At 41.5% G+C, this 144,179-nt stretch overlaps 2 protein-coding genes across 4 annotated transcripts; both read left to right on the top strand.

Moving 5' to 3' along the window:
• Nucleotides 1–26,195: 26,195 nt before the first annotated feature.
• Nucleotides 26,196–115,789, top strand: LOC124776601 (cell division cycle protein 23 homolog). 3 transcript variants are annotated; one of them, XM_047251669.1, is made up of 11 exons: nt 26,196–26,404; nt 26,490–26,630; nt 42,747–43,089; nt 56,603–56,780; nt 77,343–77,522; nt 78,004–78,168; nt 97,467–97,713; nt 98,360–98,555; nt 98,861–98,932; nt 99,034–99,150; nt 115,650–115,789. In XM_047251669.1, exons 1-10 carry the CDS (start codon nt 26,301–26,303, stop codon nt 99,127–99,129), a joined length of 1,722 nt encoding a protein of 573 aa, XP_047107625.1. In that variant the 5' UTR covers nt 26,196–26,300; the 3' UTR covers nt 99,130–99,150; nt 115,650–115,789. The 3 variants fall into 3 exon arrangements, with proteins under 3 accessions (XP_047107625.1, XP_047107626.1, XP_047107627.1); XM_047251670.1 differs by having other exon boundaries at nt 26,263–26,458; nt 26,531–26,630; XM_047251671.1 differs by lacking the exon at nt 26,490–26,630 and having other exon boundaries at nt 26,263–26,458.
• Nucleotides 99,138–117,043, top strand: LOC124776091 (inositol-pentakisphosphate 2-kinase-like). Its single transcript, XM_047250933.1, has 2 exons — nt 99,138–99,150; nt 115,650–117,043. The coding sequence occupies exons 1-2, from the start codon at nt 99,138–99,140 to the stop codon at nt 117,041–117,043; spliced, it is 1,407 nt and encodes a 468-aa protein (XP_047106889.1).
• The last annotated feature ends 27,136 nt before the right edge of the window (nt 117,044–144,179 follow it).

The raw sequence follows: 144,179 nt of genomic DNA, 5'->3' as shown, positions 1-144,179 counted from the left end.
CATACTCAGGACTGAAGACCACAGCTACAACACATATAATGTCACATGACAACTCCTATATCATTGTATATGATAAAATGGATGCTCATTAAATAACAATAATAATAACAAGATACTAATGTAACTGGTGTATGCCCCAGTCGACAATACCACTCGTAATTGGCAGGACGTTGCTAAAACGATAATTGAAACAATCCTATAAACTGGTCTATGTATCGAAAAACGCTTTGTAAATGGTCTGATCATAACCGCAAAGCGCGAAAATAACTTAGAACTACACACAGAGAGATTTCGAAGCAGAAGAAAGAGCTTTTTCTGGCTGGGAAATAGTCAATTTGCACTACCCTATCAAATTAATTGTTTAACAATGTACAGGAGTCAGATAGATCGCTTAAAAACTCACAACTACCTTACAATGATTCTTCTTTGTAATAAAACATATTTTCAACATTTCAGAATCAAACTTCCTGGCAGATTAAAACTGTGTGCCAGACCGAGGCTCAAACTCAGGACCTTTGCCTTTCGCGGGCAAGTGCTCTACCATCTGAGCTACCGAAGCGCGACTCACGCCCGGTCTCACAGCTTTACTTCTGCCAGTATCTCGTCTCTCACCTTCCAAATTTACAGAAGCTCTCCTGCGAACCTTGCAGAACTAGCACTCCTGAAAGAAAGGATACTGCGGAGACATGGCTTAGCCACAGCCTGGGGGATGTTTCCAGAATGAGATTTTCACTCTGCAGCGGAGTGTGCGCTGATATGAAACTTCCTGGCAGATTAAAACTGTGTGCCCGACCGAGACTCGAACTCGGGACCTTTACCTTTCGCGGAAGGTGGGAGACGAGATACTGGCAGAAGTAAAGCTGTGAGACCGGGCGTGAGTCGTGCTTCGGTAGCTCAGATGGTAGAGCACTTGCCCGCGAAAGGCAAAGGTCCCGAGTTCGAGTCTCGGTCGGGCACACAGTTTTAATCTGCCAGGAAGTTTCATATCAGCGCACACTCCGCTGCAGAGTGAAAATCTCATTCTGGATTTGAGAATCACTTATCTTAAACAGGTAATTACAAATATGTCAAAGCAGTAATCATATCTGAAGTCTTCAACAATGTCTGAACATCACACACATCTTCATATTGCAAAAAACAAGTAATTAAATTCTGGTCACAATTACATAGGTCCCATTTGAGAGCACTGATTACCTCACTATTGCACTAAATTTATAGCAGAGCACAGTAAACACCGCTAAAGTTGCACGCTGCAGTCATGTGTCACAGGCCAGGGACTACATGAGTAGCGGGAACCGCTGGCGCACAGGCCGCCTTGTGTATTCCCACTCACACACGGCTGTCTCACGTGGTGTGCAGACCAGAAGAAGTGCTGATCCCCGAACAAAGCGTCAGGTGACAGCAGCCCCTTGCATAGTTGTGCCGACGGGTAAGAGATGTTAGGAAGCCCTAGCTTTCCGTTGCACAAATACCAGGCGTGATATCCTACTCTGATTACAGTGTTACAGATTGGCAGTGGGAATAACGTATCACAAAAAAAACATTTGCTAATAAATACCTAAACATTCCCCAAAGTACGTGAAAATCCCTGCCTTACACATATACCATAAACAGTCCCTATAAAACTTTCCCCGTGCTAACAGCTCCAAGCAAATGCACAGTGCTAGAAAAATAACCCCTTACTGCTCTTCACTGGGACTGTCGTGACAGTACATCTGCTTCCCAAAGTGCCCTTGCACATGCCCGAGGAATGTTGGTCTGCGGATGTCTTGGAAATAGTTCATTTGTGCTACCCCCACTCAATCAGACTGATTAATTAAATCGATATCCTGTGTGTGGGACAGTTTTTTCTTGCTTCCTATTGGTGGATACTAGGCCTGGCATTTTGGGGGAAATTGTGGGGCCGTCTGGGATTCGATCTCGTAACTGCCTGGTTTCCAAACTCTACTCTTCTCCCTTCTCGATTTTCCTTGCTTCCTGTTGAGGGGTATTGGCACAGTTAGGTCGTTTGGCAGGAAATCCATCACGTTGGAGGTAGCTGAAAATGGTAGTGAGATTTTCAAATTTCGGCTCAGCTGCGCCATGCCCTTAAACAATTTGCAACACTTAAGGCAGGTGTTTGACTGGAGTGGGAACGCAATAGCACTATCAGATAAGATACAATGACCACTCGGAAATTTGATGTCGCCACTGGAAACGGTGCTGTATAAAATGACAGTTGTAATTTCGAATGTTGGCAGGCATTTATATCATCACAGTTGTGTAGTTCCCAACCACCTACAGTTCTGCTAAGTGTATTTTTTAAAGCACTACAGAATTCCTAAGTTGGTTCTCTGTGCTATACCACTAAGAACAAGGAGGAGAAAGGGTCCATCACGTGATCGGATAGCAACAACAACAAATACACCTTCACTTAAACAGCCGGCCGCTGTGGCCGAGCAGTTCTAGCGCTTCAGTCTGGAACCGCGCGACTTCCACGGTCGCAGGTTCGAATCCTGCCTCGGGCATGGATGTGTGTGATATGCTTAGGTGAGTTAGGTCTAAGTAGTTCTAAGTTATAGGGGACTGATGACCTCAGATGTTAAGTCCCATAGTGCTCAGAGCCATTTGAACCATTTTTGGCTTAAACAAACGCCACCTTTCTGCTGCTAGACAGAGTCCGCTGGGATGTATTGAGGAGCACTCAACACCACACACAGCAGTAACCACCACATGGACAGTGCATTTCGTAAAAACATGCGCTTAAACCACTGCCGCCGGTTCTCTTCATGGTCCCATCTCCTGCCATCCACACGCCTGCCGTACTGGGTGCTCAAAGACTGGTGAGGCTGTCACCATGACCACCAGGCAGCGAAGCGATCAGTTTACAAGGGGGTGAATAATCGTCCAGAGTAAATACTCGTCATATTGAATCATCTCAAATTTCCATATAAAAATCGGAGAATATTCGCAACGCATGCGATCATGAAGGTTGCCCAACACATACTGAGTATTAGTTCGCTATTCACCTGCCCAGAGGGCGAAACGGAGCACCCTCATACCCTGCCTGACTGGTTCAGGAGCCTCAGCGGCGGTTCGCGCATTAAGCTGGGAATGTCCATGTGCTTGGACGCCAAGCGGAGTCGTTCTTGGAAACTACACACACATTACAATTACAATACAGTATTATGATCGCAGCGCCGATCAGATGACATTTGACGATGAGCGAAGTATCGGAAATACTTCCTCATGACAACTATGACTTGGAAATATCAGTTTCCCACGTAAATCTATGTCCTCCTTACGACTGGACATAGTTTTCCACATAAATGTTTCATACAGCTACAGATGGACATGCATTGAAATCCTGATTTTCCGCGTAAAAATCGGAGAATCTATACATCGCTTACGACAGGACATATTCTGTTCACTTCACACCCACATCATTTTCTTTGCACATATCAGAATACTAAGCACAGTAACTTTACGTTCCAACACACACACATTTCAGACAAGCAGTGCAGTTATTGTTCATACGTGCATAGTGTTTGAATAAAATGTGGTATGTCCACACTCATACCGGCTAGGTGTCTCAAATCTCCTCAGTTCTAGGAAATTATTTGACGTTTAGATCTTCCAGCCAATCAGATTCGAGAAAGAATGCAAGTCTTCTCAGTCAGTGCTTCCAGAAGGTGCTGTACCCTGCCAAGACACTCTCACACAATCCTTGTAAAGCTCAGGCGTCCCGCACTGTGCAATAATCAACAGCACTCCCACGAACGAACGGGTTGGAAAGACATCACTGACCAGGGTTAGTTTAGTGTAGTAAGCATCACAGTCGATAGTGCGATAAAGAACATATTATGAAGATCTGTTTAGGAGAGCCGATGAGAAAATCTTCTGTGTATCCATGATGTTACAGCTGTATTGCCTGCCCTGTTTGCGCACTATAGGAGTTCCAGTTGAAGCCTTGCATTCGTATATTCTGCAGATGTTTACAAAATGAATTTATCACCCCTTACGGTTGGATATACTCGTCAATGCTTTGAAATCACAACTTTCCATGTCAAATATATCCTCCTGTTACAGGCAGACATACAGAATTTTGTACAAGGGTAATAGTTTGCTCACTTCCCACACACATCTTGTGATATGTCGGAACATTAACCACAGTAACTTCACGTTCCAACAGCATAACATTCACAACAAGTGGCATCCGAAAATTTATGGTATGTCCACACTCACACCAGCTGGGTATCACTTTGCGCGGCCTGCCATAGCAAAACCCTCCCACCACTTCGTCGTCAGTACATACTTGTCGAGGAAAAAAGGGCGTAATTATAATTAAAAGGCCCTCGCATCTTCCATTTATGTTATATACTATATTCTTGCGCAGTAGTCGGCACATGCCAGAGAGGGAAAAACTGAGACTCTTAGCGTAGAAAGAGTAATTTAGAAGGGCATAGCGAGCACTTCTACTAAGACATCACCTCAGCCTCCCACCCCCCCCTCCGCCCCTCCCCACTTCACGACGCCTCCCGCGGGATATCTCGCGATTTCACCACTTCCACGAAATGATTTAACGTATAAGTCTTCCAGCCAATCAGAATCGAGAACAGATTGTAGGTATTCTGCTCTTGGGCTGTCGTAAAGAAATGGATTGGTCTCCAGATTTCGCCAAGAATGCTGCATCAACATACAATGGTGTGATAAATAGTGACAGTTGGTACATTCTCATCCACACTCTGTCCTAGTAGTACAGCTGAAATGATCCACAGTTCAATGGATGGTGTGTATGTTGGAGTCCAGTACTGACTTGTACCATGCTGTCTGAAACACTTGGTACACTTCTGTTACTCAGAGCCACGACAACAGAGAGAGGGATGGAATGGAATGGAATCATTTTCATACACCCAAACGAACATGTAACTAACCTCATTCATGCACATTTTTGTCGTATTTTACTTGTTGTTGTTGTGGTCTTCAGTCCAGAGACTGGTTTGATGCAGCTCTCCATGCTGCTCTATCCTGTGCAAGCTTCTTCATCTCCCAGTCCCTTCTGCAACCTACATCCTTCTGAATCTCCTTAGTGTATTCATCTCTTAGTCTCCCTCTACGATTTTTAACCTCCACGCTACTCTCCAAAACTAACTTGGTGATCTCTTGATGCCCCAGAACATGTCCTACCAACCGATGTCAAGTTGTGCCACAAATTCCTCTTCTCCCCATTTCTATTCAGTATCTTCTGATTAGTTACATGATCCACCCATCTAATCGTCAGTATTCTTCTGTAGCACCACATTTCGAAAGCTTCTATTCTCTTCTTGTCCAAACTATTTATCATCCATGTTTCACTTCCATACATGTCTACACTCCATACAAATACTTTCAGAAACGACTTCCTGACACTTAAATCAATACTCGATGTTAACAAATTTCTCTTCTTCAGAAACGCATTCCTTGCCATTGCCAGTCTACATTTTACATCCTCTCTACTTCGACCATCATCAGTTATTTTGCTCCCCAAATAGCAAAACTCATGTACTACTTTAAGTGTCTCGTTTCCTAATCTAATGTCCTTAGCATCACCCGATTTACTTCGACTACATTCCATTATTCTCGTTTTGCTTTTGTTGAGGTTCATCTTATATCCTCCTTTCAAGACACTGTCCATTCCTTTCAACTGCTCTTGCAGGTCCTTTGCTGTCTCTGACAGAATTACAATGTCATCGGCAAACCTCAAAGTTTTTATTTCTTCTCAGTTTTTCCCTTAGTTTTACGTATTTTTCAACAATTTTCGCAGTTTTACCAGGTTTTCCGTAATTTCAACGCATTTCACTCCATTACTCGAGTTCAAAACCACTCCTCTCGACGACATCTCAAGTCAACAAGACGTCTTATCGCGTCGATCTCGGGATGTTATCAGCCAACAGCATTGCAGCATGGTTCTCGATTTCTGTTTCATGGCTAAACTACCACTTCCATTACTTTGCGAATGCAATATAGATGTGGACATATCGTGAACCCTGTTACACTGCCTACATCAGAGGCCACAAATAATGTTTTGTAGTGTCGGAAATAGCAGAGAGGAGGGGCAAAAACTACATTACTTAGCCGAAACACTTAATAAATTTTGTAATATTCTATTACAGCTGACCATCTACCACTATGTGGTTGGACGTCAAATGTTCAAATGTGTGTGAAATCGTATGGGACTTAACTGCTAAGGTCATCAGCCCCTAAGCTTACACACTACATAACCAAAATTATCCTAAGGACAAACACACACACCCATGCCCGAGGGATGACTCGAACCTTCGCCGGGACCAGCCGCACAGTCCATGACGGCAGCGCCTGAGACCACTCGGCTAGTCCCGCGCGGTGGCTGGAAGTTTCAAAGTATTCTCACATTCGTAGGATAAAGTCGGAGACTGAAACGTCTCACCAAAACCTTTGATGATTACCACCCCAAGAGACGAATCATGTCCTCTGTTTCGAAACAAGCTGCCCCTTCGTTGAACCTATTGGCCAAGGATTCTAACCAAAGCTCTAGATGATTTCTCTCTATGCATGTCGTAACTCATCCCCTGTCTTTACCCAACCCTTCCTGCAACATTGTTCTCAATTTAATTTGGAACTTGCCAGAAGTAGGAGGGTAATATACCCGCTACGTTCGACGTCTGGTGAAGAAACACAACAAGCTGAGTTCCACATAATCAATACACTTCGATATTTTTCGTGCGGAAACATGTGTTCCAGAATTGTACAACCGACAGACGCTAGTGATGTAGAACGGTATTCTCATTCTAATACGAGAGTTGTCCAGAAAGTAAGTTCCGATCGGTCGCGAAATGGAAACCACAGTGAAAACCATAAACGTTTTATTTGCAACAGTCAGGTACACATTCTACCTACTTCTTTACGTAGTCGCCGCTACAGTTTCGAGTGTTGTCGTAGTGTAGTATCAACTTTCCAATATCCTCGTCGTAGAAAGCAGCCGCCAGTGCTTTCGGCCAGTTATCTGCACTGGTCTGCAGCTCGTTGTCCGCGGAAAAATTTTGTCTTCATAGTCAGCGGTTCTTTTGAGCAGAGATCAGACTCAGGGGGAGCCAATTACGGACTGTATTGAGGCTGATCAAACTCTTCTCATCGGAAACGCTGCAGGAGCGTCTTCATTGCCCCTGCAGTGTGTGGCCGAGAATTGGCAAGAAGAAAGAACTGCTTGACAGTTGTGTTATGTGGGCTGCATGACACAGGCGAAATCTCCAACCAAGCCCTCATACTTGGTGGGAGATGCTATTCCCTACGCATCTTTATGTGCTCACTGTTCCCTCAAAACTGAAAAGAGCGAAGCGACACGATCGATGGGCATACTAGAGACACTGCCCAACACATCTGTGCAAAGCTTTACCGGATTTTCCCCATGGTTTCCATTTCACGACCGATCGGAACTTACTTTTTGGACAACCCTCGTATGAAACTGCCATTCTGCGAAAACTGTTCTGTACCCATCTTACTCACAGCACCTGTCCGATTGCACACGAGCTCTCTAAATTCTCGTGTACTGAGGAGATTAGCATTCCTTATTGGAGTATAGTAGATACGAGCCTGATACATTTGAGAGTATCATGGTGATGTAACAGATGATTAAGAAGAAGGAGAAGAAGAAGACGAAGATGAAGAAGAAACGTATAGTTTATGCATGATGGAGATCCAAGTGGAAGTAGTTTGAAACATTTTAGGTAAACCACTTGTCCTCTCAGTTCTGAAGTATTGGTGTAGTGTTTGGATTCCATACCATGAACGTACTAGAAAGAGGGAAATTATCATATAACATAAACACAGACACGTAACACTACAGTATTCTGCATTTAAACATGCTATAATGTTAAAGCAGTGTGGTTTCCAACTATTAATCGTATGGAATGCAACACTGTTAATACCCTAATGCCGGGAATATATTTCCAGCACATAACGTACATTCACCATGCAAGTTTTCTGTCCCACGCAATTTAACATGCTAAAACTACTACCCTCTACACCAAAAGAAATAAATGAACATACGTTTATTGTGGTAGATGCGCTGCATAGCTTTCTGGTGTACAGTGCCCCCTGTTCACGTCCGATTATGTTTTGGAAATTATGCTATGCTCGCTTCAGTTCTATAAAATGTTCGTCAGCAACGGAAATTGCATGAAACAACGACATCCCATGAGGAAATAGACAAATACGTAGCAGCAGTGTTTGATATGTGAAATTACAACCCTGCTGCACTAACTCCCTGAACAGAACACTGTCTTCCACACACATCTCTGAAGCAGATGAATACACAGGTATTGCGATACCTCACAAAACCCCTGTCACTGACTTGGAAGCACTGCAGTTATGAAAGTGAAGACTCGATTTAAGTGCAGCATGTGGCACAGAAAAATAGTACTTGCATTCATCCTCGCTCATCTAGAAGAGGGTGCCAAAATAAGTTTTCCGTGGGTTTGGTGGACATGATTCATCACACTTGGGTTGGAAGTCCTCTACTGACTGTCGTATGGGACGTTTGCTGTTAACGATTTCAGGTAGATACTGTTAAAAGTCACACACAGAATACACAGTTGTGTAGGAGTCATATGCAGGTTATACCACACAACTGATGCAGCCTGTGGGAGCAACGGAAAAAATGGTTAAAAGTGAGATAAATGACCTGCCATAACATCTCCCTCTCTCTAGAATGCATCATCAGTCTACCATTAAATCTTTCCTCATTGCAATCCCTGTGGACCGATTACTTCATCTACTTTCTGTCTTGGTTTAACGCAGATCTGTTTCAATTTAGAGGCACATCGAAGACAGCACTCAAAAAATGGTTCAAATGGCTCTGAGCACTATGGGACTTAACTACTGTGGTCATCAGTCCCCTAGAACTTAGAACTACTTAAACCTAACTAACCTAAGGACATCACACACATCCATGCCCGAGGCAGGATGCGAACCTGCGACCGTAGCAGTCGCGCGGTTCCGGACTGCGCGCCTAGAACCGCTAGACCACCGCGGCCGGCAGACAGCACTCAGTTTGCATGTATTCGTATTACCTCAGCAGACATATTGCAGAATGTTGTTAAAAACGATTCAGCAACTGTTCTGTAAGTTATTTGTTAGCTGACACCGTATGCTTGTGATTGGTAGAGTACAGAGAAGAATACTGTAAATACTTTTTGTTAAGGTTTCAAACAGTCAAACAGTCTTGCTCAGAGTCATACGTGCGATCCATTCTGTAGTTGTAGACCGCAGTCCCGAAGATGGTAACACAATCCTCTGTAGCTAAGGAGGACCCAAAGTTTAGCATAGTCACATGTCAGGACACTATATAAAAATCTATAAGGTGGTTGCCGGTAACTTTGCGGTCACACTTGGGCTTGTGATCCAATATATATAAATTTATTTATCTACCTTTCGTGGTCGTCCACATCAGAAACCTATTCCAGCCGTCTTATTCATGTCCACGAAAAATTACTGTTTCCTTGGTTCCCGGTGTGTCCAAATCGACGTCCTCTATTCGTCTCGCCGTCACACTCTCGGTTCCCATGTGCAAGAGTTTTCCTGCACCGAGCAGACGTGTAAATACTCCCTCATTCTCCCTCAACTTTTCCGCACTTTGTCGTATTTCCTCTCACTTTATAAGTATTTTCCGTCAACTTTCGTAGTTTTACCTGTTTTATATCACTTCTGCTCCCCTCTGGCCACATATTCTAAATCTGGTTGTAAATGTAGTACAATTGTCGACACCTAGCACAACTGCACTATTTTTCTGTATGTGTGTGTTTACTTGAGGCACATTTAACTAGTAGCATACAGTACGTTATAACAGTTGATTATAATCGATTTCTTCTCTGGAGTGTAATTTCAGATTACCACATTTGCTCCTGCAACTGTCATTTCATCACTGCCGTTAATAACCCGTAACATCAGAATTAACAGAAATGAATTAGGGTAAAATAGGAGCCAAATATCACAAGTCTATTAGAAGCATATAGAAGTACCATATCTAGTGTTACGGCAACATACACAGTTCCAGCGGCTATTAATATAGTCTTGGGCAACTCAAGGTACTGGCAAGCAACAGTGTGGGTGCTTTCATGTCACAGGAGTTTCGAAAATTTTGCTTTGGCAACGGAATCCGTCATGTAACGACCACCCAGTGTTATAAGCACTGTCGTTCATTCAGTGCATAAACAGAAATTTGAAATCAGCTATGATAATATATTGCTCGTGGTCCCAGAAGCAGTGGGATGGGTCCATAAATTGGCTTAACCTTGTCTTCAATACCATGTAGCACAAGGCGCACAAGACCACGACAGCTAAGCTCATGTTTTCTTTTGAGTTTAATTCCCCCTTAGCGACCTAGCTATCTGTTACCAGAGTATGTGGACCTGGATGACATAATGGGAGTCCGCTTGGAAGAGTATATTAGTGGACCACCAGCTGGAGACCAAGAGATAGAACAGGGGGTGACGTGCTGTGAAAGTTGCAGTGGGGTATGTAGTCTATGTGAAGAATGTGTGGAGGCAGAGATGCAGGACACGTGGAATTACGGGGAAGATGCTCCCATGCTTCGTGAAATGTGTGATGTAGTTAAGGTCCTAATGCCAGTAAACTGCTTGCTCCTATAAAGGTGAACACGCAAGATCCATAAGCCAAATCAAAATAGGAAGTGTTAAAGGAGAGTCCGAGGAGTAGGGCTTGATCAGATTATGGCAGCACAGAATTGGAAACTTGAAATGAACCCTCCTCAAATGGTTCAAATGGCTCTAAGCACTATTGGACTTAACATCAGAATCATCAGTCCCCTATACTTAGAACTACTTAAACCAAACTAACCTAAAGACAGCACACATATCCATGCCCGAGGCAGGATTCGAACCTGCCACCACAGCAGCAACGTGGTTCCGGACTGAAGCGCCTAGAAACGCTCGTCCACAGCGGCCAGCGAACCCTCCTCTCCTCCCTCCCCCCTACCCTCAGCTTGCTCCAGTTTAAACGCCTGGCCAGACAGAATGCGGCCTTAAACCACAGCCGGCAGGCTGCAATGTTGCATCGCTCGTTATACTGTATGGAGGCGGTCACACAGAGTGCGGCTCTGACCCACCGCCAACCGGCCTGCTGCACCGGCCGCCGCCGGGTTGTCACAGATTACAGACTCGCCGCAAGCCGGAGCGGCTGCTTGCCTCTGTTGGCGCATTCAACTGATCTGTTGTCACACTGGAAGCAGCGGCGTGAGGCAGTTTTTGTCTTGCAGCTCGTAGTGCAAGCAACATCGACACAGAAAGACTTATAGAGAAGGTGAGTGAATGCAACTTTTTGTATGATACACGCGATCCTGATTTCCAGAACATTCTGAAGAAGGCTGAAGGTTGTAGGGATACAGCTGCTAAACTGGATCAAAATGGTAAATATTTTTGCAAAATTTTAAGTTACACAGAAGCAAAAATGTAGTAAAGCATGTTATTAAGTATGGGAATTCATCTAGTGTATATTACAACTTAAAGCATCTGGAAGTATGTAAGCAACAATGCCATGGAAAACTACTCATAGTGGATAGAGAAAAAAAACTGTCACCTTTGTTAAAATCGGTCTTGGTGTATGGTAACTGTGTTCCATTTAAACGAAAATTCATTTTCTCTCCCCACGTTGTATATTTTGAGGTCGTGTGTTATTTCCATGCTTATTTTTAACGCTAACTACAGAAGATGCTATTCCACTCAACTCTTTCATAATACAAATTAAAGTAATATTTCCGATATTATGAGAAATATATTTCACATAATTTTGCCAATGATCCAAAACATTGTTGTTTGCTTGACATTTACAGTCACTAAAGAATTTACCAACTGAGTTTTGCATAGGTAACACAGAAATAGGATATTGTATGTAGCTTCACAGAGATGTCACTTGGTTGTCTTTCCTTTAAAGGTATTCTGTTACTCAAATGTGATATTGTAGTAACAATGAAACTGCCCTTTATTGAAAATGCGACATGTCTTACTCTGCAGTTAATTGTGTTATGAGATTCTACAGTGTATGCCTGCAGTGCTATGTCAGGCTCAGTTTGTTAAGGGTTCACATGTATCATACAATTGCTTATGTAGTTCGATATTTTAATACCCATTTGTTTTACTGCCATGGAATGGTAGAATGTTCTACTTCAGGTGTAAATTCTGCTGTTCTGGTTTTGTCAGCTTGCCAAGTATGCGAAAAAAAATCTTTGATGAGAAAGAAAATAATTACTGGCTAGAGTAATTGAAAACTGTCACAGGACGAATACTCAATAATTGAGGACCATATACAGAAAGAGAATTTCATATTTGAATGGGAATAGTAGCATATCATAAGAGGCATTTTCATATGATATTAACATTAGAGATCTCTTTGAAAGTGATTGTTTCCTCTTCAGACATTTGCCACAATCATTATTTTCTTTATAAATTCTGCAATAATACATAACCGGTAATTTTTTTCATTTGCAGCTGAGACCTTGGAAACGTGTTAAGAGCACTTGTATGAGTTCTGTGAGCATTATTTGTATCATTTATTTATGATTTCTATTAGCTAGAGGATGCAACATTATCGGTAGATATCGCTTTAATAAGGCGAAATGTTATCGGTAGATATCGCTTTAATAAGGCGAAATGTTTGTACTGCAGTAAGCTTTAAGACTTTGTGTGGAAGTAACAGTATCATTCTCTTTGAAATGTATGCTACAGATATCAGTAGCAATATTTATAACTTTATTTCCATCATCTAATGCCACAGAGATGTGTCTACTGCTCACAGTTTCTGGATATTTGGGAAAATTATTATTAATTTTCTGAGCATAGTTTTCACATACAGCCACAGACCAATTCACCTTTATTAATGGCAAACAGAACGAAAAAACTCGATAGATCAGAAAACAAAGAGCAAGAACACAAGAATTAATTGTTACACCACATAAGAGCATGTGCAAACAAAGCAGAGCATCTTGACACTAACATAATCCGCCAAACAGAGAAACATTTCGGTTCTGCATATGCGCATAGGCCTCTCCTTGGCTTCAGCTAATGGCTGTTTTCAGCATATGCAGGCAACGCTGTTTCCATTTATTCTAACCCTCTTTTAGCAAGACGCCAGAATCTATCTGGAGAAATTTTTCGAGCATACTCAAGCTGCAAGATTTGTGCATCTACAAAGGTGTCTGAGTTGGAGTGGAGGTAGTCTCCTCATGACTATGTTTACATTTCTTTATATTGGTGTTTTCTGTTTTCACTTCATATGAAGCTCTCACATCAAATGAAAACAAAATGGATTTCTGTGACTGGGAATTATCAAGTCAATTAAAATATATTCACATGATAATGGGAGATTAAGTTAATCTGTTTCTAATTTAAATTTACTGTTTTTATATTATTTCCACATTATCAACGACATTAATCGTCTTGCAGTATATGGAAGTTATTTCGATAGGTTTTGTAAATAAACTTGGCTTTTATTAAGCAATTGAAATGAAATGTTCTTTTCTGCTGAGGAAGTCAATTTGTTTCAAACCAGATGCTTCATTAAAACCAGTTACTTTAACGTGAATCCAGACATACGAGTGTGCACTTATTATGCTTTTATTGTGTGGTTTATGAGATGCTGATACGCTTTGTGTATTCTCTAACGTCTTGTTTATTTCATGACATGATGTGTGATCTGTAAATGCTGTATGCATGAACATGAAAGTGAAAAAGCAAGCAAATTTGGTCAGCAGCATGGAATAAAATCTTTTGTTAAAAATATACATAATGGTTTAGCAGAATTAATGATTTCTTTTCTGCATCTTCCTTCCAAGAAGCACAACATTTTTCGTTCAGAAGACACATTTCGGTGCCTGTCTGATACCTTCTATTGGCCTCACGCTACTTCTGAATTTGTGTTGTTTACTTCTCATAAAGTTTGAGAATGTCATTCTTTGGTAAATTATAGACTGGTAGCATACTGTGTTTTAATTTTGTAGTTCGTTTTCGTTCCTTTATATGCACGATATATTTTGTGAACGGATTTCTTATGCTTTCCTATCCTGGTTTCGTTAAAACAAAGTAATAAAGAACGAAAAACTTTGTAACCACACAAGAATTATTTCGGCACTTCGGCTGTTCTGCATAATTGACTGACATTATGTAGAAATCCAAAAATTTAGATGTAGCGGATTAATTTAGACTTGACGCTGTAGAACTGCTTTCCTGAACTTTAATATCTAAGACCAAGAATTAAGAGTGATTTAAGGTGGTTTAATAGCATAACACGTTTCGTTGTTCTCCCCACCTAACTGAAACATTGTTCTCACTCAGAAAAGAGCAATGAACAGCATAAAGTCATAAGATGTATACAGAAGACCTCATTTTCCTGTATTTATTCTTTTCACCTCTGGGAAATGAGCAAATATTTTAATCATCTAGGTCTGTTATAACTGTCCGCAGCTCGTGGTCGTGCGGTAGTGTTCTCGCCTCCCGCGCCCGGGTTCCCGGGTTCGATTCCCGGCGGGGTCAGGCATTTTCTCTGCCTCGTGATGACTGGGTGTTGTGTGATGTCCTTAGGTTAGTTAGGTTTAAGTAGTTCTAAGTTCCAGGGGACTGATGACCATAGATGTTAAGTCCCATAGTGCTCAGAGCCATTTGAACCATAACTAACAGGAAAGAATTAAATATCCATGCTCAAAGTACAAGACACAAACTGAATCGCTATGCTTCTAAAACAGAAACATTGCTTTTACAAAAAAAAAGCCATTTTCATCGAACAGTTCAGTTACAAAGTATAGTGGATATACAGCACAGCCAACACTTTTCTGCTCTGCTAGAACAGTACTTTATTCCAAGTACTTTGTGCAGGTATTTTAAGACTATTACAAAGTGTATCCCAGGAGGAGTAGTCAATATTCAGGAATATCACAGGGACACTCATTTGAAGAATAAACTTCATATGGAATATTCCCCATTCCAAATGGCTTCTGAGAGAGAACACATTATGTTGATAGGTGCAGTTGTTGGCGAATGATGGGACAAAATTACTTGTATCTTTTGAAAAATTCGTTTTTGAACACCTTGAGAAAGTTCCTTTGGTCACGCAAGTAGTATGGAACATCTAAACTGTACTTACCCCAATTGGTCATGGTAACAAAAATGGTTCAAATAGCTCTGAGGACTATGGGACTTAACTTATGAGGTCATCAGTCCCCTCGAACGTAGAACTACTTAAACCTAACTAACCTAAGGACATCACACACATCCATGCCCGAGGCAGGATTCGAACCTGCGAGGGTAGCGGTCGTGCAGTTCCAGACTGTAGCGCCTAGAACCGCTCCGCCACGCCGGCCGGCGGTCATGGTAATACAATTAGCTGGCTACCTAGATCGCAACACCTTGCAGCATTATATTTTGGTTTATGGGATTGGATGAAGTCTGTATGAATGGAAGTACCCCAACTTTCTGCGACTAGTGTAAACCATGAAACAATGCGAAAGTTCTCAGGTGTCTGCGAGCCGTGTAACTGAGGCCGGACGTGGGGACCAGCCCAGTATTCACCTATGGGGATGTGGAAAACCGCCTAAAAACCACATCCAGGCTGGCCGGCACACTGTCCGTCGTCGTTAATCCGCCGAGCGGATTCGATCCGGGGCCAGTGCGCCTACCTGAGTCCACGAAGCAGCTCATTACCGCTCTCGGCTAACGTGGCAGGTATGAATGGAAGGTAAATACGCAAGATGAACTGTTCGGTTGCATCATGGAGGCTGCTGCCCTCATTACAGAAGCACTCAGACAGCGAACACAAAATGCTCTGAAGTTGATGGTTTGATATTCGAACACTTTTTGTGATCTGTGTAACAACTGTAACAAAGGCCTTCTGGAGTTGAAATACTGGTTCCATCAGCTGACTGAAGTTAAATGCTGTCAGGCTTGGCTAGCACTTGGATGGGTGACTGTGCAGGTCTGTCAAGCATTTTGACAAATGGTGTGAACTCAGCCCTTGTGAGATCTTTTGAGGAGCTACTTGACTGAGAAGTAGCGACTCTGATCCTTACTTACAATGGTTGGGAGAGTGATGTGCTGGCCACAGGTCCCACTATATCCGTATCCAGTGACACCTGTGGATTGAAGATGATAAGGCGGTTGGACAATTCCACTGGGCCTTCTGAATCCGGCACAGATGGAGGATGCAACAGCTGTAATGTGACTTGTATGATAATGCTAAGAGGTAAATGCTTTAAAAATATATATTTTCCAATTGATACTTTGTAAAATGCATGGTGTAATATACAACACACTTAAGAACCAGTGAAACTGGTACACATGCTTAATATCATGCATGGCCCCTGTGAGCACGCAAAAGTGCCACAGCATGACATGGCAATGACTCAACTAATGTCTGAAGTAGTGCTGGAGGGAACTGAATTGCTACCATGAATATTGCAGGGCTGGCAATAATTATGTAAAAGTACGAGATGGTGGAGATCTCTTCTGAACAGCACTTTGCAAGGCATTCTAGATATGCTTAATAATGTTCATGTCTGGGAAGTTTGGTGGCTAGCAGAAGTGTTTAAACTCAGAAGAATGTTCCTGGAGCATTTCTGGACGTGTGAGGTGTCATATTGACCTGCTGTAATTGCCCAAGTCAGTCAGCATGCACAAAGGACATGGATGGGTGCAGGTGATCAGACAGGACGTTTACATATGCGGCACCTGTCCGAGTCGTATCTAGACGTTTCAGAGATCCCATATCCCATCAACTGCACACGCCCCACACCATTACATAGCCTCCACCAGCTCCAACAATCCATTCATGAGGTTGTCTCCATACCCATATATGTCCATCCACTCCATACAGTATTAAACGAGATTTGTCTGACCAGGCAACATTTTTCCAGTCATTAACATCCCATTGTCGGTGTTGACAGGCCCAGGTGAAGCATAAAGCTTTGTGTCAAGCAGTCATCAAGGGTACAAGAGTAGACCTACGGCACGAAAAGTAAATAGTTCGCATGCTGACACTTGTTCATGGCCCAGCTTTGAAATCTGCGGCAATTTGCAGAAGGGTTGCACTTCTGTCACGTTGAATGATTCTCTTCAGTCATTGTTGGCCCTGTTCTTCAGGATGTTTCTTTGGCCATAGCGATGTCAGAAATTTGATGTTTTGTCGGATTCCTGATGTTCACAGTACACTCGTGAAATGTTTGTATGAGAAAATCCCCACTTCATAGCTACCTTGGAGATGCTGTGTCCCACTGCTCGTGCATAACGCTATGTATAAACTCCTGCCATTGTAGCAGCAGTAACCGTTCTAACAACTGCGCCAGACACTTTTGTCTTATGTAGGCGTTGCCGAACGCAGCGCCTTATTCTGCCTGTTTAAGCCTAGTTTACGCGACAACACTAGATTGCAGGCCATTGCGCTACCAGCCATTGCGCACGCTCGCCGCGCGTTTGCGCAACTCGTCGGTGAAACTAAACACTTTCGGCGTGTTCCAACTTTCGCGACACTAGTTACATGAGTTTTGAGGTTATGTGTGTTCGTAGAGTGTAAACAAACTGAAATTTGAAGTGGGGAACGGAGAATAATGTTCGCTTTTCGTATATCTATGCTCTGCATAGGTGTTTGTGGGATTTCAGTGATGCTGATTACAAAAATAAGCAACATAATGCTGCTCCTGAGACCGTCACGTGCGATCAGAACATAGTTTGACCATGTTTGAGCTGCAGGGAAAAATTTATTGAATTAGGAGCACATATACAACTGAATTAAGAAAAATACAAGCAACTGTAATTCTAGCTGTGGAAATGCTCTCATCTATAAAACTAAAAAATTCCATCGCTCGAGTTGGCTGACTGGGAAGGCTACACAAATGAAGAAGCTGCATTCATTATTCAATATTCATCTATTTAAAAGGTCGCAGCAGTGCTCCCTATTCACATATGTTTGATTTTTGAAATATTGCCACTGTATCTATCTTCAAGAAAGTAGTTTGCAAACCATTCTCTTCTTAACACAGCCTGCTTCGAGCAATTAGCGCTGTTAATGTTAATAATTATTACTGTTAATTTTAATAATTATTGGCGTTAATGAAAAAGCGTCATCATCAACTAAAACCGCATCTTATAACATGCTGAGTGTTCCCGATTGTAATGCATGCAATGTGATACGTAATTTCAGTCCTGGTGACAGTACTTCATGCATTACTGTATCTTTACCCCTTCTCGTACAACTAACTCTAATTCCACGCAACAAGTTTCAACTCCATCACAACTCGTCCGACGTGCAGATACCAAAAACTTCATTTCAGATACGACCTAGGAACCAAAAAACGATGAAACTGGAGTGTATACTGGTTTCGCCGTTTCTACAGTCAAATATGAAACCATTTGCATGCAACTCATTCCATGCAACGAATGCGCAACCCAATGTTGTCGTGTAAACTAGACTTTACATATCTCTGTATTTGCATATGCATGCCTATACTAGTTTCTTTGGCGCTTCAGTGTAAAGCCCGGTCCACACGCAACGATCTGTCTGCGCAGACATCGGCGCAGATGTCTGTACATGCAAAAGATCGCTGCAAATGTGGTGTGTTCACACGACACAAACCCCAATCTACTACTCGCCCGCCATCTGTCGGTGTAGAAAAGAAATATCAGTGGCAAGCGACTACGCTCCCCGAAAACATCAAAATTTAATTCAGTTATTTTGAAAAATAGAAATGGAGGAAGTTCTGTTGTGGTCTGTGTTCACAACTTGTGTTGCAAAAAACATTCAGACCAACCGCAGGAAACAGAGAAAGCGGTCAAAATGGTGCAGACAGTGGCTGCTAACGCGAAAGCAGTTTTGTCACGTAAATTTACTGCGAGAGTTGCAGGGCGAACCTGTTTTGTTTTACATAACCTCGTGTTCCATTTCCTCGCACATTGGCACTACAATTTCATCTTCAATTGTACTCCTGCTTGGTCTTGCCGTTTCTTGATCACTAAGAAAGCCAAATAGATCAAAATACCATAACGTTGGCTGGTATACTTGATCTACTCCTACACCAGATCTTCTAGATTTCTGAACTTTGGATAACTCTTTTCGGTAAACAGTTCGCTGACAGACTAATTTACTTGACTTGCCTTCATGAACTCATCCTTCAGGAAAGCGTAAATAGCTTCACATGTGTTGGGTATTATTTCACTCAATGCTTGTTTCGATATTGCAGATGAAAATTCCAAATCATTGTAGCTCCTTCCTGTTGCTAGGATTCTTAATGTTGCTGCCAGGCGTTCATGAGGAGAAATTGCCCTTCTCATACAAGTATTTTTTCTCATAATATGAGATAATTATAAGTTTCGACATCCATCCGCAAATAATTTCGCCAGTTCGCAACGAAATTATTTTTTTATTACCGTTTCTCTGTTTGCCGAGGCGCCAACTGCTCGCAATTTTTCAATTAGAGCATTGTATGCTGCAGTCTTTTTGCCTCGGTCACTATATTCTTTACTTTTAATCTTCCACAAACATGGGTGGTTTCTGTATATTTCAATGAATTCACTTACAAACTCTTGAGAACACTGACGAGTATCAGCCATTTTAATGCCCTGTGCACACAAATACAAACACTAGACTGAGCAAACAGCTGTTTCGCGCCAGTTTTGCGACGATCTCCTGTCCACACGCTCCAGCTTGTCTGCGCAGATGTCGTATGGACCGACAGATTTGAGAGGTTTCGCTCAAACCTCCAACTCCAACTTCCAGGTTTGCACACACCTCAGGTTGGTGCAAATCTTCTGTCCACACGCAACGATCTGTCTGCGCAGATGTTATGTGCGCAGACATTTGCGCAGATAGATCGTTGCGTGTGGACGGGCCTTAACTGTTGTACATGTGTAAACCTGACAATCTATTGAATACTGGTTTACAGAAAAATAAATAGTGTACATTAGATGTGTTCTATTTCGAAAGCCATTCGGAATAGGGCATATGTACATATGAAGTTTTTTGCTCCAAATGACCATTTGTCATATCCATTAACATTGGCCTTTCCTTCTGTGACACCCTCATTTGGAGCTGTGAACATACATAGGTCGCGTTTCCCGATTTTAACAACATCAAGTTACACAAAAAAAGGATAGATCTTTGAAGCATCAGCGCTTCTAAGCATTATATTTTCTTAGTACGCAAATTGTAATATGAAAACAGCCAAATACGGCATTTTACTGTTGGAATCATAAAATCCAGCTTGGTGTAAATATTGGGGGATGACAACTAGCGCCACAGACGCCTAACCAACGAAATTCCAGTCAGAAGTGAGACAAAGAACGTGTGAGCAATGCAGACACCGAGCATGGTATCCACATGTCATTGTTGCTGCGCATACACAGTAAAGCCTGTGTTACGGAGTGTCAAAGTAGCTCTCTGCAACTCCTTATGGAAACGAATGACTAAATATCAGAAGTGCATCTCGCACTTGGCTGAAGTTGGAAAGTGGTCATATGATGTCCTTTGCTCATGTGTAGCTATCTTTGTCTTGAGCAATAAATTTTTAAAAGCATTGCTAAGGATTCGATCATAGCTAAATATTCGTGACAAACAAGACTAGAAATATGATTGCTGTTCGTTTCATATGAAAATTTTCAGTTGCACTTTTTGGTTCCTACCTAACCACACAATCAAAAATCGCGACGTGTTTCGATAAATAGGTCAAATATTTCTGACAAGAAGAAATGTAAATATCGTAGCTGGTTGTTTCACTCACGCAGTTTCATCTTTCGTTTTTTAACCAGAAAATCGCGACATATGGCGAATAAACAGCAAAGTAGTCGTGACAAGAACGTCTATAAACAGGGTTGGCCCTTGTTTTACTCGCAGTAATTTAAGCTGTGCTCTTGTGTTCCTGTGTTACATGATATCACAAAATGGGTGGAACTCATTACTGAGAGAAAACGCTGTTACACATAAATAATATCGAATATTGCAAATCTTATTTATGTTACATGAATGAGAAAGGCCCAGAATGTGTTGAAAACGTGAAGATGAAAAAGAGACATATAACCATGTATCTAGCTTCAACATACTTCATTCAACTTTAGAATACCACATCTCTAACCATGTGACCACAGCGAAAACATATCCTTGATAGCGCTTTAAAAGCGTTCATTGAATATGTTATTAGGACTTCTATAGCAAATGTGTCATTAACTGACACTGAATTACAACAAGTTGCATGTAGAGTGATAACTCTTCATTGCGCCATTGCCTTAAAACGGTATACTGTCATAACATGCGCATTATAACACGGAAATAACCGAAATGTGATGGATCCAATATGGCGGCTCAAAGGAGACGAACGTGACAACTTTCTGACTTCAGCTGAGTGCGAGTCACACTTAGATTTTTGGAGGCTTCCAGCACTGATACTAATAGTTGAAACAAGGAGGCTAGTATAACCACCTTAGATGGCAACTTTGGAGGAAGAGCTATGAGTGGTCGACTTGGTTGTGGTGACAGACCTGTAGCGTAGCCTGATGTGTAGGTTAGGTTGGTTGGTAATAATTTCGTTGTGACTTGGTGACTCCAATGAATGTGGATGCCAATGAAACATTGTAGCACTAGTTTGGCCTGTAACACAACCTAATGCTTGCGGTCGCCCCATAGTTAATCGACGATTTCTGCTGCACTCCAGATGTACTGTCCTCATTTTAGTTGCTCGTAACTTGTACAATACTCATAGAGATTCTTACTCTAGGGGGCTGTGGGGGAGTGTCCCCAGGCCAATAACACATCTGGTTGCGTTGACGTTTTGGCCTGGAAATGCGGCATCATGTGACAAGATGCTGTACAACATATATACCTGGGTGCAGTGACAGATGAACTGCTGACGTGGAACTTTATGCTTGACTGGAATATGATTATACATTTGTAGCTATAAAATTCGTGTACTCTTCCTCATTTTGATCCCTAAGTTGTCTATACGCGCTATACAAATTAACGGGTATACTAAAATGGCTGACTGTTACCAAAGGTAAAAATATGGTGCTAATTACATTTCAGTTGTGCTGATGGACTTTCGTCTGACGGAAAGAAAGCGTGCATTGCTATTTTTGTAACATACAGATGTGATCCCTTGGTAGAAGACGACTCTAGATTAAAGAGTAATCAACAATTGTAACATACGTCGTCAAACTATCATTGTGGATTAAACGTTGAGATATGTATTAGGCCCCTCACACTCTAGCGATTTGGTCGCGCGACTTGTCTGCTAGGAGGAGCTGCGTCCGTCCTTTAAGACGCAGTTCCCATAAGGCCTTTCACACTGGCGATTTGGCCGCACACCTGTTGTGAGCCCGCCGGTCCCCGCGACTAGTCGTGGCAATTCAGCCACATTTGACCCTTTCACATGCGGCGGTCTGCCTAGCTGGGGAGAGGGTAAACAGCTGACACCTCACCTTGCCAGTGTGATTGTTGACTTGCGTGTGGTTGTGCTACTTTTGCTACAAAAATGACTTTCGACGTGGAACTTTTCATCATTGAAGTAGAACATCGCCCTGTAAATTGGGATTCAAGAAACAAGAATTACAGTAATAAGATCGAAAAATGCTTGGGAGGAGATATGTAAGAAATTTGTCCCTGACTTCGAAAATAAAACAGTATTGGAGAAAAACGAATTTGGTGTGTATTATTCTGTTTATTTCTCATTAGAATACATCTTATATTTTTGGGAACATTTTGGGTAAACGACACTCTTTTCTTCTTACAATTTTTATAAGAAACAGTCTACAGTGCAAACTTGTTTGAGTTTTCATAAGCAGTAACAGCACCTGCTCCGCTCCACGCCAACTGTGGTATTGCCTGAAGATGATCCACCTATGGATTGAAACTAGTTGCTAATAAATTCAAAAGTTTGTGCTCTAGATTATTTTTTTTATAAAAATTAGAATACACTTTATATCTTGCTCATTTGCCAAGTAAGACCACCTTCACTGCTGACAAAATAATCAACAAATTTGTCTTGTACACTCGCAGCATAGTGGCTTCTTACAGGCGTGGTGCTCTGTAGGTCGTCCAACCCAATTATTTCTAAAATTTCATCCAGTTTGAACCCATCTCTTTTTCGAACGAAGTTTTGCAGAACGCAACATGCTTTAATTATTACTGCACAGAAGTCCTCATTCACATTTAAAGGGCGATGAAACTTTCGCCACTTGTTGGATAGGATTTCAAAAGTGCACTCAATGTAACATCGATAACCTGTAATTATAAACCTTTCTTTTCTCTGTCAAATTTTTTCCACTGTACAGACGTTGCATGTTTTCTTCAAGTGCAAATGCTTCATCCCCAACAAAGCTTTGTAAAGCTCAATGTTTTTGTAAATTTTCGAGTCCCCACTTTTGCCATATGAACCTACATCTATGAATGTAAAGTAATAATCAGCATCACAAACTGCTAGTACCACTATTGAGAAAAAGTATTTGTAATTATGGTATATAGAGCCACTGTGTTCAGGTTTAACATTTCTTACATGGTTTCCATCAACTGCACCAACAGTTCAGAAAAATCAGAATACACTTTAAATTTTTCTGCTATATTAATCCAACCTTCTTCGGATGCAGGTGGTAGCATATGCTTTGTAGATTATCCCATATCTCCTGACAAGTGTCTCACACGATTTTTGGTATAGTTAAAATGCCACATTTGAAGGAATAATGTAGCTCTGTACATGTACAGCCTGTATCAAGGTACCTGAAATCAGAGAGTTTTGTTTTTTTGCAGCAACACAGTTACAGAAGAAGTGGAAGAACATTCGTGACTGTTCACAAGAGAACTCAACAAGTGAAAACCCTCAAAAAGTGGTTCTCCTGCAGAAACCCATAAAAAATATGTATATTTCGATATGCTTAATTTCCTGTCACCTGTAACTGCCACTAAACCACCAGAGTTAGAAGAACCTGATGCACATACTGATGAGGCAAATAATTCTGATGTACAGGATAGAGCTGCCTTCAATTCCCATAAGAGACAAAAGATGACAGACGAGAGGAAATTATTTCTGGCACTTGCAACAAACATCAAGAAAAAAAACGCATCAATGGCCGAAGCAGATGACCCTGACAAACATTTTCTACAAATCATTATAACATGATTTAAAATTTGTGCCACAACATTTGAAAATGGACGCTAAATTTGAAATAATGTCAGTTTTGAGGAAGTGCAGCAGGTCTTACAGTTCACTAGACAACTATAATTTTCAGTTCACTTCACAAATACCAATTCCTGTACAGTCAAATTCACCCATAACTGCACCTGCATCTAATCCAAGCCCATGTACATCAAATCGTGATGCCACACTTTCAACTGTGTTATCTGTTTCATCAGTGGTCACTGATTTATTTTCTGGGTAGCGAAATATTGCAGTTTTGGCTTACTGTATTTTAATACTACACATTGGAGCAAATTACTGTTAAACCTACTTTAAAAATAAAGGTATATGTAAAATAAGCATTTTATTTGCCTTAAAGTAATCATTAGTCTTTCCTCTGGTGAAATACTGTTCCTCATTTATCTATTTTGCTTTGCGAGATTTGGCCTCAGCATAGCACATAGTTCATCAAAAGATGTCACAGACATTCTGAAATAGTTCATGAATTGTGCAGGATTTTCTCTTAATTCGTAATAAATTGTGAAAAAATGTCTGTGTCTCTCTCGGGTATTCAGTAGAGGATGCATCCAGTATTTTCTTTGACGTCGGCGGCGTCTGTATTTCCATTTCAACAACAGAGCGGAAAGCACCACTTCCTCGACAGAATCCATTTCTGAACTGGTTGGCACAAGCGCACAGACAGCTCCCACCACAGAGCTGCTGCCGCGCGGTTGAGCCGCGTGCCTGGCGATTCAGTCGCACGGTTCAGCAGCGCGATATTCGCGCATTGCAGCGATTGAATCGCGCGGCTGAATTGCGGCGACGAAATCGCCAGTGTGAAAGCAGCTTTCTGGTATTGAAGCTTTTCCCGCAAAATTAATAGAAGACTGTACCATACGCTACTGTAGGGTCATGTCTGTGTACATCACGTCTTCCTGATAATGACTCGCCCAACTTTTGTTTGCTTTTGCAATAAGACATTTATTAGGATAATGGTCACACATTTAATGTTGTAAATCACTAAAAAGCTGGTCTATATGATTCAGTCATGTATTCAATAATCCTTAGTTAGAAATACTGTTAGTGTCCAGTATAATTTCCACAGAGACTAATACAAAGCAGAAAATTTTAACAGAAGAAAGTGTAGCATGTAAGCAACTGTTTTTCACCTACGACGGTTCCTAATTTGCGAAGGATGAAACCACTTTTAATAGTTTGCTTTATGCCTGATGAGTGTGTGCTTACTAAGTCAGTTTGAGATCTAGGTCTATACTAGACGTCTGACTGAGCATAATTATTAACTCAGTCACTGAGTTTGCGATAGAATATGTAAATAGCACCAGCTTTAATATCATTTAAAATATGGGTGTCATATTAAGAAAACAATTAATAATATCTATTATGCCTCCTTCCTTTCCCACCTTAAATACGGTACGGGGTCATATTCTGGAGTAATTTGGCAGCAGCTAAGCGAGTTTTTAGAATACAGAAAAAGGTGTTTTGATTCATAGAGGATGTGGACCTAGGAACTCTTGTAAGTCTCTACGAACTGAAGTATTACACCTCTACCATGTATTTACACTATGGAGACAAGTTTTTTTAAATTAACCTAATGGACGACGAATATCACACTACTTAAACAGTGACAATCACCACCGCAGTAATTTCCTAAGAGCTAGCCACTGAAACACCGAATAACTATTGGAACCAACATCATTTCGAACCTGCTTCTGGTGTTCATCTCTTTAATACCGTAAACTATATAAAAAAGTAAATTTCAGCAGCAAATATACAACAACAAAAATAACAAAGTAAACAAGTGATATGGGAGCGGATAACCACAGCATACGTCTTAGCAACTAATGTACTTCAATGTAGGTAGAATACCTCTATGTGTACTTCGGAACACGAGCGGCCACGTGTTCTCTGTAGCGAGGTGGATAATGTCACGTGATGTCAATATCCGATAAGAAACGTCAACGCAGTGAGACCGAGACACTCCCACAGCTCAACGATGCTACGTTTTTTTAAAGATACAAAGATACTATAGTATGAATAGTCACTTGTTTCTTCGGCGCGATGGGAATTAAATGAATTGGGGTTACATGTATTGTGATTTTTTTTTAATTGTGTATATATTTGATTGTTCATCGACATGGCAGAAGATTCTTTCAAACTTGATTTGAAGCAGGTGAAACTTGACTTGCAGAAGGCAGTTGTAGAATGTTCGCTGAGAGGATTAATGCACAGCACCAAGTGGTGGGAATTGTCGAACTTGAGTTATTAAACATGTTCATATGCTTAAAGTTGGCGGTATGTAATTTTGTAACGTGTTATTTTGTAGGCTGGCAGAGCTTAATTATGCATTGATAGATGTAAACGTAGACTTGCAGGAATCTGTATCGTTCAAAGAGCAACCGGTCTCCAGTGAGGGGGATATTTATATGCTGGCTAAGAGTTACTTTGATTTAAAAGAGTATGACAGGTGAGTTTATTTGGACTGTAGTACATATAGAGAAACTATTATGGGCTTTCTCGTGTTAAATGGGTATATCGGTTCACATTGCGCGAAAACCATTTGTGCTAGTAGTATTGAGAAGTATGTCTCCCACCACCCCCATGTGAAGCAAGCAAAAGTACACCATTTGTTTTATTTTGCTAGTACTGATGGGTTTATTTGTGATTAAAAGTTTTCAATTGTGCTTTTTAACATTCAAGAAGCCAGTCATAACCCTTGTACATAGAACCACAATCAAACAAATTTTAATTCATTTCATAGCAATATACATGTTTATTTTGGATTGCCAAATAAGTTTCTGTACTATGAATATATGCTGTCAAAATGTATACATTGTGGTACCTATACATCATTGGTACTTTCCAGTTCTTTATTGCCTTTCTGAAGTACAGGTTACGAAGTCTTCAACAAAAATTGGTACTGGGCAAGAAATGAGCTTTGTTAGTTTTGGCAATGATCAACAGAGATTAATTAAGCATTAGACAACTCCTAGTCTAAGCAAATGTATTAAGGCTAAAAAGTTCTGCAATGGGTATACATTTAGATAAGTGTTTACTTGTTCAGATTGGTTCTAACTTGGTCTGTGTACATTATACAAGCTTTTGCTCTGTCTATGTGAACTGTAGCAGTAAGATTTTTTGACTCTTGAAGTGAGTACTTGAAATCTTGCTTTACAAATATGTGTAGGGCTTCAGTGTACGTTAGTGAGGCACTCACATTGTAACTCAGAAGCTACCAAGTGGGAATTTCAACATGCAGACTGTTCTAGTAGTGGAAATTTTATCCTTACCTAGCACAAACCCATGTCAGGGAAAAGCTTGCAATTGATACACACTTTCATATAAAAGGTTCAGTGAATGTCCATTCAGTGACAATTCACAACCCTGTAGCTTATAATCTTGTAAATAAAAGAACTATATTTTACATCCCACACTTAAAGGATGCACAGTTGACAATTTTGTGTAACTGCAGAATGCTAAGCAAACTTTAATATGCATTATCTGTTACGGCATTTCACTGAAACACAAGAAACTGCCACGTTTGGAAATAAGATTACATCCTCTATATTTATGAAGTTTTCGGATAATTTGTTAGAAATATGTAAGATAGTTTGGATGCACAGGGCTCAGTAGATTGTTTTCTTATAGTTAGGGGTATTCATTAAACTTTATGGTCATTAGGCATTTTTTCCCAAGCAAGAGTCCTCTTGCATATGCATCAAAAGTTATGTTACTTGACAAGTGTCTTGCTTATCTCCCATGATAAATATGGAAATGGCTGTGCCAACCTTTTGGAAATATTGTAATCTAGACAGGAACTATATTTTAAAATGTTTGTTCTTTTTGATGAAATCTTCTACCAGGTTCCATGAATGTTTTAAATTTTTCATGTAAACATAAGCCATAAACATAAATCTCTGTAGTACATGTGACTTTTTTACGGGGGTTATTTCATGTCAAATCACCCATGTCATGTCGCCCACCATCTCAGATTCTCATGAAACTTTGTATATTTGCTTGTACTTAGAACATAAGAACTCCTGGAGATTCTTTTTGGTCTCAGACTAAAACTTTTTTATACTGGATTTTCAATATAGTGATGTTCTGATTATTTGGCTGTACGAGAATGTCCATGCAGAGTGGTACTTACCTGCAGAAATACTGTAACTTAGGTGTATAAGAGGCTTTTGATTTGGAATTTTCTTCTGAAGTTAAGAGAGGCATAGAGTTAACAATAAAGCATTTATTTAAGCTGTAAAGTTAGAGAGAGAATTTAAAAAAAATGTAGGCCACTCGTTTTCTAGAAAAATTACAAACACTTGTAAAACACTTATGTGACATTTCTCCAACCTACTGGGAACCTAGTTTTGGTCTTAATTAATTCCCAAGGTTAGGTTAGGTTCTAATAAAATAGTAATATTAATGGGTTTTCTGTGAATGGTCACAAAGAAATTAAAAAAAAAAAAAAAAAAAAAAATTCACTGTGATGAAAAACGAAGGCAACGGTCTTGCCGCAGTGGTTACATCGGTTCCCGTGAGATCACCGAAGTTAAGCGCTGTCGGGCGTGGTCAGCGCGTGGATGGGAGACCATCAAGGCTGCCATGCGCTGTTGCCCTTTTTTCGGGTGCAGTCGGCCTCGTGATGCCAATTGAGGAGCTACTCGACTGAATAGTAGTGGCTTCGGTCAAGAATACCATCATAACGACCGGGAGAGCGGTGTGCTGACCCCACGCCCCTCCTTTCTGCATCCTTTCCTGAGGATGAAACGGCGGTCGGATGGTCCCGGTAGGCCACTCGTGGCCTGAAGACGGAGTGTGATGAAAAACGAGGCTTTCCAAGTAAGTTCATCTTGGCCTGACACTAACTGCTTCAGATTTTCATGTCCTTTTTTTTCGTGGTAATAACCATATATTTCATATAGTGTTTGAAAGAAAATGTGGTAAAGTTTTAAAAAATCTTACACTGTGTGGAGCTTCCCATTTGGATTGCATTACTGTGGAGGAGGAGGAGGAGGGGGGGGGGGGGTGCAGTATAGCTAATTTTCTACCAGTCACCATTTTATCCTTCCAAATATCAAAAATGAATGAAACTTAATGGGAAAAAATATTTAATAACTCTGCTTCACATCTGGAAATATAGAAAATCAACTTAAATTGTTATTGCCCAAACAATATTTTGTTAAATATTAAAAATACTTTTAGACAGTGCTGTTATTAGACCAGTTTCTTTCATTGAAACTCAAATATGGTGTGATAAAAAAAAGGGGGGGCATGGGTGTGGACAGGTACAGGCTTTTCATTTATACAGGGTGTTACAAAAATGTATGGCCAAACTTTCAGGAAACATTCCTCACACACAAAGAAACAAAATATGTTATGTGGACATGTGTCCGGAAACGCTTACTTTCCATGTTAGAGCTCATTTTATTACTTCTCTTCAGATCACATTAATCATGGAATGGAAACACACAGCAACAGAACGTACCAGCATGACTTCAAACACTTTGTTACAGGAAATGTTCAAAATGTCCTCCGTTAGCGAGGATACATGCATCCACCCTCCGTCGCATGGAATCCCTGATGCACTGATGCAGCCCTGGAGAATGGCGTATTGTATCACAGCCTTGCACAATACGAGCACGAAGAGTCTTTACATTTGGTACCGGGGTTGCGTAGACAAGAGCTTTCAAATGCCCCCCTAAATGAAAGTCAAGAGGGTTGAAGTCAGGAGAGTGTGGAGGCCATGGAATTGGTCCGCCTCTACCAATCCATCGGTCACCGAATCTGTTGTTGAGAAGCGTACGAACACTTTGACTGAAATGTGCAGGAGCTCCATCGTGCATGAACCACATTTTGTGTTGTACTTGTAAAGGAACATGTTCTAGCAGCACTGGTAGAGTATCCCGTATAAAATCATGATAATGTGCTCCATTGAGCGTAGGTAGAACAACATGGGGCCCAATCAAGACGTCACCAACAATGACTGCCCAAACGTTCACAGAAAATCTGTGTTGATGATGTGATTGCACAATTGCGTGTGGATTCTCGTCAGACCACACATGTTGATTGTGAAAATTTACAATTTGATCACATTGGAATGAAGCCTCATCCGTAAAGAGAACATTTGTACTGAAATGAGGATTGACACATTGTTGGATGAACCATTTGCAGAAGTGTACCGGTGGAGACCAATCAGCTGCTGATAGTGCCTGCACACGCTGTACATGGTACGGAAACAACTGGTTCCCCCGTAGCACTCTCCATACAGTGACGTGGTCAATGTTACATTGTACAGCAGCAACTTCTCTGACGCTGACATTAGGGTTATCGTCAACTGCACGACGAATTGCCTCGTCCATTGCAGGCGTCCTCGTCGTTCTAGGTCTTCCCCAGTCGCGAGTCATAGGATGGAATGTTCCGTGCTCCCTAAGACCCCGATCAATTGCTTCGAACGTCTTCCTGTCGGGACACCTTCGTTCTGGAAATCTGTCTCGATACAAACGTACCGCGCCACGGCTATTGCCCCGTGCTAATCTATACATCAAATGGGCATCTGCCAACTCCGCATTTGTAAACATTGCACTGACTGCAAAACCACGTTCGTGATGAACACTAACCTGTTGATGCTACATACTGATGTGCTTGATGCTAGTACTGTAGAGCAATGAGTCGCATGTCGACACAAGCACCGAAGTCGACATTACCTTCCTTCAATTGGGCCAACTGACGGTGAATCGAGGAAGTACAGTACGTACTGACGAAACTAAAATGATCTCTAACATGGAAATTAAGCGTTTCCGGACACATGTCCACATAACATCTTTTCTTTATTTGTGTGTGAGGAATGTTTCCTGGAAGTTTGGCCGTACCTTTTTGTAACACCCTGTATATTGAAGTATTTGTAAAATTGTTCAGAAGATCTTTTAAAGCACATTATTTAGTCTACGAAGCTTTAGTACATGTCTCATGTCTTGTTAAAATAATAAAGTACAGAGACAGAAGTTATAATTTTAACTGATATATTTTAGTTACTAATATTAACTTTATTTAGGGGTATAAATGAACATATTTAAATGCCAGTTATTCTACACAGACAAATGTTTAACCCTCGAACAGGTGCGCCATTTTTCATAACACGAGCGGGTGCGCACTTTGCACACATGTGTAGAATAGATTCATCTATGTTGCCAAGATGAGTCATGTATGATCAAAATCACAGTTTAATCTTAGTTTATTTAAACAACAAGAAAATAAACGTAGATCATATGAGATACACCACTGTTTTATTAAACAATAATGAAATAAATTTTCAGTAAAACACCCTGTTCCCAAGGACAGGTATTACAGAGACAGTAATGACCCACTCAAAGCATTAAGCAGTGCAGTGGCATCAAATCCCATCCAGCTGCTTATTCAATCACTAATTATCTCAATGTGGCATTAGGCTGCTAGCTCATAATCAGGGTGTTTTTTTTTTTCTCCCTGCCTAGCTCACTTTGTATTTTATATTACTGCTGCTCACTTGGACGTATGATAGCACAAATTATCACTGTGTTATCTGAAGCAATAATGAAGGAATAGGTATAGGTCTGTAGTTGTGTAACAAAAATTAAACCATGCAAAATCATTTTATTTTTTGTTGGCGCACTTTATGCACAGGTACCTGCTCGAGGGTTAAAATGTAAATGTTCAGCAGTGAAGATCTTTGGAGTTCCCAAGTGAGTTTTAAGTGGATCTATTTTGAATCTACTGTGAGAAATTAGATTCTGTTAATTTCATATTGTTTTTATTAAAGTAATGCATTCTTCTTAATGTTCTTGACTCTGGTACACTAACAGTACATAAAATGTTTTTCAAAGGCACAAAACAAGACTTCCTTCTCAGGCCAAAAGAATGATACTCATGGTGCAGGTAGATGGAGAAAAAGTAGTTCAGCCTGTCCTTCATCACACATTCTCGACGAAGGCAAAGTACCACGTGTATCATATACAGCTGCCACAAAAGAATTTTGTTGGGGATAGCTACATGTCCATTGCGGGGCATTTTCATTGAAGGAAGAAATCATGGAAGGCTTTTCAGAACAAGTTGCTTTTCTAATTAATCACAGGAAAGCGATTTGTAATTGTGAAAATTCCTGGTGCCACTTATTGTGCGGGTTGTCAAAAATTGGAAAAAACATTAGTGAGTATTAGCCTTGCAGAAATTGCAAACACCATATACAGCTATTTGTACATCATCATCTAGTTGAAGACTAGCTTTTCCTCAAAACAAGTTTTACAGTTTCTCCCAATTCACCACACACAGATTAGCTGTGGCTAGTAACAAAAAAGGAATGATCAGTGTCAGTGGAAAAATCCTTGTTGTGTTCACAAAATTTTTTAAAGCCTTTTCTAGTGAAATAATGAGATTACTTGACTTGTGGGCAGTGTTCAGCCAATCCCTTAACCATTTCGCCCATTGTGATCCATATCATAACTTATAAAGCAGTGGTTTGCTATTGTCGATTCATTTTCCTCATTTATCGCATGAACACGAAAAGAATGGGTTGTACAACTGCTTCTTGTCCAGTGTTAACACTGGCTTTCATTCTTAATTATAAAACTGTAGTTTTCAGTAAAGTCCATTAACAGAATTGCTTTTGCCAAGATTAGATTGTCTTTCAAATTTTTCAGGGCCCTTGCCTGATGCTAAAATATAATAGTGTGGTTTAAGTGCCTGTAATTTTGTTACCAGTAGATCAGTGTATTCATCAACAGTTGCAGATTGCTTTACCAATACTGTCCAGTGACCTGTGGTAATCCACTGGCTGTACTCAATTTCACCATCAGCATCTTTGTAAGAGAATTTTTCTTTCAAGAAATCTAACAATTTATCGTCACTGGGACCATTGCGCAGTGATTAAGCATGCAGTCATAGTTTCTGGGTCACATACAATAAATTTTATAAGTTCTTTGTGCGTTTCTTGAATGTGTTCCGCATCGAAAAGCAGTTTTATGTTTTGGTGGATACCACAGACACACACTGAATGAATGCCTGCACCACCAACTAAAATACGCCACTTTAATCTTGGTGAACAAAATTTAGAAAAACCTTCTCCCATTTAAAACATTAATATAGTTCCCTTATGTGGCAGAGGATGAGTCTCTTTTGCATATACACATTTTTCTGTAGCTGACTTTATTCCTGGTAACATTAGAGTATACTCATCATTTTGGTAAAAATTGGTGACAGACTTTGACTTCATTAGTGATCATTTGACCTCTTTTTGGAATAAGAATTGATAAAATATCTGTTTCTGTTTCCTGTTTCTTGCCTGTAAAACTACATCTACATACATACTCCGCAATCCACCATATGGTGTATTGCGGAGGGTACGTCGTACCACAACTAGCATCTTCTCTCCCTGTTCCACTCCCAAACAGAACGAGGGAAAAATGACTGCCTATATGCCTCTGTACGAGCCCTAATCTCTCTTATCTTATCTTTGCGGTCTTTCCGCGAAATGTAAGTTGGCGGCAGTAAAATTGTACTGCAGTCAGCCTCAAATGCTGGTTCTCCAAATTTCCTCAGTAGCGATTCACGAAAAGAACGCCTCCTTTCCTCTAGAGACTCCCACCCGAGTTCCTGAAGCATATCTGTAACACTCGCGTGATGATCAAACCTACCAGTAACAAATCTAGCAGCCCGCCTCTGAATTGCTTCTATGTCCTCCCTCAATCCGACCTTATAGGGATCCCAAACGCTCGAGCAGTACTCAAGAATAGGTCATATTAGTGTTTTATAAGCGGTCTCATTTACAGATGAACCACATCTTTCCAAAATTCTACCAATGAACCAAAGACGACTGTCCGCCTTCCCCACAACTGCCATTACATGCTTGTCCCACTTCATATTGCTCTGCAATGTTACGCCCAAATATTTAATCGACGTGACTGTGTCAAGCGATACACTACTAATGGAATATTCAAACATTACAGGATTCTTTTTCCTATTCATCTGCATTAATTACATTTATCTATATTTAGAGTTAGCTGCCATTCTTTACACCAATCACAAATCCTGTCCAAGTCATCTTGTATCCTCCTACAGTCACTCAACGATGACACCTTCCCGTACACCACAGCATTATCAGCAAACAGCTGCACATTGCTATCCACCCTATCCAAAAGATTATTTATGTAGATAGAAAACAACAGCGGACCTACCACACTTCCCTGGGACATTCCAGAGGATACCCTCACCTCCGATGAACACTCCCCATCGAGTACAACGTACTGGGTTCTATTACTTAACAAATCATACTCACTAACACTAAATTCTGTCATTATTTTTTTTTCTTTTGACCTTTTTCTTTCATTAACAATATCATGGTATAAGAATCTTTGACTTCTTAATGATTTCATGCTACATTTCATTCTCACTAACCTTAATGTGTCATATGAAGCTTTGCTGTGATTTGGAATTGAATGAAGTTTTAAGGAGAGCACCCCAAATCATCTAAAGTTTTATGTGTGTCCTTGATACTTTGACTTTCTAACGCTGACTCATGAAGTGTCACCTCTGGGTCACTGGCATCACTGTCATTTCCACCACCAATTTCAGTTTTTTATTTACAAATCTTAAGACATGTTGTGCGAAGTCTTTTGCGTGGTTTCTGATTGATTCTTGCAGACTTAATGATTTAGACAAATCAAAAACTTATCGATCTTGTGGATTTTCCAATTCTGTGCCTGTGTATTTTGAAAGGATCACAAGGAGTTCTATGATGGCTTTCAAAAACCTTTAAGTAATAGTAACTGTTTTTTCCACATAATAGTTCTTTCTTGATCATCTGGAAAGTTTATATTGGACCGTAACACTGTCAAACCTTGTTGGTCTTCATTCAAGTCTGAACATTTTGGGAGAGTTTTTACTGATGTTTAGGTAACCAAATGACATGGTGTTGTGAGTAATTTTCCAACACTACATGAATTCACATTTTCCATTGTAAGTACCTGCGCACTACTTCAGTTTAAAACACACTACAATACTAACAGAATGATAAATGGCTGCACTACAAGTAAATGTGACCAGTCTCATGGAAGGACAAAGAGCAACTGCGGCAAAATGGACTGGTTGCATGTCACAGATGTTCAGCAATACAGACAGTGATAGTTGCACTGTTTTCATTTATGTACAGGTTTCAAACAAGCTAATACAAACAAACAGAACACTTTATTACTGTGAGCTGGTGGTTAGCTGGACAGATAAATGCAATATATTGTATTATTTCAAAAATCAATTCATAAAATGAAATAACTTTTGCACACTTAAGATTAATTTGTCTGCCTAGAATACTTGATATTTAAATATGCTAATTTGAGACTCCTTCACCTGAGGCAGTGGGTGCCAGACCTGGCTGAACTTACTTGGAATGACTAGTTTTTCATCACAGTAAAAAGTTTTTTTATTTTCGATTTATTTGTGTGGCCATTTGCAGGAAACTCATTAATATTTTTATTTTATTAGAAAGCTTACAGTCTTAGGATTTTTTAAGACCCGTACTTCAATCTCAGCAGGTTGGAGAAATATCATTTAAGTGTTTCTCAACATGCGTGTTATTTTTCCAGAAATTGGGAAGTGACGTAAATAAATTATTTTGTAGTTTTCTTTGTAACTTCACTGATCAAATAAATGCATTCTTGTTAACCTTATGCCTCTCTTAACTTACGCCTGTGGAAGAGAGAAAAAAAAAGCCAAATCAACAGCTTCCTGTACACCTAAGTTACGAGTATTTCTATAGATAAGTACCACATTGCATGGGCATTCTTGTAGAGACAAATTATCAGAACATCGCTATAATGAAAATTCAACATAAAAACGTTTTAGTCTGAGACCAAAAATAATTTCCAGAAGTTCTTATAAATGTAAGCAAATAGACAAAGTTTCATGAAAATCTGAGATGCATGATTTGACATGGAGTGGCACCACAATAAATATCATATATGATATTTTCAGGTTCAGGCCGTACCTGTACATCAGTATTTCTTCAAAAAGTCAACAATAATTATTGATTTTTTAAAATTTTGTGTGGTGGTCACCAAGTGTGCCCCATCCGTTCTCCCCTCCCTCACCCATCCTCGATGGTAGTAGGAATTACTAAAGGTTCATTGGTATTACCGAGAGTGTGCAAAAAGATATTTGTGAGTTCTGGAAATTTGAAATTTTGTGTTACAAATTTTTGTACGGCTTCAGTGTTTATCAGTACATCTTCAACAATTGTTGTTAATGAGTAGATGATAATTAACAAGTTCTTAATTTTTTTAGGGTGGATGATAAACTAACACCCTCTTTGCGAATATACATTATTGGAAATGAGTTGGTATTACAAGGGTTGTGACAAAAGATTTGCAAGACTATGATCGCATACCACTATGGCAAATTGAGCACAGTGCAGTGCAGTTTGGCCTCCAGTGGGGGGAAATTTTATGTTGTCACTGTAATCTGTGATTGCTGTTCTCATGTCAGTATACTGCAGGACTCTTTTTGAATTTCCCAGTTCTGTTTGTTTCCATCTGGCGGATATGAGAAAATGAGCCTCACAGAGCTCTTATGTTTATCCATACTATCGGCATAGTCCATATTAACAAGCAGTCTAAAAAAAACTCTTAACTTCATAGTCTTAGATGTTATTGAATTTAACATATGCAAAAATTTAGGATGGAGTAAGAAACCCGTATTTTTTGTTTTGTCAAAAAAACTTACTGGCTACCAATGATGACATTTACGGCACCATTTTGTGCATGCAATTTGTGGGAAAAACTTTAAAACATGCTATCTCTGGAACAGTTCCATGTAATTTGTTGTCTTTTTATTTGAAAGATAATGTCTTGCTCTTCATAAACTAGGGCGGCATGCACACCACCTCCTCAAAAAATTCTTCACCCTGTTCATGCCCTACTCCCGGCTTGGGCTACCACTATTCACCACCTCCACAGCAGCCTCCAGACCTCCCCCACATTTCTCCATAGCTGACAAACCCTGTCTCGCAGTCCTACTACATTTGCCCCACCCTCAAAATCTCTCACCTACCACTGTTCCTGCTTTGGAGAAATGTTTTTGCCATCAACCCTATCAATCAGATTCAACCAAAGACCAATGCTGAAACCTGCGTGACTCAGTTCACTCCTCAATCCAACTGTGACCTAACCCCACTGCCCCCAGACCCCCTGTTGTTAACTTTCCAGAATTTCTTAACCTTGATCATTGCATCACCATCATTCCCCGAATCTCTCAACATTAAAGCTAACTTTACAGCTGCAGAAAGAACCAGAATGCACTACCTAAAAACTGATCCCGACCTTGTAATCCTATCTGCTGACAAGGGCACCACCACTGTCATTGTGAAACTCAAGAATTATCTGGAGGGTTCTGCCAGCTGTCTGATTCATCCACCTAAAAACCGTGCCACAGTGACCCCACTCAAAAAATCCAGCAGGGTCTCCGGTCTCTCCTCAGATCCTTAGGCCCATCCCAGAACCTCTTCCCGGAGACCATCTCTCTCTCTCACTCCTACCCTTCCCCACATTCTACCTTCTACGTCTTTCCTAAAGTCCATAAGCCCAACCACCCAGGACATCCCATTGCAGCCAATTACTGTGGCCCCACTGAGATAATCTCTGCGCTTGTTGATCAACACCTTCAGCCTATTACCCACATCCTACCCTCCTACATAAAACATACCAAACATTTCCTCCACTGACTCTCCATATGTCCCTGTTCCTTTACCACAGGTTGCCTTGCTTGTCATTATTGATGCCACCTCCCTTTACACACCATACCTAATGCCCATGGCCTTACCACTGTTGAACACTACCTTTCCCAATGCCCAATGGATTCCAAATTGACAACCCCCTTCCTAGTCTCCATAATGAGCTGTATCATAATCCACAGTTACTTCTCCTTTGAAGGTATACCTACAAACAAATCTGTAGTATGGCAATGGGCACCCGCATGCAAACATCCTATGCCAACTTATTCATGTGCCATCTAGAGGAATGCCTTCTCACCACCCAGAATCCTAAACCTCTCGGCTGGTTCAGATTCGTTGATGACATCTACGAGATTGGGATCCAGGGGGAGGACACCCTATTCACATTCCTCCAGAACCTCGACACCTTCTTCCCCATTTGCGTCACATGGTCCTCCTCAACCCAGCAACCCATCCTCCTTGTTGTTGACCTCCACCTCAAATATTTCTGTATCAGCACCTCTTCCATATCAAAACCTATCAACACTTCAACAGCTGCCACCCATTCCATACCAAGAAGTCCCTTCCATACTGCCTGGCCTGTTGTGACAGTGCCGCGACATTTAACAGTGCCGCCACGACAGTACGCGCAAACGGCGATAGAGGCGCTCCGCAACTCGGCTGAGCGCGGGAGCGCCACATAGCTACGAACGGCATCGGCTGCATGTCACGGCACGGCAGTTGAATGAGAGATACCGAGTTGTTATCATGTAACGAGCTATTGTTTCTAAGTGAGTGTGTTTGAATATCCACGCAATTATTGGTGATTAAGGGTTATAACACTTTTTGGCGACGAGGTTGGATATTTTCACTGCGTTGTGGATTTGTGTGTTCGTGATGGGGCAGACATGGAACAGCTTATGCAAGCGCTCATTGAACAACAAACACAGCTGACGGCTGCTATTCAGGCGCTGTCGATGTCGGTTACTCATCGTCTGTCTTCCTCCTCTCCGCCTCCATTCCCTCCTTACGACGAGGCCGCTGAGGATTGGGAGGATTATGAGAAGCGTTTGCGGCAACACTTCTTGACTTTTGGCGTTGTCGACGCTCCTATGTGTAAGTCGTTATTTCTATCTTGGATTTCCCCACGGATCTATCAGCTGCTATCTCAGTTAGCCCCTCTGCGGGAACCTGCCTCTCTGTCCTTCCAAGAAATGTGTGACTTATTGTCTAACTATTACCGAAAAAACACCCACGTTGTTGCCGCCCGCATGGCACTGTCACAACATAGCCACCCATGGCTGTCGCATCTGTATTGACGAGCAGGCCCTCTCAAAATATACCAAGGGTCTCACTGAGGCCATCAGACCATAATTACCCTCCCAGCCTTTTACAAAAACAGGTGCCCCCTATGCCGTCTCTCTCCAATCGCCCATCCACAGAGGAGCATTCCTCTCATGACTCATTACCACCCAGGACTGGGGCAGCTGAACTGCATTCTCTGCCAGGGTTTCAGCTACCTCTTGTTGTGCCCTGAAGTGAATGTCTAACCCACTATCCTTCCCACCCCTCCCACAGTGGTCTGCTGCCCACTGAACCTACAAAATTTCCTCCTCAATCCCTACACAACCCCTTCTCCTAACCCCTAACCCCCTTGCCTCATGACTCATAGCCCTGTGACAGATCTAGCGAAAGACCTGTCCCATACATCCTTCCACCACCACCTACTCCAGTCCGGTCACAAACATCACCTATCCCATCAAAGGCAGCAGGACTACCTGCGAAAGCAGTCATGTGATCTTAAAGTTAAGTTTCAACCATTGAGCTTCATTCTATGTGGGCATCGCAACCAACACGCTATGGCCAAGAAACAGCTAGACCATCCAGTGTCTGAGGATGCCATGACGGGTTCTTTATTTCAATGACTTTTTCACAGATTGTGCCATCTGTATCCTTCCCACCAATATCAGCTATTCTGAATTCTGTATGTGGGAACTCTCCCTGCAATATATCCTATGTTCCTGTAACCCTACTGGCTTCAACCTTTGTTAGTCATTGGCGTTTACCCACCTATCCCCTTTCCTGTTCCCATTCCAGCACTGCACCGCCTTCTATTCCACCAGCACACCCACAATATCTTTACTTCTCTCGTTTTTTGGTGCCTCCCACTGTCCATCTAACCTCTCGTCTGCACCTAACTGTCCTACCTTCTCCCCATCTCATCCCTGTATGCTCCCACAAGCGTCACTTCACTGTTCCCCATCCCCATCCTTACCTGGTATCCCTTCCTGCTGCGACTTCATCCTTACTTCCACCACCCACATTGCTTCTTCCATCAGGTGCTGCTGCTCACAGTCTGGTCTTGGCAGCAAGAGACGGTGGTTTTGTGTGTGAGCAGCATTTGCACATGTGTGTGCTCGTGTGTTTTTTAATTCTGATGAAGGCCTTCTTGGCCGAAAGCCTAGCTGTTAGACAGGCTTTCTGTTGCACCTGCGACTCGGCATCTCCGCTATAAAGTGAATAGCCACTATCCTTTTCATAATATTGTGTTTAAACTTGTGTATCTCAAAAATATGCAGTTTCAATGATACAGTGCAGTAAAGATTTCATGAAGACGTGTCGTTTGCAGTATGGTTTGTTGTGCTGCAGCGGCAGGAAGTCGGATATCAGTACACAAAAATTTTACCAAGAGGGATATTTGTGGCATGTGCGTATGACTGTGACTACTGGAGTACAGAGATGATAGACTTCAGTTGCCAATTAAATGAAATATTTGTGAAATTTATGCTACTGTATGGACTGGCTACTTGATACAGGTTCCCAACGCAAGACAGCATCACCACAACCAGTGCTCACTTCCGGTTTGCAGCGTTTTAAAGATTATGAGTGCTCCAGTGCCTATGGTTCAACAAGAAGGCATCACTCAATTCAAAGGAACATATAGGTGCAGTTAAACGGATTTTTAGTTCAGTTTTAGCTTCATTCCAGTTCTAAGCAGACTGCAAAGTAGTAGTATCCTTTGGAGCCTGTAACTTTTTGGGACACTCGCATATGTTTTGGAATCAGTTAATATGTTTGAATAATGTTCCTCTTACTCACCTTTCAGAATAAATAACTCTCTTTATCAAATAAAACTAGATTTTGATTTCATGTGATCGGTAGTTATATTGAAGAAGAAGAAGAAGAAGAAGAAGAGGGACACAACCAAATACCTTGAACTGTTTCAGGAGTGTTTCAAAATTTTTCCCAATATTCACGTGTGTGAAATGGTACTCGAGTCGTCACCTTTGGTGGCTTGTACATTGCGCAAGAATTTTTAAAAAATAATAAATAAATAAAAATGTGGGTGCCTTACTTACTCCTAAACAGTAACGTGTTAAATTCAGTAACATTTAAGACTATGAAGGCAACTCTGCTGCCTGAACTGGTGTTGATTATGCCTATAGATATGTAGTATTTTGTCAGGGGGTGAAGTTGAAATATAGTTTATTCATTTACAACTTGAGGTGTAACTGCCTAACATGGGTATTGGACAGACTTGTGGAAACTGCTTACTTTTTGTAGAATTATCTTTCTTGTTTACTGCTATGGTTGATTGTCTTTGCAACCATTGGACATTAGTTAGTTTGCCCTCAATTTCGTATGTGGAGAATGGATGTGTAACAAGCATCTTATTTGATATTCAGTTTTGGAACTTAAAAGCTTTTCCTCCTTTCACTGTTAATATTGATTCTTTTTATCTAAAAACATTTGAAAAATCTTACAAAGAAAACGCCTGACAAATTCATGATACTTTTTTCTGTTTTTGTCCAATATGTAGAATTTTATGCTATTTAATATGATACTTCTTGTGTGTTTGGTCACACTATCTGAATAATAATTTACCACTCTAGGATATTAAGGGTTTGCATTTATTTCTGCCCTTGTCTCCTGAACAACTGGAAATTCCTTCCTATATTCTTCTTTAGCTAATCTGTTTATGTACAGTACTTGGAAATGATGCAATTTACTAGTTAAAAATGAAACTCATTGGTGATAAGATATGTGATGGGCTTACAATTAAAGTGAGGTAAGGGTGGAAGTACGGCAACATACAGGTCGTGTTGACTGTTATGCTGTTTTGATAACAATCATAAGCTTTTTTTATGTGGGATCTTTCTCTGAGTCATGGTGCAAATTGTGTTCAGCTTTTTGTGTGTGTTTCATCACTACGAATTAATAATTGGAACTATCAAGTTTGGGAGAAGGATTGGAAGATACACTGAGTGAGGTTCACATATTAAAATACTTCTTCACTGAAATTAATGTAGACAGTGGTGTAAGATAATGTCAGTAAGAGTTAATCCTCTTACCTTTATCGTAGAGTGTGTACATGATATGCATCAAAGTACTTGTCAGAGACTTGTCAAACATAAGTTTTCTGAAGTTACCTCATATTTAGTTTTTATAATGATTGGGGCATTAAATATGGTCCAAATGCAGGCATGATGCTGTGCTACAAATCAGTCTGTTACCACTTTTGGCATTCACATTTGTTGCCTTCGCCAACTGTCAACAAAGTTCACCTTCCGGCCAAACCTAGAACTTGGGTTATGTTACAGGTTCTATGCTACAGATGTCCTTATCAGGTACTGTCAACTTTCTAGTAATGGTGAAGCACTGCTTGTGGATTAACAGTTCAGAAATCACAAGTGCAAACATTCTTCCTGTCACAAAGGAAAGGGGGGAGAGGGGAGTGTTACCGTTCCTAATGAGAGCATCATAATAAAAATATTTTTACATTCATTAGATAAGATTAGTATTGTTAAAGAACAATTACAATATAAAGTGAAATAATGTTCTTCCATCTCACAGATGTGCGTATTTCTCAAATTGGTGCCAAGATCCAAAAACAAGGTTTTTGCACCTATACTCTCGCTATCTGGCAGGAGAAAAGAAGAAACTTGATGATATGAGAGACAGTTTCACTGTTGATCCCAGCCAGAATCAAAATCTTCTTGAACTCGCTGCAGATCTGAAGAAGGATTATCTGAATAGAACCTTAGACGGTTATGGATTGTACCTGTATGGAATAGTTCTGAAGCGACTAGAACTGCTGAAAGAGGCGCTAGACATACTAGTTGAAGCAATTCATAAGGAGCCTTTACACTGGGGAGCATGGTTGGAACTTTCATCATTAATCACCGATAGGAACAAGGTATGGAACATTTTGTGTTTCTAAATTGATTTTTGTATGTTTTATGGAAATGAGTCAGCAGTTGTATGCATGTCTAAAACTGTTTGCTTGAGTGTGGTTTCAGTTGCCTGAGACTGCAGTCGTGTGTGTGTGTGTGTGTGTGTGTGTGTGTGTGTGTGTGTGTGTGTGTGGTGTTGTTGTTGTTGTTTTTGTTGTTGTTAACGAAGACCTTAATGGCTGAAAGCTGAATTTGTGTCAGCATTTTTGCTGTGCATATATGCGACTCAGCATCTCCACTATATGGCGAGTAGCAACTTTCCTTTTCATAACATTGTTACTCTTTGCTTGAGAGATTTTTTTTTTTCTAAGAATATATAGCAGAAACATTAATACTACAGACATAATTGTAAATATTGTTGTAAGATACATACATTAAACACTTCAGACTATATACATTAAACACTTAAAAACAATTGTAAATAAAAAGTAGAGTACTGAGGAACAGCACGTGTGCATCTGTCAGTACGGGCATGGCTAACAATGACAAGCACAAGAGGGGACTTAGGGGATGTATACAATTATTGATCTGTATACGACCACCCCTTTCTCTGCACATGCACTTCTCTGAACAAGAGTTGACTTTTTCTTCCCTGCAGTATCTCAGGGCGTATATGCCCCTGGACGATTGGGAAGTCACGGAAAAACCCGGGAATTCTTTCATCCAGGAAAAACACAGGAATTTTTCATTGTTTTGTTTGTGAGTTAAATTTCTGTAATTTTGAGCAGTAAGAACTGATACTCCAACAAAAAATTTTACTTTAGCCCACTACAGCAGCAATAAAACGTAAATGAGAGAATAACACCAAAATAAAACTTTAGTTGCAAAGAAAATGCACCATTTGCAACAACAAAGCACGGTGCACACACCAGTATCTGCCAACAACCAAATGTGTCAAAGGCTTTGGGACAAAGACTGTGCAATACTTCCTAACAACATACTGTTTTCAATGAGCATGACATCAGAACTGTTAACATTTCTTATAAGTCAGGGGAAAATATTATGAATGGTGATTTGAGAAGCATTACTTTCACAGTAAATTTCCTTTTATGCAAGATGATATATGTTGTGTGTTAGAATGTGCAATAACGAGATGGATGCTGGAGCATTCGTTCTGGCTTTCAAAGACGAGACATTCCCAGAGACAGTAAAAATAGTGGTCTAATGGTGTGACATAAAACCATATGCACCATCTTCTGTTAGCTATTTTAAATGTGTACACTGTGCTCACACGTTGTCAAGCTGTATGAATGACCTAATCTGTGAAGACTGTGATTCATTACTGTACGATAGTACCCTGTGTGAAAAACTACTGATCTGTGCCAACTGACAGGAGAGGTATTCTCCTTACTCACAGGCTTGCCAAAAAAAAGACAAGATTATGAAAGCTATGACATTTTAATATAATTTAAGGCTCAAGAGAAATACGAATTCTGTACAAATGATGATAAATTTTGTGCAAATACTAAACAAGATACCATCAACTGCAAAAAAGGGCTCACTACACAACTTGCCATCCAGTTGGGGGGGGGGGGGGGGGGGAAGGGTGTTCTCCACACCAAGGCACACCACAGAGATTGTCACCCTGTGCCCTGACAAGAAAGGACTCTAGTGCAGAGAGCTGTGTCAAACCAGTCTTTGGACAGAATACGACAACAACAACATTGTGCGATATGTCTGTCACTTTAGAAAGACTCAGATTTCAGGCCTACTGTCTAATAAAAAAAATGAGTGTAAGGAAAGATTTGTAACCAGTATTGAATCCCACACTTCATCCTTACAAATATGTGAAAGTTAAACTGCATTTATTAACACTAGTCATCCTGTAAGATGTCCAGGATATATCAGAATGCAGCCATTCAATCTGATGCCGCTAGTGTTGGTGAACAACTAACAATGCACTTTGCCCCAGCCTGGGCATCTGGAAGCTACCCTCCCACATTCCATATCCCTAAAATAAGAGTTTGATTATGAATCCTCAAAATGACCTAAAACACAAATGGGCATTCTGCAATGTCTTGGCACAATGTCACGATACAGCCCCAGGTCCGAATCACGTACAGTACCCGATGCTGCGTTAACCCCTCAAGCGTGACGCTGCCCTCCACCCGACTGCACCTGCAGCGTGACATCTGTTGTGCACGTCTGTGAGTGCTGTGTTCCTCCCATACTGCAAATGCTATATCTAATGCAGTAATGGAAATAAAATTCTGCAAAAATTTAAGGTGAACACTTAAAGCTATAAGGATGAAATAGACAAAATCACTTTAGGCACAAAAAGTTTAATCATGTTATAAAATTAATTGTTTACAAGGTTTTTTGAGAGTGATAAAGTTCAAAGCATGGCACAATACATAATGCTGGGTTTGCAGGGCAGGTTTTGCATCTATACGATGTCTCTCTTCTTTGCTGTTTTGTTGCACACAGCACAGGTCTCCTTAGGCCCACTCTTCCATTTTTTGTTGCTAGATTTTCTTCTGGGAAGTGTCTACCAGTAAGTCGGTGACAGTCACTGACATCAGGTCTTCCTTGCTTCTGTTCAATGGCACTTTGGTGGTAATTAGTTATGAGCTCATCTATCAGCTTCACTCTAAATTCTAAATGGTCCCTCTTATTTCCATTCTGACAATAAAATTTGTAAGCATTTAAAACAGCCACATTCAACAAATGCTTAAAGTTTTTTGTACCAAACCTTGCTTAAGGAACGATTCCAGTAACTGGTCTTTAAAGTCCACTCCCTCCATGTTCTGGTTGTAGTCAGAAACACTGAGTGGGTATCTGGGTCACCTGCACCTTTTACTCTTCTTTGCACATCTACTGTTGATGCACCATGCTTTGTTGTTAGCATTGTAACTTCCCTTTTATCCTTCCATTTCCGAGCCACCAATTTCCCCCTTTTGTGCACCGATGATCTGTCCTTTCTGTAACTTCCTATTTACAATATGTGACAGTCATTTCCTAGAAGTTTTAATTTTTCCTGCTGCATTAGTATTCCTGTCCACAAGTCTTTGGAACAAGTCAGAACTGGAATTGAAATTGTCCATATACACACACCTACCTACATCTAGCAAATTTTCACACAAATTTAACACCACCTTTGTTGACTATAGATCATCATCTTTTGTTATTTGACAATTAAGGTCAGTATATCTTCCAGTGTACAAAATAAAGTTCCATAAATATCCATTTTTGTCACACAGTTCTAAAAATCTCATCCCAAAGTGTGCTACTTTCAAAGGTATGTACTGCTTCCAAGAGTGTCTCCCTTTTCACAGCAATAAGGATTCGTCAACGCTTTTGTTACATCCTGGCTCAGAAGATCTCTGAAATCTTGCGTTCAAGTGCTTTATTACAGGCATAATTTTATAAAGGGTTTTACTGCCATGTACATTTTGGTGTTCCGTGTTGTCCGCAAAATGTAGAAATCTTGTCCGGAGATGAAATCTTTCTTCACTCATAACATCAGGGAAGAAGGGCGTTTCTAGCATGTTCCTTCTGGTAAAATACATTTTAGCTGATCTTTTACACACAATCCCCATCAGTAAAAATAGAGCTATCTATTATTTCATTGTCAAAGAACAATTCAAAATAAGCTAATTGCCCTGCATTACCACGAATTCGGAGTTTCAGCCTACCTTCACCAATACTCTATGTAAATGCAGTAGGAGCAGAAATAGGGTCACATTCCTTCCAGTCAGGCAAGACTGCATACTGCACAGTAGATTCATCATCTGACGAATCATCAGAAGACAATGAAAACTCGTCTTCCTCAATATCACTCTCCATCAAAGTTGCAAAACTCCATCTTCCATCAGCTCAGCCATTACGCACAACCTAAGGAGAATCGTCAAGCACACAAAGACAAAAACATTCGCAACCCACATGAATCACAAATGCTGACTCCCGAACTCCATCAACATGAAGCTAAGGAACATATGGCACTGCTATCTAGTGGCCGTCATTCAAATTGCATTGGCCAGGAGGATAAACGAATGCAAAAAGCGCGGACAGCATATGACATCGCACATGCTGGACAAGCAGTCGGCGGTGGATGGCATATGTTGTCACACACGCTTGAGGGGTTAATTACCCCACTTGAACACAAACATAATGCTCTTGACCTCAGTGATGTGGGTGAATTTCCCTCAAGTGGAATGAAAATGTAATTTGTCCCAATAAGGAAAGACCCTCCTGAGATGGACACCTATCATTCTTTTTACTTGATAAATGTTTTATGCGAGTGAATTGGATGAATGATAAACAAATAACTTAATTGGATTCTCAAGACTAGAAGAATTCTGTCCAAATTCCATTGTGGCCGTCAGGAGGACCAGCCTATAAACAGCCACCTAATTTGTCTGTAATTCGTTATCAGAATGGCATTTGCTTGCCACCAACACATCGTTACCTAATGTTATATTGTTTGTGCTCTGTAAGAGTGGAGCTTTAGTGGTGTCCTTGATTTTATCTGGAATTTTTATCTCATATTGCCATTCATGTCCAAGTATGTGTTTCCCACAGTCTTCCTCATATGCAGGAAAACTGTCTCACTTGGCTTTTGCCAAAAGGTATAAATGGACATCTAGAGATTGTGGAGTCTACAGTCTAACCTTCACCGTATGTAGATAATTTCTGCATCTGCTACATATCTTGAAATGTAAGTATCGCAGAATGCCAACTAAAAGAAAGGCATATCTTGGGCCGTCATCCATGACTTTCATTTCACTACTGCCAGAACACGTGGAATGCAGTTCTGCAGTCACAAATTGTCCATCTTTAATAGCATACGGTAGTAGAAACATATTACTAGGTTGGTACATAAGTTTGCAGTGTTTTTGTTTTGTATGTCAATTTTCCTGTTGCTTCGGTTTAGGTATTGATATTTTTCATTTGTAGTTCACTGTTGTATTTGAGTTTACACATTGTCACGTTGTCTTTTGGAAGCAGTGATTGGAGTTGTGGACACTAGAAAATGGAGTGCAAAGTGCAGAAATCGCAACATTTCAGATATATTCTTCTGTTTGAGTTCAGTGGAAGGGTGACAGCAGCAGAGGCAACCAGTAACATTTGCATCATGCCTGGGGATAATGCCATTGGACAGAGCATGGTGAGAAAATGGTTTTCTCATTTTAAGGAGGATCATTCTAACATTTTGGCTCTACACATTCAGGAAGACTTCCAGGGTTTGAAGGGTGATGAAGTGTGATCATTCCACCATTGTGCGACATTTGCATTCAGTGGGGAAGGTTCAAAAATTGGGTATATTGGTACCACATGCTCTAAACCAAAATCACAACAATCAACAGATGGCCATATATGCATCTCTGCTTGCTCGTTATCAATTGGCTAGTGAACAACACTGACCGTTCCTATACTATACCATTACTGGTGACAAGAAGTGGTGTCTTTATGCTAACATAAGGAGCAGGCAGCTGCCTATACAAAGATCTGTGTGCATCCATAAAAGAAATTCTATGCATCCAGGGGAACAGCAAATTGCTTCCCTGAGGTGTAACCATATCTGCTGACATATATCAACAATAGAGATGTCTTGCAGACCCAATCAAAGGACGACGACCAATAAGAATGTGTGAAGTGATGCTACTCAACAATAACGCCTGCCTGCATTCTGCTAGACTGACAGACACTATACAGAAGTTGAGTAGGGAAGTCATTCCATACCTACGTTATTCACCGAATCTTGCACCCTCAGATTTTCACATCCGCTCTGTATCAATCTATCTTCCAGGAATTTCTTTTCTGGATGAAAATGCACTCCAAACATGGCTCGAACAGTTCTTTGCCTCGAAACCATGTGGTTTCTACAGTTATGGGATCGAAAAGCTACCCCAGCGTTGGCAGATAGTTGTAAATCGTGAGTAGGAATATATTATTGGTGACTAAAGTCTCTGTTACCTGTGTATGTTGTGTTTATTATACTTATGAAGAAACTCTGAGCTTGTACTTCAACCTCATTTGTTGTTGGACTAGTTTCTGATGTTAAGCTAACATGACTTTTCATATGTGCCTGCTGAAACAGAAGTGTCAGACAAAATTTTGTACTACAAGCTGCCGTAGCAACTCTTCTTGGAGGCCTAATTACTCCACTCTGCAACTTAATAAAGTTGTCATAGTATCGCACTTGGTCTACAGTTACCTGGCCTATGGATCTGCGGGCCCTTCGGTGCTATGCCTTTTAGATCCAGAACATCACTGTGGGATCAGACTCTCAACTGATGCCTTTCAGAAGAACCCTGCAGATGCCTGTCCTCTGTCTAAAGGCTGTCATCCAAATTCTCCCTGTTATCTTCCTGGCCAAAAGAATACGACCACCACAAAAATTACCTCAGTATAGTGTCCTGATATTAGCCAGTCTACAATCCATGGTCTCTGAACTACACGCAGTTTTCTGAATCTCCTCTCGTGAGAAATCTCATGAACACCCCCTTGAATGGTCCCTTGCCCTCATTGCCATCTAGATCTATCATCCAGGATTTGTCTATTCTATCACAACTGTTGGGTTCAATGGTGAACGAATTCCAAAGTTCTGAAATGAATTTACACAGATGGATTTGTGTTGGTGGGCAAATGGGCCGTACCTTCATACGTATGAGAGGCAGCGAACAACACTTCTTGCCACAGGAATGTTTCTTTAGTGGTGATCTGTTAGCCATTAAGCCATGACTCTGAGCAGCTTACTAGCCATAACTCACTGCTACCACAAATATACACTGGAACTGTCATTCGAGAACTTCTCGATGAATTCCAAATCACCAGTTGGCTGATCCTACTACCCTAGAACACTAGTCACGTTGGAATTCTGTGAAATGTACATTTGGCCAAAGAGGCTATCAAAAAAAATGCCCTAGAATTAAAAAGTACTGGGCAAAGATATATGGAGAATTATCCTCCCAACTACTTCTTGCATCATGGAATTGGGAGGGTATGATGCAGTTGCCAATAACACACTGTACACCGTAAGTATATGCCTGGCTACCACAGGGCCCCAGCCTTTGCAGCATTATTTGTTTTCTGTGCTGCAGGCTTCCACTTCCTCTATACCATTCCCTCTCTGCCTCTTCATCAGATGGTTACCTTGGTGCAGATGCTGCTGCTTGGACCCAGTTTATGATTTGGAACTAGAGTTTCCAGTTCCAGCATTGTGTACAATGTTTGATTAAATAAATACATGGTCCCTGTTGTTGAATTTGATGTGCCACCAATTTTCAAATTTCTCCAGAAGTGCAGACCATGCAGGGAAGGTCACCCAATGCCATGTATGCTCCAGCACTGTGCCTTTGTGTCTTCATTTTCACCCTTCCCTTTAATAAGGTGGTACACCCAGAGCACAGAACAGTATCCATCCTGTTATGGGGAAGGGGGGGGGGGGCGGTCGTGAAGAACCTGCTTGGTGGTAGCCCCTTGATGATGGAGGGATCACACTGTTGGTACCTGAACTGAAAACTCCCCATGTGTGCCAAGGAGTATGTGCCAGTCATGACTGAGGCACAGGGACTCGGAGCAATGGATTACTGGCCAGATAGCTGTTGCTGAGGCTGGGTGGCGCCCACAAGGAGAGCCCACATTTGGAGGGGATGACACCATGGCTGGTGGCCATATGACTCTATCAGCATCTATGGAAGGAAAGTTCCCCCAGTGGGCTTACCACCCTTTGGTGAGTTTGTGCTTGGTTACCACGGGGCATCAGCCTTTGTAGCACCTTTTCCCTTCCATGCTGCATGTCTGTCCTTGTGTTATTCGTTTTTCCCCTCCCTTGGGGAACATGTATGGGATATTTTTGGGATGTGTTCTTAATTTTCAGTAGCCTGACAGCAGAACAATACCTCAATTGTTTTTCCCTTCTTTCTTCATTCTCCATCTCTTATTCTTCCTCTGCTGTGGTGTCTAAGGTTCCTCTTTGTTTTTCGTCCCTGTGAGCTCCTGAAGGCTGGCACATGTGACTGACATGTAAAAGGTGACTGAGTAAGGTGTAACTCCCAACTCCAGGCCAACAGGTAGGGTTTGCAGGTACCCCATGGTACAGGCCTGGACCAGGGAGGGGTGATTGCTTGAGCTGTTATCTTGACCTGATGCCAGAACAGTCATGTAAGGTGGGTGAGCCCCTATCTGAGGTGCCCCCCCCCCTCCCCCTCCCAGTGGGAATGAGCCCACCATTGGAGATGGTGGCAATCACGAGAAATTTTCTCGCAGTGTACCATCACCATCTCGGTCTACATCTATGAAACGCAAATGGAATGAGACTGAAGATTCCAAGACTCACCCAGCTGCACCTCGTTTCCTTGTGATATCACGTACTGGATGAGGTCAGTCTTTTGCTGTGGTTAATCCATTTATTATTCAGAAAAGTGCTGATGCAGTTGTCAACCCTGTAAAATCCTACTCTCATTTGAGCAATGGAACTTTGCTTTTGAAGACTAATTGTGGTTCTCAAGCACAACTATTGCTTGCAGCTTCATTCCTCCACAGGTATCCTGTTGGTGTTGTGGCCCGTCAAACACTGAATTCTTTGTGGGGTCCTAGGCTACTTGATAGTTTGACTGAGTGGAAATCCAAAACTACCGCTCTCATCAGGGCATCACTGCAGTCCATGGGTAAGCCCAGCCAAATGCATTACATGGTAGGGATGCTCAGGAGAGTGCTTGTCCACCTCCCTGTCCCCACTGTATCAGTTGCAGCGGCGACTATGCAGCCTCATCCTGAGAATGTCCCATGTATCTTGATAAATGGGCCGTCCAGGAGATCCAGGTGAAGAAAAAGTGCCCTACGCTGTTTTTTTTTTTTTTTTTTTTTGGGCTAGGCGGAAACCCTCCATTTTAAAATCTGTCACTTACAGTACCATTCTCGCTACACCTTGCTCCAAGAAGGTCACAGCCATGGAGACTTGTGAACTCAAATTGAGCATCATGGTTGTAAAATGGCCCAGTGTCATGGTTGCATCCCCATTTTCTCCTCCAGCCGTGCAACAGGCCATCAAAGTTTCACCTCCGGCAGGAAAATTACATGCTACACAACTGGCAGACTGGAAAGAACAGAAGGAATACTCCCACAAAGACTTTATATCCCCCCGGCCAACCAAAACCTGAATCTTCCTATGCCAACTACAAAGGCTCAAAAAAACTGAACAAAGGCAAACAGTCTTCTCCTTTGTGGACTCGGAGATATTCTTCCATGTTGTCACCATGTTGTATCCTCACCTGGCAATCACAGTTTTGCCAGAGCGCACTGCCAACCGTTTCTCTGCCCTGGAATCTGCTGGCCAACCCAGTGCAAGGACCTCTTCCATGGATTGACCCAGTACCACACTAGATTGAAACTCTTTCAGTATTAGTATTAAAGATCTGCTGGAGGTGTGATCCCATTAAGTGATGAATCCTCTTAGAAAAGCTTGTAGGGACATGTCTGCTCAGGTGCCTTATTATCTTGAGCCTGGTGTAAGATGTGCATTAGTTCTTCAAGGTTGAAGGCCTTAGAAAGTCTGGGGTTTGCATTCTCCATCTTCTTTATATGATCAGGGATACAAGTGAGTCATGTTGGAATTTGTATAGCAAGGGCAACTGCAAGTTTTACAGGCATTCAAAGTAGTCACCAGCGTTATGTATAACCCGTTGCCAGTGATGTGGAAGTTGTAGAATATTCTTAGCAGTGCCTGTTCTGTTGATAATTCAAATGGAGCACTCTGTTGCCTGATGAATCTCTGTAACAGTTCTGAAGTAAATCCCGTGAAGTGCTTCCTTCAATTTAGGATTCAAGCTGAAGTCACAAGGACTGAACATCATGAAGTAAAGTGAGTCGTATAGCACTTCCCAGACCTTCATGTAGAGCAAGCATGAGAACTTCCTGGACAATGTGATTACTGGGTATGGGTCATGGGTCTTTCACTAGGATGACTCCTGGGTCTTTCACTATGATCCAGAGTTGAAGAGGCAGAGTATGGATGGTACAAAACGTCATTGCCGTGCCTGAAGGTGGCTCGCATGAGCAAGTCCCGGATGAAGTCTATGCGCGTTGGTTTTTTAATGCAAATGGGTTAGTGCACCACGAGTTCGTATCCCCTGACCAGACCGTCAGTGCTGTTTTATGTGGCAGTGCTCCAGAGACTGAATCATAGGGTCACCTGCATCTGAAAGGAGACTGATACCATGTGTATTGTCATGGCCTTCTGGACCTGTATTGGTGTGTCAATGGTGCTGCAGCTGCCCTATGGTCCTGACTTGGTCCCAGTGGGCTTTTTTTAGTTTCTTCTGCTGAGAAGGATCATTAAAGGAAAGCATCTAGAGTCTGTGGACAATGTGCAAGCTACTTAGATGGCTTCCATGAAGAGAATCCCGATTGAGGAGGTCCAGAAAGCTTATGATGCATGGAAATGCCACTGGTAAGTGTATTGATGCAGAAGGGTCATACTGTGAAGAATTTTGTTTTTAAACCTATCCAAGCAATAAATTAAAAAAATACATTGCTTTCCAGACAAAACCTTTAGATGAAGACTGACTGTAATGGCTACAATGGTGCCAAACATCCACAAACTAGTTTGTGAGTAATTTGTTGTAATCTTGCACAATAAAGTCTGACTGTGATAGAAAGATGAACATTTTCTTGATCCTCAGCATAAAGACGTTTCCTTTAAAAACAAACAAGAAAACTGCTGCATCATTCATAGTTACAGACCTTGGAAATGCAGTTGATATTGTCAATTACAAAACATTCAGAATTCCCTCGCTGTCACAATAGTTAGTATAGACTTCTTAGTGGTTGACATGGTAGCCAGGTTGCAAAGTAACCATTTAATGCAAGTTTCGTTTTGAATCCCACTTGGACAAATTTGTGTTATTGCATTTATCTGAAGAGGAAAAAAATTGACAGCAGAAATAGCTATTGGTCTTGATCGGATAATTTCGTCCCTCAAAATGGAATAGCATGTGAATCCTTTACCATTTAATATCCTGTCCAAAGGTATCCGATGTCAAAGAACATCGGTATTGTGTCAGGAAGGGTATCTATGAGGCAGGTAATAAATCTCATATTGTATACCAACCACCTCCTCCCAGCCATCTATGGGGATCTTCCAAGGGCATCATGGATTCTGGGTGCGTGGACAGGTGTGTATTCTTGTGTGCTCAGTTTTGGTGTCTTTCCATGTATTTTCAGGATGAGGTGAGATGAGAAATGTAATTGGGTTCTGCAGAAGCCTCCTGCTCTATTTCTGAGACTTATATTGGAGACTGAGCTTGCTGGAAACATAGTAATGCTTCAGCATATCATTGTCACATTGAGAGAAAATAATATTACTTGTAAAATATGTATACTTCACAACATAAAGTTGACCATGTATCCTGTGTAGCACTCAGTCCATAGGAACACATACGGTCCCAAATTGTCATGGTAACACAATCACTGTGAGATGTCTCACAGATATATTTGGATATGAAACTGACTCATTGCAGTTTATAAATAGGGTGAAGCACCTGACTTTTACATCTCAAATAACGATTGACTCATTTTGATATTTGTAATAACTTTTCAGTTAATCACTGGCCAGGTTTCATGGAACAGATAGACACATTTTCACAACTTCATTAGTCACCTAGATACAGGTATAAAATTGTGTATTTTTAAACAGGGCAATTTTTTGCTTTATGATATGAGGTCTGTATGTGATAGATTCGGTGATATAACACTTTTGTAGGTCTGACTGGACATTACAGAGTAAAAATGCCTCGAGTATGGTGATTTTTGTGCTGTTGTTGCAGTTATTTCAGTGGTGCACCACTCAGAAACTTGCACCACTCTGCACAAAAATTAGCACCACCAAGGCAAGTGCTACATGATGGTTATGCTGCTCTCGATGGAGTGGAGTAAATTTCGACATTGTGCACCATTCAGACTGTCGCAACAATAGCAGAATTTTTCCATGTAACTATTTGTTACACCTACAAAAGAGTTTTCGCTGGGTTTGTCTCGTACGGATCTGCTGTTCTTTTGCAGAAAGGCCCATTTAAAAAATACAAAATTTATGACTGTGTCTAAATGGTTATTGATCTACAGATCTGTTTTGATTTTTGTTTTATGAACCCCTGATTACTATTCACTCCTGTGAGAAGAGGTTAGAAACAACTTTCACAAGTCACAGATTTATTAGACGTTTAAAAGTAAACTACCTCATCCCATACTCATACTATACCATCATTCACTGAGGTAAATTCAGATTCATCAGGAAACATTACATTCTGCCAGTCAGGATTGATATTGTCCTCAGCAAACACTAGTCTCTAGTTAGTGACCTTCACAAAGCTTCTCCATGATGCTGTCAGTTTGCTTTGTAAGCCAGGCTCGTGAAGCCATAAGATACTACTATTCTGCATTTTGTGAAGCATACAGATTTTACGTTTATGTGCATTTAAAACAAGTTCCCAGTCTTTGCACCACATGGAAATCTTATGAAGATCTGGTGGATATTTATACAGCTTTTTTGAGTACTTCATTATTGATAAAATCATCTGTAAAAAGTCCTTTAATATTTTCTGCTATGTGTCAATATAAAAAACGAACAGCAAGGGTCCATTAGACTTCCATGGTGCATGCCTGAAGTTACTTCTACTACTGTTCATGACTATCCATTCAAGATAAGATGCTCAGAATAAAGTCTAGGATTCTATAACAGACTGATATCATTGAGAGTGGATGGCAGTTTCTCGGGTTGTTTCTTATACTTCCTCTGAAAGGTGTGATCTGCCCTTTGTAGCGATTTCAGCATCTCTACCACTCATCTCTGCAATGGTGTGAGAATTAGACTGGAGCAAGGAGAGAGGGAAGAAGGGCTGAAGAGAGATGTTAGGCAATGGAACTTTGACAGCTGTTTATATGTATGACCAAGGAAATAACTTCAATTTATTATTAAATACTTTGAGGTGCTTGCAACATCTCAGAAGTGATAGTTCAGTATATACACCTTCATTTGATTTTACCGAGCAGGTTGGTGACGTGGTTCTTTACAATAGAATGTAGCTGGTTTGCTACCCCAAGCCAATCTTACGCTTCATCTCATTTTCAATTGGATGTAAAACTATGATCATTCTTTTTCTGATTCTGTACTACTTTGTTTCCCTTCTCCTCTCTCTCCTGCAAAGCAACAGTTCTGTCATATTTGTTACTTATTTCTCTTTTCTCAGTTTTAGGAATTGGAACAATATGAGCATCTGAAACAAAAAATTTCTCTTATTCACTAATTGGAATTGCACAAGACTGTTATTTAGTTTCTGCTTGTTTTGATAGATAACTATGTAGATGGAGTCAGTATTTATGTTGAAATTTCTTTTCTTGATCTTCCCATTTTTAGGTCAGATTCTCTGTAGAATGTGTATTTACTGGCAATTATTATTAATGTAAAAATAATTTTGGTTTCAGTTTATTTTGCTGTATAAATTAGCTTTTGTATTGAAATGACATTCTGAATTACAGTTGGACTCCCTTGTGCTACCAAGCCACTGGATCAAACATTTTTTTCTTGGACACACCTACTTAGATCAACAGCTTAATGATGAAGCACTTAAGATCTATAGTGTTCTGCGAACTAATGGATTTGAGAACTGCAATTACATCTTAGCACAGACAGCAATTGCACATCACAATAGGAGAGGTAAATGAAAAATCTCTTAATTTTGTGTGTGTGGCATGAAGTGAGTGCGCACTCTCGCCTGCATACTCAGTCATACATGCAGATTGCTAATACCTTCCATTTCATGCTAAGGAATATATTTGTCATGTGGTTTTGTTTTATGTGGTGAATTTTGCTTCAGAAGAATGTTCAGTTTGACTTTTCATGTCTCTTCTTATGTGTTGTTGGCATCCTGTTACCGCCAGGAAGTAAATGTACACCAGAGCAAACATTTTTGTGAATTTTGTATTAGTGGTATGTGGGATGTGTCAGTATAATATTTTGCACCTGCATGGTTCCAGTAGTCTCTTCGGAAGGAAAGGATTACTATGATCGGAAGAGATATATATTCCAACAATGTTTCCTTCCCGGCTATGGCGTGGGAGGAACATGGGGCAAAGAGACGAGAGATTTACTCTCCACAATACATAGCTTGCTCTACGACAAATGAGGATTTCTCTTTGGCTACAGCTGTTATTCTTTATTGTACACATTGAGGACAGGTTTTGGGGAAGTAGCAGCAATTTTGAAAAGGAAAAGTGGTTCAGTTCTGATTAAAATGGCATCCACTGCACAGCTGCAGGTTCTGCGCACCTGTGACAAACTGGGTTACATTCCTGTAATGGTCACCCCCACCCCCATCATCATCCTCAATGTAGTACAGGGTATCTTCTACCACTGCAGCCTTTCTCAGACCAATGACGAGTTACATGCTGAAACTTCCTGGCAGATTAAAACTGTGTGCTGGACCAAGACTCGAACTCGGGACCTTTGCCTTTCGCGGGAAAGTGCTTTGATAGAGCACTTGCCCATGAAAGGCAAAGGTCCTGAGTTCGAGTCTCGGTCCGGCACACAGTTTTAATCTGCCAGGAAGTTTCGTATCAGTGCACACTCCACTGCAGAGTGAAAATCTTATTCTGGAGTTACATGCTAATTTGAAGCAACAGGCTGTACATTTTGTCCATCATGTTAAGCAGGGACCAGAGGCCAATACGGTTGATACTGGGGCCTTCATCTTGGATGCTGATGATGACTCATTGCCTGAAAAGGTCAAGGTGGTGATGTATCAGTGTGATGTGAGACCCCCTCCCATGTGGTGCTTCAGATGCGCAAGATTCGTGTACACGTTGTAATGCCAGCCCTGTCTGTTGGAATTGTGGATGTCAGTTGCACAAGAAGCTCATTGTGACGCTCCCTGTGTCTATCAGCTGCAGGAAGCACCATTCTCCCTTTCTACCAGACGATACCATCTCCGAAAGAGAAAAGGAAATACAAGATTCTTGACTGACTGGCATATCAGGAGGGCAACAAAAAATGATTGAATCCTGTACATATGATGATGTTTGCTACAAATACAATGATGTCATCCTCTCTAGTGATGCTTCTTGAATGCACCTGCTACCTTGGTGTTTGCTCCCCTTCTTGCACCTCTGTCCTACTGCCTCCCCCCCCCCCCCCCCCCCCCCCCACACACACACACACAAACACACACACACACACACACACACACACACACACACACACACACACACACACACTGTGAATGTTGATTCTCCATCCACCAGGGACATTGATCTGCAGCCAAGAAGCAACACCCTCTTCCAGCATCTCTCACCAGGAAAGGGACTCTCAGGACGCTCCCCTTCCATGATTATGTTGATGTGCAACCAGATACCAGCCAGTGGATGGAGGAGCCACAAGTTGCCGATTGTAGGGTGTCGCATTCCTCCTCTGTCCCAGAAACTAGGGCAGACAGGCCTCGTGAACGTCAAAATAATCCAAGGAGAAAAGGGACAAAAAGATGTCTCCCAAGGTGAAGGAGGTTCCAGTGGTCCTCATGCCACCAGACTTCACATGTGGTGACTCTCTACCTTAGGTGGTGTACCTGATGAAGTATCTTCACTAGCAGAATAGAAATGTGGAAAACACTAGCCCAAAAACAATTTATACGACTCACCAAAACGAAACAATAACGCAATCTCCAGAAGAACCAAAGACCCAGTCTCAACTGCAGATCGTCACAAATATAAAATAACAAATAATACTAGAAAAGACATGACTTTTCCTGGGGAGAGATCACAATAAAACAATTCTACAACGTCAAGATGTCCGTCAACTATACCAGGTCCATCTGCAAGAGATAGGCCTGCTAGAAGAGGCGTCTGGCCATGGCTGCCGGGGTGACAGCTCTGTATACTTCCAAGCAGTGCATCAAACTGCCCTTGCCGGCAGTGCGCTGCGCTATAAAGCCCGTATCAAAGTAGTTCCTGGGCTAGCTGCGACCTCTGGTGAAGCTGTTCTGCAGGCTACACGAATGGGTAGCGGTCCCTAGCGGCCTTTGGTGGAGACCTGGTGTTGTGTTGCATTGTGTTGTGGCCACCGGTAAATATTTGTGGTGACAGAAACATGGTACTTAGGGAAAGCAGGGAAGGCGTGGACGGGGCGTAATCAGTTACCATTGGTTGCACAGAAACCACAAACACTTTTATTTTTAAAAAACAAAACTCTCATTAACATCATTTTTAAAAGATTTTACTACACTGGCAGCTGAACACCTTATTAGAAGAATTGCAAGTTATTGTTGGCTGCAGGCCACAAGCAATGTTACACACAATAAACGGCTGAAGGCCTGATTAAGAAGGTTCAAAATTATTCGTGGGCTTGAGGCCAGAAGCAATTTCAAAAATACACAATGGCTGAAGGCCTGTATTACCAATAAGGTGAACAATTACACGTTAAAAATACCAAAAACCCTTTTAACAGTCTTAATAACTGTAACAAGTTATAGTGACAGCTGAAGGCCTTATCAAGACAAAACTGAAACTATTTGTCGGCTGAATGCCACAAGCAATGTTACAAACAATTAACGGCTGAAGGCCTGAATTACAAGTGAGGAAGGCAGTTACACATTAACAAATACTAAGATATTTTCTTCTTAACAATCAGCATGGTGACAAGCTATAGTAACGACTGAAGGCCTGATTAAGAAAAAATTGCAAATTATTGATCAGCTGAAGGCCACAAACAATGTTACAAACAATTTACAGCTGAAGGCCTGATTACGAAAGGATTCCAAATTATTGGGAGCTGAAGGCCACAAGCAATTTTCAGAATACTCAACGGCTGAAGGTGTGAATTACAAGTAAGGAAGGCAGTTGCATGTTAAAATACTAAAACCTTTTTAAAACAATCTTAATAAACAGTAACAGGCTATAGTGATGGCTGCAGGCCTTATTAAGAGAAAATTGAAAATAATTTGTCGGCTGAAGGCCACAAGCAGTGTTACAAACAATTAATGGCTAAAGGCTGGAATTACAAGCGGGGAAGGCAATAACATTTTAAAACTTTAGGGTAAATTTTAAACAATTATGACGACTTGTCCAAATAAGACGGAGTGATACAAAGACAGTGCTCCCTGAATCGACCTGAGGAAGGTGACTACGGCTGTGTAAGCGGTGAGACAGGCAGCCAAGAGTTGTACTCACGAAACGAGATGGCAACTCACATTAGGGGTAGTTTAAGCGCTGACTGACCGACTAACCAATTTGCCCAACGTCCGATCACCGGTACAACAATGGAATATTTTTAGGCAAGGGCGAAGAGACGGACAGCACTACATGTTCAGAAACACACCCAAGGCCGAAGGAAACACGAACCAATGTAGACCTCCGAAAAATCATAAGCACAGTGCAATTCAACAGGCTGTCGAACTACATGCCGTGTCGGACAGCACCAGCATGATGAGGAAAGGTACACTGCCGGAAAAGTACGCTAACTTCCAGGGCAGGTAACTGGGGCAATAGCGGCCACAAGGCAGAAAATACTGCTGGTTGCACTTCACTAATAAGAATAATACAAAATCCAAACTAACATCAAGGCGTAGGAGTGGCTAATAGCTTCCGCCAACCTGACAGACTTCACTTGTTGCGGTTGGTCTCACCGACCCTGGGAGCAGCAACACGCAAACAACAGTGAGAACTCAAACGGTGGAGGTTTCAGTACTGGACACAGTTCACTCAACTTCAGACGTCCTGGGTTTGGTTGTCGGCTACAGCCCCTCGGTCCGACAGTGCCTGCACGCAGCCATCAGTCCCGGCAGACCTCTTCGCTGCTCCGTCCAAAGCCGAACTGATGTCCATTCTCCACTTTCCAAATCCAGTATGCAGACAACATTAAGATAACTGCTCATTCAAAACCACAAGATACACACGGATCTGGGAAAACAATTCCACCACCAACTCACAATACTAAAACCAGTCACTGTGAAACAACACAGATGAATTATAAATCGGCACAAACACAGATAAGCCAGAAGCGGTCAGAAAACCACATGCACTTCGTCCGCTGCGATGACCGACCGAACGACCAACAAACAGTCGTCCCCACTCAAGTCGGGCACGGGAAAGATCCCAGTATAATTCATCAACTGTCAACAGCTTATTGCCATGAGGTCACTTGGTGGACACACACGCAAGTGAAAGCTGCACTACTTGAATATCATGGTCCATTCAACTAAAACTCGCTGAATCCGGTCCTTGATGTGGTCTTGCACTCTTGCGACCACATCCTTCCATCGGACAGTGCATGCGTCGCCAGCGGTTGGGCAAGTACTGGCTGTCCAGAGCTCACTGCTGCTCCATCCTACCTCACTGCTGCTCCGACCCAACTCACTAGCAGGACACACGACGACCCGGAAATACTAGAGGCTGCTCCAAAGATGGTACCACAGTATGCGCTATCGATAAGCGCTGCTGCTGCCACTCACGGGCAGAGAAGGTGAGCAAATGTAGTTTTGCCAGTGAACACACTAAGAAAACGTGACGCAACTATCGCTATTACAAGATGCCAAGCTATGAACGGCATCAACGTGACCCGCACACAGCTCAGTGCCAACACAGATGACATAGGTCTTCCTAGTGAATATACGCCCTGTGATGCAGGCATCCTGTGTTGGTTGGACATGAAGTGGGATGATGATGCAGTAGGTGCTATGATGTCTGAAGTGGCCGGCCAGAACAGACATGCCCCCTCTGGGGTGAGTGGAACACTCATGTCGACATTGGGCCCCAAGGCCATCAGTTACAGGATACCGGGAGCAGTTGCAGGCACGGGATCCATCTCTATGGGCATAGGGACCTCTGACAGCGTGTCCGCCTGGTGTGTGACTGGCGACAATGGCAGAGACGGCGGTCGGGTGGGGGGAGAGGAGCACAGTCATCCCCGAGGGCTGACAGCCATGGAGACTGCAGAGGAGCCGGCTGCAGATTACACCTTGGGCGAAGCTGGTTGGTGTCCTTCCTGCTCACCGTACCGTTGTCAAGGGTGACTGCCAGCATAGCACAACTGAAGAGCGATGAGGCCCTGACGGGGACCCTTCCGAGATGATTCCGGGTGAAAACCATCGTCCACACCGCATCCTGCAAAGTAAAATGAGGCCTTGCCGAACGCGGAGGAGTTGGGCGGGGAGAAGATGGAAACAGGAGTAACAAAAAGGACCGATTAGGGTGGCTGTGAAGTTTTTCAGTTGGGGATGACCCATCTTGTACAGTGGACTGGTAGGAGGAAAGAAAGATGGTAAGGGTGTTGTCCAGGGAGTGTTGGGGACACAATTTCGACATCTGGACTTTGAATGTACAGACAAACCATTTGGCTTATCCGTTAGGTGCAGGATGAATTGGAGCAGTATGAATCAACTGGGTGCCCAGGGTGGTGCAGGAGGTGGTAAATCCAGCAGATGTAAATTGAGGGCCATTGTCGGTCACCAATGTCTCTGGAAGATGCAGGAAAGAACTTGGGTGGTATGGGCGGATGTCGTGATGGACGTGCAGGAGACATAAGGGAACCCAGTGCCTGTGTCCACAAGAATAATCCAGGAGGGGCTGAGGAACGGGCCCGTGAAATCCAAGTGCAAGTGGGACCAAGAAGAAGCATGAGGCCACAGGAACAAGGGTCTAAGGGGTGCCGACTGGTGCTGTTGACAAGAGGGACATGCCGCCACCACCATGCGGGTGATGGCAGCATCCATCCCCCTCCAGAGGACATGCTGGTGGGCAACGTGCAGGTGCTCCAAAGCCCACTGATGGAGGGAGGGCAGCAGCGCAACCCGCCACCTTCCTCCCTCAGAAACAAGTGGAGGAGACTCATTTATATCCATCTCCTCTCAGAATCGTGAGTGCTACAATACTGCCTTTACCATATGGGAACGTGACAAGCTCTCACCTCATCCTGATCTGCTGCCCCAGGGACGGACAACGTTTACATTCAGATGTTGCAGCATCTTACTTTTGCAGGCAAGCACTTTCTTCTTCATACATACAATCACATTTGAGCAGATGACACGTTTACGCTAGCATGAAGTTACTATCATACCCATACCTAAGCCTTGTAAGGACAAACACCTTCCTTCTAGCTACCAACCCATTTCTCTCACCAGCTGTGTTTGCAAGGTGATGGAATGTATGATCTATCGCCAGCTGGTATGGTGGTAGAGTCTCGCAGTCTACTTATCACTTCACAACGTGGATTTCGTGTGCGCCATTCTGCAGTTGACCATTTTGTCACTGTGTCAACCCATATTATGGTCAGTATCCTGCGGAAATTGAGGGCCATTGTCGGTCACAAACGTCTCCGTAAGGTGCGGGAAAGAACTTGCATGGGACTGTGACTGTGTTTTATGATTTGAAGAAAGCTTGTGACACCTGCTGTAGGACTGGTATCCTCTATACTCTATACACGTGGGGCTTCCAAGGCTGCCTGCCCCATTTCCTTTAGGAATTTTTTAAAAACGGAGTTTTCAGGGACCGTGTGGGTTTGGCCTTGACGGACCCGTTTATCCAGGGTGCCTCGAGGTCCGTCATGAGTGTAGGCATTGACCCTAATATAGACTGTCTCCGAGCAGGCATCTTTTTCTCCCTTTTTGTCAATGATTTTGTGATCTGTTGCATTTCTCCACGGACTTTTCTCTCTGAGTGACGTATTCAGTGATCTCTCAATAGTCTTGACTTGTGGGGCATTGACAACCACTTTTAGCTTTCCTCTGACAGAACCATTCCTATGAATTTCTGGTGGGTCAGTGGATTTTTTTCACCTTCTTTACATGTTGGGCCTGTTGCTATTCTGTTCAGTGAAACTATGAAATTCCTGGGGCTCATGCCTGATTAAAAACTTCCTTGGTCCTCCCACATGTCCTATCTGGCTGCATGCTGTACCCGGTCCCTCATTGTCATGTGTGTCCTAAGCGGCATTTCCTGGGGAGCAGATTATACCACCCTCCTCTGTTTGTACCAATCCTTTGTCCATTCAAAACTAGACTATAGGTTTTTCATACATGCATCTGCACATCCATCCATCTTACACCATCTTAACACAATCCACATTGTGCAATACATTTGGCCGCTGTTGCCTTTTACACTAGGATGGTTGAGAATCTGTACGGCGAAGCTGCCGAACTACTTCTGTCATATCGGCATGATGTCCTCCTTAGTGGATATGCGTGCCATTTGTATGCCATACCTGCCCACTTGTTGTATGCCTCCTTTTTTTGATGATTCTTGTGACCTCCAGTATGAGGTGCGCCATTCTTCTGTTACCTCCCAGAATTTGCTTTTGGCTACTTCTCTGGCAGCTTAACTTAATACTACCTGCCATGTTCCAGAATGGTGTGGACCCTTCACTGCCTTAGCTTCGTGTGGTGGCCCATGTTGATCTTGGACTTCATTCGCTTCCCAGGGGCACTACTCCAGATTTGATCTATCACTGCAAGTTTTTTGACCTTCACACACAACTTAGCGATACCACTTTCGTGTACACTAATGGCTGTAAGACCGACCATGATGTCGAGTGTGCCTTCCATCATGGCATCGACCAAATTCAACATGTTTATGTTTGATTTTCACAGCAGAGCTCCTCACCCTCTATCAGGACACCCAGTACATCCGACGACAAAGGCTTTTTGATTGTGTTGTATGCTCCGATTGTTTCAGTGCCCTTCAGAGCCTCTGTGTGCTGTACACAGAACGTCTTCTAGTGTGACAGGTCCAAGAAAGCTTCCACTTCCTTGCTGTTGAGGGAGCCAATGTTATGTTCATGTGGGTTTCTGATCAAGTCAGTCTGATAAGAAATGAGGCTGCTGATGCTACTGCCAAGGCTGCAGTCCTTCTAACTCAGCCTGCTATCTCTTCCATTCCTTTGGGTGAGCTCTGTTGCTGTCTGTTGGCAGGCGGTGTCACTTTGGCGTCACCACTGCTCTTCTCTTCACGGGAACAAAGTTGGGGGAATTAAACCTCTCCCAGAGGTGTGGCTGACCTCCTCTCGGCACTCTTGCTGTGACATGATCATTTTACCTAGGTTGCGTATTGTGCCCTGTCTTTTTGGCTATAGCCGTTTAAGTGGTGATCCTCCACTACTTTGTGCTCATTGTCATCAATCTTTGGTGGTTTGCCATTTCCCAACCAAATGCCTTTTCTTTAACCACTTGTGTTCCAGTGTATGTTTGCCATCTGAGTTATCAGCCGTTTCAGTGAATGATGCACAGGATGTCTACTGAGTTTTACTTTTTATCCATCTTAGTGATATGGCAAAGGACATTTAATCTCCAGTGTGTCTACAATGTATTTTGTGGATCTAAGGTTATGACATGGGCACTTATGACCTCGGTTGTTTTTGCGGCTGAGAGAGAGAGAGAGAGAGAGAGAGCACAAACATGTCCCACTCAATATGCCTTTGGAGGGTGTGGCTGTCCATGTGAGCACTTCTCTGGATTTTACTATCTGGTCTGTAATGTGTATCTCCCTCTTGATGGTGAAATGTTTCAGAAGGCATTGTCTGCACTGATTTCTCAACTCCCTGACCCTTCCTCATGTTGGGTGACTTCAGTGCTCACAACCCTTCGTGGGGTGGAACTAGGACCATTGGCTGCAGTGGCACTATTGAAACTTTGCTCACAGAGCTTGATCTTTGTCTCTTGAATAAAAGTTTCCCCACCCACCTCAATGTGGTATCCAAACCAGATATGGAACTTGATTTTTCTGTTGCAGCCCTGGTCTTCTCCCCTCCATCTATTGGAGAGTCAGTGACAACCTGTGTGACAGTGATCATTTGTCAATCATCCTGATCCTTCCTTAACATCACTTGCCTGGGTCTCCACCCAGATGGCCTCTCAACAATGCTACCTTGAATGCTTTTTGCCTCTGCCATCACCCTTAGCACCTCATCAGGTGACGGTAACAGTATTGCTGTCCAGAGCACAACCTCACTCGTTCTGTTGGCAGCAGATTTTGTGATCACCATTGGAAGATAGTACCTTGGAGGGCTTCAGAAATCACCATATACCTCCAGGGGGCTTACCTTCTTTGAAGGGTTTGTGCTTGGCTGCACAGGGACCCAGCCTTTGCAGCATGTTTCCCCTTCCGTGCTGCATGTCTGTCCTCTTGATTTCTTTTCCCTCTCTCTTGGAGAACATGTCTGGGATGTTTTTGGAAATGTGTTCTGTGTATTCAGTAGCCAATACCAGAACAGTCTCTCCAATGTTTTTTGTTCCTTTTTTTCCTTTCTTCTTATCCGTTCTTCTATCCTTCCTCCGCTTTGACTTTTGAGGCTCCTTGCTTTCCTCTTCCTTCCTGTGTGCACCGGGAGGCCAGCCCACACAGCTGATGTGCAATAGGCAACTGGGTAATGCATAATGCCCAGTCCTGTGTTTACAGGTAGGGTTCACACCTACCACCTGGCACAGGCCAGGCCCAGGGAGGGGTGATTGTCTGAGCTGCAATCTTCCCAAATTGCTACCGCCTCTGTCAGGTGTTTGGGAGGTGTGACCTGAGGTGTGAACAATCCCCTAAGGCAGATGGGCTTGCTTCTGAGGAAGAATCCCAAGTTGGAAGTAGTGTGCCACTGTGGATGCTGGCAATCGTGGGGGATTTTCTCACAGTGAGCCAATCGTCAACTTCACAGTCAACGTCTACCAAACTTAAACGGAATGAGGCTAATGCTCCTCCACAGCTATCCAGTTCATGTTGAGGCCCATCAAACGCTGAATTCTTCCTGTGGTGTTATTTCACTGGGCTGCTTGATGGTCTGACGGAGGCAGAAATCCAAATGTACCTCTGATCAGGGTGTCATTGCAGTCCACTGGGTGATGAATAAGGTAGATGCATCCTTAGTGCCCACATGCACTCTTTCTCCCACTTTTGATAGTGTGGGGCTTCCATCAAAGATCAAAGCAAGCTATGAAATTGACAGTCCGACCGTACGTTCAGAACCCGACGCTTGCCAGTTGTTGGCTAATCAGAAAATCGGAAACCCTGCATTCTATTGTCTGGCACTTACAGTACTGTTCTTGCCACATCTTGTTCCATGAAGGACATGGCCTTGCAGACATGTGACCTCAAATTCAGCACTGCAGTTGTGAAATCGCCCAATGTCATGGTGACATCCCTGTCTTCTTCTCCAGCTGTGCAACAAGCCCCCAAACTATCGCCTCACAGATTGAATACACCTGCTACACAACTACCAGACCCGAAAGGACAGAAGAAATACTCCCGCGAAGACTTCCTATGTCCCTCCAGCCAACAAATATCTTAGGTTTCCTCTGTCAACCAGAAAGGCTCCAAGAAATCAAACAAAGGCAAACAGTCTTCTCCTTCGCCGACTCAGAGATCCTCTTCGACAGTGTCATCATGCAATACCCTTGCTTGGCTGATCTCCTTGTCACTGGTGCACGCCACCAACAGTTTTTCTGCCTTGGACTCCACAGAGTAACAGAGGGAGAATGCCGACACCTCTGCAGATCTCTTGGAGCAGGATCATCCAGCCTCTGCGCCCTGTAAGAGTGAGTCTTTGAAGGCTAGCGCTCAGCAGCTGCCGAGGTGACACTCCTTCATTTTTTCCCTCCACCCCTTTCCTTATTATGACTCTGCTCCAGTGGAGCGTTAAATGGCCTTCAATCCCACAAAGATGGCTGCTATTAAAATTGCAGCATCCACTTGTTCTCTGCCTCCAGAAAACAAAATTGTGTCCTCATGACCGCTTTGAGCTCTCAAATTTCTTCCCAATCTGCTTTGACATTTGCCCCAAGGACAGCATCTCATCTCAGGAGTGAGTCCATGCTGCTGCTCATCCAGGATGACTTTCATAGTCAACCATCTCCCTGACTACCTGGTTTCAGGCTGTTGCAGTCCACATTTTTCTTCCTCGCTTTACCTTTGTCCTTTGTACTGTTTACACCCCTCCATCATTGTGTCACCAGGGCAGACTTCCTCCAGCATATTGGGGAACTCCCTCATCCCTTTCTGCTGCTCTGTGACTTTAATGCTCACCATCCCCTTTGGAGCTCATCCAGAACGTGTCAGAGAGGTCCCCTCTTGGCTGGCCTTCTCAATCACCTCAACGTCATCTGTCTTAACATGGGAACACCCACATTCCTTTCAGACTGAACGCACACCAGTTCCCATTTGGTCGTCTCCTTCTGCACTGCCCAGCTTGCCGATCATCTTGAGTGGTCAGTTCTCTCTAACACATACTCGAGTGACCATTTCCTGTGTGCTATCCGATGGCTGACTCCTGACCCACCAAAGTGCACATCCAACAGTGGACAGAGGTGTGCTGCTACGCAATTTGCATGCGTAAACATGCTCTCCATATTTTTAACCATCATCCTACAATGGCCAACAGTATTAATTACTAACAGTTGCTTGCATGGTGTTATGTTCTTCGGGATAGCATAAAAGTTAGCTGGATATCATTTACTAGTTCTTTTCACAGTTCCACACCATTTTCAGTCATGTTGGCCAACCTATCATGGCTGTCTGGGACCAAGGTCCATACTCAAATTTCCATCCTGACTGTAGAATATGAGGTCTTAGGAACCCTACTGCTATCTTCAACACCTTGGGCCACCATTTTGCAGAGATGTAGAGCTCCTGCCTCCATCAGAAATGAGTGGAGGCGGATCGGACGATACCCTTCTCGTCTCAGAATCATGAGTGTTACAATGCTGCCTTTACTATTAGGGAGCTAAATCATGCTCCCACTTCATCTCGATCCTCCGCCCAAGGGCCGGACAATGTTCACATTCAGAATCTTTCTCCTGAGGGCAAGCACTTTCCCCATCATACTTACAATCACATCTGGACAGGAGGGATGTTTCCCAGACGCTGGCGTGAAGCCACTGTCATATTGGTACCTAAGCCAAGCAAAGACAAATGCCTTCCTTCTAGTTAACGCCCCATTTCTCTCACCAGCTACTTTTGCAAGGTGGTGGAATGTATGATTCCTGCCCGGCTGTTATGATGGGTTGAGTCTCGCAATTTACTAACCACTGCACAGTGTGGATTTTGAGTACCCCATTCTGCAGTTGACCATGTCGTCACTTTGTCAACCCATGTCATGAACAGTTTTCTGCAGAAATCCCAAATTGTGGCCAGGTTTTTCAACTTGAAGAAAGCCTAAGACACCTGCTGGAGGATTGGTATCCTCCATACTCTCTACACGTGGGGCTTCCATGGCTACATGCCCTGTTTCCTTCAGGAGTTCTTAAAAGACAGAGTTTTCAAGGTAAGTGTGGGGATCTGCCTCGTTGGACACCAGTATCCAGGAAAATGGTGTGCCTCAGGGTTCCGTCCCGAGTGTCGTCCTCTTTGCTATTGCCATTAACCCTATTATGGCCAGCTCCCTTTTTGTTGACTATTTTTCCACCTGTTGCAGTTCTCCACACACTTGTCTCCTTGAGCGGCGTCTTCGACATCTGTTGTCTTCACTCATGGAGCATCAACAATGGCTTCCACTTTTCTACTGACAAAACTGTTTGTATGAATTTCTGGCAGCACATTTGGTTTCTTCCACTGTTCTTCTTCCATTCATTGAAACTACGATATTTCTGGGACTCACGTTCAATAGAAAATTTTTTTACTCCTCCCACACATCTGACCTGGACGCCCATTGTAGGGGTTCTGTCAATGTCCTATGTGGTATCAGCGATACTTCCTGGGGAGCAGATTGGGCCGCCCTCCTCTATTTGTATCAGTCCCTTGCCCATTCAAAACTAGTAAATAGGTGTTTCATTTATGCAGCTGCACATCTGTCCCTCGCTCTTATACTATCCACAATGGTGGGATCCATTTGGCCATAGGTGCCTTTTACACTTAACCGAACTACTGCTGTCATAGTGCTGTGACTTTCTCCTCGGCAGATTGGCATGCTGTTTGTCTGCTATGCCTGGCCACCCATCCTGTGCTGCCTCCTTTGATGGATCTTTTGATCACCAGTATGGGGCGCATCCCTCTTCTCTGTTACCACCTGGAGTTTGCTTTCGGCTATTGCTCTGGCAGCTTAACCTCACACTGCTTGCCGCTTTCCTGGTGGGTGTGAACCCGTCACCACCTTGGCTTCATGTGGCGGCCTGTGTTCATGTTGGCCTTCATTCACTTCCTAAAGAAACCACTCCAGCCTCGCTCTATTGCTATAAATTTCACGACCTTTGCACGGAACTTGGTTGTAGTACCTTTGTCTACACTGATGACTCTAGGACTGACTGTGGTGTCGGGTGAGCCTTCATCAATGGCACTGACATTTTTCAGTATTGTTTGCAGATTTTGGGCAAAGATTCTACCCCCCCTGTGGTCACCACTCCTCCACACGTGTACTAGATGTCTACACTTACCCATATGCTGTTGTCAATTGTTTTGTTCTGTATTATGGTCAAGCCTCTGCATCTGAGAATTTTCAGCCTGCGTTTTGTGTCATGAAACAGTGGGTGGAGTGAATTCTCTTACCTTCCACTACACATTACCTGGAGACATATAATGCTCCGTTCATTGAGTGAGAATTCTTCAGTGCCTTTGCCTTTTTCCTTGCATGGCTTCAGGGCCCCGCTGTACCACAACGAAATGCTCAAACACCCATTGTTGGATTCTCAGCGTCACACAATTGCCAGTTTCTACTGTAACTGGAGTGAAGATGAGCTCATATCTCGGTGGCAAGAAAGTGTGATCATCCTGGTACTGATACCAGGCAAACACTCCCTTGAGATGGATAGATATTGTCCAATTTGTCTAACTAATGTTCTGTACAAGTTGCTTGAACATATGGTGAGCCAGCAGCGTGTTGGTACGTTGAGTTTCAGGTTATCTTTGCTCTATCTTAGGGCTGTCTTCGCCAAGGTCGTTCTAGTGCTGACAATTTGGTCTGCCTAGAGACTGCTATCCAGTCAGCTTTTGCCTGGTGTCAACACCTTAGCACTTCTTCTTTGACTTGCAAAAGGCTTATGACACCACTTGTCATCACCATAGCCCCTTTTTCCTATATGAAGCCTGCTATAGAGTTTTGTTCGGAGTTCTTGTTACATGGTTCTTTCCAGATTCACATTGGTGCTTACCACAGAACCTCACATATGCAAGAGAATGGTGTCTCGCAGGTCTCTGTATTGAGTGTACTCCTTTTTATACTATCTCCCAATAGTACAGCTACATCTATGGGGATATTAGTGATACCCTCCCTATACGATGATGATCTTTCATGTACTATGGCTCCTCAACTGTGGGTATTGCTGAACACTTACTGCAAGACACCATACGAAAGCTGTAGTTGTGGGCTCATCCATGGTTTCTGGTTTTCAGCCACCAAGACATACATTGTGCACTTGTTTTGTCATCTTACCATCCCTCCACAACCAGAACTCTTCCTCAAAAGACCAATTTCTCAGTGTGATGAAGTCTGATCGCTTTCTAGGACTCGTCTTAGATACCTGGTTGGCATGGCTTTCCTGCCTTTGCAAACTCGATGGTCATCTTAATACTCTTTGCTGCGTCAGTAACACCAGCTGCGGCACAGGCGGCTCTACACTTTTGCAGCTTTACAAAGCTCTGATCCTGTCCTGTTGTGATTATGGGAGTCTTAGAATATGGTGTGTCTTTGCTTTCAGCATTGTGGATGCCTGAACTAGTACACCATTGTGGTGTCAGACTCGCAACAGGTGCCTTCCAACCAGCCCTGTGAACAACCTTCTCATGGAGGCTGGGTTCCACCCCCAAAGATCAAGCACCAGCAACTGCTTCTGAACTATGTGATACATATTTGCTGCTCTCCTGAGTGTCTGAACTATCATGCCCTTTTTCCTGATGGAGATCCATCTCTCACAACAGCGACAGAGTCCCGTAGTCACGATTGCAGTTCACATGCAGTCTCTCTGCTTCAAACTCCCAACCACCCCCATTGTCGCCTCTTATCAGGAAGAATCACATATGCCCCTGTGGTGTGTATCCCATCCTGGATCTGTCTGCACCTATCCTTTGGATCAAAAGGCTCTGTTAATCCCATGATTTTTCGCCACCTTTTTCTGGCTGTCCACGATGTGATTTCCAGGTTCAAAAGTGGTATGTATACACTGATGGTTATACAGTCGACTGACAAACCAGATTTCCCTGCACACGTGCACAGTGCAGCGAACTAGGCGCTGTACCAAGTGGGTGCAGTGTATTCAGTGCTGAGTTAGTGGCCATCACTCGAGCCCCCTGTCATGTTTGTTCTTGCACCAATGAAATGTTATTAATTGGTAGTAACTCCCTAAGTTGGCTTCAGGCTATTGCCCAGACTTTACACTTGTTGGATGCGACTATCCAGGATCTCCATTCTGACCTCCATCAAGCTGGATGGTCAGTCATCTTTGTCTGGACCCCAGGTCACATAGGGATCCCAGGGAAGAAACATACAGCCTGGTTAGCCTAGTTGCCTACCAGGATGCCAGCTTTGGGGATGGAGTTATTGGAACTGGAGCTTCAGTTGACTCTACATCATCAATTTTTGGATCCTTGGAACACTGATTTGTGTGCTCTGGTTTCTCCAAAGAAACTGTGAGCGGTAAAGGGGGCCATGATCATGTGGCAGTCTGCCCTCGTGCTTTTTTCAGGTAATCTACTGTTCTGTCGGCTTTGCGCTGGCCATATTTGGCTGACACATACCACATCTTATGATATGAGGATCCACCTCACTGCCAGTGTTGTACCAATCTGATGGTGATCACTCGTACTGGGCTCCCTCAATTTGGCCACCTTACGGCGAAATCTTAAACTTGCTGACATGCTGTCTCTGGTGCTTGCAGTTGACACCAGAGTGGCTGATTTGGTTTTATGTTTAGCCTGTGAAAGTGTTTTTTATTCCTCATCATGGGTTTGTGAGGTAGTACACATTGGCTTTGTCAGCTGCTTGAGGGACTGGGATAGGTGTCTCATCAATTGCTCCAACCCAGGGGGCCCATGGGTGCCCGTGCTCAGTGGTCCAGCCTGGCTCCTGCCCTTTCCACATTTTTAATTCTTCTTATTCTTTTACATCTGTCATTGGTTTTCTGTATTTTCATTGTTCTCTTTCCTGAAGTTTTATTGAGTTGTTTGCATTGTTAATTTTCTTTGATAAGGAAACAGCATTTGCATGCGTAGCATGTCCTGGGTGCCTCCAGCTGCTTTCTGGGCAGAGTAACTCACCTGCCTTCACTCTCTTGCCCCCCCCCCCCTCTCTTCTACTTGCTTCTATCGCTTGGTCTTATTCTTTTTTGGTTACAGTCAGATTTCTGACGATTTGTCTCCTGTGTCCTTCCTTTCTGAGGACTTTAATGGCTTAATGTATACAGAATAGGGACTGATGACCCCATAGTGTGATCCCCTTAACATTGTTAATCCAATCCAATCACAGTTATTGGGATGACAGACAGAATTAACATGTCTGTTTTTGCTTTTTGTTAAAATATGGCACTGGCTTTTGTTTTGATGATACTATTCATCATTTGGAAACAGTAAAAGCAATTATCACACATGGGACTTCCTTTGTAAATGTTGTATAGTTCTACTCATGGCACACACAAAAGGTGCAGACACAAATGTCAGTTACATCTAATGCCAAAAATGAATACTAAGAAAAAAAATCATAGTAAATTTTAATACTAGAACAACGGAGAATGTGAAGTTCCTAGAACAGTGACAGGAGGTTGTTTGACCCTGTGTAAAAATTTGCACTGGTTTTACTACTTATTTTCTGTACACAATTTTTTTCTATTTATGTATACATGTTATTCATTTTCAGTACTGTTACTTTTGAAATGATTTTAAATCATCATTTCTCTAAACTAAATTTTCTTCTTATTATACTCTGTTCAAAATATCTTTAGGATTGACGCTTTGGCACATTAGCATGTGGAACTTTGGAACTGAGGTGCCACCTCCTGCACAAAACACTTATGCCATCTCATTTTTGTTTTATTCATTGCAACAAATTACTAAGGTGGTATGGGAAGGTTTAAAATATGCATTACCTTGTGAAATTTCTGAATTTTCAAGGTGTGAGAAACTTAATTGTTACTGAATTTAGATCAATGCATTATTGGAATGAAACTTTGAGAATACATTATATTGTCATCTGCTAGTACCCGGAACATAATGAAACGAGTCATAGTCAATTGAGGCAAAATTATAATTTGCTTAGATGTGGTCTCTTTGTTCACAAAAGTACCTGTTGAAGACACATTAAAGTCATAAGCAGACAGATTCACTCCGGAACTACCAAACCGTTCTGCCATACCTTGATAAGCATCTATTTCGTGCATAGTGAGAAATTTTATAAAATGACTCACAGAATACCCATGGGTTCTCCATTGTTTTTGTCAGTGGTTCTTCATGTAGCATTTCAAAGCACGTTTGTTAATTTCATTTCTCTTTGTTTATGTAGCTTCATTTGTTATGCTAACACCACTATGATCTGGCCACATGGGATGTGACCTGTTCACCTGTTCATTAACCATGTGAATAGTATGCACACTATTATCAAATTAACTGCCGAGATGGAGAGAGAAGATAAATTACTATTTTTAGGTGTTATGCTCGAACAGAGATGAACTCACCCACTCTCTGTTTGCTAGAAGACAACCCATGCTAACCTATACCTCAGTGTGCAAGGGTATAATCATTCTGCCCAAAAGAATACAATATTAAAAAGACTGATCCATACAGCCAAAACTGTTTCTGCCAAGTATCACCTAGATTCTAAGATCAGATATCTGAAAAAGTTGTTCTGGGAGAACAGTTATTAGTGAAAGATAGATAAAGAAACAAAAACACAGATGCTTAATCATCACAAGATTATCATTGTAGGGCACTTCTTCCTTTCTTCAGATCTACAGCAAATGAAATAGACAGTCGGTAGGAATGATTTCAGAGTGGTGCACATAGTACGGATGTCATATGTACTGACATCATATTAAATACCACTATTTTGTAAAATCTGCTGCTGCCAAACACTGCCTCATGAACAAACAGAAATCTTATGCCATGCATTTACCTATTCTTTTTTTGTCATAAAAGAAGCCATTGAGTGCAAGCAATGCAATAACTATTTTCACTGAGACATCAGCTGCACCCTTAGTGGTATCCACAGTCTAAGGAAACCAGCTTTGCTACCAATGTTCCTCAATCATAGACGTCAATATAATGTCTGATAGGATATCAGTGCTCTGTGTAATGATTTCTCCATTACATAATGTGGCAAATTAAATTAAGTACTACATAGCTGCAGATAACTCCTGATGACAACAGAGAAAGTTGTTGAAAGCTTGATCTGGTATGACAAACAATGAAAAATTTTTCCAAGGACTCACAGCCTTCTTATTAACGATGAATATTTAGGAAAAAATAATTTTCCTACTCGGTTACTTAAATTGTGCAATCCAAACATTCAGCTGAATTTGCTTTTTTGTGATAAGAGTGAAAAAACTGCTGCCATTACACACATCACAGTCACATATGCATGAAGTGATACTGTCATTGGATAATAATGTGATCATTTCCTCTGCTGAATTTTCAAAAATGACTTTATTCGACCATGCTTTTTCCATAATGAGCTGTGTATGGTTGATGGCTTTCTTCTGGTCTTTGGTTGTGGAGTGCTCTGGCTGCAGAAAGAGTGCTTTTTGTTATTTCTGGCAACATAACCTGCAATCTTCCGTGTTTTTTCATTCAACTGCAGCACCACTTTCTCTCCATAAACAACTTACAGCTGCAAAAGATCCATAGTGTAATGTACTTTATACAGAACTCTTAAACAGGTATGTGCTACTGCGTGGATAAGGATCTGCTACCTTAAGAGTGACAAATAATTTGCTGAGTGTCAGATGTTCCTTTCTGTGATGATGATCCTAAACATGGCATCCTGAGCAAATGAACCTGTCGTAGTAATTCATTTATCCATATAACATTTTCCCCCTGATGTTCTAGCTTTCTTTCTTTCTTTGACATTTTCTGCCAGTCTTCACAGAAATGCTTTCATTAACATTAAAACCTGCATCAGCTATTTTGTTCAACTTGATAAGTGAGCCACCATTAAGTTTCTGTTTCTCAAAGTAGGTCCACAATGCAGTAACCACTTTATTGATTAACCTCAGATCAAAGTCTGCTACAGTTGGGTCACTCTAAGAAGATCCCTGGCAGTTGCAGTGGGCTGGGCATAGCAGCTCCACGTGCCTACAATGTTGTCAGCTGTCAGGGATCAACTTACTCAGACTCGACTGTAGCTGGGTGAGTGACATAGAACATTTCCACTGAATTTCCATTCACTGTGCTACACATAACATCCACTCCCTCCCCCCACCCCTCCCCTCCCCAGCACCACCACCACCACCACCACCACAATCAGATGATGTCATCTGTAGGCAGGGATGAAAAGCTGGGTTTGTAATGAAAATCAACCCTACTACAGTGTAATAGCCTGAAATTTTTTAATAATTGTGATGTTTCTGGTCATGAAAACATGCATTTCATGATGTAGCCATACTGATTGGTTTTAGTAGAAGCAAATGTTAATGTGTTGTACCTGAGCAGGGGTGAGGATGGCTTCTTTAATTCTGAATATACTAAAATCTAGATAAGATATGACCTTAAGTTAAGAGAAAAATGGCAGGGGAGCATGATAATAAGGAAGTATGCTCTTTTGTCTTCATTGATCTTGAATTCTGGGTGTCCTTTTTACTTACACACACACACAATTTGGGCAAGTTTAAATTTAGGGATAGAGAATGGCAAGAAATGTTTAAGATGTGCACTGTATAGTGCGACTTGTGGAGTATATGCATTTAGATGAAATGAGCATATTGTGCACTTCTGCCATCCAGTACTCAGAAAATATGTGCAGTAATTAGTGCCAAATCTGTTGGATTATCACAGGATATCGTTGTTTTGTGGAAGTCCATGCCACATTGTTCTGTGAGTGAAATGGAGGTGTAAGATTACTTTCAGAGAATAATAGACTTTAAATAAATCCTACAGCAAATATTGTTCATCACTCTCTAGACTCTTCGGCACTGTATATTACCAATGCCTTCTTCAAAAGTCACTCCATTTGGAAGTGTCATCGTAAGTAAAACTCATGTCTCTTGTTTTTGTTTAAAAGTGTATTGATGTAGCACACTAATGAATAAGTGTTGCTTCATAATCTGTCTTATTAAGAATAGAATTAGTCTAGTAATGTTTTGTAATTCAGCAATACTTATCAGTAAGAGTCACTTAATTTTTACAGATGTGGATATGGCAATCAACACTTTTCGTCGTGTGCAGAAGGCAGATCCACACCGCTTAGACAATTTGGACACATATTCAAATTTACTGTATGTTAAGGAATTGAAAGTAGAATTGGCTCACTTGGCACACCACGCTTGTGAAATTGATAAATACAGAGTGGAAACCTGCTGTGTCATAGGTAACACATACTTCATTTTTTAAGTGATTCATTGAACTGTAAGTTTGCACAGTCTCTTTCATTTTGCCTGTCTGCAAGTCAGCACCTCTTCGGTATGGTGAACAGCAGTCTGTCCTTTCCATATTGTTATTGTAAAGTGTTATAAATATTTATAAAATATTTTTTGCTTTTTTATGAAATGAGGGGATATAAGTGGAATGTATGAAGCAGATTGTGATTATCCTTAGGGTGTAAGGTATTTAAAAATATTTTACCATTAGTTTTTGGCTTTTCTCCACATAAAAAATTACAGAAGTTTTCTGTTTCTAATTTTATTGCCTTGGTTGTAAATATTTTGAACTTACAGAGATACTTTATATTTTATACTGCACTTCATGGCAGTAGCAAATATAAGATAACATAAGATACTATTTATACTGGGGAGGCTATCAGAATAAACACAAGAGAGTAGGCATTGTCAAAGTACTCTTTTCTTTTTCAGGAAATTATTACAGTTTGAGGTCCGAACACCAAAAAGCAGTACTGTACTTCCAGAGGGCCTTAAAACTTAATCCACAGTACCTGGCAGCATGGACCTTAATGGGTCACGAGTTCATGGAAATGAAAAATACTAATGCTGCAATACAGTGCTACAGACAAGCTATAGGTATGTAAATATGTGGCTTGAGCACTAAATCACATCTCTCTTCATATTCTTCTTCACTCCAGCTTGACTTTTGAGGATTTAAATATTTAATTATTCTGCTATTCCAGTGAGATATTTAGTATGTAACACTTACTTCAAAATTATCTCAAAAGCTGCAGGAATAAGTCAAACTGTATGCTTTACTTGAAGTAATTTTGTGACTGGCATTTCAGTCGGGTAAAATGTGGACCTGCTGTTATTCAGCTATAGCTTTTCTTCACTCTCCCATGTACTCCTTACGATGCCTGCTTTGCGGTAATACATACAAGAAGGTATGAAGGAGTGAATGGGAGGGATTTGAGGAGGGAGGCTGTTACGCATGTGTGGGATTTTGGAAAAAGATAATGCAATGAAGGCAGAACAACACAGTAACTTTGTGCTTTATAATTTATTCCACTTGTTAAGGGAACAAGTTCAATCAGTGAAAAAATGAAACTCCCTGGCAAATTAAAACTGTGTGCCAGACCAAGACTCAAAACCCAGAACCTTTGGCTTACATGAGCAAGTGCTCTACTGATTGGGCTACCCAAGCGTGACTCACAACCTGTCCTCACAGCGTTACTTCTGCCAGCACCTCATTTCTTACCTTCCAAACACCACAGAATTTTTCCTGTGGAACTTTTGCTACTACAGCTTCTGGACGAAAGGATATTGCAGAGACACAGCTTAGCCACTGTGTGGGGGATTGTTTCCACTCTCTGTAGTGGAGTGTGTACTGATTTGAAGCTTCCTGGCAGATTAAAGGTTCATTCTGGAAAAGTTCCACACGGCTGTGGCTAAGCTGTGTCTCTGCAATATCCTTTCTTCCCGGAGTGCGGAAGAGTGCATCGTCCTGCAAGTTACGCAGAACTTCCATGACGTTTGGAAGGTAGGAGATGAGTTACTGGCGGAATTAAAGCTGTAGGGACAGTTTGTGACTCATGCTTGGGTAGATCAGTTGATCGAGCACTTACCCACAAAAGGGAAAGGTCCTGAGTTAGTCCCAATCTAGCACATGGTTTTAATCTGTCAGAAAGTTTCAAATTGGTGCACATTCTGCTGCAGAGAGGTGGATTCATTCTGGAGGCAGTGAAAAAATGTTTGCTTGATGAGCAAATAAGAAATACAAGAACCATTTTCCATCTAACTACTCACACCCTTGACTATCCCATAGAATGTAGCCCTGTGCTTCAGAATATGCTTTATAGACCAATGAAAAGTGATACACGCTTGATGTGTTCTCATGGTCATATCTACGAAGATATTTTGGCAGTTTTATGAAAAGGGTAGATTGCTACTCGCCATACAGAGTAGATGTTGAGTCGCAGGCAGGCACAGTGAAAAGACTGCTAACATGTAAGCTTTTGGCCAAAAGGCCTCTTCCCAAAGCAGACCACACACACACACACACACACACACACACACACACACACACACATAGTGTCTCTAGCTGCTGAGGCCAGCCCAGCATCTAGAGACAATTGGGCAATGGTTTGTTTGTGTGTGTGTGTGTGTGTGTGTGTGTGTGTGTGTGTGTGTGTGTGAGTTTACGTAGAAGAAGCCTTAAGGCCAAAAGCTCACATGTTAGCAGTCTTTGTCATATCTGTCTGCAACCCAACAGCTCTCTATGGTGAGTAGCTAATTATCCTTTACATTATATTTTCATTATTCCATCCTGGATTTTCCAAGGTGTTTTGGTTAAAATGTATGATAAGTTATACATACCAGTTAAATGAAAACCTAGATATATAACCATGTCCAGTTGATAAATTTGTTTCTTCATTAGATATTCTATGATTGAATACATGCTGTTTGCTTTTCATTCCGTATTGGTATCAACTAAAAGCTGTGGAAAAGCAAAGTCTCTGCTTGATCTGTTTACATAAAGGTGCATTTCTCTATATCAAGGGCGTGCCTTTGCAAAATTTGGAATAAATTGAGAGAAGGTAGGGGCCAAGTTGAAGTTTTGAGTTGATCCATGAGGCTTAGTGGCTCAGTTGATAAGACATTGCTTGTAAAAAGTAGATATACAGATTAATTTCTGAAACAAAGTTGTGGAAAAACTCGTGCTCTACTGCATGAGCATGGTAGTACCTAAAAAAATTAAATTCCAGTACCATTTTGTGTTACTTTTTGGAATGCTCCATCTTAATGTTAGAGGAGCAAGTTTATTAAAAAGAAGAAATAGAAGCAGTTTCAGTGTAGTTTGTTAGGTTTTCCATAGAGAATTTTGACCATAGGAAAAAATTTTTGCTGACAAAAGCCTTTTGTAATTAGAAGGGTGGTAATCATTCTAACTGATATTCAAGCCCAGGCTTGTTTCCATCAACTATTAGTAGGAAAAGATACAACCTATCAACACTAGAGGAGAAACTGAAACGAGGAGAAATCCAGTTTGTCAGTTGCTGTGATACGTACAGTCAAGCTGTGTGACACAAAATAGATGGGGGTCTATTAATCTTTCAAACACACACAAATGTTTGACAGGAAAATGGTTACAGAAGACAATAAAAAATCAAGAAGCTGTAGTTTATCGGTAAAAAATCTAAAATGGGATGGTCAGTTATCACAATACGTTACTGAATTCAGTTGACTCAATGTGTAAAACTGTGAAACAGTGCATATCCTTCACTTTCCACATTCTAGTCATTTGTTTTTTAATTTCCAATAATCTATGAGGGCTTATATGTCAATAGTAGTATTTCATCTCTGGTTAGAGAATGTGTAGAAACTTGTGTGACAGAATGAGGAAAAGCTGACAAAGGAAGACATTTTGAATAAAATGCTTACTGGTTATGGTTTTTTTGGAATGTTTTTGTAAAGGCACTGTTCATGAAAGGAGTGCTAATGTGTAAATGTGCAGCTTGCTTGAAAGAGAAGTGTGAAGATGCAACAACTTGTTTTATGATTTACCGTATGAAGAAAAAACAACATGGGAAAGAGAAAGTAATAGATAACTCATGAAAAATTATTTTAAAAACCCAAGATGAAATATGAAAGAAATGAAACTATGTTTGTAACTTTTCCAAAGACAGTCTAAACTGGAGAACAAAGAGGTGTGAAAAATCCATGTAGCTTCTCACGAAATTTCAATCACCAGCTTTCTCCTCCAAATGTGAGAATATTTTGTTGACACTGCCCTACATAGGGAGAAGTCGTTGTCATTTTCATCATCATCAGCATAAAATAACGGAAATCAGAGCTCACACAGAAAGATATAGGTGTTCATTTTTTCTGCGTGCTGTTAGAGTGTGAAATAATAGAATTATTGTGAAGGTTGTTCGATGAATACTCTGCAGGCACTTGAGTGTGATGTGCAGGGTATCGATGTAGGTGTAACTATTTCACCAGCACTTAAAGCTTCTGATTTCAAACTTTCTCTCCAAATGACTTACTGCACTGACATGTTGAGCGTTCCATACATTATATTATATATTTCATATGTGGAATAAAAAATAGCTTAAAGAATAGTGTAGATTCTATCAGAAGCAAACATAACAATTACATGTCTCTCGTCACACACAACTTTTGTGCAAGTGCAATAATTGTTGTGGTACATAGACATTTTGACCTAGATGCTTCTCGAAGGCTGGCAGATTTGAACTCTACCAGTTTATTTCGTGAATTATGTAAAATATAAAATATTAACTACTACTGACATCACCCCTAAATGTTCAGCATAGGGCTCATTTGCCTTTTAAGATAACTGCAGGCTGACTCCTTTTTTTGGTTTGGTTATTCGTATCCCAAGAAAATTGTAACAGGCTAATACACAAGATGGCGAAAGCTGTACTCATGGCACACAATTTGCAAAGTATACATGCAATAAGATGACAACAGTTGTGGGATAACAACATTCTCATATACAGATGGTGGTGCTATTACATGCACAAGGTAAAAATGGCCAGTGCGTTGACAGAGTTGTTATTTGTACTCCTGTGAAAATGCTTCCAATGTGATTATGGACACACAATGGGAATTGACAGACAGTGAACGCTGAATGGTGGTAGGAGCTAGATGCATGAGACACATGTCATTTCAGAAATTGTTAAGAAATTTGGTATTCAGAGATCCATGTCGTCAGTGTGTGCCAAGAATATCAGATTTGATCTGTCATTGCCAGTCACGACAGACAATGCAGTGACTGATGACCTTCACTTAATGACTGATAACAGCAGCGTTTGTGTGGAGTTTTCAATGCTAACATGGAAGGCAAGACTGCATGAAATAACCACAGAAATCAACCATGCAGTGAAATTTGGTGTTAATAGATGATGGCAGCAGACAACTGATGCAAGTGCCTTTGCACGCGATGAGTCCATGGAGTCAAGTTGTCGACAAGACACTGTGCAAGCTGGTGGTGGCTCCATAATGGTTTGGGTTGTGTTTACGTGGAATGGACTGGATCCTCAGGTCCTGCGGAACCAGTCATTGACTGAAAATGGCTATGTTTGGCTGCTCGGAGATTGTTTGCAACCATTCATGGACTTCATGTTCCCAAACAGTGCACTGGGCCACAATTGTTCGTGATTGGTTTGTAGAACATTCTGGACAATTCGAGTGAATGATTTGGCCACCAAAATCGCCTGACATGAATCGCATTGAAAATTTATGGGATGTAATCGAAACTTCAGTTCATGCACAAAATTCTACACTGGCAACACAGTTATGGATGGCTATAGAGGCAGCACAGTTCAGTATGTCTGCAAGGGACTTCTGATGACTTGTTGAGTCCAAGCCTCATTGACTTGCTGCACTATGCTGGCTGAAAGGAGGTCCGATGTGATATTAGGAGGTATCCCCTGACTTTAGTCACCTCATTGTGCTAAAGATAATGTATGCATGCTCTTCCTGTAACATAACTGCCCCACATGCAACAGTTTAAGGAACATCTTGTGCAAGTCACTACCAAATGGGCCTCATATGAAATGGATTCAACCAAACTGGATTGAAATATTTATGCTGTGGGTAAACAAACGCCAAAATAATGGAGTAGTATCACACTCAGTCATTATCTTGTACACCTTATTACAGAAGTGGATGCTTTGCAGTACTGAAACACACTGAAATAAACCATCATAAGGGTGCTACCTGTCCCTACAGACCACGTAACAAACAGTATAATTTGCACCCATCAAACAGTAACTTAAGATGAATAAACTTAAACTATTAACTTAACTGTTAAGATTTATTGAGTGAATATAGTGAGGAATAAGTGGAGAACAGTGAGTTTTGTGATCAGGTAGCACAGTATGATCCTGAATAACTACAGTGATTAAGAAGTGGTCCCTATTTTGTTAAAGGCTACTAAATGGTATGCCATAAACAGCCACTAAAGATGTAATTCTTAATTGAGAAAGTAATTTTAATGTCTCTCTGAATTTGCTAATACAGTGAATCATTTTCTGGAGAAGCTACAAGTCAGAAAAGAATTGCATTAACAATTTTTGTATTTATTTTATTTTTGGTGGTGACAAAACTTGAATAACAAGAGTCATTACTGTTAGGGCTCAAGCAACACTGAGCACAGGGTGGGGTGTGCTAAGTGTGTAAGTCAGCAGCACCTGGTAGTAGCTTGAATGCAATGAAACTTTTTTGTGTTGTTGTGGAAACTTTAATATAATCCATTAACAATGATAGGTGAAAGCCTTTGACTAAAAGCAATGTATTTGTTTATAAAGAAACTTTTTCTGCTACCAGTCACTTTTTCTTCTGTTTATTTCTTGCACAACATGTTTTGGTAAGTGATTCCCATTTTCAAGTGCACTTTTCGTGTCCTGTGCATTTTGATGTGGGAGATGGTGCATTATTCTGATGCCTATACCATTATATACTCTGGTGTGCGAAACTTCAATATGAAAGGAACTCTCACAAGACTTTTCAGTGCCAAGTAACATAACTCTGTGAAACTTGAAACATACATAGAAAAAACAGATGCTATAGCAGGGAAAATAACCGAAAGAAATAAGCAATGAAACTTTCATTTAAGTACAATAATTATACTGAAGTCACCATGATTTCTGATGGTCTCCAGGGCAATACAGAGATGGGACATGGTTCTTAGTAGAGTGTCTGATCACCACAGGCAGAAACAAATATGCTCTGCAACACAATCCCGTGATGACCACAGGATTGGTGTGGTAGGACATTCTGTTCCTTGACCACCACGGTTAACAACTGCTGGATGGTCGTTGGTGCATGTGATCTTCATGGGATTTAAGTCAAGGGAACAAGCAGACCAGTCCATTCATCAAATGACCTCTCATACCAGTAGCTCATGTGGGTTTCTTGGATGTGATCTCAATTTTCTTGAAGGATACTTGTAATTTTATTTTTAAGGTGATTTAAAAAAAAAGAAAAGAAAAGAAAAAGAAAGAAAGAAAAAAAGTGACCTGGGCATGAACGTCTCCATATGAGCCCCCTGTGGATCCGGGGGTTAGAATAGGCCCGAGGTATTCCTGCCTGTCGTAAGAGACAACTAAAAGGAGTCTCACAAGTTTCGGCCTTTATGTGATGGTCCCTTGTAGGGTTTGACCTCCATTTTCCAAAATTTTTGCAAAGAACGAGCCAGTTAGGGAAGGGTGCCTTGCATGGTGCATAGTGTCCATCATGTGCTGAGACCTCTTGCATCCTTCGTCAATGTGGATCTGCACTTCCACTCATTCTCCAGCTGTAGAGTGAAGTCACCCTCCTCGATATGTTTTCCTCTATCCTCTGTGCAGTATTGCTTTCTGCGTTGTTGATGGACTTCTTAGCTCGTTTGTACCTGATATCCATCATGGTAGCCAGTCCGTTGTGGTGTGGCCGCCATGTACCCTGTGGTTGTAGCCCCTGACCACACAGGGAATGCTCTGCTAATCCCTGCGCTGTTAACTCCCCATGTGTGCCAAGTAGTAGATGCCCGTCACCCTGGGGCATCGGGACTCCCGGAAATGGCCATCCTGACAGGTGGCTTGTGCTGCAGCTGGGTGGTGCCTGTAGGAAGGCCCCCTGGTCAGAGTGGGTGGCATCAGGGCGGATGACACGCCACAAAGTGTAGTACGTTATCTCTTGCTGGTGGGCAAACACCAGCAGTCTCTAAGCAGTCAAGGTCTAACTTCAATGCTAAGAAATACAACTCTAAATCATTCCCTTCCCTGGCCAAACCATGGGGGGGAACAGCAGGCTAAGGATGGCAGCGAAGCTTATTCACCCCGGTACGTCGTATGTACAAGAGTTGATGGGGAATCTTTCTTGTCAATGAAACCTCAGTTTTTTGTGGAGCATTTAGAGGACAAGTTTGGGGAGCTGGAGGGCTTGTCCAAAGTGCGGTCAAAACAGCATCCTCTTCCCAGTCACAAGCACTACTCGCCCGTGAGAAGCTGGGGGATATTTCTGTTTCCATCATGCCCCATAAGAACTTAAATATGGTCCAGGGTATCATATTTCACAGAGACCTTCTTTTGCAGCCTGGCGATGAGCTGTATGCCAATTTAGAGCGGCGAGGTGTCTATTTCGTCTGGCGTGTCCACCGGAGTCTGAGGGATAATCACATTGCCACCATTGCCTTTGAGGGTGACACATACCTGAGAAGGTCAACTGCTGGTCTACTGCTGTGACGTAAAGCCATATATCCCTCCCCCGATGCTGTGCTTTAAGTGTGGGACGTTCAGCCATATGTCTTCCACTGTAATTCCAGCGTCACCTGTCGGGATTGTGGGCATCCTTCACATCCCAACACTCCCTCTGCCCCACCTCCCATCTGTGTCAGCTGTGGAGAGCACCATTCGCCTTTCTCACCAGACTGCAGGATTCTCCAGAGAAAGAAAAATAATGGAATACAAGACCTTGGACCGACTGGCCTACACTGAGGCTAAGAGAAAATATGAGAGGCTACATCCTGTGCGTATGACATCAACCTACGCCGCCGCTATGAGAATGGTTCTACCATCTTCTGATCTGCTGCATAGGGTTGGCTCTCAGAACCGTCAGACTCCACCTGCCCTCTTGATGTTGGGGGGCACTTCTCTCCCTGTTGCTCCTGCACAACCTACTTCAGCAGCAACACTCCCCCAATTATCAAGGACATCAGTCCCCACTTCCCAGCCAGAGAAGCGTAAGTCTTTTTCGGTCCTCTCGCCAGGAAGAGATACCTTGTGTCACTCCCTTCCCATGTTCCTACCATTGGCAAAGCTGCACACGCTAGTGGCTGAAGCAACCACAGGTAGCTGGTCGTAGGGCTTCACGGTCTTCTTCAGTCCCTGAGACTGAATCACTGAAGCTCTCCCAAGAAGGCAAACCTAAGAAGCAGTGAGAGAAACCAAAAAAGAAAATGACCCCCAAGAACCAAGGCACTGCGGTGGCAACCACACCCCACTTCCTACAAGCTTTGGGTATGAGGATGAGGTGGAGATTCTGGCATCCGCTAAGGACCTAGATTTCGCTGGGCCCTCAGACATGGTGGATGTCGATCGCACAGATACTCATCTGGTGGCAGCAGGTGACACTGATGCGTAGACTGCCTCACTGAGTGTTTCACACCTTCCCAGTCTCACGATCACGTAATCCTCCAGTGGAATTGTGGTGGTTTTTTCTACCACCTGTCTGAGCTACGGCAACTCTTAAGCTTTACGCCTGCTTTTTGCATTGCCCTCCAGGAAACCTGGTTCCCGGCAATGCGGAGCCCTGTCCTCTACGACTATAAGGGATATTACAGGAACTCTAGTGACTATAATAGTGTGTCAGGTGGAGTTTGCATCTATGCCCTGAAGTAAGTATGTAGTGAACCTGTGCCCCTTCAAACCCCTCCTGAAGCTATGGCTGTCAGGATAAGCATGACGTAGGAAATAACTGTCTGCAATGTAGATCTTCCTCCAGTGGTGCAGTACCCCTGCATGTATGGGCTGCACTGATTGATCAATTCCCTAAACCTTTCCTGCTTTGGGAGATTTTAATGCACATAACCACCCCTGCCTCTTAAATACAGGTGCTCCCACACGTTTCAGTGTGGCACATGGCACATATTCAGCCACTGATCTCTCGGTTTGCAGTCCTGACCTTCTCCCATCTGTCCACTGGAGGGCACTCCTCCGGTGTTGTGTCCACCGACGCCTACCCAGATGAGCTTTAAACAGGGCAGATTGGGAAGCATTCACCTCTGCTGTCACCATTAAATCTCCCCCACATGGTGTCATTGATGTTGTCATTGAGCAGGTCACTACAACGATCATTTCTGCAGCAGAAAACATGATCCCTCGTTCTTTTGGGTGCCCCTGGTGAAAGACAGTCCCTTGGTGGTCGCCGGAAATCACTGCGACAATTAAGGAGCATTGGTGAGCTCTACAGTGACATAAGTGGCACCCTTCTCTAGAGCACCTAATAAACTTTAAGTGGCCCCCTGCCTGCGTTAGCCAGCTTATAAAATGACGGAAACAGGAGTGTTGGGAGAGGTATGTGTCGACCATTGGGTGCCATACATCACCTTCCCAAGTTTGGATGAATATCAGACATCTTTTTGGGTACCAGTCTCCAACAGGTCTCCATGGCATTAACATCAATGGCATGTTATCTACTGACGCAAATGCTATTGCCGAACACTGCTGAGCACTATGCTAGAGCCTCTACGTTGGAGAACTACCCCCCAGCCTTTTGCATCCTCAAACAGTGGATGGAAAGGAAAGTCCTCTTGTTCACTACATGCTACAGTGAACCCTATAATGCCACATTTACAGAGTGGAAGCTCCTCAGCACTCTTGCACATTGCCCTGACACAGCTCCTGGGCCAGATCAGATAAACAGTCAGATGATAAAACATCTCTCATCTGACTACAATCGACATCTCCTTCTCATCGTCAACTGGATATGATGTGATGGTGTCTTTTCATCGTAGTAGTGGGAAAGCACCATCATTCCAGTGCTCAAAACCTGCTTGATGTGGATAGCTACTTTCCCATCAGCCTCATAAACTTTCTTTGTTAGCTGCTGGAACATATGGTGTGTTAGCGGTTGCGTTGGGTCCTGGAGGCCCGTAGTATACTGGCTCCATGTCAGGGCAGCTTCCTCCAGGGTTGCTCTACCACTGATAATCTTGTGTCCCTCGAGTCCGCCGTCCAAACAGCATTTTCCAGGTGCCAACATCTGGTTGCCGTCTTTTTCGACTTCTGTAAAGCGTACGACATGACCTGGCGACATCATATCCTTGCCACATTGTGTGAGTGGGGTCCCCGGGTCCCGCTCCCGATTTTTATCCAAAATTTTGTGTTGCTCCATACATTCCGCGTCTAAGTTGGTGCCTCCCAGAGTGTGTGTGTGTGTGTGTGTGTGTGTGTGTGTGTGTGTGTGTGTGTCCCTCCCTATTCAGGAGAATGGCATTCCGCTGGACTCTGTATTCAGTGTCTCTCTATTTTTAGTGGCTATTAATGGGCTAGCAGCAGCTGTAGGGCCATAGGTCTCACCTTCTCTGTTGGTGGATGACTTCTGCATTTCGTACTGCTCCTCCAGTACTGGTGTTGCTGAGCGGCGCCTACAGGGAGTCAGTCACAAAGCGCAGTCATTGGCTCTGGCCCACGGTTTCCAGTTTTCAGCCGCTAAGTCGTGTGTTACGCATTTTTGTTCGCATCACACCGTTCATCCAGAACCAGAACTTTACCTTAATGACAATCCATTCACTGTAGTGGAGACATATTGGTTCTTAGGACTGGTTTTCGATGCCCAATTGACTTGGCTACTTCACCTTCGTCAGCTTAAGCGGAAGTGATGGCAACACCTCAATGCCCTTCGCTGCCTGAGCACCATCTGGGGTGCAGACGCTCTACGCTGCTGCATCTCTACAGAGTCCTTCTTCAATCCTGCCTTGCCTATGAGAGTCTGGTTTACGGTTTGGCGGAACCCTCAGTGTTGCATTTACTCGACCCCCGGCACCATTCCGTCGTTCGCCTAGCGAGAGGAGCCTTTAGAAGGATTCCAGTGACCGGTATCCTGGTGGAGGCCGGAGTCCCTCCATTGAAGGTTAGGCATGCACAACTGCTCGCCAGTTACGTTGCACATGTTCGTAGTTCACCTGTGCATTCGAATTACTGTCTCCTTTTCCCGACCACAGTGGTCCGTCTCCCGCATCGGCAGTCCAGGTCAGGGCTTACAATGGTGTTCGTGTCCGGCCCCTTATGTCTGAACTGGAGTCCTTCCCGGTACCACCTCTCCTTGAGGTCCATTCATGTACACTTCCATGTTGTACACCTAGGCCGCAGATCCTACTGGACCTTTCACATGTCCCTAAGGACTCCGTTAACCCTACGGCTCTCTTTTCACTTCCTCTCGATTCTTGACATGTACCGGGGCCATGAAGTGGTGTACACTGTCAGCTCAATGGCTGATGGTCACCTGGGCTTCTGTTTGTTCATGGAGGACATATTGAACAGCACTCCTTGCCAAATGGCTATAGTGTTTTCACTGCAGAGCTGGTGGCCATATCTTGTGCTCTTGAGCACATCCTCTCATGCCCTGGCGAGTCATTTCTCCTGTGTACTGACTCCTTGAGCATCTTACAAGCTATCGACCAGTGCTACCCTCACCATCCTTTGGTAGCGTCCGTTCAGGAGTCCATCTATGCCCTGGAACGGTCACTTCATTGGTGTTTGTTTGGATCCCAGGACATGTCGGAATTCCAAGTAATGAATTTGCTGACAGGCTGGCCAAAGAGGCTACATGGAAAGCGCCTCTGGAGATGGGCATCTCTGAAACTGACCTGCGTTCTTTCTTACGCAGCAGGGTTTTTCGGCTTTGGGAGACAGAATGGCATAACAGTACGCACAACAAACTGTGTGTCATTAAGGAGACTACGAATGTGTGGAAGTGTTCCATACAGTCCTCTCGCAGGGAATCAGTTGTCCTCTGCTGGCTCCGCATTGGCCATACATGGCTAACACATGGTTACCTCCTCTGTCGCGAGGAGCAACCTTGGTGTTGCTGTGGTTCACAAATGACGGTCGTCCACCTTTTGCTGGACTGCCCACTTTTAGCCGCTCTGCGGCGGACTTTTAACTTTCCCAGCACCCTACCTTCGGTGTTGGCGACAATGCCTCAACAGCAGCTTTAGTTTTACATTTTATTCGTGAGGGTGGGTCTTATCATTTGAACTAAGTTTTAGTGTATGTCCTTTGTCCCTCTTTGTCCTCCACCCTAGTGCTTTTAGGGTGCAGAGTGGCTGGCTTCTCCTTTTCATTCTCATGGTCAGCCAGCCATGGTAATATACTCTCTTGTTTTGATCTCTTCTACATGTTTCTTTCGTCTCTCTGTAGTTTTCTTGTCCAGTTTTGTCCATTTTAGTGTTTAACCTTCTGTCATTCTTATGGTTATCTCTGTTCTTCCAGCTGTTTTTTGAATGTCTTGATTATTTTACTCCTGCTCTTGTGGAATTATTTTAATCAGAACGAGGGACCGATGAGCTAGCAGTTTGGTCCCTACTCCCCACCCCTCTCTCTTTTAAACCACCAAACCTACCTTCCATATGAAGAATTAAGAGAGCTAAATCATCCATATGCAGATGGGCGTTTGTAGCTGTCTACAGACTTATGAGAAAGGATGGTGGCAAGGCCAAACTGAGATGTGTTCATCACTAACACAAGGTGCTGGCACAATGGTTTAATACCAGCAAGCGATACTTCAGAACTCAAATAAATAATGGATGGTTGAAAAAAAGTGTGTCTTGTCCAGATTGCACTTGAACCCTGCAGGCTGTAGAATAGGTAATACAGCAAGAAGGTTTTGCAAATGTTTCTCTGTAGAGGCACCAGACACTACTATATCATCAAAATAGTTGGTGCAGCCTGGAACTTATGCAATAAGTTGCTCTAAAAAGTGTTGAAAATTAGCTGGTGAGCTTGCCACACCAAAAGGCAAACACTGGTATTGATAAAGCCCAAATGGGGCATTGATAACTAGAAGGCATTTAGATTCCTTGTCGAGCAGCATGTGTAAATATCTCTCTGCCCTGTCCATCTTTGAAAAATAAAGACTTCTTCATAATTTCGCAAGCAGCTCATGCAGGTGCGGCAAAGGGTATGTATCAATGATTAACGGAGTATTAATAGATTTTTAAAAGTCAGTATGGTTTTTGACTGTTGCCAGTGGTGCTGACCTTGAAGTGGAAGAAATAGGTCAAATAACTTCTAGGTATGAAGACAACCTAATGTTGCTTCTATTTGATCCCATAAGGTTACAGGTACTGGGCAGGCTAGGAAAAACGAGGCCGGACAGACTGTTTCATTGTAATATGAACCTGAAATTCTGTTGCACAACCCAGCCCTGGAGAAAACAGATAGCATCTAACTATTGATAAGCAACTTGATCAGAAACCAAATGCACTTCATCATCAATGGAGAATCCAAACAGTTTAAAAGTATTCAAACCAAACAGATTTTCAGTGTAAGCATTGTCCACAACTAGGAGTGTTTATCACTGAACCACAGCCTTGCGAGTCACAGGTGCAGGAAACTTTTACTGTCAAAGAATGGAAATCTGTTGTTTATTTTAACTCACCAGTCTCCGCGACACTGTAGTCAGGAGGAGAGAACCCAAGTCCACTTAAGTCTGAGAATTCACCAACATTACTGCTGCACCCATGTCTACCTACATTCTCAATGATTTGTTAAACATGCCCATTTTAGTGTATAACTTGCTTTGAGACAATTCCACTGCTGACACACTGTTCACATTCATGTTTGTTTTGTCCTCACTCAGGTTTGGAAAGGAGTTGCATACAAAAGCAATATGTCCTTTCTTATGGGACCTATGACACGTTGCCGAGCACTTGGAACATGCAGCCTGTTCGTGTTGAATGGTGTAATATGAGCATGAAAGCAGTGGAGCACAGGGCTGTTGGTGTTGTGACACAGACCGTCGTTGTCGTCAATACCAGTTACCTTTACAACACTGAGATCTCTGCTGGACTGCTGCAATAGTGTCTTCATTCCCTTGTGAACTGAGTGAAAACTGAGAGGGGTGAGAGGAACTGATTTCTGAAACTTCGGACCAAGCTTCTATCTGATTATCTGCAGCCCATGAAACTACAGATGACTGACCTATGTTCAATACTTCTGTAAGCGTAGGATTCTCACACTGTAGAGCTTGCCCTAAAACTTCCCTATCAGGAGCGAAACATATGATGGCATCACAAAGCGGTTGACCGGCGCTGGATTCCTTATGAACATTTCTCACAAAATTACGATGGCAGTTAAGTTTATGTAGTCCTGCTGCCCATACCCAGTTTGATTGTTTTGGCTGCTTTTGGCAGTGGAAAAACACTACATGAACATTAGTAATGTATGTTTACAGTGGTAGGTAAAATGTAACTCGCACATCTAATCGAAAGAAAGACTTGGAGGTTCGTATAAGAGGGCAAGCTGACACAACTGATAACTGCAGGGTGAAATCCACAACATAGTTTACGTTTGTTACCTCAAATGCCTGGAAATGTTGCTGCAGGCATTTTTCATAAACGTCCCAGTCTTCTGTTACATCATCGTACACAGCGAAAGGCAGCGTATATGTTGTTGGCAGGGTAGCATGTCGTGCCAATGTAGTCGTTCAACTGGAAATAACAATTGTCAGCACCAGCTGTAGCTCAGGAATAGATGGAAGCACCGCTTCTACAGAAATTAACCTAAAAGGACTGAAGTGGAACATGTGGAGACAAATATTGTACATTGCCAAAAAGTTTTCTAATCCAAGGATGCTGTAATTTATTGCTCAAATAGTACAGATACAAGGAAGACCAAGATAAAATACAATTAGCTGTACACAAGTATCCAGCAGAGCCGTCCGCTCATATATTCTTTAGTTCCAACAGGGGCACAGCTAGCAGGCTGTGCACTCACCTACTGTCATACTAGGCTGGTTGGCCTCTAGTATCCAAATCAAGCACAGACTTCATGTGCGAACTATGAAGCAGCACACACACAAAACTGGTAGTTACAGCAATCATATGATTGAGAACTTTTAAGAGTGTGGGTCTATGGGTAGTGTTGCTGGCATGCAACCAGCAATGTTTCACAAGGCACTGCACGTAATGTACAAAACACGCAACACAGCAAGCACATGGCACTTGAGAAACAGCTAAGATGGGATTTTGGCTGCCCCGTAGCACTTGACTCCTTGAAATGTCAGTCATAAAGTAATTATAATTGGAGTATACAAAGGCACACAAAAGGAGTACACTAGTTACAATGAAAGAAAAGGTGTGCATAAACAAAACACATGAATTCTTTGAAGCTAGTAATATTCACCCCATAAAAAAGACTGAACAAAACAATTCCAAAGTAAAATTAAGGAGCATTTAAAGAACGCACATCTTCTCTTGAGTGATCCTAAAGATGCCATGTTTAAGAGCGCAGCTAAAAATTCACAAAGAAGGAAATCCAATAAGAGCAGTAGTTTACTTCATAAATAGCCCAGCATACAAACTATCACAGAAACTAATAAAATACTGATGAAAAATTATACATATGGAACAACATAATCCGTAAACAAAACTGCATAGCTGGTGAACTAAAAGCCACAGAACTCAATCAGGATGCTCATTTTTTATCACCAGACATTGCCTGCCTTTGCTCAAACACAGCTATACAAGAAACTGTAGCAGTGATCCTGAAGAGCCTAATGAAACATAACAATGTGAAATGTGGAGCTTGTTGAATTCATGGAACTCTTCCAGCTGACTTAAAACTACTTTACATTTAATGGCAACAGTTATAAGCAGCCAGATGGCCTAGCAATTGGATCATGTATACATGGTAGTATAACCAAGCGAGGTGGCGCAGTGGTTAGCACACTGGGCTCGCATTCGGGAGGACAATGGTTCAAACCCGCGTCCGGCCATCCTGATTTAGGTTTTCCATGATTTCCTTAAATCACTCCAGGCAAATGCCAGGATGGTTCCTGTGAAAGGACACGGCCAATTTCCTTCCCTACTCCGATGGGACCAATGACCTTCCTGCTTTCCTCCTCCCCCAAACCAACCAAATAGATTAGTGATGCAAAGGGTCCAAATAAAATATCTTTGAACCAAGAAAACATGCAACAGGAAATACACAGTGAAACAGATTGCAATTTCCAGGGAGTATGCAGCTCTCATTGTGACTCAGCACTGAGCAAAGTAAAAGATCCAGGTTCACACAACATTACAGATGAAAAATATAAAAGCAAATGTATGTATAGCATCCTGCACATTGACAATATCTCACAAAGGATTGCAAATATCTTAAAAACATGAGGCAAAGATGTAACTATCAATGGAAACCAATACATAATACATAGTGTAATCATGACCAATATTCAAATTCTGGGATATTCAAAATAACATGCCAGGAATGCTCCATGTTCGACCTTGGGCATACAGGTGGAGATTACCACACCAGGTATACAGAGCACATTAGAATCTACTTATACAGCAGACAAAGATAATCAGCAATAGCTATACACACACAAATCACCCATTGGAAATGTAGAGCAAAATTTGATAGTACTCCACTGACTAAATAAAAGTCATAAGATTCATCTGAAGATAGAACTGTAGATATCCATTCCACAAACAAATAACAAGACAGCATATTGAATGAGAAACTGGAAAGTAATTCACTGCATTTCTTCAGATGTTTCGATAGCATCCTTAATAAATAGGCAAGTAAAATAGTCATTCATAGCAATAAGTAGCTTTATAAATAAAATGTAAATAAATAATGATTTAGATTAAAAATGAAAATACTTTTTGCACGAAAGAAAAGGATACAAACTCTGTTAATGGTCTATTGCGTTATCTCTGTTCACGACTTGTAAAAATGGCTTTGTGGCTGTTTGCTGTTGTACCTTTGCTGTTTTCAACATGTGCTATAAATTGTGTGGAGAATGTTTAATATATGTGAGCTTCTGCATAAGTAAGCTACGAGAAAACTATAAGTAAAAGTTTTTGTCCCAATTCGATTTAACTGTATATAAAAATCCATCATTAATTACAAAATTGCATATGTGTATATTACAGTAAAAGTGTCAGAATAATTCAGCACCTCACACATTGAAAATGTCTCAGAAATTTTGCCTTAGTACACAAAAAATGCACTTGAAAATGGGAGTCACATCCCAAAATACATTGAGCAAGAAGAAAATTAAATAAAACATAAAGGTGACTGGCTGCAGAAAGTTATTTTACAAACAAACCCATTGTTATGGTAACTTCCTAATTCAATAGCCTCCGATTCAGAAAGGTTATAATACCAAGTGTACCATGCCATAAAAGATCAGATCATAGCTGCTCTCACTTTCTCAGTTATTAGAATTTCCTGTTTCCACATACTTTTACCTTTTCAGCTATTCCGCTATTCTTCAGTACTGCTCTGCTAACTATAGGCTGCTAGTGTAAATCTACTCCCAAAACAATGAAATAATCTGGTCCATTTTTTATTTAAAGTTGTAGGTGTTCAAGTAAATGTGTGGCCTGTGTTCTTCTAATAATTCATGCAGAAATGTGTGGCCCGTGTTCTTCTAATAACTTGTGCAGACAACAGCTTAGGAGTTCATACAACAGTGTCTGTCTGGGTCGCATTACAGAAACTAGGGGAGGACACGAGCCGGAAGGGCAGGGGGGGAAGACTTCATTCAGACAGTAATATCCTCAGCCAGTCTGTGGCTGTTGACCGTACAGACAATGTGCTATATGTAAACTGCCTCACACCACTTACATCTCTTTGCTGTTAAATTTGTTCATAGTAAACAAAATTTTGCTGCAGTAAGAATCTGAACTCATTATTTTACAATTGTGAACAGGTCTGTTTCTCAGCAACTGTATACACAGTTTTCAAACATAGCAATTATACAGCCAGCAGGTTGCAAATAACTGTTTGGTACAATTGGAATAGGTTTCGACACCTAAGGGTGTCTTCATCAAAATGAAAATTTGAGAAACCGTAAAATCACATTGTGAGAAAGCAAGGGTCAGAATGTAGAGCAGGTATGCTCAACTCAAGCCTTGTCATGTTTGCATAGCTGGGAACAACATCTGACACCATTTTACAACCCTAAAGTTACTGATCTTGCTAAATGTGCATAATCAGAATTTCTTCCCCAGGGGAAAAGTTGTAGGCTACTCGCCACTTCATATGTGTGCTACAAACTGGGATTTAAACGAGAAACAAGAGGAGAAAACTCTTGTTATCCATTGGTTGTGGTAGAGGATGAGGAGTAGAGTAAGGCTGCAGAAATGTAGGATGAGCTGAAGATAGTTCCCATACCTGTCCCAAAACATCCTTGCACCCCCCCCCCCCCCTCCCCCCATAAGATGGTAATTTTATTTTTCTATTGGAAAAGATTGTAAGTAGAAAAGAGATAGCACAAACAAAACACCAATAAATAAAAACAAGACTTAAGGTACGGGAAATATGATGATCTCTTACTGCAACTACTTGGTATGTTGGAGATAGGTAATGGGATGCTGGATGAAAGACATTTGTAACAAAAAGCATGAACGTACTGTAGAATGATAATATTAAAAAATTAAGAAAATGTTGTATGTCAGAGCTATGATATTCATAATTCTAGTGAAGCAAATATGTGTTTGGGTTTGGTTGTTTCGTGAAGTTTCCTCCTCAGGTAACTGGATTAATTGAGTAAAAATGTTTTGCTACCTCAGAAAGTAAATTTGATACTGTGGAAGTTACGGGAACATCTTAGATAATGTGTACTTTCATAAAGTTTTCCTAAAAATTAAAATATGATATGAAATGAACTTAGTTTTCTGAACAACTGACAATATTAGGCTTACAATTTCTTTGAAAAATTGTTCCTATAATCATCCACTAGCAAACAACTCAATACGGACACACAGTTTTTATACATTACTAAATTATTGGCAGGTTGTAAGTAGGTAAATTAATTCTCAGTTTTATAATGTTGGCACATCGTTCTTGCATCAGACAGGTTGAATATTACTCAAAAATATTGTACATTGCTGCATCTTAAATCACTTTTATAATGTGTGTCTGTTTTATTCCTTCCTTTTGCCATTTTATTCTCCTGAAGAACAAGCTTAAGTTTCAAAAGTCAAGAGTTTTTTTTCTGGTTGTTTATATGTTTTTCCAAGCATGTCTTTTAAATGTGCAGTAGACTGAAAAAGGAATATTCATATATTTTTTGTATTAAATGTTTTGAGAGCTGAAAAAATTGTGAGTTAAATGATGGTGTGTATGTTTAAACCTTAGCATTTGCAAGTTATTGCTTTTTTTTATATACACTTTTGTTGTTTTCTATGCTCTTAGAAGTTAACAGAAGAGATTACCGAGCATGGTACGGTCTTGGTCAAACATACGAAATCCTGAAGATGGCATATTACTGCATTTATTATTACAAACGGGCACAACAACTCAGGCCAAATGACAGCCGTATGCTGACTGCACTCGGAGAAACTTATGAAAAACTGGAGAAACACAAGGACGCTGTGAAATGCTACTATAGAGCACATAGTGTTGGAGACAGTGAAGGAACAGCTCTTCTGAGAGTGGCCAAGTAATGACACATATTTTAAGAGAATATTATGTAGTAATTAGAGGATTTCAGCATTATCACGATTACTTTTTAGTGATTTGTGATATTCGTCATTCCAGACTGTTTACTTGCCATCTGAAAAGTGAAAAAAGAAATATGAACACATCTCGAGGGAAAAACCCAGCTCTTAAGTAACATGTGTAGAAATGGTCACATTTATAGATGTCCTGACAGGCTAATGATTTCATTTTTTGCATAATACTTCACTAACTGCTATTGTCTTCATCATCAGGCACTGTGAGTGATGTCCCCGGCCTCACTATATGAATTCTAACCAGCTTATAAGGTATTGTTGACAACATACTGCTGTGCTGTTCCTGCAGCGACTATGGCCTTTCTATTCTCTCATATTCTCATGCTCTTTCTGCAGTATTTCATATTGTTAACATTTGTGAAGGTCCTCCCTCACAGCAGTTGATGAAGGCGACTGGGCAGTCATAGAAATATTGCGGTAAAATTGAAATTGTTAACTTCTGAATAATGGCCAGAAAGCCCAAAAAATCACCAGTGTAGAAATATTTGTTCAGATCAGTTTACTGCTTTGAAAGCGTGAAAGTTAATATACTTCTGTTATTAACAATGGTGGTACTACTCTTGTATGTTTCAGGTTATTTGAAAAGCTCAATGAAAGTGAACATGCTGCAAATGCTTACACACAGTTTGTGAAAGAGACTGATAATCGCCAAATTGCTGACAAGAGTGAATTGTTTCAGGCATACAAATATTTAGCAAACTTTCATATAAAGCATAATAAATTGGATGATGCCTATCGATTTGCGCAGAAGTGTTTGGACTATGAAGAAGTAAGCCGACAGAAATGTTCATATTTTGTCTTATTAGTTGCCAGTGCAAACAGTAGCACTATATTACTTGTAGAGAGCTTTGTTTGACCATTCATTTATCAATTACATATAATTTATAAACTAAGAAATAAATTTTGATACATTTAGTAGAAAGCATTTTTTTGGTAACGAGTGTTTTCTCTTGGAATACTTTTTTGATCATATTCTGTACTGGATATAATTTCATCGCTTGATTTTGTTGTTATTATTTGTGGAGATTGATTTATTTTCATATGGTTGTCCAGTAATTTCCTTTTTATTTTCAGACAAAAGAGGAAGGGAAGGCTTTGTTAAGGACAATAGCACAGAAAAGAAATCAGGAAGAATCTGATATAAGTGTATGTTCTGATTTTGTAATATTACTTATTCTGTTTTAATTGAAACTGAATAGTACTATTTGTATGTAGTTTTTTTCTAACAAAATACTGAATTAATGTAGATGGAGGAAAGTTCACTAAGTGGAAGCAGGCCAAGACCAAGACTCAGTGATGGAAGTTCTCTACAACCATCGCCCATGAACCTTAGTTTCAATTAGTATTCATGATGGATGGACTTGGTAAGTAAATTAATTTTCATATGAGTCATCTAAGACATTAAAGCAGTAGTCATCAAGTCACTAGCTTTTTTTCTAATTATGGGAAAGAAAAACATAGGAAAAGAAATAAAAAAACACAGGGACAAAGTGGCCAGTGAAAAATTATCTAATTTAGAGACTGAAACATTATGATCATCAAAATTCTGGAGTGGAAACATGCAGAAATGTGGACAGATAACCTTTGATCTACAGACGAGTGATAGGTGGGGGGGTTAGGGTGTTAGGATATTTTGTGTGTTCACTTTGACACCCATTAGCATCCAAACGGTGATGATAATGTTGAGCTGTTTACCAAACTACAGCTGTCAGAATTACCATTGTGATAGCCGCAAAGAACGACTTGATTGTTTCTTGTAGCTTCGTTCATTTTTCAAGGTTCCTCATAGGTAGAAATCAAGAGGTGTAAGGTCTGGGAACTGTGGTGGGTACTCGACAGTTCCTCTTCGACCTATCTGTTGTCTATGTAGATTTTCATCCAAGTAGGCTCTGACATCTCTTTGGTAGTGAGGCAGAATGCCCTCTTATTGTAGGTAAAATCTTTCATTTCCAAACACCTTTTGGATGGCAGGTAAAAGCAATGTTCACGGCATATGAAGATAAGCCACCAGTTATGGTTCGTCAAAGAAGAATGAACCAATCAAAATGCACAGTGACAGACCACACCACACATTAATACCCGGTAGGTTCATATGTTTGCCCACATGGATGTGAGGATTTTTAGGAGCCCAATACATGCAGTTGTGGTAGTTTACAATACCATTTAGTTTGAATTGTGTCTCATCAGACCAGATAACCATCCCTGGAAACTGTTCATTCTTGTGAAGCATGCCTTCAAACTATTCACAGTACTCTATCCTTCAATCTGGGTTGTCCTCATTCACAGTGTGCAGTGATCTTGGAATGTACACTTTACACTTTGAAGCCTTCAGAATTTGTTGTACACTTGATCAGATGTTGTACACTTGATCAGCTTACCCCATTTTCACGTGCACCCTGCATGACAGATTTTTGAGGCGACATAGTAAAATCTTGCAATACAGCAGTACTGGAAGCTGGACATGGTGATGTTTCTGGTCAGCCAGACCTTTCCGTATGCACATCCCAAACAGTATTGTCAGCTTCAAATTTATCTCAAATACAATAAATTGTTGGATGTGTTGGTGGCTGAGTTCCAGACACATTGTGCCATTACCATTGTACCTCCATCATACTTTAGTACTTCCATTACCACTTCAGTACTGCCTTGCATCTCTCAAATGACAATCTTACTTCATTCATTGCTGCACTGTCATCTGCTGAAAAATGTTCACCAAGGTGTGTTGAGAAAACAGTGGACTAAGCTACCACACAGAACTGCAACGATATGTCATTTCATTCTGAAAATACTATCAGAGTTAACTGCATTTTTCGGGACCCCTCTGCATTGTGCCCACCTGACAGTGGCATCCGGCAGTTCACTCGTGAATTCTTTAGATATGAAGTATGCAGGGAGAAGCTGAAGAATTAAGTAGACACGCCCCTGAATGGCTGCATTTTTAGCATTATCTTCACCCTCATAGTGCAACTGATCTATAAATGAGAGATAGCTCAAAATTTGTACACACAATTAGGGTCATTAATCAAAGCATTTCCAAAAAATTCATTGAGATATTTATTATATTTTGGTACTGACAACAATATTTATAAAGAGTTGAACACTGTTTCAGTGCAGCACCATTTTCTTTGGAACCACTGACTGCACAGTGTGGAAAAAGAGTCAGAGTTCAGACAACATTCACATAAGTGTTTTATGCCTCCAGTTTCCCTCCATGATGCTGATCTGTAAAAAAAACACAATTTATTTTACTACAGCAAAAATATTTAAAAATGTAGCTCAAATATCACCGATGTTATCATCATGTCATAAATTTTTCAGGAAATAGTAGGCAAGCGAGGTAACAGAGGTCATTCTAAATATCTGTACCAATTTTTATGAGTTTAACTTCAGTCGTTTAGGAGAAAAATGTACCTGAATGATGAAAATTCAAGTTATCGGTAAATCGCAAAACTTTACAGATTTATTAACTTACTACTGTGCCCGTTTCGAACATTCCAGCACATATTCCAGTTGTCGTCCTGTTTCCTTATCCTCCATACTTTTTCTCTTCATTCTTTTCTTTATCCTTGACTCCTTGGTAGCAGCTTCTGCAGTTGTCTCTGATTCAGTTACCTGTCGCTTATCAATATCAGTTAGAGCTGCAGCCATATTCCTTCGTGTCTGGATGTTCAGTTTCTTCATAACATCGATCCTTGAAATTGCACCTTCATTCAATGTTGTTATTGCATCCATTACACCAATCTTCAGCTTTGTCAGCCCATCAAATACAGTTTTGGGTATTCTCTCCCATATACAGCTGTTGAAGCTTTCATTTGCATTCTGAGAGAGAACATGATAAATTTCCTACGTAGATTTTTATTTGCCAGATCCCTATATATAGGCCTAATTGTGTCCATTACAGCAAGTTGTAAGGAATGCTTTTGGGTATTTATATGCCTGTAGCATTGCTCAACCAGTACTTGTATCATGAATTTTCCCCATTTGGACACAAACCATGCTGTGGGGTCTCATCTGTTGACACTCTGTGAAACCATGTTGCCCAAACAGCTCGTCTCATGTTCTTCAAATCTCCTATGTTTCTCCTTCTTGCTAGTCCATAATATTGAGTCAAAGAACCAATTTCACTTTTTGTAAGATGACCTGGACCACCTATGTGTTTTCTGTTGGTTAATTTTTTTTCCACTGAAGTCTACACAATTTTCTCACCTGAGCTAACATTCTTTTTTGTATATGCCCAACACATTCAAGCTTTTCTATCCGAGTGTCCCCATATGGTCTGTCATTAACAACAGTAGTGTGTCCTTTATAGTCTCCATCCCCAAGGTAGCCTACATACCTCACACCACGACTGACCCGTGATCTTCTAAAAAAGAATGACCTCTCTTTTGCCAAGATCCATCAAACGCTGCTACATTGTCTGTATTCTCAGACAAGGCTACTGTTTCTTTTGCTGCTCTTTTCATTGAATGTTCACTTACACCACATAAAGCATTTTGTATTAATTTATTGTATCTGTCAAACCTCAGTAGAAGTGGAGGCAAATCCATCACCGCACAAAAAGCCTGGGCAGCTCCCCTTCCCCTTCCAATACATTGCATTGCATTGCATAAGCAAGCTGAATATTTACACTGTAATGTCGACTATCAGATACTGCTGATGTCATAGTATCATTGTGCATCTTACACGAGTTACAGGCATTCACTAACTGACTTGAAAGACCCTTTCTTGCCGAAATGTTCTCAGAAACGTCAATACTATCTTCACAATTGCAGTACTTACATTTCACAGCGCTCTTCAAGTCGTGACAGCATATTTAGGTTCAGAATAACATTTCTGTCAATATTGTTGCTCACAATACTTCTAGGCTTGTTCTTATTACATTCAGAAAGTGAAGAACTGCCTGTAGACACATTTTCCATGGGCGACTTTTGAAGCAACTGATTTGTGTTATTCGGTTGTGTTTGGAACTGGTTGCTGCAAAACTTTCGTTTGGGGCTAAATTTCTTTACTCTCGGCATTTTTAGCACACACACACACACACACACACACACACACACAGAGAGAGAGAGAGAGAGAGAGAGAGAGAGAGAGAGAGAGAGAGAGAACAATACACAGTAAATACAAAACCAGACGCATATTATGAAATTCTGAAATCATATATTCTCAGATCTTTGTTTACATTCGAACCATAGCCTTCTAGACATGCCTGTACTTTGGTTCTGGGAGTCAGTGCCTTCTAGAATACATCTGTGTTAACGATCCGTTAACTAACAATGGAAAAAACGGAAGAACAAAATAATGCATCACGTATTCTGACGCACTTCAAACTGACAGTCTGTTCAACCTCAATTTTAGTACAAACGGAAGATGATAATGCCCATAAACTATACATTTTTGAAATTAGCATGAAATGCTCTGTTCTATAGACCAAGAAATTTTTTTCAAATTTTTGCTCATTTTCACGAGCATGTCCCCTTAAGAGATTGTTATTCTTTAAGTCAGATAATGTGGCTAGTAACAAAAAAAAAGATGGAGTGAAGGGAAGCATTTATGGCCATTTATCTTATAAGGATTAGGATATTTTATTGAATGCAATTGCAAATGATGCATTTCCACGTGAATACTCCCGACGTTTTCCAATTTCCTTCTCAGATTCTCACTTTCCATACTTTTCATACTGTCTCAGTTTATATTCAGTGTTCACACTTTGAGTACCATCCCTGTAATATTACATTGTCTTCAACATTGGAAAGAATGCCATTCCTGTAGGCCTAATATTATGGGCACATCATCTTGGTGAAGACTGGCATGCTCGTGATAGTACAGGCATGGCACTCCTCTCTAAGATGTTGTGCCCAAAGTATTACGGGAATGGCTTTCTTTCCAAAACTGGAGACAGTGTAATATTATGGGCAAGGCACTCAGTATTAATGAAGATAAATGAAGAGATAATAGTAACGAGATTGCTGGATTTAGTTCAACTTGTAACAAAACTGAAACTGTGGCACAATCTTGAGCCCTTGTGGTTTAATTATTCCTTGTAATGGGAAGGAGGATACATAAGTTCATGTTTTAAGAGCACATGTTTGCAAGCGCACTCACCCTCCCTGTGTGCTCCTGAAGGCCAGCCCAGGCATCTGAAGAGTAACAGATGACTTGGTTCTCAGCCCCAGGTTGACTGGTAGGGGTTTCACATACTCCCCTGGTACAGACCAAGCCCAGGGAGGAGTGATTGCCTGTGCTGCCACCTTTCCAAATTCCCGATTGATCCCTCCGTCAAGTGTTCAGGAGGTGTGAACAATCACCTAAAGCAGGTGTGCCCCTTCTGAAACGGCCCCCCAGTTAGGAGGAGTGCGCCATCAGGCACTGGCAATCGAGGGGAATTTTCTTGCAGTGAGCCAATCTTCTCATTCAATGTCTGCGAAACTTAAACGGAATGAGGCTATCAATTCAAAGACTCTCCCAAATGCACCGAGGTTCCTCATGGTTTCCTGTACTGAAGACGGTCAGTCCTTCGCAATGGTCAATCTCTCTATTATTCAGAAAGGTGTTGATGCCATTGCTGGCCCTGTGAAACCTGCTCTCATTTACACAGTGGTACTTTGCTCTTGGAGACTACTTCTGATTGTCAAGCACAACAATTGCTTGCAGCTATGCTCATCCATGGCTATCCTGTTGGTGTCGAGGTCCATAGAACACTGAATTATTCCCATGGTGTTATTTACACTAGGCTGCTCGATGGTCTGACCGAGGCAGAAATCCAAACATACCTCTCTGGTCAGGGTGTCATTGCCGTCCATTGAATGATGAAAAAAGTAGATGGCTCCTTAGTGCTCACACGCACTCTCTTTCTCACTTCTGATAGAATGGTTCTTCTGTAAAAGATCAAAGCAGGTTATGAAGTTATCACAGTCAGACCATATATTCCGAACCCGATGCACTGCTATCAGCTTCGTCATTACAACCACAGTAGAGTCCTGTTGACACCCAGCCAAATGTGAAACCTGTGGCAGGGATACTCAAAAGGGTGATTTTCCAACTCCTCCTCGCTGCTACATCAACTGCAATGGCGACAATGCCACATCCTCCTGCGATTGTCCTGTGTATTCAATGAGTGCGCCCTCTAGGAGATCCTGGTGAAGGAAAAAGTGTCTTACCCTGTCGCTTGTAAGTTGTAGGCTAGTCGGGAACCCTGTGTTCTATCATCTGGCATGTACAGTACATGGCCATGCAGACATGTGACCCCAGATTTAGCCCTGAGGTTGTGAAATCTCACATCAATATGGTAGTGTCCCCGTCTCCTCCTCCAGCTGTGCAATACACCACCAAACTTATACCTCATGGGGTGAAGTCACCAGCTACGCAACCGGCAGGCCAGGAAGGACAGAAGGAATACCCTCGTGAAGACTTCCTACGTCCCTCCAGCCACCCAGCGTCTGAGTCTTCCTCTGCTAACCAGAAAGTCTCCAAGAAATCAAAGGCAAACGGTCTTCTTCTTAGTCGACTCAAAGATCCTCTTCGATGTTGTTGCCACATATTACTCTTGCCTGGCTAACCTTCATGTCGCCGGTGCACACCCCCAACCATTTTGGTGCGCTGGACTCTGCAGGCCCACAGCAGAATATTGCCAATGCTCCGGCAAACCTCATAGAACAGGATCTTCTTGCCTCTGTTCCCTGTAGCAGCAAGTCTTTGAATGCTGCACTTGGCAGCCACCAATGTGGCACTCCTTTATATTTTCCTTGTCATGACTCTCCTCCAATGGAACGTTGGTGGCCTTTGATCCAACAAAGAGGATTTATGGCTGCTCCTAGAATTGCAGCGTCCACTTGTTCTCTGCAATCGAAATTGCATCCTCATGACTGTTTTGAGTTCTCGCATTTCTTCCCGGCCCGTATTGATCTTTCCCTGAGGTCGGCATTCCATCTCATGGGGGGAGTCTTGCTGCTCATAAGGGATGACATTCATAGTCAACCGATCACCCTGACTACCCAAAAGTCTTCAAACTGTTGCAGTTTACCTTTTTCTTCCTCACTTGACCTTTTCTCTTTGTACCGTTTACATCCCTCTGTCATTCAATGCCACCAGAGCAGACTTACTCCAGCTTATTGGCCAGCTGCCTCACCCCTTTTTTCTGTTTGACTTTAATGCGCACCATGCCCTATGGTGTTCTCCCAGAACCTGTCAGAGATATGCCCTCTAGGCTGACCTCAACCAACATCACCTCCTGTGCCTTGACACAGGAGCACCCACGTTCCTTTCACACTCAACACACACCTATTCCCATTTGAACTTATCCTTCTGCATTGCCAAGCTTGCCCATCGTCTTGAGTGGTCCATTCTCTCTGATGCACACTCAAGCGACCATTTCCCGTGTGCTGTCCGTTTGCTGACTCGCACCCCACCTATGTGCACATCCAAATGGCACCTTACTCAGGCCAACAGGAGGCTTTACTCCTCTCTGGCAACCTTTGACAAACATTTCCGCAGTTGTGATGACCAGGTGGAATATCTTACAAATGTTGTGTTTACCAATGCAGAACATTCCATTCCTCACACCTCCTCTTTACAATACTATGTCCCGGTCCCATGGTTGACTGAGGTGTAACGCGATGTAATTAGTGCACAGAGATGTGCCCTTCGTGTTTTTAACTGCCGTTCTACAATGGCTAACTGCATTCACTATAAACAGATGCGTGCAAAGTGTCATCGTGTTCTTCAGGATAGCAAAAAAGCTAGCTGGATTTCATTCACTAGTTCTTTTAACAGCTCCACCCTTTCCTCTGCCATGTGGACCAACCTCCAACAGATCTCTGGGACCAAGATCCATTCGCCAATTTCCGGCCTGACAGTAGCAGACAGTGTCGTTGGGGAACCTATTGCTATCTTCAACACCTTGGGCCGCCATTTGGCAGAGATTTTGAGCTCCACCCACTATCTCCCTGCCTTCCTCCATCAGAAACGAGCAGAGGCAGGTTGGGGGCGGTACCTTTCTCTTCTCAGATTCGTGAGTGTTACAGTGCCAGCTTTACTATGAGGGAGCTAGATCTTGCTCTTACTTCATCCCGATCCTCCGTCCCAGGGCCAGATGCTGCTCACATTCAGATGTTGCAGCACCTTTCTCTTGTGGGCAAGCATTTTCTGCTTAATAGTACAACTGCATCTGGGCAGAGGGCACATTTCCCAGATGCTGGCGTGAAGCCACTGTCATACCCATACCCATACCCATGCCCAGTAGGGACAAACACCATCCTTCTAACTACTGCCCATTTCTCTCACCAGCTGTGTTTGCAAGGTGACGGAACGTATGATTCGTGCCCAGCTGCTATGGTGGCTCGATTCTCACAATTTACTAACCACTGCACAGTGTGGATTTCGAGCATGCTGTGCTGCAGTTGACCACCTTGTCACTTTGTCCACCCATTTCATGAATGGTTTTCTGCAGAAATCCCCGACTGTGGCTGTGTTTATCAATTTGGAGGACTGGTATCCTCTGTACTCTCTACAAGTGGGTTTCCATGGCTGCCTGCCCCAATTTCTTGAGGAATTTTTAAAAGACCGAGTCCTCAAGGCGAATGTGTGTTCTGCCTTGTCGGACATATTTATCCAGGAAAATGGTGTGCCTCAGGGTTCCGTTCTGAGGGTCATCCTCTTTGCTATTGCCGTTTACCATACAACATGCTCCTGCTGGGCATCTCCAGCTCCCTTTTTGTTGATGATTTTGCCATCTGTTGCAGTTCTGCACGGACCTGTCTCATTGAGCGGCATCTTCAGCAATGTCTCAATCATCTTCACTCATGGAACATCGACATGGGCTTTCATTTTTCACTGACAAAACCGTTTATATGAATTTCTGGTGGCACAGTTAGTTTCTCCCACCATATCTACATCTTGGGCCTGTTGCTCTTTCACTCGTTGAAAGTATGAAATTCCTGGGGCTCATGCTCGATAGGAAACAACTCTTGGTCCTCCCACATGTCTTGCGTGGCAGCCCCCTGTATGTGATCCCTCAATGTCCTGTCTCTTCAATGGTACTCCTTGGGAGGGAGATCGAACCAGCCTCCTCCGTCTGTACCGGCCCCTTGTGTCTATTCGAAACTAGACTATGGGTGCTTCATTTATGCATCTGCACATCTGTCCCTCTTATGCCATCTCAATACGATCCACCATCGTGGCATCTGTTTGGTCACTGGCGCATTTTACATAGCCCAGTTGAGAGTGTATGCAGAAACTGCTGAACTACTGCTATCCTACCGCCGTGTTTTTCTCCTCAGCAGATAGGCATGCTGTTTGTCTGCCACGCGTGGCCACCCATTCTATGCCTCCTTCTTCAATGACTCCTTTGATCACCAGTAATTGTGCTTCCCTTTTCTCTGCTACCTCCTTTTATTAGCTTTTGGCTATTGCTCCAGCAGCTTAACTTCACACTACCTGCAACTTTCACAGTGGGTGTGAACCTTCACCATCTGGGCTTCATTCGGCAGCCTGTGTTCACTTTCATTCCCTAGGGAAACTACTCCAGCTTCGCTCAATCGCCTTAAGTTTCATGACCTTCCCATGGAATTTCACAATAGTACCTTTGTGCACACTGATGGCTCTCGGACTGACTATGGTGCCGGGTGTACCTTCACCATTGGCACCGATGTTTTTTCGTACCGGCTTCCGGAGCACTGGTCAGTATTTACAGCAGAGCTCTTTGCCCTGTATCAAGCCACACAGTACATCTGGCGACACAGGCTTTTCAATTGCATCATTTGCTCTGACTCTCTGTGCCCTTCAAAGCCTCTGTGTGCCACACATTGTCCATCCCGTAGTGCAACGGATCCAGAAAAGCTGTCACTTGCTCACTCTTGATGGAGTCAGTGTCATTTTTATGTGTGTTCCTGGTCACATCAGTCTGACAGGAAACAAGGCCACTGTTGCTGCTGCCAATGCTGCAATCCTCATACCTCAGCCTGCTAGTTCTTATATTACCTCTGATGATATCTGTGTTGCCATTTGTCAGCAGTTGGTGTCACTTTGGCATCACCACTGGTCCTCCCTTCATGGGAACAAGCTCCGGGCTATTAAGCGTCTCCCAGCATCTTGAACGACCTCCTCTTGGCCTTCTTGTCACTAGGAGATCATTTTAACTAGCTTGCGTATTGGGCACTGTCTCTTTAGCCATCTCCATTTGTTAAGCTGTGCCCGTTGCACATTCCCTGACAGAATGCCCTTTTCTTTAACTGCTTGCATTCCTGTTTGTGTTTGCTGTGTGATTCATCAGACGTTTTAGCGAACAACACTCGGGATGTTGGCCACGTTTTTACTTTTTATCTGTTGTAGCAATGTGGCGAACGACATTTAATTTTTAGCTCTGGACCTCCGTTCTCTATGGCAAATTTTACTGACCTTTCTCCACATCCCTGTTTTTAGCCGTCTTGTCTTCCATATTTTGTTGGTTTATAAATATTATCAACACTCTTATAAAGCCCAAAGAAATCCCGTCAGTTTTAAGACTGTCCGTTGCACCAGTGTCTAAGCACTGTGAATAACACAAACTGAAATTGAGGGTAGGAAAACAAAATTGGAAATGCTGAACTACCCCCCCCCCCCCCCCCCCCCCCCCCACACACACACACACACACACACACACACAAATAAGTTGATTGGTGCAGACATTGGTGCTAGTGGTATTCGGAAGCAGCTGAAATTGATAATATTTAATTTCATGTAAAAGCTGACTTGCACTTTTCAAACAGTGGAAAATCCAGGATGGAATGTAACAGTATTATGAAAAAGAGAGTTGCTACTCACCATATAGTAGAGATGCTGAGTTGCAGATAGGCAGAACAAAAAGACTGGCACAAATAGAACTTTCAGCCAGTAAAGCCTTCATCAAAAATAGATCTCTCTCTCTCTCTCTCTCTCTCTCTCTCTCTCTCTCTCTCTCTCTCTCTCTCTGCAGTCTCAGGCATCTGAAACAACACGTGTGTGTGTGTGTGTGTGTGTGTGTGTGTGTGTGTGTGTGTGTGTGTGTGTGTGTGTCATTTATTTTTGACAGTCTTTCAGTCTTTTTGTGTTGCCTATCTGCGACTCGGCATCTCCACTATATGGCGAGTAGCAACTTTCCTTTTCATAATATTGTGATTTACACTTTTCTCACACAACATCCTGACAGTTGTGGATCAATGTAGTCAGTTCATACCAAATTTGTGACTAGACTGTCCTCTTGGATGGATTGTCATCCTTAGATGTAGAAGCAACCTAATGTGTACCCAAGGTGTGCTTTTTATTGGTATTAATGAAATGACAGACAATATTAATAGGAACCCTAGACTTTTTGCAAATGTTGCAGTTATAATACTTTGCAATCTGAAAAAGCTGTCAGTTCCTGATGAGTTTTTAATGTGGTGCGAAGATTGGCCATGTGTTTAAATCTTCAGTAATGTAAAATGTAAAATTTGTGCTCACCATGAAACGAAAAACATATGAGGGCTGATCAACAAATACTGATTTTTTTTTTCCATAAATGTTGACTCCTCCATTTCAGTGTTCACATTATCTTTTTCAAAGTACTCTTCTCCGACTCGATACACTTTTTATGATGTCTCTGCCAGTCCTCAAACACATGGTGCAGGCCATTTTTTGTTAGGTCCTTGAGAATCACCTCACTTTTCTTGAGAACTTCTTAAGAGTTCTCAAATCTAATGCCCCGTGATTTGCCTTTACTTATGGGAATAAAAAAAAGGACAAGATGAGAGATCGGGGCTATAAGGCAGATACGGTACTCAGTTAATGTTTATGTGAACCAGAAACTGTACAATTTGATTTGTATTGTCCTGATGAAGTCATAACCCAGTCCGAGAAAGGTCTGGTCATTTCCTTACAGTTTGCTTCCTCAGTTTAGCCAATGCTGATGTGTAGTGTGCTGCTGTAGTAGTAGTGTGAAGGGGAACTGCATGCTAGTAAATCTTTCCATGGCAGTCAAAAAATGGGATCACCGTGAGTTTTCCTGCAAATGAAATGTCTTTTGTCTTTTTTAGTGTTGAATAACGTGGCAATTTCCACAGTTTGCCGACTCATTTTCCTTCAGGATCATAATGATGCAGCCATGACTCTTCACCATTTATAATAGATTCCACAAACATAACCCCTCCATGAGCAAAGGGACACAGCACCTCACAACTTGTCTCCATTCACTCAGCCATTTTTTTGGTAGTTAACAGATGTGGTACCCAATAGGCACAGACATGTGTCACATGGAGATGATCATGCTTAATCATAAAGACACTGTCACATGGAAACCTCAACACTTCACTGAAGTTAGATAATGTTACCCGCCAATCCTTGTGAACTACCACAGCAGCTTTGTTGATGTTGACTTCATTCTCAGCAGAAGCCGAAACACCAGGCCCACCCTCCTTAACATACAGAAGTTGGCATTGTTTGAAGTCCCTGAGCCACCTATCACTGTTGCACAAGGTAGTGCATCTTCGCCATATGCTTTCTGCAGCTTTTTGTAAATTTCAGTGGCTTTATGGTGTAAACAAATACAGAATTTTGTTGTGCCATACTGCTCTTATCGCATCATCTTCATTGTTTGGTATACCAAGTGGAAAGAGTGTCTACAAAATGGAGCATTACTACCAACCTACCGCTATGATGATGATGATGATGATGATGATGATGATGATGGTGCCACCTATGGACATTATACATAAAAACCCACCCACTCTTTTCAAATATTCATGGTACAGTAAAAGAAATTATCTTGGAAGATACAGGAAAAAAATCGGTCTCCATCTTTGTTGAACAGCCCTGATAAATTTTTCAATTTCACTAGTGCTGCCAGAAGGTGAGTAAATCTGTACTACTTGCAAAATATTCATTTGTCTCAAAGTGTTGCCAGGGTCAAGCTGCCCCTAGATGCGAAGTATTACAAAAGGCTTGGATCCACCAATAAATAAGTTCCGTAAGCACATGCTGAGATTTACAGTAGAACAAAAACTTACTCAAGTTTACTTCTTCAGGTCACTGGAGCAAATTCATTTGAGGAACTTGCTGCACAGAAGTACAGTTATTCTTAAAAACCAGAGCATCGCCACTGTTGTTCCTTTATTATCAATGAATAAAAATCGTGATGAAACATAAAAATAAAACAAAAAAACAGAAAAAATATTAGAGAAGTGCATATTGATATTACCAAGAAACACTATTCAATTAATTAAAATCGGAGGACTTCACTTAGATTAAAAACTTTGGGGATGTCATATGCAAATTTCAAACATCTCGTCTGTTGTGTAATCAAGTATTCAATAACAGGAAACAAAAATGCGACACAGTATCCCGCCAAGAGACTGCCTCTTAATTTCTCTTTGATTTTTGGAAGAAGTATTTACTACTTTTATCAAAAATATAATGCATTTATGTTTACGGTAACATTAAAAAAATCAGCTAAAATGTTAAGTCATCTGTATTGCCATTCTACTTTGCCTTGCGGTGGAACAAACTGGTTGGTAAACTCGTTCTGCTGTTCCTTGACTGATGGTGCCAATTGCGTGTTTAGAGGTTGCAATGGTACATTTGTTTCACCCCATCTGTCTTTGTGCCACTCTCCTTTTCAACAACGATACTTTCGCACTGGTACTGAATACACACAACTTCTGTAAGTCTAAGAAGAACTTCTACAAAAAGAGTATACACTGCTTTCAAACTTTCTAACAAATTAAAACTGTGAGCCGGGCTGAGACTTGAACACACAGTTTTAATTTGTCAGGAAGTTTCATGCAAGAAACTCTTTACACTAACTTGCAAATCAGGGTTGCAGATATGGTCATTCGTAATATTCCAACCGATTCTGTGACTGTATGGGTAATGTGCCATACCACAGCAGGAAGTTCAACAGAATGCCTAATAAATGTGGTTTCAGGATTACGATGTTAGAGTGGTTTCAAAATGGGCAAATAAACTGCAACACCTCAGTGAGGAAGACAGAACTGTTAGCTACAATAAAGGAAACAAACCAGCCATGAAAGTGTACATCATGACTAGAACTGCTGAGGGTAGAGGCAACAAAGTAGTGTGTTTACTGCCCTATGACTGTGATCTAAATCCGATAGAATTGACATAGTTCAAAATAAAACACAATTTCAGGGAAAACAATGTCAATGGTGACATGTTGAATGAAGGACTGCAGTATCTTCTTAATGCTGCTTTCCTTTCAATTAAGGCAAAGGGCTGGCAAGATTACTGCAGGAATGTGCAGCAGCTGGAGCACGAGTACTGGACACGAGATGGAATAATGGAAATGGCCATCAATGAAGTTATCTATACCATGCCCTGAAGTGGTGGTGGTGGTCTTGGAACAAACACAAATGGCAGTGATCTGTAGTGAACATCATTTTGACAGTTCTTTCATGCACAGTTAATAACACTTTTTAAACATTGCTGCTGTCTGCATTTAATAAATGCTATGTGCAAACAGATTTCAAAAATCAGTTTTTTACTTTTGATTGATAGTGTTAAGTCGTATACTCATCTACATTCATTTTTCACTGTTTTTGATGTATGAATAATACGTAAGTTACAAGTAAAACTCTAGAGCATGAATTTGTAAACAAATTAGGTGATTTCCGATCCGACAAAAGTGTCACTTTAGTGGGCAAGGCTTTTACGAGTACCGCCTATGATTTCATGTTAAGTGCAAAACATGGGTAGTGTTGCCAGCACGTTGCAAGCAGCCGACGCTGCCTTCCCCTCACTGCTCCTTTCCCTTTGTCAGATATTATGTGGGGACACAGCCGTTCCCGACAGCCACAGTGCCAATCATCAAATTATTGTGGACAAACGGTCGTACCCTATGACAAAAATGTCAGTGTGTCACAACTGGCGTAAGTTATCTTGTAGAAATTTGTGGGGATGCAAAATCGATTCATCACATAGGCTCAGTTTTTGATAAAGGCAGTGGGAGGCTTAATTTCATTAGAACTGTATTGGTAAAATGCAGTCAGTCTGGTAAGAAGATTGCCTTCAAACCACTTGTGCAGCCGTATAATAATGCTCAAGTGTGTGTGTGTGTGTGTGTGTGTGTGTGTGTGTGGACTGTACCAGATAGGACAAAAAAAATAAATAAATAAAAAATAAAAAAAAAAATAAATGTTGAAAGTCAACAAAGTATAGCACAAATAGTCACATGAAGGTTTGTTTCAGACATGGGGAGTACAAAAGAAATTCCAGAACAACTGCACTGATAGACATTTGATGATGACCCCAATATCCTGCTTCTGCTGAATCTACTATAAGAAAAGTAAAACTGAGCCAGAAAAGTTTAGGTAATCAATTTGTTGAGGTATGCAGGGTGTCCTCATAGACTTATTAGAAAAAGTAATAATGATCGCTGATAATAATACAGTGAGATACTGGACTGGTTTGGATTTGGAGAGTGTGTGACCTTTATTTTTAGAACTAACTTCAATATTGTCAACCACCTTGCACATCGCAACATGCTAGCACATTAGTTTCGAATTTTAGTTGCAAAACCATATGTACTGCCACTACACTCCCCTCTATTCGCCCAACTTGGGCCCCATGATTCTTCTTCCCAAACATGAAGAAAACAGCTTACAGGTTAGAAATTATGCTGAAGTAAGGTGATTGGTGAGACACCTATAATTACATCTATGTGATTACTTTGCAGACCACATTAGTGTGTTGGGCAGAGGGTTCATAGAACCACTTTGACTACTTCTAGACTGCTCCAGTCATGAACCACATATAGGGGAAATTGCTTGCTGTTACTTACTTTCAGGTGCTGAAATGCTTAGTACTGTTGATACACGTATAAAAGTAAAAGTGACAACACAGTCCTAGCTTTTGCTAGTGTTAGTTCTTTCCTTGAGGAGGAGAGAAGGATAGGCTGGGAAAATTTAAAAGTAAGGGCAGGTCATTCAAATGAGAGGAACCCATCTGTAGCGAGGCTGAAAATATACAAAGATGAAGGTGAGGTGTCAGAAAAAATTGCAGGTCTACCCTCCATCTTTGATTACTCCCAATACATTCATTCTAATCCAATTTTTACACACAACATGTCAAATTATGTTAATGTGAATTATTATGATGATAATTGTATGGATGGGTTTTCCTGTACTCTGAATATTGAATTAATTTTACAGTATCTGTTATACAATTTTTCTTTATTTCTGTTTGCGTATACTACTGCTGCTTACAGATCTGGTTGTTACATATACACTGCTCAGCTCTAACTTTGTACTCACTACAGGTGGCTTCCTCTCACCTAGGCTTCTTGTTTAGCCTTTCCCATTTGTCCCTCTCCCCTCTCCAAGGAAAGAATTAATAGTTCCAAAAGATAGGATTGTGTCATTGCTTTTACTATCAGCAGCAACAAACATTTTGTTTTTTTGGAGATAATACTGGTCAGTATTCTGATAATACGTTGTGAACTTTTTGCATTGTCATGAGTGGTCTTTATCTACCTTAGGATGTTAATGGAAATAAGTAATTGTCTGTGGACATAATCATTTTCAGCAAAGTGTTTTTACTGTTGCTGTTTATTCAAATAATGCTGAAATGTGAATCAGTTTATGTTCATAGGATTTAATTGTCATTTATTTGATAAGAAACATCTGAACTGTACTAAAGTTCAATATTTTCATTCTTTGCTATCTTGAGTAAATAAATGACATTTACATTGTCATGTAGTGAGTTAGTTTTTCAGTTAATATAACTAACTTTGAAAATTTTTAAGAGTAGTTAATCTGTTTGGTGTATAATTTACTGATTTTTTTATTACGAGTGTAATCTTGTTTAGAAGTATGACAAATCTGAATAGAAAAATAATTTATTTGAATTTTCTTTTTCACAGATATTAATGAGAAAGTTCTTACATTGAGAGATACTGAATGGCAGTATCGGGGCGAAGGCAATGCCAATCTAGTGCTGTCACTGCCTCAGCAACGATGTGTGTTGAGATTACGCAAGCACGATTCTGATCATTATGTCAACCATACAGATTCAACCACAGATGTGCATATTGATATTGCTTCAAGAGAAGCATTGTTTTGTCGAATGGTGATGGTACCTTTGCTGGGTGAAGCCTATATTCAGCCACCAGCAGTAGTTGTGTTGGATCAAAGAGAAGTTGAACAACTTGAGGGGGCATTACATTCTCACCGACCCTCACACCGTAATCACAAAGGCATATACAGCCATCCTTGTCTGACGTATGGAATGTTGTTTCCCGATTATGCACTGCTTCCTCCAAGTTTATCCCCTGTTTCAATGCCTCATTGTACTCCCACTTTCTGCCTTGAGGTAAAACCGAAACAAGGGTGGGTACCGGAAGCAGATCGCCATCTTCCACGTTGCACTTTTTGCCTTAACCAGTTCCTGAAACTCCGAAAGGGCACTATTCAGAAACTCAGCCACTATTGCCCACTGGATCTGTTTTCTGGGGATGCAGGCCGAGCACATCATGCTCTTGAATCACTTCTGGCTTCCCCACAGAACAATCTGAAGATCTTCCGTGATGGTGTATTGGTGTATGGTGATGGAGATGAAGGTACAGACCGCCTCGAGCTGGTCTTGAGAGAATGGGTTGGTGATAGAGATGGGAAGAATTCTGTCAAATGGTTAGTGAAAAAAATGTGCGCACTTGTTTGGGACGTATTAACATGCAGCCTTGAAGTATCAAAACGACCTATGGCTAATCCCTTACTTGGTGAACTAGAACCACTCCAGAACAAAGGAGAACGTGTACCCTCAGCACTGATGGCAGCTGTCACTTCACTGCTGCCACCAAAATCTTGTGATTGGTCTGCAGTGCCTTTACCAGAAAATAGCATCCTGGCTCGTGTCCTTAATGTTCAACAACTGGAACAGATTGGGGCAGACTGTGTCTACTGGGACTATATCACCAACAAGCACCATGGAGAGTACGACTACCTGCAAGAATTAGTAGGGGGAAATATTTGTGGTCGAACACCACTCCAGCGTTACCTACTAGCGACTACTGCCAAAGATTGTTCAATTATGCTTGCATTTCAGCGGTTTGAGGGAAATTTGAATGGTGTACCTTTGCTTCCTACAAAGCATGTGATAAGTGATCTTGATTTACAGAAGTATATTTTTAATGTCGGTGTGTCTGATTTGGACCCAAAGCCTGCATCTTGTGTAGAGAAACACAGGAAACGGGACTGTGAAGTTCTGACAGCGTGTCTTGAAATCTTACAGTGTGGCAGTTTTGGAGTGTCAGTGTAATTCTTATCCTTTTAAGAGATTACACTGTCTGGTGTGAATGAAAAATATGTATAGTCATGAATTATTCATGCAGACTGTCTACAGTGAACATTAGACGATTCTGCTCTCTTACAAACTTAAGTGCTACTTGTGCATATAAATGTATTTATAATTGCTCTGATTTTGTCAATTGTTTGTAAACACATCATTGTTTTTGTATGTAATATAAAGAAGCAATTATCTTTCATAAATTACTCAATTAACTGTGTAATTGTGACAATTGATTTTATTAGAAACTTATGGTCAACAAATACATAATTGTTTTTTATCTTTTATTTTGTGTTCATAATTATATTTTTGTAATAAAATAGTTACCAGACCTGATAAGACCGTTTTTTTAATGGGACGTAAACTGTTCAACAACATTTATGATTATAATTAGTTTTTGACCTCCACTTTTGCAGATATAATAATGAAAAAACAAGAAAAAGGAACTAAGTATACAATTAAAAAGTTAATAAACTTGACATGTGTATTAGATAAGTTAACTAATTAAGTAGAACCCATGTGCAGTGGGTGCATTTCAGCCACATGAGTGTCTTCTGTGCTAGACAAATCTTTTAAACACTGTCAGTTTCTTGTGACCGTGAATTTTATGGTAATTGATGCCCACCGATTTCATTTTGTGTGCACTGGGAGACAATTACAAATATTCATTTTAAAAGTTAAGCTTACATATGTTTTGATTATGAGTGAAAACTGTTTCGTTAAACGAGATGTACACACACTACTTTAGTGTAAAATAAATGGCATCCTCATCAACTGTTTTATAAATAAATTTATCAGATAAATGATTCATTGATAATTTGGGACATGAGTGCTTGTTGTTGCACATATAATCACTTCTCTGTCCTGGAAAAGTGTGGTTTGTATTTACGCAAAAGTTTGGTGTTTGGCTTAGACATCTAAACGTGTCAGTGTACCATGATCTTCATGGTGATATGTATCCTTTCTTGCAAAAAATGTATTTAATTTAAACCAATAAATAAATGTGTAACTTTTTACTTGTTTAGTAGCTGTATGTGTATTGTATTCTAAATAGGAAATGTGAAAAATCTGGCTGAGATTTTGTTAGAATATATTGCGAACTGTTTCTGCTTTCAAAATCTTTGTTTTGTCTAGTACTCAGAAAATATGTACCTCCAGTTCTGAGGTATCACTTACTGTAAGGTCACGGATAAATCAGTTACAGAACATGCCATAGCCAAAAGCAATCCATTCCACAAGTGTCTGTGTGCATAAGTAGAAACAGTGATTACATAACATTCTTTATCATCATGTTAAGTCTTTAGCAGTTATGGAAAAGAAGTAGTAAGCCAGCAAAGGATAAATTCATTCAGAGTGTAGCGAGAATGCTATACTTCACTAGTATTCCAAAATATTGACTATTAAATTGATTTTGTGTGGCTTAACTGCATCTGCAAAATTCTGAGGGTGGTGAATTGAATGCTTGTTACAAATATCTGTTATTTCAGATTACCGCATTCTAAATATGATGTGAACTAAGACTATTTACATCATAAAAGCAGCCTATTTCTCATAGACAGGAACACTTTTGGGGAGTGTCCCTTGCTAAGGGGCTACTGATGTGTTGATAACATAACTTGCTACGTGACAGTTTCCCATCGTCTTCGTTTTCTTCGCTCATATGGGCATTAGTGGCTGGATAAGCATGTCCACCTCATTTAGGTTTTAAACAAACCGAAGGAAAACCAGGAAAATACTAACACACAGTTAAATCCACAGGTAGATACGCGACAGTTGAATCTAACTATTAGTCATCCCCTATAATAGAATGTCCACAGTGGGACATAAGAGGAATATATCATATTTTATATCTGTACAATTTGCCATATGCCTCAGTGCTCCCGTAAGGAATTCGTCCCTCCACCAAATTGGATGCTGGTCCCACACCTGAAGTTGGTCTCATGGGTGTTGTGACTCTCTCCCAAAAACCATTTTAGTAAAAGTGCTTGTACTTTTACTTATCAATTTTCAAATTTTACAGGTTAATTTAAAGAATAAAGTAACATGAAAACTGTCCTGAAAATGGATAGGAGTTCTTGAAAAATTACAAACTATATTTAACACAGGATACTTTCGAGTCTCTTGCTTGCGTGATTGGGCTTACCGCCTGCAGAGAATGTTCATGTCAGGAATTCCCATTCATAGGTTGACCATATCGACTACTAACAACAAATACAACACAGGTCACAATTCCACACGCAGAACTGACAAACCACAGGGATTCACACAAGGCAAGTCAGAGAAGGAAAGACTCCATGCTAAGGGAAAGGTATGAGAGCTATTCGGAAAGTAAGATCCACTAGGTCGCAAAATGGAGATGACAAAATCAGGTGAAGCTTTCCACAGATGTTGGGCAGTGTCCCTAGTACACGTTGATCTCGTCATGTCACCCTTTTCAGTTGTGAGCATTTAAAGATGCTTAGAACAGTAGTGTCTCCTGCCAATTATTCACACTTGTTGCAAGGTTTCATCTGATTTCATGCGATCCCACATAACGTACCTGTCGTGCATTTCCTTCTTCACGACAATTCTCGTCCACACACTGCAAGGGCTATGAGGATGCCCCTGCAGTGTTTTTCCTCATTGCCCCTGCAGTGTTTTTCCTCATTGCCCCTGCAGTGTTTTTCCTCATTGCCCCTGCAGTGTTTTCCATTGAGAAGTGTTTGATCACCCACCACACAGCTTGGACTTGGTTCCCTCTGATGTTCATATCTGCTCGCATGAACCGCTTTCTATGAAGACAACATTTTGGCACAGATAACAAACTGCTGATCAGCATAGAGAAGTGGCAGAAAGTGCAGGAGTCTGCCTTCTATTTTGCAGGTATTGGAAAGTTGGTGCAATGCTACAACAAATGTGTAAGTCATTGTGGCAACTATGCAGAGACGTAGCTGGGTGTTGTAGCAAACTGTTGGAAATAAAACATTTTTGATTTTCACTATGGTTTCCATTTTGTGACCATTTGAACTATACTTTCCGAATAATCCCCGTATAACACAAAGGCTGGAAAAAAAAGAGCAGTTCTCATTTTCAACTTTGCATAGCTGTAGTCTGGAGTCCTATAGTCACAGCCGTAGTACTAAGTGCAGCATTAGTTATATTATGTAAATTTTGACATAAAAGTTGAGGTAATGTTGCTGTTATAGTTCTTAAATCATTTGAATGACATGTACTTCTCAAATTATCAGATAATGCTTTTCAAATACTGTATTTCTTTAACTGCAATTTCGTGGAAGTTTTGTTAAAGGGGTATACTAACTACTGATGTAAACAATCTTGAAACATTATACATTTTGTTGTTGTTGTGGCACATTAAAAGTGGGGGTTGTAGCTGCCACTCCTTCCAACTTGCATTGAAGCTAGAAGAAATGGTCCTGCTGTGGCTCACTGCGTCAGACGTGGTAACATTACAAATTGTAGTTTTTGAAAGGTAGCATGTGGAAGACTACATTGACCAATCTGTGAGGGAGCATTCTAGCAATTTTCATCTGATTCTTCCAAAGTTCATCAGGAGAAGGATTGCTTACCTTATCTCACTTGTTACTCACAGAAATTTTTGAGTTGTTGATGGTCTTTTCTGCTGAGATGGTGCATTTAATCAGTGCCAGTTTGTAATTCATAAAGCTTTGTGAACTTCCAAATTAGTTTTGCAGGGCATATATAGCATACTTAAGAAGATTAATCCACTGTGATAAATGTGCTAATACGAGCTGTGTTAATTTCTGAAACATTATATAGTGAAGTCAGATCAGCTGCTCTAAAGTTAACACCAATCTTTGGATTGCATGAGGTATCCATGGCAGCCAAAGGAACCTCCAAGATGGCCCACAAATAGTGACCTCTAGCTGTGCACACACATCTTCCCTCAGTCCTTTCCCTTAACACTCAACAGAAACAGTTAACTCTACAATCACAGGATGACACAGTGATGCAGTTACGCTGCTTTTCTAAACATAGGTAGGGCACCAAGCCAATCCACGAGTACGTCATATGCAGCATCAACTTCTTCTGAACCGGAACCTGGTTAAAGGCTCCTCCCAAGATTACCTTTCAGTACTTTTTGGTTTTAACCACATCCTTGCCAGAAAGAGTAGTGTGTCACTACTGTTGTGGGAGCAGTTATTTGTGTAGTGTGTGCTAGTATGCAGTTAGAAACAGATCAATGGCTCAAGTTAATTCTATTTAAATTACATAGAAACCAGCATCAGGAGCACCACAGGAGCTAACGATGGAGCTCTTGGTAAACTCAAAAGGCCATCACGTTCCAGATACAGTGGTTCCCTGGTATCTTCGGAGAACGGACAGATTTGTGCAATTTGGTTTTGTAAGGCCCTTTTATTAAATATTATTATTGCAACCACAACGGAGGGGTATCTCTTGAGAGGCCAGACAAACGTGTGGTTCCTGAAGAGGGGCAGCAGCCTTTTCAGTAGTTGCAGGGGCAACAGTCTGGATGATTGACTATTGACTGATCTGGCCTACTAACACTAACCAAAACGGCCTTGCTGTGCTGGTACTGCGAACGGCTGAAAGCAAGGGGAAACTACAGCTGTAATTTTTCCCAAGGGCATGCAGCTTTACTGTATGGTTAAACGATGATGGCGTCCTCTTGGGTAAAATATTCCGGAGGTAAAATAGTCCCCCATCTGGATCTCCGGGCGGGGACTACTCAGGAGGACGTTATCAGGAGAAAGAAACCTGGCGTTCTACGGATCGGAGCGTGGAATGTCAGATCTCTTAATCGGGCAGGTAAGTTAGAAAATTTAAAAAGAGAAATGGATAGGTTAGAGTTAGATATAGTGGGAATTAGCAAAGTTCGGTGGCAGGAGGAACAAGACTTTTGGTCAGGTGAGTACAGGTTTATAAATACAAAATCAAATAGGGGTAATGCAGGAGTAGGTTTAATAATGAATAAAAAGATAGTACGGGTTAGATACTACAAACAGCATAGTGAACGCATTATTTTGGCCAAGTTAGACACGAAGCCCACGCCTACTACAGTAGTACAAGTTTATATGCCAATTAGCTCTGCAGATGATGAAAAAATTGATGAAATGTATGATGAGATAAAAGAAATTATTCAGGTAATGAAGGGAGACGAAAATGTAATAGTCATGGGTGACTGGAATTCGACAGTAGGAAAAGGAAGAGAAGGAAATGTAGTAGGTAAATATGGATTGGGGCTAAGAAATGAAAGAGGAAGCCACCTGGTAGAATTTTGCACAGAGCATAACTTAATCATAGCTAACACTTGGTTCAAGAATCGTGAAAGAAGGTTGTATACATGGAAGAACCCTGGAGATACTAAAAGGTTTCTGATAGATTATATAATGGTAAGACTGAGATTCAGAAACCAGGTTGTAAATTGTAAGACATTTCCAGGGGCAGATGTGGACTCTGACCACAGTCTATAGGTTATGAACTGTAGATTAAAACTGAAGAAACTGCAAAAAGGTGGGAATTTAAGGAGATGGGACCTGGATAAACTGAAAGAACCAGAGGTTGTACAGAGTTTCAGGGAGAGCATAAGGGGACAATTGACAGGAATGAGGGAAAGAAATACAGTAGAAGAAGAATGGGTAGCTAAGAGGGATGAAATAGTGAAGGCAACAGAGGCTCAAGTAGGTAAAAAGACGAGGGTTAGTAGAAATCCTTGGGTAACAGAAGAGATATTGAATTTATTTGATGAAAGGAGAAAATACAAAAATCCAGTAAGCGAAGCGGGCAAAAAGGAATACAAATGTCTCAAAAATGAGATCGACAGGAAGTGCAAAATGGCTAAGCAGGGATGGCTAGAGGACAAATGTAAGGATGTAGAGGCTTATCTCGCGAGGGGTAAGATAGATACTGCCTACATGAAAATTAAGGAGACCTTTGGAGAAAAGAGAACCACTTGCATGAATATCAAGAGCTCAGATGGAAACCCAGTTCTAAGCAAAGAAGGGAAAGCATAAAGGTGGAAGGAGTATATAGAGGGTCTATACAAGGGCGATGTACTTTCGAACAATATTATGGAAATGGAAGAGGATGTAAATGAAGATATGATACTGCGTGAAGAGTTTGACAGATCACTGAAAGACCTAAGTCGGAACAAGGCCCCGGGAGTAGACAACATTCCATTAGAACTACTGACAGCCTTGGGAGAGCCAGGCCTAACAAAACTCTACCATTCGGTGAGCAAGATGTACGAGACAGGCGAAATTCCCTCACACTTCAAGAATAATTTAGTAATTCCAGTTCCAAAGAAAGCAGGTGTTGACAGATGTGAAAACTACTGAACTATCAGTTTAATAAGTCACAGCTGCAAAATACTAACGTGAATTCTTTACAGACGAATGGAAAAACTAGTAGAAGCCAACCTCGGGGAAGATAAGTTTGGATTCCGTAGAAAAGTTGAACACGTGAGGTAATACTGACCCTACGACTTATCTTAGAAGAAAGATTAAGGAAAGGCAAAGCTACGTTTCTAGCATTTGTAGACTTAGAGAAAGCTTTTGACAATGTTAACTGGAATACTCTTTCAAATTCTGAAGGTGGCAGGGGTAAAATACAGGGAGCGAAAGGTTATTTACAATTTGTACAGAAACCAGATGGCAGTTATAAGAGTCGAGGGACATCAAAGGGAAGCCGTGGTTGGGAAGGGAGTGAGACAGGGTTGTAGCCTCTCCCCGATGCTGTATATTGATCAGTAAAGGAAACAAAAGAAAAGTTCAGAGTAGGTATTAAAATCCATGGAGAAGAAATCAAAACTTTGAGGTTCGCCGATGACAGTGTAATTCTGTCAGAGACAGCAAAGGACTCGGAAGAGCAGTTGTACGGAATGGATAGTGTCTTGAAAGGAGGATATAAGATGAACATCAACAAAAGCAAAACGAGGATAATGGAATGTAGTCGAATTAAATCAGGTGATGCTGAGGGAATTAGATTAGGAAATGAGACACTTAAAGTAGTAAAGGAGTTTTGCTATTTGGGGAGCAAAATAACTGATGATGGTCAAAGTAGAGAGGATATAAAATGTAGACTGGCAATGGCAAGGAAAGCGTTTCTGAAGAAGAGAAATTTGTTAACATTGAGTATTGATTTAAGTGTCAGGAAGTCGTTTCTGAAAGTATTTGTATGGAGTGTAACCATGTATGGAAGTGAAATATGAATGATAAATAGTTTAGAGAAGAAGAGAATAGAAGCTTTCGAAATGTGGTGCTACAGAAGAATGCTGAAGATTAGATGGGTAGATCAAATAACAGATTGAATAGAATTGGGGAGAAGAGGAGTTTGTGGCACAACTTGACTAGAAGAAGGGATCAGTTGGTAGGACATGTTCTGAGGCATCAAGGGATCACCAATTTGGTATTGGAGGGTAAAAATCGTAGAGGGAGACCAAGAGATGAATACACTAAGCAGATTCAGAAGGATGTAGGCTGGGAGATGAAGCAGCTTGCACAGGGTAGAGTAGCATGGAGAGCTGCATCAAACCAGTCTCAGGACTGAAGACAACAACAACAACAACACTTATTGCATGTAAAATGTTGTGTTAATGATTCAGGACTGAGAGTACACATAGAAACATTTATACTATCTGTACAAATAAATGAGAGCCCTCCAATTGCTCTGAGGGCAACTAGGAAGTGCCTGGCTGCCAGTTCGCTTTTGCCATCCTGATCTTGTCAGGTAAGTATAATTCTCTGTAGCTCTGAGTAATTTCCAATACCATTCCAGATATTTATGTTGATAATCACTGTACTACCAGTTCCATTTTTTAGCCTTTTGTAGCTTCGGTCCACCATTTGTCTGACGTTCTTACTAATATTCAGTATCTTCTTTTCTCTTACTGTACAACCTGAATGTGCAGTCATTTGAAGAAGTCGAGAATTTTAACTAATTACACCACATAGAGCGATTATCAGATCGTGACACGCAATTTACATTCTCAAAAATTCCATAGGTCCACATCTTTAGTTACGCAGCTCCCAACATCAATCTGGGACAATTAGAACATGCATTATTTCCCTGGTTTTGGGCATTTATTTAGTGTGCAGAGGTGGAAGCCAAGTCACAGGTTTCCAAGCCTCCCACCCTTCCAATTCAAACCAGTTAATTACAATTGTTAGAATGTTCCCCTCAAAGATGGGTTTTCCTCGTGCATCAAATAAAGGATAGTAACAAGTTGCATGCCGGTAATAGTATGTCCCAGGGCACAAAATACTTTTGGTCCAGACACTTTAGCAACGCCTGTGTTCTCACTGTAGGATAATGTTAGACTGATATTGGAAGGCGTTCCTTTCGAAGTTATGGATGAACTTTGCAAAGAATTTGAGGGGTTACTGGTAATCCCGAACCCCCAGATCTTTAAAGAATCTGACTTCCATTGTGAAACAGCATGTGAATAGCTTGTTGAAAGTCGCCAAGTGCCCTCATTACCAAATGCTCGATGAATATAGTGTAGGTGATTTGTGCTCTGTTTTAAATAAACTAGTTTTTCAAGAATCTCAATATTTATTAGGTAATATCTCCTGTGTGTCACGCAATGATATAATTTTGCAGGTGAAATGTATTCGCAGTTGTGAATATGGACAACCATGAGCCTGTTCCTTCGGACTTGCATGCATGTCTTAAGCAACATTGCATCATAATCCAGAATAACATGGGGATTGCAATATTGTAAACTTTATCCTTTCATTACTTTGTCGGGGGTGAGCAAGAAAAAGTTTCAAAAAAGGTTGGAACTTTTGTGTAAAGTTTATTGGAAGTTACAAAGTGCGCACCCCCACCCCCATGCTCGTATTGTCTGTGTAATTTGTCGGCCGTACTGCCTCACAACATATAGTTTCTAACTTTAATACTTATTGAGTTACACTTTTAATGTAAGATTATATCTCTTAATGAGTAAATTATGACAGCATTTTAAATTCAGTCAATAATTATGTGAAATACTGAGTCATTTCTTTTCCTGGAAGCCGTGACATAGGTAACCTGCAATGAGACATACGTGACCATTTTAGCAATTTAGTAATATGGATTTGCATCAAATTTAGGTAAGGTGCATTTATTTGAAGTACACACAAAATTGCTACAATCCACTTCGCCAGTGTTATTCTGAACCTGCCTGGTCCCACAACTGATTCAGGAGGAAGTAGTGTGAACTATACAGGCTGCAGGGGTTAGATGTTATTGAAACAGTAACTGCTAGGCCGTCTCCTAAGCCATTGGTGGTCATTAAGAAAAGTGATGGAAAACTCCACTACTGTGGTGATTTTTGAGGCCACAGTTAACTCTTAAGTTACGGATTCCTATCCACTGCTACTGTCAGAGCATGTGTTTGTCAAACTAAAAAATGGTGAATGTTTTTCTCAAGTAAACTTGTGGGGTGCATACCTCAATTGCCACATGATCTCTGTGGCTCTTTTGCCATGGCCAATTGCTACTGAACCTTGGCACATAGATTTTGCATCCCCATCCCTAGATAACGTGACTGGTTGCAGCCGAACCCTTCTCCAAATTTCCTTTTGTGCTTGTGATTCAATGTGTAAACTTTTCTCCACTATGGAACTTCTGCAAACAGTAGTCTTTCACAGTGGCTGATAATTCACAGCTCAACCTTTCAGTCCTTCTGTGCCTAGAATATAATTAAAAGCTGGCTGACTGCACAATTTCATCCACAGTCTAATGCAGAAGCTGAGAACATGGTTAGGATCTCTAACGAACATATGTGCATGGCAGTTGCCCACTCATCAGCTGAGAAAGTCTGAACCATGTTTCTGGGTACTTATAGAGTAATGCCAATGGGCTGAAAATGGGAGTAGGTGCCTTTTTGGCAGCCACACACTTTACTCCATCACCTCAGACTGACACCCAGAGTGCCCACTTGCCATCAATCAGGAGGTGCTATGGAGGAATACCATCATGGTCTCATACCATTGGTCAAAACCCGTGCTCTCAGGGAGTGGAGGTCACTCAAACATCTCATCACCAAGACAAATAGCGGCTCTTGGAAACACCACCAAAGCCAGCTTCAGCCATGCCATACTTTGGGTTGTGCAGAGTCACTGCCATACTACTTTTGCCTTTTGGTCTTAATTTGCCACTACCACTGCAACTGCCACTGCCAGTCCTGCAGCCACTTATGCCTTCAGACCTAAACCAGTAACAGTCTTTACAGCTGCTATGTAACCACAACTGACATACCTGCATTGTCACTCTCTTTTTGAACTATGGAGGTATGACCCACCTTTGATGACGGTGCCCGAAAATTTTGGCAATCCTAGGGGAAGTGCTGCTGGATCCGTGATGTGTTTTTCTCCTCCTCACAAGAGCTGGTAAAAATTGGTTCACTGTCACCCTCACTCATACACTTTCAGCGGGAGGCATGCTGTATCCAGTGACAATTATGCCACAAAAGAACTGACAGTCAAGACTGCAGAGCGGTGCCGCATCTGCCATGACGTGCAAGGAGTGAGGTGCTGCAGGCATTAATGGAATTTGTTGAGTACTTTGTCATTGTGTTTTTTCTGAGTTCAGTAAATTCAACCTATGCTGAAATAATGCTTACCACGTGATTTGTAGAATAAATACTTTTTTGCCCTTAACCACTTCGTCCCAAATCTTTTGATTATGACATATAACAGCACTGAATGAATGTATGCTAGCAATCCTGTATGCAAATCATCACATTGAGAGAGATTTACAAGTATAAAGCAGGCAGAACTGAGCTGTGGTTAATTTTTTGATGTTCTGATGTCACTTCAGTTTATTATCGATTTGGGTGCTTAGGAACTTTACACGTGGTGCCTTATCCGCAGTGTTTCCATTGACCTCTACATATTGGACCTATGCATCATTTTGATTTGATTGGAATTGCATAATATTAGTCTTAGTAACATTAAGCATTTAGCTGTTAGTGTGGCTGTCAACTGTTTCCAAGTCTCCTAATACAGTTTAGTTTGAGTGTGTTTGGGTTCTTTATCAGTGTAAGTTGTCATCAGCAGACCCAACTTAAAAGACCTCCATTGTTCCAGGTAGATAATTTATGTAGTCCTACAACAGGAACAGGCAAAGTACCGAATTTTGTAGGGTAATGTATTTAATGTTTCCCCAATGTGAAATTAGTTTTATTCCTGTCATGTCATTTGTTCCTTAAAGTAACCTTCTTTTTCTATTGTTAAGATATGACACAATCAACACAGGAAAATGCTTTTAATCCACACCATTTTAGTAGGAATTTTATGATCTGCCCAATTGAAGACCTTGGCAACATCACAGAAAATGCCAAAAGGACAGTTTTTCTTGATTAGTGTAATAGGAACTGAGTTTATGAGATTTTATACCATTTTCACTGTAGAGAAAACTTTATAAAAGCCACACTGAGCTGCCATTACAAAATTATCAGAAGGAATGTACATTATTAGGTTGCAAGCTGCTTCTTCAAAACAGATATTGAGAATATGAAAAGAAGACAAATGGGTCTATAATTAGAGGTCAGTACCTTATTTCCACTTTCATAAATGGGTGCTACCTTCTGGCAATACACCTTGATTGGTTACGAAGGTAACTCAAAGGGGAATCTACAAAGTCAGCACAATATCTAAGTCTTTTGATTGAAATGCAATCATAGCCAGAAGAGTACTGATTTTTAGTGACCCAATGATTTTTGTGGGATCTCTAGCAGGTGGTCTGGCTAAAAGATGTCTTGCTGGAGTATACAGCGCCCCTCTAAGTAAATATAATGGATCTGCCTTTGAAGGACAGCTTTTTGTCTTTGTATTTTCTTCTTACTGTTAGGATGAATTCAGTGCATGTTGTAAGTCAATCATTTTATTTTAATACCATTTCTCCCACTGTTTCTGTTACCAGAGAATTGAATATCATTTGATTTTCATAGTTTATTCATTTCAAGCCTAATAATGCTCCAAATTGTTCTTGCTTTGTTCTTAGAATTTTGATTTTTTTGTGCATAGTAGTGCAATGTTTTGGTATTTTTGAAGAGAAGGTGGGGAATTTTGCAATACTGCATGTAGTTCCCCTATAATTCTTGATTAAAGCTAGCCCCTGCATGAAATAAAGCTCTATCCTCCATACACAAGGTGCTTTTATTCCAGCTGTTAGCCACCATTTCTTTCAGCTTTCTCTGTAAATGTTTCTCACTCATTGTAATGGAAATCTAGTTCCATAGAGTCTTAAGAATACTTTTCAGAAATTATGTATCAAACTGAGCAGAATCAAGGACAAGTGAAGGATAACTCTTGAAATTTTAAAGTATCTTGTGCTAGGGGAAAAGAGCTGTACCCACTTCAGAGCGTGCACTGTAATCAAGAGCTGGAACTCCAACAACACAGTTTCATAAGATACTGCAGTCTTTTATTAAAATAGTGAAACTCATGTTCTATGCTCAAAAAGTACAACACTCCAATAGAGCAAAAACAATTTGAACACTTAAACAAGAAACAAACAAAAATAGCAATGTGTTGTACTCTACCTTTCAGCTATAATCCATGGTCAAGCAAACAGAAAACTGTTGCCGCATTCTTATGTAAGAAGCTGTAAAGAGTCCATACTGTCAAGACAGAAGTCTCTGCTCTGATGACAGAGCAAGATTAGGTACCACTCTTCCAGCCCCCATTGCTGCTAGTGATGCTGGAACAATGTTGACACATCATAGTACAGTAGTGTCACAGTAGTGGCTTGGATTACACCATGTCCAAGCCTGGCATTGCGCTGTTGCCAGGACATACAAAATCAGAAATGGTATCCTGTCACAACAGGGTGGGGTCAAGGAACCACAAATATAGCCTGCCCCAGCCATGCAGTATTTGTCATTGTCCGCAGACAGCTCTGAGAGGTACTTCAGCCTTCTGCTACTAGAAACAGCCTCTGCTACCTGTGGGACTATGGACTGTGTCTACTACTGATGCTACCAGGAGCTAACCAGCATACCTACCTGGAGGTCCATGGTCTGCACTTGCATCTGACTTGCTATCAAGCCATTGCCTGCCCTGCATGCATGCACTTGCTACTGCAGACTTGTATCCACAGACTACTAATAATGTTTCCTACGCTACAGTTCTTGGTTTGCCTCCATGCGCAAGTGCTCCCCACACCTCAGACTGTTCACTTGTCATGTATCTGCGCCGTCGAGCATGACTGACTTACTATGGAGTCTGTTGTTGTTGTGTGCTTGCCGACTGCCTGGGCTGACACAGTCCTGCATTCACCGATGTGCTGACATCACTTTGTCACTGGTGCCACCAACTCGGCTTGCCAACTCCACAAACCAGCCACCTCCTCGGGCCACATGCTGAGCTAAGCACACATCGCTGTCCAGGGCCGCCGTGCACCAATTGCTGCAAGATTATATTTCGACTGCTGTGATGCTTGTGATGAATAAATGGAATACTGTTTTCTCACTGCTTCTATGACCTTCCGACAGTCATCTCCTTGGCTGTGTGTACCTGCTGACCCGCCAAACACCCTGTATTGTCATTGCAACCTGTGACAAGTTTATGCAGTTTCAATACGATTGCAGAACTGTACAGACTCTTACATTCAATGGCCATTATCCCACCCTTCCCCTACTAGATTACAAGGCTATTTGTGTGTGTGTTGGGGAGAGAGGGAGTCGGTCATCAGTCTTCTAACCTGTTTCATGTGATGCGCCATGAATTTCTCTTCATCTAAGAGTATAACTTGCACCCTACGTTTTCAGTTACTTGCTGGATGTACTCCAATCTTGTCCTTCTATAGTATCAACAAAAAGTGGACAGAAATGTGGAACACTATTGCCCATGAGGAACATCAGACCATCCAAAGACCTGACACAAGGCTAGCTGGTATGGAACTAACGCGACTTGCCTGGAAAACAATTAACTGGATCCACACAGGTCCTAGCAACTGTGCTGAAAACCTCTACCGATGAGGAAGGGCTTCATCTTCTCAGTGTGACTGTGGAAATGAACACCAGACGATCCATCACATTGTAACAAGCTGTAGCAGAAGTGACAGAGGCATCCCGTAATTGGATTGACAAATCAGATATGAATTTATAGACTTATTTTTTAAATTATAAATTATGAAATTAATATATTTTTGTAAAATTTTGTAAAACTATGTAAGCCACAACTGCTAGTCGCTGTTCATATGTAATGCCATATGCTAAATAAATAAATCCCTCTAGTACCATGGAAGTTATTCCTTGGTATCTTGACACATTCCCTACCATCCTATCCCTTCCTCTTGTCACTGTTTTCCATGTGTTCCTACCTTCACCAATTCTGTGGAGAACCTCATCATTCCTTAACTTTTCAGTCCACCTATTTTTCTAACATTCTTCTGTAGCACCACATTTCAAATGCTTTGATTCTCTCTTCTCTTCTGGTTTTTCTACTGTCCATGATTCACTACCACACAATTCTGTGCTCCAGAGGTACAGTTGCAGAAATTCTTTTTCTCAGATTAAGGCTTTTCTTGGCCAGGAATGCTCTCTTTGCCTGTACTAGTCTGCTTTTTATGTCTCCCACATGTTGTTCGTCGTGGGTTATTTTGCTCCCAAGGTAGCAGAATTCCCTAACTTCACCTACTTCATGATCATCAATTTTGATATTAAGTTTCTTGCTCTTCTCATTACTTTTATCTTTTTACAGTTTACTCCTAATGCGTATTCAGTGTTCATTAGATTGTTCACTCCATTCAACAGGTCCTATAATTCTTCAGCACTTTTGCTGAGGATAGCAATGTTGTTAGCAAGTCTTATCACTGGTATCTTTTCACCCAAAGTTTTAATCCTCCTTTTGAACATTTCTTTTATTTCTGTCTTAGCTTCTTCAGTGTGTAGATCAAACAGTAGGGGCAAAAGACTTCATTCCTGTCTTACACCGCTTTTAAACTGAGCCCTTCATTGTTGGTCTTCCATTCTTATTGTTCCCTCTGGGTTCTTATAAATATTGCTCATTACCCATCTTTCCCAATAGCTTACTCCTATTTTCCTCAGAGTTTTGATCATCTTGCGCCATTTTACATTGTCAAATGCTTTTTCTAGATCAACAAATTAGACTTGGCCTCTGTTTCTATGTTTCGATACAGTGTATCGATACGTGGAACTGTTTCGGTGTTTCAGAACGGCTGCGGTTCACTGTTTCGAAACAGTGGTGTTTCATTCCGTCCCTGTCTCAGAAAACCTGACCAGATCCGATCTCGAGCCAGCCACAGAAACTGTATCGTTGTTTCAAAATAAGGCTGTTTCATTCCACCTGTGCTTGGAACAGACTAATTGTATCGAAACAGTGTTTCATTCCGCTCTGTGTCGGACGAGATTCGGGCTCGGCACAGGTACTGAAACACAACATACCACTTCATGAAACACTTTCAAGAGTGTCGAAATCTTTTTGACAAGCAATAGCATGAAGCTTAAGATATTTGAAAATAAAGCTTCGTTTCTAGCTGACTGTCCTATTTCGAAATGGCGTAACATCTGCTTTATAAACACTGTTTGTTGTTGTTGTTGTGGTCTTCAGTCCTGAGACTGGTTTGATGCAGCTCTCCATGCTACTCTATCCTGTGCAAGCTTCTTCATCTCCCAGTACCTACTGCAACCTACATCCTTCTGAATCTGCTTAGTGTATTCATCTCTTGGTCTCCCTCTACGATTTTTACCCTCCACGCTGCCCTCCAATACTAAATTGGTGATCCCTTGATGCCTCAGAACATATCCTACCAACCAATCCCTTCTTCTGGTCAAGTTGTGCCACAAATTTCTCTTCTCTCCAATCCTATTCAATACTTCCTCATTAGTTATGTGATCTACCCATCTAATCTTCAGCATTCTTCTGTAGCACCACATTTCAAAAGCTTCTATTCTCTTCTTGTCCAAACTATTTATCGTCCATGTTTCACTTCCATACATGGCTACACTCCATACAAATACTTTCAGAAATGACTTCCTGACACTTAAATCTATACTCGATACTAACAAATTTCTCTTCTTCAGAAACGCTTTCCTTGCCATTGCCAGTCTACATTTTATATCCTCTCTACTTCGACCTTTATCAGTTATTTTGCTCCCCAAATAGCAAAACTCCTTTACTGCTTTAAGTGTCTCATTTCCTAATCTAATTCCCTCAGCATCATCCGACTTAATTCCACTACATTCCATTATCCTCGTTTTGCTTTTGTTGATGTTCATCTTATACCCTCCTTTCAAGACACTATCCATTCCATTCAACTGCTCTTCCAAGTCCTTTGCTGTCTCTGACAGAATTACAATGTCATCGGCGAACCTCAAAGTTTTTATTTCTTCTCCATGGATTTTAATACCTACTCCGAATTTTTCTTTTGTTTCCTTTACTGCTTGCTCAATATACAGATTGAATAACATGGGGGAGAGGCTACAACCCTGTCTTACTCCCTTCCCAACCACTGCTTCCCTTTCAAGCCCCTCGACTCTTATAACTGCCATCTGGTTTCTGTACAAATTGTAAATAGCCTTTCGCTCCCTGTATTTTACCCCTGCCACCTTTAGAATTTGAAAGAGAGTATTCCAGTCACATTGTCAAAAGCTTTCTCTAAGTCTACAAATGTTAGAAACGTAGGTTTGCCTTATAAACACTAACCAAACAATAAAACAATGCATACCATTCACATTCAAAATAATAAATATATGAAAATCATTCAGTTAAACAACACTTTTTTTATAACATACGCTTCTCTGTTCCTGTACAGTAATCATATTAATAAACGCAAGTAAGCCTACAACATTTTGAATGAAAAAAGGTGTAGAGTGACAGTTATTAGACATATGCATAAATTTGATGTAGGTTTAATTGCAAGCAATCTGTTTGACATATCACTGACAGTGTAATGGTGAACGGGAAGGGCTGGGAAGCATGGTGAATTTATAGTAACGGTTCGAAACACCTTGAAAGACAAAATTTTTTCTGTTACATTTTGTTATTTATTCGAATTATTTGGCATTATATGTGAGTCTATAGTCACTGTGCCTATTATCCACAATGATTCCCTTTGTGTGCGTGGAAATTAGCAGGATGGGTATATTACCAATGCTAACGGAATGTGGGAATTCCAGTAGCATATCCATTGTTTCTGCAGTTTGCTCCCACCTCCAGTTCCATTCGTGGTGGTTCTTCTGTCTTCAACTATGGCTGTCCTCAGCCAATTGAAAAGTCACACGACACGAAAGCAGCGCATTTGCTGCAGGGAATATGAAACTGCCAAGACGCCTAAGTGATAGTTTCATACTTACTGCGATATGATTATCGCTCTCGCACCTCATTTTTGTTTATATGGACATACTTATACAGTAGACATTCAAGATGATAAAATGTGTAGGTTTATTAGATTACAAAATATACACTGTTTCACTGTTTCGAAACAGCGTGTCGAAACATTACATTCTACCGTTTCATTTGTTTCGAAACAGTTACGTGTTTCAGTTTGCCCATCTCTACAACAAATCCTATGAGCATGTCTTGATTCTTATTCAGTATTGCTTCCATTATCAAGCAGTATTGCTTCCATTATCAAGCACAACATAAGGACTGCCTCTCTTATGCCTTTACCTTTCCTAAAGCCAAACTGATCATCATGTAACATAGTCCCAATTTTTCTTTCTATTTTTCTGCATATTATTGTAAGCAGCTTGCTTGCATGAGCTGTTACGCTGATTGTGTTACAGATATCACACTTATCTGCTCGTGCTCTCTTGGGAATTGTGTAGATGATATTTTTCCAAACATCAGGTGGTATGTCATCAGTTCTCATAGATTCTACACACTATCTCGAATAGTTGTCTAGTCACAACTTTCCTCAATGATTTTAGTAAGTTTGATGGAATGATATCTGTTCCTTCTGCCTTATTTGATCCCAAGCCTTCCAAAGCTCGTACAAAAGCTGATTCTATAGTGAGATCCCTTCAGTCTATCACATCAAACAAGTCCTCCCCTCCCCCTCCCCCTCCCCCTCACAGAGGCCATCAATGTATTCTTCCCACCCTTCCGCTCTCTCCTTTGCACTCAACAGGGAAATTCACATTGAGACTGCAATGTTACCACCCTTGCTTTTAATTTCAGCTGAGGTCGTTCTGACGACTTTTCTATATGCTGAGTCAATCATTTCTTTTTTGACTTCTTCGCACTTTTCCGGCCACCATTTTGCCTTGGCTTCCTTGCACTTTCTATTTATTTATTTTCTAAGTGATTTATATTGCTGTATAACAGCCATTCCCTGAACATTTTTGTACTTCCTTCTTTTGTCAATTGGTTCAAGTATTCCTTCTGTTACCCAACATTTCTTCGCAGTTACTTTCCTTGTATCTGTGTTTGCCTGTCCAACATCTGTGATTGCCCTTTGTAGAGATGTCCATTCCTCTTCACCTGACTTGCCCACTGCAGTATTCCTTATCACAGTATCCACATCCTTAGCCAACTTCAAATGCGTCTCATTTTTCCTCAGTACTTCAGTATCCTGCTTCCTTCCACAATGATTACTACAGAAGTCTTAAACTCAGGGATTTGGGACGTCCATACCATATCAATCAGTACTTTCTGTTTTTCCTTTGATGCAATGTATTTCATACAGTATGCCAACCGATGTTTTGGGTCATTATCCTGTTGTAAGGTGAATCTTTTCCCTACTAAGCGCAATCCACTTCGTATTGCATGATACTGAAGTATGTGGTGGTACTGCTTCTGATCCGTACATCCTTCTATTTTCACAACATCGCCAACTCTTATCCAGCAAAACACCCCCAAACCACAATAGAACCTCCACCATATTTAACTGTAGGTAGAACACACTGCTTGGCTACCCTTTCTCCTACAAATCGCTGAACAAATATTCTCCTTCTGGTTCCAAAAATCTCAAACTTCGATTCATCGGTGAATAACACCTTCGTTCCCTCTTCTGATATCCAATTATGATGTTTCCTAACCCATTCAAGTCTCTTCTATTTATCTGTGGGCCTCAGAAGGGGTTTTCTTGCTGTGACACATCCTTTCAAGCCGGCTTCAGTCAGTCCCCTTTTCACTGTTGCGACAGATATTGTTGTCAAGTTCATTTCTACCAATTCTGTACAAATTTAGGGTGCCATTTTGAATATATTTCTTTAACTGGTAATTCTGATATATTTATCATCACTTTTAGTTGTTTTACAAGGTCGTCTGCCTTCTAGCGGTGAAGAGTTTATTGCACTTCCCATATAGACACACTACACTGTTTCGCAATTTGGCGAAACCTGCTTGCCTAAGTGCTACAATTGCTGCACATTTTTCTATGGATATCTCCACTCGTGGAGCCATACTAGCGATGTGCACACTTCAATGTCACAAAGGAACTAACGTGCAGGAACCACATGTTATGTATGGTAGCAATGCTTGCCATTTGCTGTGGACATCATGTCACTACGGGGAACAACACAAGACACCAAATGCTGCATCCATTGGCAAATAGGTAAACAAACATATCAGATAGGTACATAACGTTTATGTACACAACATTGTTTGTTGGATACTATTGTATTTTGATGATCACAGACAAAAATCATGACGTGCACAGCTGTTGTATTATTGCTGTGCTTTCTCAACCATACCCACGGTATTAGACCTTATCTACAGAGAACTAGATCTCATTTATTGGGTGTATTGAAATTAATGAGTGGTAGTGTACCTATCAACTGACAGACTGTGATGAAACAAATAGGATCATTCTGCAGGAAGTGGGACACATGACCTTAGACACATTTCCAAGGGGACTGCCACCAAATACATCAAGAAGGGTACGTGCAGAATTTCCAAAGGACTTCGCTGACACCATAGGTGTTGCTGTGGTAATGGAGGAAATAGATACAGTAATAAGAGTTCATGATAGAAGAAATGTCTTCTTTATTGACATGAAAGGCTATCAGTGTAGAAGTTCTGGTCACATAGGAAGAGATTAATCGACAATCACACAGCAAGAGATGTGGGAAAGTATGGAATGTAAACAACTCTAAAAAACAAAGGGAGCTCCAAGCCCATTGAACAGCACTCCCCATAAAATCTAATGTGATGTTAAATTTCCAGTTTGGAGCAAAGTGATTCCAGGAAAATATGGAAATTTTGTCCCAATACTGGGCAATCCTAGAGATAGATTTCCTGTATAAATATTCTGCTAAAATTGACCGTGGACAACACATGGTAGAACTTGAAGCAACATTGTTCCCTCTGGAGAAACTTGTTGTCAGTGTACACTGTTGCAAAGCTTGTCTCTTGTGAAAGACAAACCAGTCAAACTATGTACAAAACTATTATGGATAAGTTTGTGTGATCAGGTACTGCAAGGTACAGGGAAACTATTTTGAATGAATGTGGGAGCAGAACTATCTGTAAATGTGCTATACGTGGTGGAACCACTGGAAGTAAACAATAAGCTAGCTAAAGTATGGTATTTTGCATGTGGGTGTATTGTATACATAATAGAAATAGATAATGAATGAGTAGTACCAGTCATTGTTGATAATTTTAGGACATGAGACATAAATTCATTAAGTGGCTATTGGTTGCCAATTTAGATGATCTAAACTGGACAAGTGCTTACCTTCGCCATGAGCAAACTGCCAGTTTAATTGCATTACGTACGAAAGTGGAGCATTTCAAAGGAATGAAACAAACAGCAATGGAGAAGTAACTGTTGGAATTAGAAGACTAAGCCATACTCTGTGTCCCATCACTTGCAATCGGTAATCGAGGAATTCAGTAACCTACAATTACATGGTGATATCAGTGAGAAAAGTCCCAGTCCATGGGGTCCACCTGTGATGATAGTTCCAAAGAAGGGTTCGAATTGTACGAAGAAGGATCTGTTCTGCTGTGATTATAGATACCTCAACAGTCATATAATTACAGACATGTTTACTATGTAATGTGATTGAATGCATTGGTAATGGTCTTGGGAAGGTTGGGAAAAATTGCACCAGAAGAAATGAATTACTTCACACATGTAACTAGCCAAGATGTAGTGCAAACAAATTAAAGATCAATGATCTTTGTAAGAAGTTTCCCAAAACCTCAAACAAGCAAAGAATTACTGTCATTTTTGGAGCTGATAAATTACTATAGGAAATTTGTAATGGTGTTTTCAGATATAGCACAACTTCTGGCACACTTGTTAAAGAAGGATGTGGAGTTCCATTGGACAGTGGAGTGCGAAAATGTGTCTGAAAACTTAAATGAACAACTAAACCTTTTTAGTTTTTCTGGAATATAAGAAAGAATTCATGTTATAATTTGACACTAGCAAACATGAAGTAGGGTGTGTTTCAAGTCTGAAAGTGCAGAGTAAGGAACAGCCAATTGCTTATGCAGCACAGCAGTTGAACAAATCAGAAAAGAACTATTGTACTATTGAAAAGGAAACGTTAAGCCTGATACATTGCGTGACATACTGTCGTTGCTATTTGCATGGGAGGAAATTTAAGAGTATTAACAGATCACACATTGGTATGGTTACTTGGATTAAAGGCTCCATCAAGTAGACATACACAATGGGTCTTAAAATAGAGTGAGTTGTTTTAGTAATAGTTTACAAACAAGGTAATGCAGATGGACTTACCAAAAAAAATTGGTGTTGTGTGAACAGTAGATCATAGCATTGCAAAGTGGCAAAGAGCACAGGCTGCTGATGTGGACTGGGAACTGTTCACAATGCAACTGCTGTTCACTATTCACAATTCTGTACTGTACAATACGACAAAGCTTGGGCTCATGAAGTGGTCCCCGTTGTGTTGCAAGTAGTGGTATTGAAGCAACCACATTACACAGTTATGGAGGATATAAAACTAACGGACTCAAGAGCAGTCAAACATTACTGATGGAGAACGTGTATACAAAAAGTAGAACAGTACGTGCAAAATTGGGTGCCATGGGCTCAATGTGCAGAATTAAGTCATAAATGTGTGCTGCTAGAGCTGTTTGCAGATGCTACTAAACCTTTCAAAATGAGTGAGATGGACATCTTAGGTCCTTTTATGCAGACACTGCTACATTCTGACTGCTAAAGATCATTTCTCACACTATGTTGGTATGATTGTTATCCCAAAATATCAGGCAGACACTATATAGCACCTGCAGTGGTAAATAATTGGTTACTAAATTTTGTTGTTCCAGAAATGATAATCATGGATCAAGGCACCAACTTTATGTCAAAATTAATGAAGCAGTTATGTCACTTGTTACATATTTGCTAACTTTGAACTAGCCTATTACATCCACAGGCTGACAGAAGAACAGAATGTGTACAACAAGCAATAGGTAAACTTCTAAGCCATTATGTGAATAGCCATCACACGACTGTGATACTCTTTTGCTTTATGTTGTAGTGGCATAAATCAATGAGAGTCTACACCTTATGAAGCGGTGTATGATCTCAAAATGTCTTCACCATTTGAAATAATCAAACCAGAGGTAGAGAAAAACAGTGAACCAGTACAAAATTTGACAAGAACACTGAAAGAGTGGAAACAAGTACAAAGAGCTAATACCAATGCCCTTGAGCTTCAATAAAAATTGGAAGAATTCAATCCAGAATTATCAGAATGTTGTATAGGTCAACGGTTGATGCTGGCAAACCTATATGCTCGAAATGTAACAACAAAAAGTTCATCACTTGATGCGTTACCAGTGGATGTCAAACCACAGTTATCAACCCATGTGACCATGTGCATGTCGTGCATACCCGTCCTTTCAGATACATTACAGATTTGTTGCCACTCATAATGGTGGCACTCACTCAAAAGGGGGTAGGGGTAAAAGGAAAGAGAGGGAACCAGACTCATGCAAAATTCTGTATGTGTTAAGACCATGAAAGGAATCACAGTATATGTTTTTATCTGCAGTTAAGGTGTCACGATAATTCGGGGGTGGTTAGATATTGGAGACAGATTGCTGTAAACAGTATTTGGAACCATAAACATTGATGACATATGGGAACTCAATGACACTCTAGTAGAAGTCCAGAGGGAGGCAGAAAGTACTAAAGCTCTAACGAAATAACAGACAATGAACTAATGAATCTAGAGCAGTGGGCGTCAAACTTTTTTGCTCAAGAGCCCATATTGACATGGGGGGGGGGGGGGGGGAGGGGGCGACACCTCAAGCCACATAAGCATGGAGCAAGGAGGGGGTGGGGCTAAAGTGGTCACTCAAAGGGAAATTGCATTTTCACCAAACCAAGGGTGTTGATAGAGGATTACCACTTACACATGTTGAATCTTCATATTAAAAGGTATCACACAAAATAGTTTCCCCCCAGGGTGCTCACCACTGTTTGGTGAATTTGTGCTTGGCCACCATGGGACCCCAGCCTTTGCAGCACCTTTTCCCTTCTGTGCTGCATGTCTATCCTTCTGCTGTTCTTTTTCACCTCCCTTGGGGAACACATCTGTGATATTTTTGGGAATATGATCTGAATTTTCAGTAGCCTGACATCAGTACAGTCCCTCCACTGTTCTTTATTTCTTTCTTTCTTCATTCCCCTTCTCTTACCGTTCCGCCACTTGCAGCACTTGGGGTTCCTGTTTTTCTTCTTCCTCTCTGTATGCTCCTGAAGATTGGCCCATGCTTCTGGCATGTAATAGGTGACTGAGTAAGCTTAATTCCCAGCTCCAGGTGGACACATAGGGTTTGCATGTACCCCCTCAGTACAGGCCAGGCCCAGGGATGGATGACTGACCGAGCTGTTACCTTCCCAAATTCCGAATTGGCCCCTTTGTCAGGAATTCAGGAGATATGACCAGAAGTGTGAACAATCACCTAAGGCAAGTGGGCCCTCCTCTGAGGGGGGCAATTGGAAGGAGCGCACCATCAGAGATGTTGGGACTCATGGGGGATTTTCTCGTAATGAGCCAATCATCTTCATGTCACTCTACGTATACTGAATATAAATGGAATGAGGCTAACAATTCAAAGACTCTCCCAGCTGCACTTTGGTTCCTTGTGGTTCCACGTACTGGAGATGGTAAGACCTTTGCTATGGTTAATCTGTTTTATTATAAAGAAAGGTGTTGATGCAATTGCAGCCCTGTGAATTTCTGCTCTCATTTACACAACTGAACTTTGCTTTTGGAGACTGATTGTGATTCTCAAGCACAACAACTGCTTGCAGTTTTGCTCCTCCACAGCTATCCTGTTTGTTTTGAGGCCCATCGAACGCTGAATTCTTCATGTGGTGTTACTTGAACTAGGCTGACCAAGGGAGAAATGCAAACTTACCTCTCTGAACAAGGAGTCACTGCAGTCCATTGGATAATGAAAAAGGTTGATGCATCTTTAGTGCATGTACACACTCTTTTTCTCACGTTTGATAGAGGAGGCTATGAAGTCATCACAATCTGACCATACATTCCAAACAGTATGCGCTACTACTGGTGTCAACAGCCACACTTGAATGTCCTGTCAAAACCCTGCCAAATGTATTACTTATGGTACTTGTCATAGGGATGCTTACGAGGGCAATTGCCTGCCTCCATCTCCCTGCTGTATCAATTGCAATGGCGACCATGTAGCCTCCTCATGAGAATGTTCATGTATCACAAAGACTAGGCCATCCAGAAGATCTGGATAAAGGAAAATGTGTCTAACCCTGTCGCTCACAAGTGGTTGGGTAGTTGAAAGCCTTGCTTTTTACCATCTGGCACTTACTTCTTGCCACACTTCGCTCCACAAAGGATACGGCGAAGCAGACTTGTAACCTCAAATTCAGCACCACGATTGTAAAATTGCCCAGCCGTGGTAGCATCCCCATCTTCTTCTCTCCAACTGTGCAACAAGCCACCACCTTTTTGGCTCCTGCTACACAACCAGCAGGCCGGAAAGGGCAGAAGGAAAATTCCCATGAAGACTTTTTACATCCCTCTAGCCAACAAGCATCTGAATCTTCATCTGCCAACAGCAAAGGCTCCGAGAAGTCAAACAAAGGCAAACAGTCTTCTCCTTCGCTGACTCGGAGATCCTCTTCAACAGTGTCGCTGCATGATACCCTCACCCGGCAGACCTCCATTTTGCCAGTGCACAGTGCCAACTGTTTTTCTGCCCTGGAATCTTCTGACCGACTGAAGGAGAATGTTGATGCCTCTGTAGATCTTGTGCAGCAGGATCCCCCAGCCTCTGCACTCAGCAGCCAACGAGGTGACACCCCTTCATTTTGTCCCTCTTCATCTTTCCCACTCATGACTCTCCTCCAGTGGAATGTTTGCAGAATTAAATCTAACAAGGAGAAATTATGACTGCTCTGGAAATAGCAGCATCCACTTGTTCTCTGTCTCTAGGAAAAAAAATTATGTCCTCACAACTGCACTGACCTCTCACATGGGGGAGTTATGCAGCTCATTCAGGACAACACTGATAGTAAAACCATCTTACTGTGCACCTGGCTGCAAGCTGTTGCAGTCCACATTTTCCTTCCTCACTTCACCTTTTCTCTTTGTACCATCTACATCCCTCCGTGACTCAGTGTCACCACAGTAGACTTTCTCCTGCTTATTGGGCAGCTACCTCACCCCTTTCTGCTGCTTGGTGACTGTAATGTGCACCATCCCCTTTGGGGCTCTCCTAGAATCTGTCCAAGAGGTGCCCTCTTGGCTGACCTGCTCAATTAACTGAACCTCATCTGCATTAACACTGGAGCACCCATGTTTCTTTCAGACTCCACACACACCTTTTCCCATTTGGACCTCTCCTCCTGCAATACCCAGTTTGCCCATCATCTCGACTGGTCTGTTCTCTCTGACATGTACCTGAGCGACCATTTCCTGCACGCTATTCGTTTGCTGGCTCCTACCTCACCTATGTGTAAACCCAACTGGCAGCTTCCTAAGGCTGACTGAAGGCTTTACTTGTCCCTGGCAACCTTTGATGAACAACATTTCCACATTGTGATGACCAGGTAGAATACATTAAAAACGATATCCTTACTGCCACAAAATGTTCCATTCCTCGCACTTCACCCTTACCGCGACATGTCCCAGTCCCTTGGTAGACTGAGGCATGCTGCAATGCAATTCGCATCCACAGATGTGCTCTCTGCATTTTAACCATCATCCTATGATGACAAACTGCATTCAATACAAACAATTTAAGGCACAGTGTTGTCACATTCTTTGGAATAGTAAAAGAGCTAGCTGGATTTCATTTACTAGGTCTTTTAACAGTTCCACTCCATCTTCTATTGTGTGGGTCAACCTCTGACAGTTCTCTGGGACCAAGGTCCATTCCCCAGTTCCTATTCAGACCAAAGTAGATGATGTCATTGTGGACTCCATTCCTATCTCCAACACCATGGGCCGCTATTTTGTGAAGTTTCCAAGCTCCATCCACTATCACCCTCCCTTCCTCCATTGGAAACAAGTGGAGGATGCTCAGGTAATACCCTTCTTCTCTCAGAATCGTTAATGTTACAATGTCACCTTTACCGCACAGGAGCTACATCACGATCTCACTTCCTCCCAGGGCCGGACAATGTTCACATTCAGATGTTGCAGCATCTTTCTCTTGCAGGCAAGTACTTTCTGTTTCATATGTAGAATTGCACCTGGGTGGATGGCACATTTCCCAGATGCTGGCGTGAAGCCATTGTCATACTCATGCCTAAGCCTGTTAAGGACAAACACCTTCCTTCTAGTACTGCCCCATTTCTCTCACCAGCTGTTTTTGCAAGATGGTGGAACATATGATTTATGGCTGGCTGGTATGATGGTTCGAGTCTCGCAATCTACTAACCTCAGCACAGTGTGGATTTTGAGTGCGTCACTTTGCAATTGATCATCTTGTCACATTGTCAATCCACATCATCAAAGGTTTTCTGTGAAAATAACGGTCTGTGGCCGTATTTCTTGATACTTGCTGGAGGACTTGTATCCTCCATACTCTCTACATGTGGGGCTTCTGTGGTTGGCTGCCCCATTTCCTTCAGGAATTTTTAAAAGAGAGAGTTTTCAAGGTACTGTGGTCGGCCGTCCCATTTCCTTCAGGAATTTTTAAAAGAGAGAGTTTTCAAGGTACATGTGGGTTCTGCCTTGTCAGACACCTTTATACAATGA

Source organism: Schistocerca piceifrons, chromosome 2 (assembly GCF_021461385.2).
Source record: "Schistocerca piceifrons isolate TAMUIC-IGC-003096 chromosome 2, iqSchPice1.1, whole genome shotgun sequence".
NCBI classification, from domain to species: Eukaryota; Metazoa; Arthropoda; class Insecta; order Orthoptera; family Acrididae; genus Schistocerca; species Schistocerca piceifrons.
This window is presented reverse-complemented; position numbering and strand designations above follow the sequence as displayed.

Bases quoted from the DNA above. Each gene is read 5' to 3' on its own strand.
- LOC124776601 (XM_047251669.1), top strand. From the start codon at position 26,301: ATGGCAGAAGATTCTTTCAAACTTGATTTGAAGCAGGTGAAACTTGAC. The intron at 78,169-97,466 runs GTATGTAAATAT...CTATGCTCTTAG, and splicing joins GTGCTACAGACAAGCTATAG to AAGTTAACAGAAGAGATTAC. The intron at 98,556-98,860 runs GTAAGCCGACAG...TTTTATTTTCAG, and splicing joins AGTGTTTGGACTATGAAGAA to ACAAAAGAGGAAGGGAAGGC.